This window comes from Bactrocera latifrons, unplaced genomic scaffold, assembly GCF_001853355.1.
Source record: "Bactrocera latifrons isolate USDA-ARS-PBARC rearing strain unplaced genomic scaffold, ASM185335v1 scaffold_220, whole genome shotgun sequence".
In the NCBI taxonomy this organism is placed as follows: Eukaryota; Metazoa; Arthropoda; class Insecta; order Diptera; family Tephritidae; genus Bactrocera; species Bactrocera latifrons.
In genome coordinates this window covers 99,978-242,294 of record NW_017535742.1, presented here as the reverse complement: position 1 = coordinate 242,294, position 142,317 = coordinate 99,978, and the positions used below count along the sequence as shown (strand labels likewise).

Below are 142,317 nucleotides of genomic sequence, written 5' to 3'. Positions count from 1 at the left end.
AAATTTTATATAAAACAAATATTCTAAAATAACAAATATTCCTAAAAAAATTTTAAAATAAAATATTAATATTTATGAACTCATAATCAAAAGATACGGCACTCAAAACAAAATTAGAAGAAACCAGACCATCAAGGCGTTGTGAGCAGCAGCACAGCTGGCAGCCAAATCCAACAGCAGACAAGTGTCTGTCGGTTGAGAGTCTAAAAACAATCGGCAAGTGGCAAGTGGCAACTTATGCGCCTGATGGCTGGCAGTTAATTCATTTAATGACCTCGATGATTTTATTGATGGCCCAACACATGGCAATAAACACAACAGCAACTGGAGTGGAGAGGCAAGCGGCAAGTAGAAAACAATTTCCACACGCGCCTGCAACGAAGAAACGGAAAAACTCGGCTATCAGCTCGTCAGCTGCAAATGTGCGCACAAACCGCACCACAATACATCACGCCCTAGTGGCACGGAGGCGTCGGCAAGTTTTCCTTTGTTGCCCATTTCGTGTGCTGCATGAAGTTTCTGCTACACTTTTAATGTGAAACAATTTCTTTAACGCTTACATTAACAAGTTGTGCCTGCCTGTGTATAAATATGTGTATATTTCTGTATATAAACACCATATATACATATATTAGGCGGCACAAATCGCTGCAATTGAGTTGCTAGTTAAGGCTGGTCGCGGGTGGTAGATTTTCTTAAGCGCTTATTGTTGTTGCTAGCGCTTGTTGTGCGCCGTGGCATTGAAGCAAAAATGCCAGACGTTAGTTGGTAACAGTTGTTGCTGATGGTTTCGCGCTGTTATTTAGTTGTTTGCGATGTGCTAACGGTGCTTAACAACACTGACAATGCGCTCATTGCCTCTGCACTATTGATTGTGGTGATAACTATGATGTTGTAAGTCTCTGTAGTCGTAGTGTTTTTATAGAAATAAAGCTGAGCTCACGTTCTGTTTCGAGAGATTACTCTTATCATTTGTGTCTTGATAGAGAGCAGCTTTTAAAGCGAGTATTTGTTGCATCGAATTTATGCCTCCACATTAGAAAACAATTTGCCATTTTTGTTGGACTCTCTACTGTGCTTTGGTGTATGACAAATATATATTGTGGAAAGTAAAACAGACATCGTATTCACAATTCCTGAGTCTATTTTTAGGATTTGTCGGTTGCTGAAATGAATTTAGAAGCCTCAGAAGCTTAAGAAAAAATTTCTGTTCTTCAGCAGTCATTATTAAAATCTAAGGAAAGAATTATAAACTTTTTTTGCGTATATCACACATGAAGGGCTTTCATACCGCTTTCATGATTTGAAGCTTCGAAATCGTACCAAAGCTTATTAAATAGCTAATCATTTCTGCCAAAAAAAATTTTTCTAGTGCTTTCGTGAATTTAAGCTTCAAATTGGTATAAAAGCTTATTAAATTTTTTTTGTAATTATGAGCTTTTGGGCTTTCATGATTTTAAGCTTCTACATCATATAACAGTTTATTTTATTTCTACATACAAATATTAATACATTTCTGACAGTATGCGCTTTCATTATTTTACGATTTCACTACTTTCATGACTTTAAGCCTTCAATGAAAGCTTATTAAAATTCTATGTATTGCTGATATTAAGAGCTGTCGTAACGCTTTCATTATTTCAATCACAAAACCGTGTGAAAGCCAATTTAATACTTGATATTTCTGAGATTGTGAGCTTTCACGTAGCTTTCATGATTTTAAACTTGGAATGCGCATAAAATCTTATTCAAATCCCTTATATTTTAAGGCTTGAACACTTTCATGACGTTTACATGATTTTAAGCTTTGAATAGGGGTGAAAGTTCATTTGACTTTTTTGTATAATCATGAATAATGCAGACAAACATTCTAAGTAATTTAGCCATAAGTAAAACTACATTTAAAGGATGGAAGTATGTAACCCGAGGTTGCAGCGAAAACTCGGCACCCGTGCTGGTATATTTTAAGGTTTTCAGAATTTTGTACTTGTACAACAACATCAATTTGGGTAGTAATTTACCTTTTAAAAAATAAGTTAAAAATCAATAATTTTTACACTTTTGCAAAAGCTGTTTTCGATCTGGGCATGTTTCAATACATCGATCTACATGTCTGTGTATGTAAATATTGCCAATTTTCCAATATTAAAAGTGTATTTACACTATAATTGAATTCACATTTAACAGCAGACTGAGTATACTTCGAAGTATATGCTCGAAGTGCCTCGAGCGAAAAGCGCACATCAGCAACAACTTTATAACCCACACACACCTGCATATAAACGCACCATTACATATGCAAAAAGTAAAAACCGGAAGAGTTGTAGCTGCAGTGAATACACAGTCGAGTAATGTACCACTAAGCAACTAAAGGCTGAGTGCAACAACAATAACAACCGTTAGCAGGAAGCATAAAGAAGTTGCTGGCGCAAAAAGAGTAGCAAAGAAGAAGAAATACCGGGAACGTCTGCATTTTTAATAGCTCAAATAAGTGCACGGCAAATGTTGTTATTTACACAAATCCTTTAGCCGAAAAGGAAGCATTTACGCTCAAATTTCCACAGAGAGTTGACGGTGGAATAGAAAAAAGTAAGCTGAAGAAGATGAACCCATTCTATTTTGCTTAAAAATTTTGCGAAAAGTTGGGCAAAGTTTTCCAAGCACTGGACGTAAGAGACAGAAGCGGTTTGAGAACTCAATATGGAAAGTAAATTGAGTAGTGCGTCGATAATGATTGCTAGTTGCTGCCTTCTTTAATTTTTGTTTTACTCTACGAATACTAAATATAACTATATAAGTACAGGGTTGCCAATTTGTCGGTTTTAAGACACGCTTTGAGTGAAGGCTTTCAATATTTGCTTTATGAGAGACAATTGATGCAAATTATTTCCGCTGCCTTAACGAAGACTTCCTTAGGCTTATATATACATTACCACGAAAGAGTATTTGAGGTATCGGTTTTTGGGACTTATATTCTCAAATACAAGCTACAAATATTGGAATAGGGTCATCTTGTATAACTACTTCCAAAGCAGCAACTAAGTAAGCTAAGCAAAAATTATTATTCCACTCATCTCAGCTCCCTTTTGAATAAACCTGCATAAACTAGCGGTATTGAAAACACTATTCTACTGAATAAAGTGTGGAAAAACAAAAGCTGTTGCAAACCACTGCAGGCCACTTCAACCATTTGCGCCCAGCATGCATTTTTATTGCTATGTAATATCGAAACCGGAAATTAAATAATGCTAACAGCTTTAATATCATGTTTTTTTTTTAAATAAACAACCATTTGCTGCAAGTAATAGACGAAGGATTGTAGTTGAAATGAAATTAAGAAAAGATAAATGTTGCTTCGGCACTAGGGCACAGCATGGCGTACGAGGCGTATACGTAACCTGCAAGCTGGGCACTATGTATTACGTAAATGTTTAATATATGTTATAAAACGAAAATATATAGCAAGTACATTAGTGGATAAATGCTGACTAAAAGCTTATATGTATAAAATGTCAAAATGGCCATGGCGTATACGTAACATATTTATTAAGCTAAATTTTATAAAAATGTGTAGAGTTTAATTGGAATTATGTTTAATTTCGCGTGAAATATGGTAGAAATAACACAATAATATATGTGATATTTTCGCAGTAAAAACTTTCAAAATAAAAAAAAGTTATTTTTCTGTTTTTTTTTAAGAAAAACTAAAAAATCTCTGAAAGTTCACTAAAAGTTGCTTTGAAATTTGTAAAAACCGTTTCTTTAAGACAAAAATTCTGAAAGCTCTAAAATAGCTCTGAAAGCTCCCCAAAAGATTTTTGACTCATGTATAAAATTACTTTTATTACTGGAACAGTGGGTATTAAGTTTGTAACAAACAGAAAAAAAGTCGAAGAACCTATCAAATATTTATATATACATACATGAAAAACTTAATGAAATTAAAGGGTTATATCCACTTTGTGATTTTCAAAACATCGATCTTTTTTATTTTTCATTTTTTGAATGTACATATATTCAAGAATATTCTCTGAAAATTTCAAATTGATCCGACCAATAGTCTCGGAGATACAACCTTGAAACGGTGGACGCTCGAAGTCATGAACATATAGGCTGAGGGCACTGTATTTAAAACTTTAAACGCGTTTATCTCGAAACCGTGTTTTCAGAGTCGGTGAGGAAAATTTCTCCTAAACTGCTAAACCGATCGGTTTGACATTTTCACACGACTTGCGCAAATATATTTTCCAGGTAATAATCGAAGGAATAAGGTTTTGGAAAATAATTTCTATTTTTTAAGCCACTTTGAAGTGAAAAATTTTCATGAAAAACTGAATTTTGTTTTTGAACAGCCGCCATTTTCCCAAAAATCAAAATTTTCACTAGACCTTCGATCATTACCTGTATTTATTTATTACAAAATTAAATATTATATCTTGCTCCCCGCCAAGCACTTTTTTTGGACGTCTCTCGGCAGATCATCTACATTAACTTCTGTTTAAGTGCAGTTTTTCCATTAATGTATAAAATAAAATGCCTTGGAAAAAATTCACAAAAAAACGCGTTTTTTCTGCCTCGCAAGTGGATATAACCCCTAAACGACTTTATACTGTCTAATTGATATTACTATACAAATTTTAAAAACCGTTTTTTAAGAAAAAAAATCTAAAAGCTCTAAAAAAGCTCGGAAAGCTCTTCAAACGCTTTTTGATTCATTCACTTGCTTTTTAAATTGCTATAAAAATTCTAAAAACTATTTCTCTAGGAATACAGCTGTAAAAGCACGTTCCTTAAATTATTACTTATTTTGCTTCATTTTCTACCCTCCTACATCACCTTTATTTTTGCCTTTGCATTATTAAATCTGCTTATCTTTTACTAATCAAATATTAATGATTACATATTTATGACTTTCAGACGGCAAATTCAATTAAGCGCAGCTAATTATATAAAAATAAACAGTGAGTTAGTTGCCTTTGCCTAGACTGGGGTGTAAGGTGTTGGAAGAATAATAAATTACATTTACGAAAAGCGCATTATTAAGCAAATAAACTCCAACACGCCTTACAAACCACTACTTACTCATACATAAGCATGTATGTATGTATGTGTGTAATTAGCCAAGAAGTTTTAAGCTTGTCAATATTTATTCATAGGCCGCCGCTTGGCATAAATAAAGCATGCATAAATTAGCAGCGCAAATATATTGCTTAACGAGTTTTATTTCAGCGTCTGCAACATAAGCGAGCAAAGAATTGAGAGCCAAGCGATTCAATTTTGCTCATTTTGTGTTACTTGGCACGGCGTAAATTGAGGAAGTCACTAATTTACGTTTTTTCGCTAAAACTTACTGCTCTATGCGTAAAATAACTAAAAGTTGTTGATATTGCTAGGAAAATGCTAAAAACTATTTCTGTAAGAAAAAAATCTAAAGGCTCTGAAAGCTCTCCAAAAGCTTTTGAGTCACTTAATTTTTAAATTGCTATGAAAACTTTAATAATTGCTTCTTTAAGATAAAAATCTAATAAACTCTCTGAAAGCTTTTTGATTCATTCACTTACTTTTTAAATTATTCTAAAAACTGTTTGTTTCTGATTCTAAAAACTGTTTATTTAAGAAAAAAAATCTAAAGCTCTGAAAGCTCTCTAAAAGCTTTTTGATTTATTCACTTACTTTTTAAATTGCAATGAATATTCTAAAAATGTTTCTTTTAAAAAAAATTAACAATTCTAAAAAAAAGCTCTGAAAACGCTCCAAAAGCATTTTGATTAATTCACTTACCTTAAAGATTGCTATGAAAATTGTAAAAACTATTTAATTAAGAAAGAAATCGAAAGTTCTGAAAACTCTCCAAAAGCCTTTTGATTCATTCACATACTTTACAAATTATAAAAGCCACAAGTCACAATAAAACTAACATTTACTTTTCAAAGTTTCCTTACGTTTTATTTCGTGTTGAACTTTTATTGAATAATGCATTGTATTGTACTCGCTCGTTGATTAATTATGCTTGCCATTCAGTATAGGAAGCTTCATTTAAACTTTCTGGGCAGCGTGGTACAGGTCGTCTATATAAAAGGCAAGAATTTTTCATTTATAATATATTTTTTTATTTTGGAGAGGTGGAGAAAATGGAAATAACTAATTAAGTATGAGGACAGAGAATAAGAAACCATAGCATACATTCTGGCGCTTTGATTAATAAAAAATCTTTGAAGGTTCGATGTATGCTAAATATTTGAAGTGATGTATACTCTATTCAGCTAACTTGCTTTTACTCTTGCTGAACCTAGAAAGTCCCAAATGCATTGCGATAATTGGTTTCACATTTCGTATTCACCTAACCAAGCCGCAAGGTCGAAATATCAAATACGATTTAAAATAAATAATATAGGCCTAAGCATACATGAAACATTACATACATATTTATGCCAATGGCTGTCAAGGGTTAAGGCTTTATGTTCGTCTACGTGCGTGTATGTAAATTTCGTGGTAACCAAAGCTTCGGTTGGTTTTCGATACCCTCATTTGGTAGTGTGTGTAAAAGGGTTCAGGTTGGCACCAGCAAGTGAAGACTAATTTATGAAGGTAACCATTAATAATATGAAAATTTATGAGTAGTTTGCAACTCGAGGTCGCAGCAAATTTAAGCCAAATTTATGGGGAGTAAACAAGTAAACACAAATTGCAAAAAAATTAACAGATTGATTGGTAGGCAGTGATAGTGGGTGGCTTGCAGGAAAAAATATTAAGCATGTTCTTATAAAAGGAAAAGTAACTTTAAAAATGAAAAAAGTGAATTTACGACATCCCGACCAAGAGCCGCTTGGTTTAAAACAAAACACATCATGCGCCTAATGAACCTTCGGCGAAGAGGCGAAAAGATGCCGCCTTTAAATAAACCTACCGAGGGAGAACCTACCCACGAGAGGGAGGCAACAAAGCGACAAGGTAACAATAGAGCGAGTAGCACCTAAAGTACACAGACGTCGACGGAAATGAAAGATACCGAATTTCGCCAAAAAAAATTAATTTCGCTGTGGTAGGCCGGAAACTTTTCAAATGACCTATTATTTTTATTTTATTCAAACTCGCCTAATTGTAGGCAACACTTATTTTACTTTGTGTTCTTCCTGCTTAAATTTAAAAATTTGGTGTAAGAAGAATTTTAAAGAAATATATTGCCTATAATTAGAATGAACATGTAACATTGACACTTGAGTTTTGAAAAACTTATAAATGTAGCATTTTCCTGTCCCTTCTCTTATCAGCTTTACCACCAAGAAAAATTACGATTAAAATATAACATTGGTATCGCTGGAATCGTGAAATTTTTAGTTCAACCGTGATTTCAGTGCTCGGCAAAAAACTCAAAAGCGAGTTCCTCATAAATTCCATACTCTCGAGGAATTCAAAAAGACTATGAGGCATTTGAGATACCGCTCCGCAGTCACGCACCTGAAAAATAATAAACAAAACGAGTTCTCTTATGAAAAGTAACAAAAATTTAATAAATTTGCGCTGCTAAAAATCGTACAGGCGTAGCTACTGCATATTTGGACGCCAAAAATGCCGAAAGTCAAGCATAAAAGAAAATAAAATGAAAGATGAAACTCGAAATAAATTTTACGTGCGCGCCATTGTGTCTCAGCTGCCAGCAACCGTTGCTATTTATTTACACTCGTGTGCGAGTGACTGCCGCTGACAATTCACCGCCTGGCGTCTACCCTGCCCAGCCGCCGGCGGGTGCCACAACTATCCCATGGCAATTAATCTTAATGGGGACGACACTTCATTACGCTTGGCAAATTTGCAATAAATTATATAATATGTGCGTAATACATTTGCTATTCTAACAAACCAAATGGTATTACAAGCGTCAACAAACACACCCACACACACACATACACATATATAACTAACCAGCAAAGCGTTGAAGTGTCGTGTCGATTATTTGTTGTAGCCACACAAGTGCTCAAGCTAATAGTTGCTTTCTATATAGATCTGTATAAATATGCGTTGGTGTGTATTTGCTTAATTTGGCACAGTTGCAGTGATACTCGATAGCGCTGACAACCGCTACTATTGCTTTAACCCTTATCAACAGCAATGAAGGTACGCAACCTACACCCTCAAACCTTCATACCTTCATACTTTGTGCGTACCCGTAATGCCAGCGAATCGTTCGAATATGAAACGTTGCGTTGCGCTGATGACAGTTTTAAATTACTGGCGCCGACACGTGACTATGCGACAGCGCTGCTGGTAGTAGCATTGACTTTTTACCGCTCTAATGATGGACTGGTTGTTGCTATTACTGGCGCATAGTAGCGGCAGCATTTGATGCTGGCAATCTTTCATGCCACAGTTGCACACACATACTTACACATTTGTATTTATGACTTACTTGAGCTACTGCCGCTTTCTTAACTTGCTTGCCTGTGCGGCGATTAGCTCATTACGTTATCGTCGAGCAGCGCTCATGTTTGCTTACTCCAATTTCGACAACTTGCCTTAGCTGGAATATGAGAATATAGGGCATATTATTAAATTTGAAGCCATAGACAATACTGCACTAACACACATGTGCGTGGCACGTGCAACATGCCACATACACAGCAAGTTTATCTACGCCATGCATGAAACTGAAGCCTGATTTATTGGGTGTGGCAGGTGGTGACTCTGATTTTAATGGCGCCGCGTTTGATTATCGGTATTTGTTGGCATTTAGCTGCCGTGATTATCAGCTGTGTTCGCAGTTGCCGAGTGATTTGTTCGACGGTGCTGTAGGTATGTGTGTTTTCGTTTGAAATTGGGGTCATATTTCGAGCCTTCTATTCGGATCATATTATGCGCATTTGCATGCTAATTAAATCGATTTACCACCGGGGTAGTTTTTTGTTGAAGCAACAGCTAGCTTGTACCGAATTCAATCAACCGAACAGATACAAACCAGCTATAATCGTGTAAGTGTTGTCTACGCTAATAAAGAAGTAGAAAAAGACGATAATGCCTTACAGTTAATAAACCAAGTTCCAAGAAGACAGGAAGACTTTCTGAAAAGCAGAAATTTCTCGCTAATGTTATAAGTTTTCTGATGACTGCAGCAGAATTTTCGCAGCTAGAAGAGACTCCCCTTAAACAACGAAAACGGTGCCGATATGCCACCAGTTACTCTAGGTGAATTGAAAAGTCCCCGGCCTATCATAATAAACACATTTTTCCCAAAAATTCGTTTTAATTCAACATACAGGGTTTGTCCGGAAATTAATAAGACTGGTTTTCTTCCGCCGCGACCGTACTTCGGAACGTGGGTTTCCTTTAAGGGCAAAACACTGATTGCAGCGACTCTCCAGCATCCGTTCCCACCACAGTCGAGTCTACACCAGTCTGTCCGGGCAAGTACTGTCAACTCGGCAGAATTCACAACAACAACAAAAAAAAATAAGAATCCTCTAACTTTTCGATACAATTGTTGTAGTGCGATTTGTTGCTTGCTTTAAAATATGCCCCAATTGTGGCGACTATCTCTTTATTTGACAAAAATTTGTTCCCAGCGAGCATTTTTTGAGACTTTAATATAGGAAATAGACGCTGATGGGCAAATCTGGAGAACACGGTGGATGCGGTAGCGATTCAAAATCCAAGTCATGAATTTTTGCCTTTCTTTTTCTTCAAATGTGCTCGTTTTTCGGCGATTTCGTTCTTCAAACCGTCCAATAATGCTATGTAATAGTCACTGTGGATGGTTCTGCCTTTTTCAAAGTAGTCAATAAAAATTAATCCAATGCGCAACCCAAACTACAGACGCCATAACCTTGCCACCGTTTATTGCGTTTTCCATGCTTTGTAGCGTGTTCACCGTCCGCAGTTCACTTGGATGACTGCCGATTGGATTTCGGAGTAAATTGCTGGAACCAGGTTTCATTCATTATCACATATGGACTCAAAACCGCGTGGCTTTTACGCTTGAATATCACCAAACATTTCTCCGTAATTCATTATCGACTTCATTTTTTATTCAGAGTGAGCTCATGCTCAGATCAACAATTGAGCGTCTAGGGGAAAAACGTGAACCCACAGACACAGTACAAAATGTTCCCGCGGCAATGAGATAAGGAAGTGCCCATAATGTCGAGAATATTGCTGCCGCTATCGCAACAATTGAGGAAGACCCTAATCAGTCTATCACAAGACGTTCTCAAGCGTTGGGCATCCCTGTGACGTCGTTGTGGCATATTTTGCGAAAAGATCTTGGCCTACATCTTTACAAGATCAAATTGGCGCATGAACTGAAGTCGCTTGTTCACCAGAATCGTCGTATATTCGTGAATTAAGCTGAAAAAAATTTAAAAATTATCCGAGTTTTCATCGAAAATATGAATGACTTCGTCAATAATCAAAATATGTGTTATTGGTCAGGCACCAATACACACGTACTCCATGAGTCTCCATAGCAACCCGAAAAATGTATTTCTCGAAATGGCCAATTGACTGGGCCACAAATCACAAAGTTCTAAAATTTTTTAAGAATTCTTGCGATACCATGGGAAACAGTTTCTTTAATATTCCCTTTATAAATCCTTGTCAAAGATTTTTCTACGCAAAACTTACAGTTCGCGAAACCTCGCTCTCTCACTACTTATAGTATTAACAGGAGCTTATGATAAGAACATTGGTGGATACACCGCCCTAACCCGTCAACAAACTAAGCCCTTATCAAATATGAAAATACGGGAAGATTTCAAAGCGCATGAAAACAATAAGTTGAAAATAGACACATTGTCCCAAACACACTTCCGCTATAAAAGGCACTGTCTCACGCACCACTCGCACGCTCACGCTTCCGCAACTCTCACGCTTCCCAACTAATGTCATATCAAATTTGATGCGTTTGCCAAAGGAAATTATTGAAATTTACATAACCATTTCACTTATATGCACAACCACACACAGAAAGACTATGTCATACACATGTAACGGTAATTTCACGCACGGATCATTTTTGCTGTCACTCTAACTGACATTCAACGCATAAAAGTGAGAGTGTTGCGTGAATTTTGAATAGAAATTGAAAAGCGTTGGCAGGGGTGTGTGTAAGCTAATATTTTGTACAGTTTCTGTTGTACAACTCATTTCACGCTATTTAACATTATTAACCCCTTTTTAATGAATCTCTTTAATGGTGTTAACAATTTCACTTATCTGATGCTTAAACGTGAATACGCCATTAAATTATTAAGTAATATGAAAATGTCGGGTTGAGTAAGGTGTGCACCCAACGAAAATTTAGAGTATATGGTATATATTTCCTTTTAATTTGGTAAATAAAAATCTAAAATTGAAAATGAGCAGAATAAGAATAGTATGAATAATAAACTCTATAAAATTCTCAACTCGAAAGTCTCAAGAGAAAGAAGCCAGGCAAAGAATGGCAACTGAACTTATTCCAGGCTTATAAATTTCTGTTCTTTTCTGTCCTGTTTCGTATAACGTAAAGCAGTTAATTGCCCCACTCTTATGGCCGTTATTTAATACTTTTCTACGGTGTACCTGCTGACGGCAGCCTTACCGCACGGCGCTCAAAAGCTCCCGGATAAAATCAATGCGTTGATCGGCGCCCTGAAAATACCAACATTTTCAGTATCAATTGGCAGTGTGGAATGGACACATTAACTACCTTGGTAGGGCTCGAGGACCATCTAAAACCTCAGTCGTACTTTGGGTCCGGCAATCGGTTGCAATGCAACTCCAAAACTGATGAAATGTCAGTTCTTCCCGCATTTGGATTTTAACCACAACCACCACAATACTCCTACCAGTCCGCATGAGCAGGCTGGAGCGAACTCCAGGGTCCCTTGTTCCCCGTGACTAGAATTAGACCTAACGACCAAACGACCAAACGACCCTAACTGTTCGGTATTCCGACTAATGGAAATCACACCGCTAACAATAAAACGTCCATCAGCCCAGCAAATCCCCGTATCACCCAAGTCCCTATGGTCTAAGGCATTCTGCAATTACATGCACCCAGTCCACTACCCCCGCCCACCGAGAGACCTATCAGATGTCTTTGATCCAAAAATACATTTTCCAAGGATTCCTGTAAGATTTTTTAGACGGACATGCTTCAACCAGACTGAACGCAATGCATTTGTGTTTCTAGAATGCGTTGGGATCCTCCAGAACCCACCAATCTCATGTCAGGGATGCAAAAACTTTTAAAGTCGGGGCGCTGTACCCGTGATGGAAGAATGAGTGAGAGTCCTCCAATTAGAATCAAGAAAGACAATCAAAGCCAGGGTCTTCCAAACTAAGATCAGGGATGCAATCACAATCGAGGCCAGAGTGAGAACGAAGAGCTCCTCCCAGACTACCGTGACAAAAAATGAGGGAGCTTCCCCTATTACACTTGAAGAAATCTTCATCTACAATTAAATTTAAATCTAACTCATCTCCATTAATGAACAAAAAATAATTTCAAATTCGAACTGAAAGTATTCTATATTAATCACGAACTGGTTGAGAATTACAACCGTTTTTGATCATATTTTCCCTATCCGTTGATACCATCCACTCGCATCTCAACACCACTTCCATTGCACTTACGTAAAGTTTAGACGTCTTGAAAAATATCCTTAATAATACATTTAGTTTTATTATCCCCATAATTCCACGAATCCTCATTATACCCGAGTATGTGCGTCATCGAGTTGCCCTAACGCTCCACTTCAAGTGTTGAATCGTGTGGCAGCGTAAATTATTTATATGCTTTCACTTGGGTTACCCAATTATGCTTGCCAGAGCCTTTCAGCGTGTTCAAAAGCCCACATAAATACACACACATACACTCACATTCACATACAAAAGATATTCGAGGCGAAATAGCAGAAAAGGTGAAATGCAAAAATGAATAAGTGTGCTCACACACCCACACAAGCGCATGACGCACTTGTATAGCGGGGTCATAGAGAGGCAAAGCCAGACGTTGAACAACGCAAAAGTGTCAAAAAGTGGCCCCAAGGCGACTGGCTGACTAAGGTGGCCTTAAATTAGACGGCAAAAATACAAGACCACAAACTACAACAACAATAAAAACCACGCAGCAGTGTATAACGCAAACACCGAAGAAATAACACGTGAACAACTGCAAAGCAGCCAAGAAAAAATGGAAAAAGTATTATTGAAGTTGTAGCCACAAGCAGCAACAACCACAACGACATCGCTGTCAACACCAATAACACGTATGTGGATAACTGGGGATATAAGGCAAACAGTCTAGGCAGCGAGACTTGAAAAAATACTACGAAAATAGAGGGAAAACAGCAAACAAGAAAAACGCAGCCAAACCAAATTTTGTTAAGAATTTTGCTAAAGTAAACCGCAGCGCCGCACAAGTGTGAGTGTGTGGGATTCCACTGCCTATGCCCTACTCACACACACATAACAAATCACAGCGGAAACTCCTGCGAAAGAAGTAATTACTGTGAGGTGTGAGTGTGCAGTAAAGGTCTTAATAGATTGAATTGCTTGAAAGAAATATTTTTTGTTGAGCATTTAGATAATTAGTTTCGCTATTGGATGTGGCTATGCTTTATAAATGGTTTTCAGCAAATAGATTTGTTTTAATTGCACGCTTTATCCTAGAGATATAACTAAAGTATTATATCTTTTTACTTTCATTTAATCATAAACGCAGTAATTTCATTATAAACAAGAAAAAACGTTAACTTCGACTGCTATACCTTTCACAAATACAATTGTTTCCTCACAAGAACTTAACTGCGACCGTTCAGTTTGTATGGCAGCTATATGTTATAGTGATCCGATCTAGAGAATTTTTTCAGAGATTGTACCATTGCCTTTGATAATAGCTAATTCAAAATTTCTTGAAGATATCTCATCAAATGAAAGAGTTTTCCATACAAACACTTGATTCCGATGTCAGCTATATGTTATAATAATCCGATCTGAACAATTTCTGCAGAAATTAAATTATTGTTTAAGACTATGATCCTTGCCAAATTTCTCAAAGATATCTCATCAAATGACGAAGCTTTCCATACAAGCACTTCATTCGGATCGTTCAGTTTGTATGGCAGCTATATGTTATAGTTATTCGGTGTATAGAATTTCTTCAGATACTGTATTATTTCTTTAGTCTATCAACCTCACCGAAGATCTCTCGTCAAATGAAAGAGTTTTCTATATAAGCACTTGATCCCGAGCGTTTAAAGATATGTAAGATATAGCTATAGCGATCCGATATGAGCAATTTCTTTGGAAATTGCATTACTTTTTGAGGTTATCATCCTCACCAGTTTTCGTAGAAATATCTGGTTAAACCAAAAGGTTTTTCATAGAAGCACTTCATTCGGATCGTTCAGTTTGTATAGCAGCTATATGCTATAGTAATCCGATCTGGATAATTTCTACAAAACTTGAATTATTTCTTGAGATCATGATTCCAGCCCAGTTTCGCTAAGATAGTCAGCTACATGCTATAGTCATCCGATATCGGCGGATCAAATCTCCTTAGTTTCAGTTTTTACAGGACAAAAGAAACCAATAATTCCCGTTCATGAAAACTGTTTCGGATAATTTAATAACTAAGTTATCTCTACGCCTTCCGTTAACAGTCATAGCCACACAAGTATGACAGTTTTAACTCGCTTAGCTATTAAATTGTCTTTTCAAGTCTTATTTTCAACTATCTATCAATTTATATTTGCTATACTACATTCTTGCCTCGGTTTATAAAATAAACAAGCCACTTTACTGTGCACATTTTTCCAGAAATACTTTCCCTTTATTAAAATCACGCAGCGTTCATCACATCAGGCACCTACTTGTGCCTTCTGCCCATTCTTACAGTCAATCAAGCGCTCACTCACTTGCCAGACAACTAATTTAATCACGGTTGACTTATTTTACATTGTTTGCCTTTTGACCTATGTCTTTGTTTTTCAAGATGCTTGTCCAGATTTTTACATTTTTAACATATTTGAAATACATTCACACGCACACACGCTCTCTCGCTCCCTCTCTCTCTTCCTTCTGCATCTAAGCAAAACATCTAAATATTGCATGAGCTCCCTTTACAACCAACAGACCCAACTCAACTTTATTCCAACATTTTTGGATCCTCTTGCTTGTTCGGCATATTTTCACTTCCCTTGTTTCGTTGTCCATCACTTCCGTCGCAATTGTTGTTATTGTCATTCCACTCAAGCTTTTTATAATCTTGCAACATGTTGCTACAAAGTATAATAGTTTTTTTTTATCGAAAATCATGGAGATATATATCAAGTTATGTATAAATAAATAATCAGGATGACGAGACAACTTGATAACCGGATGAGTCTGCCTTGATGAAACTTTGTACACCTGTACATTAGTACCTTAAGAATTTTAGTACCACTTACTTCCTATAGGCAATTGAAACCGAATGTAAAGAAAGATTGTAGACTTGACTTAATGTAAATAGCGGTTGTTTACTTGGCTAAAGGTAATAAAGGTTGTGGGCTTGGAAGGTCATTGACCTCGGACAAATGTAAACAAAGAGGTGACTGAACTCATAATATATGTATATAGAGAGATCATTGACCCCTTAAAATCTTAAAAGAGGTTCTTGGACCACAAATGTTTACAAAAGGATCATTGACCTCGGACAGATGTAAAAAATTATCATTGAACTCATCAAGTAAACAAAAAGATTATTGACCCCTTACAATGTAAAGAAAAGGTTAGTTGGCTTCAAATACAAACAAGGGTTGTTGACTCGGCTAAATGTAACAAAGTTTGTGGAGTTGGCTAAATGTATAAAATCGATTAATTGACCTCATGAAATGAATCTCCAAACTTTTTTTCTATAAGAAATATCTCTAAGGTCAGTAGTAAAGCTTCGGAGCAACTGAAGTCAACGGTTTTTTTAGTTTAAAATATATAAGAGTATAAAATATTCGGTTTCACCCGCACTTAGCACTTGCTTACATGTATTTATGTGCACAAGTTCTCACCGCCTCAGCGTTTAAGTGCCGCAGCGTTTTCTTGCTTTTCAACTTCAGCTTCCTTTATTGCATACTTCGGCTTGTTGTTTCTTCCTTAGCAGCTGTTTCGTTATACACGCTTGTTGTTGTCGTCTTATTTCACTTATTATTGTTGGTTATCAGTGTGCTCGTTGTCACTCAACAACTTACTGTTGTTGGCGCTGTTGTCCTGTTGTTGCCATTATGTTTGCTGTCTTTATTGACATATAAGAATTAGGTTAAATTATTAACTGACAGTTCAGTGAACTGGAAATGGGGTAACTTTATTAAATTTTCCTGCTTGCCAAATTGAGATTTAAACAACGCATGCGTGTCGAGTGACAGCGTCATTGGCAGCTGTGTCCTGGCGCTATATTGAAAATTACCAACAACAATGCAATGTGAAATGAGTGTTATTAATTTGTGTCATTTAATATGAGACTGAGCCGTACTTAGCAGCAACTGCTGTCAGCGTGTCAAGTTTGGTAGCATTTCTCAGAATTCTTATATGGAAGGGAATTGTTTATTTATTTGGTGTACTTTTAGACGCCAGGACTGACGATTTTTACGGTTGATTCCATATATATAATTATGTAGCATATCTTTAGGCGCAAAGTCTCTATTTCAGGGCGTTATTATCACAATCAGTTTCCATAATATTGACTTCGTAATTTTTTGTCAAATTATTATGAACTATAACTAGAGAGACTACCCTTGTAACATACATACATATGTATGTATAGTACAATGTCAGTTTGACAATATTACATCATCGTTTCGTATTGTCATTATATTTGACAGTTTATCACTATGTTTTACATTATTGCCAATATATTTGACATTATTTTCATTATATTTGACATTATTTCTATTAAGTTTGACTTCATAGGCAATATTTTTGACATTACTTCCATTGTGTTTGCCAATATTATCAATATTTTTGACGTTATCGCCATTAAATTTGACAGTACTGTCATTATGTATGACATTATTTGCATTATGTTTGCCATTTTTGCCATTATTTTTGACATTATTGCCATTATAATAGCCATTATTGTCATTATGTGTGACATTATATCCACTATGTTTGCCATTTTTTCCATTATATTTGACATTATCGCCATTAAATTTGACAGTACTGTCATTATGTTTGACAAATTAGCTGCCATTATTTGCTCGCTTGTTGCGGTATTTGTTAAAGTCACCCTCAAAGTCATTATAATAATTACTGTCATTGTCATATCGTAATCATAGTAATTGCCGTTATTGCTATCTTTAAAGTTTTTTTGACAAAATTTGACATAAAACTCAATTAATGATTATGATTAATTTAAATTTGTCCTTGACTGCTACTATTATTTTCAGCTAGACTATAAGTTTATTGTAATAAATTGTTGACGTTTTCATTTCATATGTGTATTGAACTGTAAGATTTTGACTTTCTGTCACTTTGACGTGAACATTATATGAAGTAGTCTTACAAGCATAGCAATAAACCGGTCTTTCAACCTCAATTCCTCACCTCATATACCGTCAAACTCTAAACAGGCAATTAAGCACCTGTCAGAAATTGTAAATCCGCTTTCTAACCCAACCACTAAACTGTCAAAATTTCAATTTAATTGCCCCCAATTGCCCACAGTTGCTTGCAACCCAGCTACCAGCGGCCAAGTGAGCCTACTGTTACCCTGCAATTAGCTTCATTCACAATTCACTTTCCATTTCTACCTATTGTTATGGCGCACACAGTCGCCATTGCTTCATTGGAAGCCCAAACAATCGGTCGGTAGCCGAATTTGCGGCAGCAAAATGTACATTCGCAGCACAACAATGCCTCGCCAATCAACATTTCACTCTCGTTGCATGCCAGGCCAGATTTTGCTCAAACTTTTTGTTGTGCAGTTGTATTGTTTGGTCTTTGAGTGAGTATATATAGTACTCGTATCTATATATACTTATATAACCGATGTACTCGCATTGTTCGAATACCACGGCGTTACTAGAAATTGAATTGTTTATTTGTGCATTGGCAACTGACCTTCTCGGAGACAAAGCATCCCCGCCAATTAATTTGAAAGCATTTTTGATGGCAACCCAAGCGTAGTATTTGGGTTGGTAGAGCAATGAAAGTACATAAAAAGAAAAATGCAAATTTTAAATTTACAACTAACTTTTTACAAATTGGAGCTCAGTTCAGCTGATGTTGCATTGTAGTCGCATAACCGCAGAATATTTAGAAGTGGTCTCTGGAGCCTTCTGCCGAAGTCTGCTTGAAAAGCACTAATAAGCTATGCACAAAACTAAAAAATAAAACAAATAAAGCTCAACGGATATGATTAGAAATGTGAAAGTTCTAGAACTCTGGAAAAGCTAAAGGTTATAAGCTTCACTGACTACATTAGAAAACAAATGATAAAAATTAGAGTTCGATAATATCTGACGACCTCCGTATGTTTGTAGAGCTTACGACGAAGTCTGCTTTAAAAGCTCTAAAAAGCTCTAAAAAAGCTAAACAACATATAAAGCTGAAGGGATATGATTAGAATATGAAAGATCTTAAAAGCTTCTAAACTAAATTGGGACACAAATAAAAGTTCGATAATATTGGAGGACCTCCGCATGCAAACCAAACTTATGTGGAATACGTGTATGCATAAAGCTTCCGAGGAAGTGTGCTTTAGAATCTCTAACAAGCTCTGAAAAAGCGAAATTTACAAAGCTTTCTAACCAGATTACACAAATAACGAGAAAAATGGATGCGATAATATAGGACGACCTCTGTATACTATACATTATAAACATATATAACATTTAAAAAAATCCGAGTATACAGAAAGCTTCCGAAGAAGTGTACTCAAGAAGCTCTAATAAGCTCCGAAAAAGCTAAAACCATTATAAACTCAACGCAAATAATTAAAAATATAAAAGCTCTACAAAGCTTTAAAGGTTATATAAAGCTTTACTGACTACATTGGAACACGAACAACAAAAAATATGGCTGCGATAATATCGGACAACATCTGTATACACTCCAAACTTATAAGTAATTCGAGTACGCATAAAGCCGATAAAAGCTTTAAGCTCTGCCCAGCATAAAAAATTCAACGAGAACTCCCTATAACTCTATATTCGCCTTGGAATGAACTTAGCTACCTCCTACCTCTCAAAATACATACCACTAACTAGCAAAAGCTTTACCTTGACTCCAATCTCTTTCTTTTAATGACACCACTTTCGCACTTTTACAATAAAAAATCTGCCTGCATCTCGCATGTGGTTGGCAATATTCAAGAAGTGGCTGCAACAACCGCCAAACTAGAAACCAACTAAAGATAAATAAAGCAATTTTGTGAATAAATCTATGTCTCTGGCGCAAAAGGCAAAAGGAAAATCGGAACAAAATAGTCAAAATGGCGTAACCGACGCAATTCAGTGACACAATTTACCGTTTTATCAAGCATGGTGCACTATGCACCCACGCCCTAATTTATTTGACTTTTCTTTTGCTCGAAAACTGCACAATTTTGCATATTTGCTTTATTCTTTCTTTTTCACTGTTGCCAATTCTAATTTCGCTCTTACTTTTTTCCATTTGCTTTTTTCGCCGATTTAGGACCTCACCCACCATTTGTTAGCACATTGTCAAAAAATGCAAAATAAATAATGGAAAACAACTCAGAATAGAACCTGATGAAAATTTACAGCAACTTGACTTTTGGGTCAAAAGTTGATTGGCAACACTCAGCGGTGCTGATGGGTGCACCCAACAACGGCATAACTACTTAAACGCCTGCAGACGTTGATTGTTACGAGTGTTGGGTGCAGAAGTGTTGAAAGTCATGAAAAGAGGTAAGAAAGAGAAGTAGAAGAAGATGTGGAAAATTAAATATTTTCGAACTAATGATTTTAGAAAAGAAAATTTTTGAAGGTGTGAAGGGAAACGGAAGGAAAACATGGACAAAATATTAAAAGCAATTTATAAATGGTTAATAAGGTCCTTTAAAGAAAGGTCGTAATCTCATCTTTTGTGGAGAGAAAAGCAATGTTTTTATAATTTTTCGTTCCCTAAAAGGACAAATGGCCGGGCTGTGACACTGTGCGGGCACCAGCGCTGTGACAAGTGTACAATGTACAATATAAATCGCCTTACGGACCCTTATTCCCTCAAGAAGAGCGATCTTGTTGCTCTCGCCAAGTCTTTTCACACCTACCTTCGCTCGATAGAAGCAATTTTAAAATCTGGCACCAAATCCACTGACTCCGCGACGCCCGACTCCGACCAGGCTCCGATGTTCATTGATCCCGATATCGATCTTGAGTTCTCGTAAACTCATAACCGTGAAAAATCCAAAGGCCACTGTACCACATCCTCAGAATCCTCATCAGAAACTTTCAATGATAACGATTTCCTCTTCTCATCGTCAGAGGAAAGCGAGGAACTCGCCAAGACAGAAATAAGTTCACCGTCTATCAGAAATTTCGCAAGGAAACATAGCCTTAATGACCATCCGCTCCACTCAAGTCACGTCAGATGCCGTTCTAGTCCATCGCGAAACCGCCAACGCTTTCCGCTCAATCACATCCGCGCTCGACAAGCATAATACTTCCTACACTACCCCCAATACAGCCCATTCCCCAATTCCAACCCCAACCACAATCCCAAAGACCCATTCGCACGTACGCCGAGGCTGCCGGAAATCGACCCCTTCAGTAAACCTAAACAAAACCTCCACAGATTCAGAAGATTTTTCGGAATTTCATTCTATCCGTGGTCTTCAGTGGGTTACCCGGGCCTGAGGATCCCCTTCAAACGTACCTTGCCCATCTCTCTTAAGAAGTTCATAATCATTTGGTTAGTAACCGGTCTCGAGAGGTTTTAGTCGGTTAGCGCATCTTGCAAATCCGACACTATCTGTCAGAGTGTTTTATTGAAGATTAAGCTCTATAGTCCTTCATATTGAGAGATCGTTTTCTTCGTACTTACTTGAAAGTTACTTGATGCGAATGAAAGATTTTTTCAGCTCACTATCAAATGCACATCCCAAAAAAACAAAAACAACAACGACCTACAAACCTAACAGTCTTCACAACATCACCTCTACCCTGCAGAATCACTGATAAAATCAGCAAATTACTTGCCATACAAACACGAAATTGGAGCACAACTTATGAAGACGACACCAAAAGGGTAACCTCTGCAGAAAACCAAACAAAATAGAAAAAGTGGCAAAGAGAGAAGGGTGAAAAAGTTCTTATGTCGCCTTTGAATTATTAAAATTTTTAGCCGACAAATTGCAATTTGATTACAAAATTTGTTTACAAGCCAGTTTGTTGGCCGTGGCCAAGGCAAGCGTGGGCGTAATATAAACACAAACAAGCCACGTGCCGAAGGGTTGCTATTCAACCGCTTACAGCCGCAACAAGCTTCAGTGGCTTGATTTTAAATCTATAAATTTTAAAAATTTGGGTCACAAATTTTGCTTATTTGCATTTGAATTTGAAATTTGCCTTTTGATACGCCATAAAGTAGGCAACACAAATAGCTGCTAACGCACACACACATCTCTTTCACACAAACCGCTGCCGAACTGTACAGGCGGGGGCTATAGAAAAGTAATTAAGCTGCTTTTCAATATTATTTCACTGTTTATATAAGCGCTGCATATATACATATATATGTATATAGGTATATATATCATTGATGTTTTTTTTTTTTTTTTGGTGCATGCTCCCTATTTTTATAGCAAAATGTCACCACATAATTTTTATTAACTGCTTAAAATCCCATTATGTCACTGTATCTAACAGTAACCGAATTCCCAACTCTCTTACGTTCTCTTTCTCCTCGCCGAGGCGAAAATGTTCTTTCATCTTCTTGCTGGTGAGCACACATGCGTTTTAAATAGCAGCCTTCCAAAATGTGAAATGTATTTACATACTATATATACAAGTATACTTGAATTTGAGCTAGCACCTTGTTGTTGTTGTTGTTTACTTTGTTACCGTGTAGACCAGCAGGTGCGTAGCGTCTCACACATTAGATTGCAAATAAACGTGTACAATTTAATTACTTTGAACATTTCACGCACGCATTACTTCGTTTGTTGCGCAGAGTTGCCAGATTTTTGTAGTAAATTTATCTGAAAGAGCAGGCATTAAATAGGTACACACTTAAAACTACTTTTAATAAAAAATGAACAAAAAAAAATTATGTAAAAAGTGTGGTACTAATTTTTAGTACACTTTAGTACCCTTCCAACAAAATATTTAGTACTGAAATTTACTACAAAAAGACAGCAACATTTGCTAATGTATCTCTAATCTTAACATGAAAAGTAGTGTTAATATTTTATATAAAATTTTTAGTATTAAACTAAAGTACTAAATTTGTAAATGACATGAAATTAGTACACATTAAAACGTTTCTTTATTAAATTGTTTTGCTAAAATTTACTAATAATTTAATTTATACTTTTTATAGCATATGATTCAAATTTTTTAGTACTAAAATGAGTCGTAAAATTTACAACGATTTCTAGTACACTTAACAACTTTTCTGTATTAAAATTGTTTATTAAAAATTACATCAAAAATTTATTTAAATGTTTTATAGTACTTGATTTAAAATGTGTGGTACTAAACTTAATACTAAATTTATAAACGAGTTTTAGTACAACTTACAATTTTTCTGTATTAAAATTCTTTACTAAAATGTACTGAAAAAATTATTTACATTTTCTTATAGCGTTTGATTTCAAATTTTTGGTACTAACTGATTACTAAATTTGTGAACGACTTTAGTTTAATTCTATTCTTACACAATTTTTTTTAAATTAAAACACTTGCAATATGTAATATAATTAAGATATTCTAAAAATGTATTAATACTTTTTTGTACACCTTAACTTTACTTTATTAAAATTTTTGACTACAATTTTTTTCAAAAATTACATTTCTATAGTCTATCTAGTATCTCTAATTTTCCATTTAATTTAGTTATTTGATTTAAAATTTCTAGTATTTAATTTAGTACTAAATTTATAAACGATTTTTAGTACACCTTGGAACCTTTCCGTTTCAAAATTGTTTACTAAAATTAATTTAAAATTTTTTTAAAATATTTTATAGCATTTGATTTTATACTTTTAGTACTAAAATGAGTACTAAATTTGTAAATGAGTTTAATTTAATTTATTTGCACATAATTTTTTTATAACCTAAAATATTTGCAATATAATAAGTTTGTAAAAAAAATATTTCAGAAATATAGCACTAATTTTTAGTACACTACAACTTTTCATTATTAAATATTTTTCAAAAATTTACTAAGAAATTAGTTTGTATTAATTATAGCATCTCAACTACATCTAGTATTCTCAAGTAACTTAGTTTTAGTATTTGATTAAAAAAATTTAGTACTAAACTGTGTACTAAGTTTGTAAACTTGTTTAATTTATCTATGTTTTTTTTTGTTATTACAAATAATTTTAAGTGTGTTCTTATTCATATCTAACTGAAAAAATATAAAAAGTTGTCAGTACTAATATAGTACTAATATAGTACCGTTTTTGCACTTTTTAATACTTGTATGACATATTTTCAAATCGCTTTTACTTTCTTCTAAAATGACATTTCCTATACTAATTACATTTTTTTCAAATTTTCAGCACTAATTTAGTAGTTATTCTAATACCTTTTAGCCCTTTTTTATTTTATATTTTAAGCCATATAAATTGGCAAAATTGGCATTTTCTACATAGTTAATATATTTTTTTAATTCTTAGTACTAATTTAGTACAATCAGTAGATTGAAAAAAATTCAGAAACTCTTCAACTTAAATTCCTGTTAAGATCTAAACCTGTTCCCTATCAAAAAAACAAACGCTTAACCACAACTCCATAAATTCCAACACCCTAGCAACCCTGCCAACTAATCGCATTCCGCATCTCATGCGCATTCAAGCAGTACTAAGTACGCATTTGTAGCAGTTTTCCACATTTTCGCGTTAAACAAATCCAATTATATAATGCCGCCTTCCCACCGACGCACATACGCGCATATACTTGTATATAGACATAGAGTATTAAATCTTCAAAAGTTCTAAACATTTTTGGCAGCTTCACGCTAAGCAGCAACAACAATAAAACACTCGTTAATATGATTGCAATTAAATTTGGAATATTTGATGAGAAATTAGGTATTTGCACTTAATTTACGCCCACTCTTTGGGTAATTTGCGAGAAAACGGAAGTGCGCAAGGTGAAAATGGTAACGGAGGAGAAGCTTAAAGCTTTGTATTGAATATTAAATTCCGTTTGCTTGTGCCGAAGTTCGGATTTTATAGCAGAAGCTAAGAAAATTAGAGTATTTATGAAGGCAAAATGATGAAAGCAGCCGAGGTTGGATACAAAATATTAAAGGTGTTAAAAATATATAAGAACTTATAAACAAAAAATATATTGGATAAATGTGTAGCGTACTACTATAAGCTGAAATCAAAGCAAATTGAGTATTAATGAGTTACTATACATTACTATTTCATACCAAAGGGCACCCTTAGTGCTTCCCCTTACATCGAAGTGGAAACGAGTATCTCCGTTGCCTATTTGCGTTGTAATTCGCCTATACGACTACAAGATCGTTCTTGTCTAAAGAAAAATACGCCGACCTACTCCATAACTTGCTGTTAGAAAATTTCATTTTAAAACAACTTCTAGGAGGAGATAGGCGAGTGTAACTTAAACAACATCAAATAATTCGTGATAGCTTCAAACCTTTGGCATGGCATACCAATTCTTGATTTTCGACTTTCCTGAGAAAATGTCCGAAAGCTCGTTATCAAGCCAAGTTTTTAATTCAACTGTATTTTTTTTCCTCAAAAAGCAATATTTTTTCAAAACACAGAATACCTTATTAAAAATTATTTTCATATTAACAAAAGTTGCTTCACTTAAAATTACATAATTCTCTAACTTATGATCCGACAGCTTTGAAATTTATCAAGGGCCTTTTGAAGGTTATGGCTAACTAAAAGTCATATGGATTTGATTCTAGTAGCGTCATCTAAACGTCAGTCTGGGAACTTTTCAATTGTTTTGTTATGTTTTTCAACTTTATTTAACAAAGATTACTTCAAGCTTCTTTGTGAAGCTTTGAGCTTTCATAAGCAACAGTGAAAGCTTCAATGTTATAGCTACTTCAAGCTTACAAAGCTCAGAACACTCCGTTGTTCAACTAATATTTTCTCTTCGGATAATAAATCACATTTGTACATAACTTCAAACATAAATTGAAACAAAAATTCCAGCTTTCAGTCCAACGGCATCCTTTCAAAATATGAAAAATAGCAATCCAATTTCAATGTAGTATACAATTATGAAAGTTTGTATTCATGCACTACACCGTTACAATGGAAATCATAATCTTAGCATAATGCAGTCATCTTGAGAAAGTATACACTGCCAGCGCCAATATCTTAACAGTTTCGAGTGGTGTCGGACAAAGTGAAGGAAATTATACTCCAACCAAAGAATATACAATATAAATATATACTATATATGAACATAAGTGAGCATAATCTAGGCGACTACACTGCTCTACATAAACTACTTACACACACATACATAAATTCATAAGAATAAAGAGAAGTGTAGACATAAGTGGTGGAGGAAATGTAAGTTGGGCAGGAACTTTAGTTCACTTCGAGTACAACTTAGCATCTTAGAAGGCGCACAAGTTGAGTTGAGTTGAGTTGTAAGTTGATGAGCGGACATAAAAAGTAATTCGCCTGGTAGTAGAGAACACACCAACACACACAGCATTGCATTCCACGGCATGGCATGGCTTGGCAAAGCGCACAAGTGGCTGTGGCACAGTGACTTCTGCGCCACTAAGTGATTTGCATATGACACAAGTGCCTCGAATCCTTATGGTAATACATACAGTAAGCTATGCTATACATTTATATGCGCACTACTTATAAGACACTCACATAAATGTACAATGGAGGAGGCGGAGTGGTTGTCACTTGTTGTCTGCTTGCTGGTGGCATATAATTTTGCACTCTACTAGAAAGCTATGTATAAGTTTTTTTTGCATGGGATGGTGGTGTCTCTATGCAAGAAATGCAACAATGCACGCGACAAATGGAGTAAGCCAACAAAGCAAGGATTTTGCCACTCATCCAAAGCAAAAGCAAGGCACTGTACAAGACAGTGTGGGAGTTTGGAAAAAAACACCAACAAATGAAACAATACTCCTTTCTCCAACAGCCGCTGCCATTTTAAACAATTCCAGTTTGGTTGTAGAAAATACACAAAATCTTCGCTTTTTGCAAATGTTCGTACAAAAGTCGTGTGCTGATCCTGAAGCCACTTACTTCGCGTCTATTTCTAGTGCCTTTGTCTCGCTGCAATCTGCGTTATTTTCGCTTCGTTTGTGTGCGTGCATGTGTTTGTGTAATAAAATTAATAGCGTTGCCAGATCACTCGCGCATTGCCATTTGATTAATGCTGCTGGCGCGCTAATGTGATTAATCAAGTCAAGTCAATTCAATTCATTTGCCTCCAAGCGCTAGCAATGTGTGGGTTTGGCGGAAACAATGCTAATGGAAAATGGCGCTAGAGCTAAAATGGAAGAAAGAAGGGAAGAGTAGCCTGTGCAGTGGGTAATCATGGTAAATCAATAGCGTATACAATGTTTTTATGAGAAATTCGAGAGCAAAGAAAATAATTAATTATTTAAAATTTTTTAGTTAGTCTATTAATTATTAAGAAATTGGTTCCAGATTTAGTGTTTTGCTAGCCAAAAACTATTTATTCGAAAGAAATGAAACTTTTCTTTTAAATAATTTTCTTACATTTATTTATTTGAGATTTCCGTTATTCAGTTATATCAAAATAACTATTGGAAAAGGTCATTGACCTCAGTAAGATGTAAACAAAGGTTGTTGACTTGGCTAAATGTAAATAAAGGTTGTAGACTGGGCTAAATGTAAACAAAAGGCAATCAACTTCGCGTGAGGTCACCTCATGACTTTTTAATCATATTATATCGAATGGCGATTGCTACCTAAGCACTGGCCATCACGATGCCTACTTTTCTTTTACAGAGCCAGCCGACAGCCACCTTCCCGTGAAGTCAGCTCGTGACTTTCAAACCACGTCCCATCGGAGCGCGCTGAGCACCTTCCAGACACGATGCCTGCATTTTTTTTAGAGCCAACTCATAGCCGAATTCCGGAGAATCCACATCATGACTTTTCTATCACATCACATCTGGGCGTGATAGTCAGCTTCTGGGCATTTGTTGGCCTGACTTAGATGTGATTCACATCGGCAATAACGTCGACCCAACTATAGAGTTCATCGTAAGTAAATATTTAGTTTCGATGCTACTCATTCCGGTAATCGGTATAATAGATTGAACTATATTTCTTTCGTCTCGACCTTTCGTACGGCTTCGACAGCCCAGAAACCTTTTGAGATTTTAATTGTTTAAAGGTAGCTCTCATAAACGCTGTGGTCTCTATGTAATACACTTAACAAACCATACTCTATAAACCCGTTCCATCCAAGATAATCGTTTAAAGGCGCCTTCGTCATAAAATAATCCAAATTGCGGGCTTACTCTGAGTTTTAGAAATTAATATACTAATAGCAAGTTTCTTTTAAGTGTTGCGAGAACTATACAGCCATCACCAGCAAATGGAAAATAGCAGCTATTTAATGCAATCGCAAATTCGTCAGATTCGGTGCTCTTCAATTTCTCTACTACATTTATCACACTTTAAGCTTTCACTCAAAGATTTTAGCTTATTGTCTCCACGCTTTGTTATAAATCTTTAACCTAACTTAATGTTCAATCTCCCCTAAGTGCTCTATTTACTATACCTGCTTTGCTACTAGTAATATTTACTACATATATAAATGTCTTTATATACATACAATATATGTCTATATATAATTTCCAGCGCTTTTCTTCTTGGCACAAATTTATATTCGCAGCTGCACCAGCGTCATAGTTTTAAAAATCTCTCTAATCCATATATTCAACATTTGACTTGTGTACCCTTGATACGCCCACTTAACTTTGTGGGACCTGTGCAGCTGCAGTCTGGTCTACATTCCAACCAAGCTACGCACTAAAACTAAAATAAACTTCATTTTTTTTTCAGCATATTAGAATTGCACTTTTCATTACTCCGCTGCGGGGTATGAAGGGAGATGGCTGGGGTAGATTGATATATATGAGGGTAGTTCGATATATCAGCGAAGGACTTGAGAGTCATTAAAGGTGTGAAATTCGTAAAATACAAACACATGCGAGACGAAAAGGTTTACTAAGCAGTACAAAGATTCCAGTTGACAAATTTCGCTATTGTGTGCGTTCAGATCTGTTTCGAAAAAGGAAGAAAGCAAATGGAAACCGGACGAAAGAGCCTGATCTTTCAGTTACATATGACCCAAACGATCTATGTCCTGCCTCTTATCGTTATTGTCTTTTAGTTATGTAATCCTTAGGCTTCTTATATTCAAATTAGACATTCAACTAGAACTAGATCTCTCCGAACCTTTGGATATTAAGGTAAAAAGGCTGTAGCTTCGGAGGTGATCTTGATTTTGATCGGTTAGTTTATCTGTTAGCTATATCCTATAGTTTTTTTTCAAGAAATGAGCTGCTTCTTGCGGAGAAAAGAGCTTGTACAGAATTCACATCGCTATCTCAAGCACTGAGGGACAAATTTATTTATATACAGACATCTTTCTGGGTGTCGCAAACTTGGTTAGGGTATAAAAATAGCCAAAAATCACTCAAAAAGTCATTGACTTAACCAACCACCCGCTGCGGTGCATGTAAGTGTTGCCAGCAATTGCGACTTCAACAATTTATTAACTGGGTCAAAAGCCACTAAAACTTCATTTATCACCGCTTGTTGGCTTTCACTCTTTGCCATGGCGTACAGCAGAAGAATTGCTCAGCTTTAGTGTGAGAATATGCTATTTATATGCTGAATATGCATGCTTGCGGAGAATACGCTGTTTGTATGTGTGTGTATGTGCGTTTGTTTGTATGGTCTAAACGAATTGAATGAAAACTGAAACTGCGTTTGTGCATGTGTACCGCTGAAAAGCGCATTCAAGCGCAAGCACGCCACTTCAACTGCAACACCATCCGTTTCCGGCATGCCGCAGCCATTTTTAAGCATTACCGCTAAATGTTGCAGCAGCAGCGAGCAAGTTGCTCCTATACATAAATACATACATACTCCTATACTAAAGGCGTGCATACATACATACATACAGGTGGTAGTAGCCAATGTGCGCTGCCAAACATTAAGTCCGCCGCTCATTCATTCACTCATTCAACGCTAAAAGCGCGCTGTTGTTGTTGTAATTGTTGTAGCGGAGTAACAACAGTCGGCAACTAACGGAAATAACGCATTCTAACTTGACGGCAATGGATATTCAGACGACGATATGCAAGTGGAGCACACATACATACATATATATACGGATATGTCTGTTTGTATGTGTATTTAGTTGGCATATAGACATGTGGCAAGTCATGAAATTTATTTGCAACAGCAGAAATGCATCACTGGCATGTTACAGCAACAGCTACAGACACCAATACTAGCAAGAGTAATACAATTAACAACAACAACAAGTCAGCTGTAACTGCGAAAATTCGCCCGAACACATGATACACAAATGAAAACAATAACAACAACTGCTTAGTTGTTGCCTCAAATTACTTGCAACATTTCATGCAACACTCGGTGTATTTCTACAGCAATTGCGGTAGTCAGCGGCACACTAACAATCCAATAGCTGAGGAAGAAAAGAAAGTGGTGACCATCAAGAGTGCTAAACTAAGCGATTCGTAACAATTTTTTAGTACATGGTCATAAATACATAATTCTCCACGGTATATATATAATATAAATGTGGTATTTTATTCATATGTGTGGCTTAAGCCAGTACTGTTGGTCCTTAATACATTTGGTATCTTCTTCTTCCTTACGTGGTTATAGCCGAGTTCACAACAACGCGCCAGCCGTCCTTCTGGCACCAATTGCAGATTCCAAATGTAGCCAGGTCTTTCTCCACCTGGTCTTTCTAACGGAGTTGAGACCATCCTCTTTCTCCACTTCTCACAGCGGGTACTGCGTCGAATACTCTCAGAGCTGTAGTGTTTTCATCCGTTGGACAACATGACCTAGCCAGCGTAGCCGCTGTCTTTTAATTCTCTGAACTATGTCAATGTCGTCGTATATCTCGTACAGCTCATCGTTCCATCGAATGCGATATTCGCCGTGGCCAACGCGCAAAGGACTATAAATCTTTCGCAGAACTTTCCTCTCGAAAACTTGCAACATCGACTCATCAGTTGTTGTCATCGTCCAAGCCTCTGCACCATAGAGCAGGACGGGTATTATGAGTGACTTATAGAGTTTGGTTTTTGTTTGTCAAAAGAGGACTTTGCTTCTCAATTGCCAACTCAGTCCGAAGTAGCACCTGTTGGCAAAAGTTGGATTTTCAGGCTGACATTGTTGGCGGTGTTTATGCTGGTTCCTAAATATACGAAAATATCTACATCTGCACAGTTATGACTGTCAAACATGACGTGGGAGCCGACTCCCGAGTGCATCGACTGCACCGACTGTTTTTTTTTTTTTTTGATGATAGGAGATATTTCGTCTTTCCCTCGTTCACCACTATACCTGTCTCTTATACACATCTAGATGTGTATAAGAGACAGCTGTCAAACATGACGTGGGAGCCGACTCCCGAGTGCATCGACTGCACCGACTGTTTTTTTTTTTTTTTGATGATAGGAGATATTTCGTCTTTCCCTCGTTCACCACTATACCATTCATCCATTCTGGAGAAAGCAAAACTAACGGCGCAGATGTTGATATCATCAATATCATCGGCGTACGCCATTTTTGTTTGATTTTCAAGGCCTAAAGCCACACTGTTAAAGTCTAATCAGTTGCTTGAAGGTGGGCTTCAATATTTCACATAGTACGCTCCATAGAACCTTATCGAAAGCTCATCCCAGTTAGTTGAGGCAAAGCACACTTAAATTCCAATCGCCGGGCATGCTTTCATCCATATTTTACAAAGAAGCTGATGCATATCAGTTCTTAGCCGACGTGTTTGAATAGCTCGGCCAGCAATCCATCGACCCCCGCATATGTGACCTTGTTCAAATGCAGCTAATGAAAGCAACAAGGGCAACACGACTAATTTGCCAACCTTTGCACACGCTAAAATGCATACCTGCAATTATGTTGCATACACTTCAATTCACATTGTCTACTTCTGATAAAAACTGCAATCATTACCGCTTTATTAACACACTGCCTCGCCTTTGACATTACAAAAATCACTCAGTCAATTACTCAATGTCAGCTGTGCTACACACTCATCATCATTATTGAACCGGCTCTCATGTTTCCCTCCGTTTAAATTGCTGTGCATTAGCCGCGTTTTGCAATTATTTTGCATTTCTTTCTTGCACATCTCCCTGCCTCTCTTGTTGACTTTCATTTTTCATCCACTTTCCGTAACTAAACTGATATCCTCCTCCGCCTTGCAAGTCGCTCACTTGCAAGTCCACTCATTAGCATATAAAGTGCACTTCTAATCAGCAGCGCTTTTCATGTGTGCACTCAATAGTGTAATGGTATGCAGCTACGATAACAACAACAACAGCATTTGATAGCCAATTTTCTAGTGGCAGCCAGCAATCTGTTCAGTGTCAGTAATCAGTTGGCTTGAGCTTTGACATGGCGCGCATATGTGAGGTTTGAGTGTGTACTTTTACACATAACGTACCGTTACTTTCGCTTTCACTGTTTTCCGGCGTCCTTGCGGAGATTTTCACTTTTATCTAATGAAATTTTTTTGTTCATTCTGAAGGTATCTTTCTGTTTTTTGTTTTTTTTTTTTACTTTATAATAATCCATATTTATCAATAAAGTGGCAACCCTCTCTCTGTAATACTTGCCAATTTATATTTACTTTTGCTTGTTACATTCAGAAAAATTCATAACGATTCTTTCGAAAATTTTCAAATTCTAAAGAAAGAAATACCCAAACGCATAAAATTGAAAAATTCAAATCAACACAATGGATTTCGATTTGGATATGGCATTTACCGTTTACTACGCCATCGTCTTATTTTCCATAGCGCTCAGCTTTTACGGCATACCTTCAGATGGCTCAACAGCTGTTCAAACAGTTCCACAATCTGCAGAGCAAACGCAGCAATAAATGCTCTCCGACTCAATGGAGGATACGAACGCGGTCGAGTTGAAAATTCTATATGCTTTATAATATTAAAACCGATCTCAAATGGGACAATAAAATTACGATTTTGAAAGATTTGAATCATATTATATTTYGGTATCAAAATTAATATATCCACAATAAGCCTGGTTAGTCGGAGAAGTTAAGAAGGTTTCATATCACTGTTGTCGAAACAATGAAGTTCCTGAAGAAAGTGAAAGAGTGAATCCATTATAACTAACAGATTTTGAACTTCCATCGTTAAAACTGTGAGCACAAAAAGGTGTAACTTTTTGGTTGGAGATTTCGGTTAGTAGAGCCTCAAACCATACATGGGGTATAGCACGTACAAAGACTTCACCTTCTTGAGAGGAAAGATAGCTTACTGCCGCGGTATGCTGGATTTATACGCAGAGAGTTTGTCTGGGGTTCAAAATTACGCCTAGGTAGTTAATCACGTTTTGTGTCCTAAGAATATCCACGGTAATTTGCATATTTATCTCGCGGGGTATGTATATATTTGTTGGCAGGAGTAGCTTTGTGAGTCGAACCATGCTTCCGTCCGTATCATGATCTGATTAAGCTTTCTTCACATTTCTTCTAAGTTCCGTGCAGTAGTTACTGCTGACATTTCGAGTTTTAGTATAACGTGGTAGTTGATGTTCCACAAATCTCAACCTAGAATGAATGCTTGGGCTGCACCTGATGTGACCACTATCTGTCATGATCCCTTTTAATTTGGTAAGCAGTTTTCTGATACTAAGCCAGCACTACACCACAGTTCTGAGGCAGTCGGGGATTTTAAAGTTAAAGTTCAGTTTTAAAGCATCAAGAGCATCGATCATATCCACCCATCATCGTTTCGGATATCTAAAGTTGCCAGCAACAATATTCTTTTGTAAACGTGTCATCTACACTTGGCGGCTTCTACACTTTCAATGACCCATTTTATAGCTCTTAGAGTTGATCTGCCGGGTCTGAAGCGCTGTTGTCTAAAGGAGAATCCTCCAGCTTCGTTTAAAGCCGCTTCGGGTATGGGTTTAAGTAGCCTTTCATAGAGCTTTCCCGCTGTGTCAAGCATGCAAAGTGGACGGTATGCTTATAGCGAGTTGCGATCTCTTTATCCCTTCCGGAATACACGAAAACCGATAAGAGCTGATTCGGCGCCGTTCGCAAGAACTCGCACTGCCGTATGGAACGACTTGGCTCATTTTACGTCAAGATCTCAAATTAAAAGCGATGTTAAATTGAAAACTTGTGCTAGAACTGCAGCCGGTCGATCCTAATAAGCGACATTGCTTCGATTTATGTGCTCTTGAAAAGTTCTAAGAAAAGTTCCGACGTTTTCGAGCCAAATTTTGTTTAACGATGAGGTCCATTTCTGGCGCAATGTGTATGTAAACAAGCAAAATTGCTACATTTGAGACGAAGAACAATTTAAAAAGATTCAAAAGCTGCCATTTGATCCACAAAAAACAACGGTTTGGTGTGATTTGTGGGAAAGTGGAATCATCAGTCCATATTTCTACAAAAACGATGCCGGTGAGTACGTAACCGTCAGTGGCAATCGTTATTGCGTCATGATAACCGATTATTTGATGCCTGAAATTGAAGCTCGTGATTCCGGCGACATTTGGTTTGAACAAGACAGCGCCACTTCCCTCATATGGCATCCATCAATGGATTTATTGAGAGAAGACTTCAGTTAACTGATAATTTCAAGTTTTGGGCCGGGCTATCACACCGTTAAACTTTTCTCTATGGGGAAAATACCAGTTGAAATGCTCGCACGAGCCATGGAAAATTTGACTCAATGGATGGACTATCTAAGACGTAACCGCAGCCAACATTTGAAAGAGATAATCTTCAAAAAATTAATGTCAAAGAATGTGCTTTCAAATGATAACAAACATGCCCCATTAAATTTGAAGTTTCTGTGTTTTTTCTTTAAAAAAGTAAGGAACCTCGAAATGGAACATCCTTAAAAAATTTAACTAAACAAATCGACACTAGTTTCAAAACAGTTAGGTAGGTTAAGTTAGGTTAATCTGATAGGTGAATAAGCCACGCATAGACCAGTTTGCCAGATGGAATTCACTTGCTAAGTCCTACGAGAATTTTAACAGACTATGCGGACAATCCTCCATCATTTTCCTGAAGTCCTGGTCTAGGCATTTACTGCAGTCTTCTCGATCTGTCAGTCCCATTTTGCGGGTGTGTTTCGCCACCAAACAATTAGGTCAGTCCGAGAATCAAAGGCTCGGTAACGCAGGTTTTATGCACCTCAAAGAAAGCCTATAATTACTTAAATCTTTAAGTATCCTCATTTGAAGCCAAGCCTATTATAAAGTTAATAAAAAATACCACCGGCAGCATAGATTTCCGAACGCCGCAAACAACATTTATTTGCTAACATCCCTTGCAAGAAAGCAAATCACAAATGAAGACAATGGAAAAGAGAATTTATTGAATATAAAAAGACCGAGAACAATGCAACGCGCACTGCAGCCTCTTCAACAAAACCAACTTTGTTGTGAGCACAACAACATTACACTATTTGCAATATGCATTTTTTGCACAATAAACACACACGCACATACATACATATGCCGTAAACACAGCAGTTGCAAAAATGCAGCGCCTGCAAAACCGCATTGCCATTGGCAACACTCGCCAGCAGTGATTTTTGCCAAGCGACGAGGTGGAGTTAAAAGTCGCTGCCGTTGGCGGCTGCTGGCGAAAAGGTGCATAAACAAGGAAGAGGGGAAAGGGAAGCGGAATCAAATCAGGAAGCAAGAAATAAAGCTGTGAAAGCAAAATAATAGCGTTTAGAAGCGCATTTACGAAACATTTAAATAAATTGATGTGGCATGCAGCAGCAGTGGTGGCAAGCAAAATCAGCAAACAAACAGCAACAGCAACAAGAACAAAAGCAAAGTGTTGAACACTCTACAGAAAAGGCAAGACATGCGATACAATGTGACACAGCATGTGGCAAGCAGCATTCTACGGACACACACAGACTTGTACACACGCAGCCAAGTGCTTGTGCAACACAAAAGCAACAGAAGTACACCAAATTGTCTTCAAGAATGTTGTTAGCAAGGAAACATGGAAATCAGTGACAGTAAAAGGAAAATATTTTTAGGAGTTATTGTTTCTGCGGCAAGTGGCAAGCAGCAGCAACAAGCGGCGGAAGCAAAGCGAGCTGAAAACAAGAAAGAAACGTTAACTTCAGTTGCACCGAAGCTAAATACCCTTCACAGGTGCATTTCTGTTAGTAATTATGTGTTCAGTTTGTATGGAAGCTATATGCTATAGTAATCCGATCTGAATAATTTCTTCCGATATTACATTATTTTTATGAAAAATAACTCTTACCAAATTTCGTGAAGATATATAGTCAAATGAGGAAGTTTTTCATGCAAGCATTTGATTCCGATCATTCAGTTTGTATGGCAGCTATATGTTATAGTTAACCGATCTGAACAATTTTTTCAGAGATTACATTATTGTCTTAGACAATAATCTATACCAAATTTCGCGAATTTATCTTATTAAATGCAAAAGTTTTCCATACCAGCACTAGATTCCGATCGTTCAGTGTGTATGGCAGCTATATGTTATAGTTAACCGATCTGAACAATTTCTTCGGAGATTATATTGCTGCTATAGAAAATAACTTGTGCCAACTTTAGTGAAGATACATTGTCAAATGTGAAAGTTTTCCATACAAGAACTTGATTCCGATCGTTCAGTTTATATCGCAGCTATATATTATAGTGGTCCGATATCGGCAGTTCCGACAAATGAGTAGCTTCTTGAAGAGAAAATGGTGTTTGCAAAATTTCAAAACGATATCTTAGAAACTGAGGGACTAGTTCGTATATATACAGACAGACGGACAGACGGACATGGCTAAAATCGAATCAGCTCAACATACTGATCATTTATATATATACATTATAGGGTCTCCGACGCTTTCTTCTGGGTGTTACAAAGTTCGTGACAAAATTAATATACCCTGTTCAGGGTATAAAAATCAAAAAAAAAAAAAAWGAGGAAACATCAAGCACCAGAAAGTGCTACACATAATAGCTGCATAACACAATCATCAGCTGGCGCAGCGCATATACACATACAAACGCAAAAATTCACATACATATAAACCCAAAAACACACACACTTATACCACGTCAGTGCATTGAAACCCGATTGCATGCCAAAAACTTAAATGTATTTGTCCCAAACGGCAGTGTGCCAACTCGGTGCTGGCTCCGCTTCTTTGGGTGGGTGTGCGTGTGCTTGAGCAATATCCTGCGCTGCTAGCCATCAGCTGTCGCTGTATTTCGCCTCCCATGAGTGCTGTAGCCTTCTCTCTCTCGCTGCACTCCCTGTGTATCCGCAATCCTTTTCCACTCATCGCCGCTAAATGCTGATACAGCTTTTGCTTGAGCGGCCAAATGCTATGGTCGCTTGCTTATGCAAATTGCGTTGCATGCAACAGGGAAGCGATGCAACTGCGGCGAATAAATATTTAAAAAGCAAAAAAAAAGTTGCAAGTATGTGGATAGTTATAAAAGATTATAACGTTATGATTATTTGATGCTCAAGTAAAGCAAGATGATGTGGATGATTTTGAAATGAAAAAACAGTAAGGAAGTCCCAATCTTGTGGTAAAAGACGAAAAACAACCTTTTGAGTTAACCGCTTGGAACACAAAAAGTATCACCGAGAGATCCATAACCCACTATATTTTCATAATAGAACTAATAACAACACAATCCACCTGCAGGTTCACCTATTCGTTAGTGATATTTGATAAAAAGTAATAGCTAAGACACAAACCATCCAAGCAAAGACAAGATAGCTCGTAAACTTACATAAAACAAAAACTTACCAAAAACGATAGCTAAGACACAACCCATCCAAGCAAAGCCAAGATAAAGCTACAAATATCAAATCTTTAAATGTTCTATAACTTATTTTGTACCGGAATACGTTAGGCTGAAGATCGACTTCGATCAATGGAATGAAATATGATAACCTGTAGTACTAGATTTCAGCATAGAACAATCCACCAATGTACCTGGCTGTCCCCGGATCGAAAATCCACCAACCAGATCGATCATGCAGTGAAAGACGGCAGACAAGTCTCCAGTGTTTTAGACGACCGTACGCTCCGAGGTCCCAACATCGACTCGGACCACTTTCCTTTTGCAGCCAAGATACGCACCGGCCTCGGTGCAGCAAAAAACGCACGTCAACAAACACAAAAACCGCGAGACGCTGCAATCACAACAGACAGCCGAAAGGTTATTTACTCGACTTACAATCCGGCGCTCTGAGAGCATTCATCAACAACCAGATATAAGGAAACTTTGAGACGGCATTTCAAGCCCCTTACGTACAGCTGCAAACGAAACCATTGATTTTTGGGTAATGCAAAAGAACAGCTGATACGATGAGGGGTGCCATGTCGCGGTAGAAGAGAATAGACTGCCTACCTCGCAGCGTTACAATCGACCACAACACGCGAGGGATGGGATAAAAACCGAGGGTTGAAAGGGAAGCGATACGCATTTACAGACAAAAAAGATAGATACCAAAATGCGTAAGTACGAAGAGCTTGATAAGCTGGACAATAGTCGTAATCCTCGGAAATACTACAAAAAGATGCGACAAGTAACAGAAGGTTTCAAAACTGAAGCATACTTCTGTGAAACCCCCATCAAGGATCTAGTGACATCCTTACAGAATACTAAAGTTGTGGAGGGGACACTTGTCTAGTCTGCTGAATGGCAGTGAAAGTATAACACCAGAAGACGGGGAACCGGATTACTCAATCCTGTTCCTCTGCTTATCTAGGCAGATACTGAATCGAATACGTTTAAAGCTGGCGTGTTCCCATCCATCCGAACAACATGATCTAGTCAGATTAGCCGCTGTCTCTTGATTCGCTGAACTATGTCAATATGTCATACTTATCGTTGCATCGACTGACGTATTCGCCATTGGGTAGCCCGCAGCTACCGGGTCTATATTTATTCGCCAGAAATTATGCAAAAATCTATGTTTCGTAATTTTCCAGACAACTACCACCACATTATCGACGGAGAATTTCTTACTAAAAAAAAATATTCAAATTCTTGCTGTTATTTCCCCAGTGCATCTAATATATGCTTGCAAGACAGAAATTCGCCGCAAAACTTTTCAATAGTCAGTAAAAATTATGTCTCTCCAAGGCATTGCGGTTCAGCTGGTATGCCTTTTCAGCAGCAATTTTCAAGCTCAGCAGACATGAGTTCATTAAACTGATGATGCTTATTCAGAACTCAGCAAAGTTTTCCGTATAATACAACAACAATATGTTTCAATGCGTGTAAGCACAGTGACAGAACTAAGTTCAGTAGCGCATTGTCAAAAGCAAAACTCTTTTATTTTACCCCGGCTCGCACTTATTTTCCACCACCAAGAAAATAAAACAAACGACTGGAAGTGTTGCAGCTGCCACACGCTGTCAGAGTTATTGTTTGGGCGCGTTGACGACAAAAAACCAACAATACAATGCATTCGCCGAGCACACTCAGCAAAAACAATAGTCACTACTATTGTAACTGTAAACAAATGCAACAATAGCGAAAACTACAAGAATGTGCTGAGCGGTCCGATGGAAGGGTGGACTCTTGCTGGTTTTTATGCAACAAAGTGGACCTGTCAAGCCCAGGTCGCGCTAAATATGTTTGAAAACTATTTGAATGACAGTGAAAAGCTAAGTGCGGAACGGGTGTGACTTGGTTCAAAAGCAAGAAAGTTGAATGACTGAGTATTTTCATAAATGCAAATAGTTTTTATAGGTTTTACAATAATCATTTTTCAAAAGGTTAAGTTGGAGCCATGAGCTTCTCATGCCATAAGAAGCAGAACGCTTAGGATAGTATATCTCTTCTCTAAGGACAATCTCTAATAAGTGGGGAAATTAGAGTTTTTTTTATCGTTTTTCTCTGCAACTTAAGACTTTACTGTCTTCAAACCTTTTGCCGTTGGTTTTATGAATCTTACGGGAGATCAGTAAGCGTTGTTCAGCAATATTGCTGCCCAGAGTGGAACATAAGACATCTATTGAACTACTTGACCTTACCAACGTTCATAGCGCCGTAATGATAGGTGTTCTTACTGGATGCTGTCCAAATAGCATACACACGCTATCACTTAAGAGTACGTAACTTCGTAAAACTTGCATTAAGAAAAATGATGAAACATCGAGACCCTTTTTCTTCTTTCTCAGCTTTCGCCAGACTTGAGACAAGACCGGAAACATCTCGGTTGTCATACCTTCTACGAATCAAACGAATTGGCTGGAATTGATATCAGACGCTTCAATAATTAAGGCATACTCAAAGCGCTTTCTCGATATACGTCGCTCTTATGGATCCGTATCTAAGAGTTCTGAGCATAACAACGGATAGGCGTCTCTATCTGGCCAAGTAGGATCGATCGTGGCCTCACGAATATCAGCCTATTTACTTAACCTAATCTAACCTAAAGCTAGATTTAACAGGAGATAAATTTTCCAGCTTTCAATTACTAATTTCTCTGCTACGATGCAATAAACACGAAGGAGACTCTGATTTTTCAATTTTGTAAAATGTTCTTACTTTGAACTTAATCTTTCAAAATATATATAGAACATGACCACCTAAATGGGGTTTCAGTGTCCCTATAGAACTTGTGTTTAAAAGCTCAAAGCGCAAGCGGCTGAATGGGAATCTTCTGATGGCGATAGAGTTGTCTAACATAAATTAAATACAGAAACCAAATCAATTTATGTACTGGAGAGATTCCTGTTAGATTCGGAATGTTAACCTAACCTAACCCACCGATTTTACTAACCCATATATTCCTTTCGATAAACCATATGGATCTTATTCGAATTTTCTAGAGTTGGCACTTGAATAACCGACCAAACCACGAAGTATTAAGAAAGTACCTTTGCAATACCAACTGGAGTTCAGTTCCTAGGTTTATTATTATTATTATTATTATTATTAGAGGAGTAGTCATCGTTTAGGATGTCTTCGCATGACGCAAATTTTAACAGACTCTGTGGTCTCTCTATCGATACTTTCTCCAGTGTATCATACCGTGGGGATATCAGATTCTTACAGCGTGGTCTGGCCAATATGGGACAAAAGCACAAGAGAAACTCCACAGTTTCCCTAGTGTCCACTACCACTACCAGACAGTAACCAGTTAGTATTCACATCATGTTCCTACAGTCTTTTATCGAGTGAAAATATAAGTTTTGCACACGACTTTGCACCAAGGAGCTCGTACCATCGGCTTTTGATTTGCATGATCGTCCCACCAGGGGGCTCAATATTAGGATCGACATTTTATCCTAATCTAACGTACACATTTCACTAACCCATATATGCCTCTCAACAAATAGTATGTATCTTAGTCGAATTGTCCATAGTTAATGCTTGAATAACTGACCAGACTGTCGTAGGAGATTTTTCGGTACCTTTCTAATACCTCGTGCCGATAACAGTTGTGGGCAAACATGGTTAAAACCGGAAAATCCTTAAGAAATAGCAAAAGTAATCACGGAGAAGTATAATATGAAAACAATGCAAATTTTCTGTATTTTCTCAATTATAACGGTAAATTATGAAATATTTCAGAACTTCGTTTGATAATAAACTCACCACCTTCGCTACGTATGCAAGTTTTATAACAAAAAAAGTTAAAGAAAAAAGTATTTCTCAAAGCAAATTAAATTCCTCCGACAACTACAGCCCGGATTTTCAATTAAATCAACCGCACATCACATGATCTTCATGAAATCGCTTACGTTATTATATGCGTAAGTTCTTAACATGCACACAACTGATGCTGTCAGTATAACAAGCGCAATGCAAATACAATTTTCGACTTATTTAAATGAAAAAGCGCAAAAAAGGGAAATTAAACCAATACCTTGACACTTATCGATGTTTAAAATTAATTAAAAACCAATGAAGTGAACATTAAAAGGACAGCGGCGTTGACATTCATTTGCCTTCACTTACGTTACGGCTGTCGGATGCGCAGCACTATGCACATAAATATAATAATACTCGTGTATAAATATTTATTTTTGTGTATATAAGTGCGCCAGTATTTGTGTGTGTGTGTGTAATTTTAAATGTCGTTCACACTTTTATGCCTCATTAAATCGCAGCCGCAGACAAGTGGTTGGATAACAGCACAATTGAGATTTGCCCGTAAACGGTTTTTCAGATTCTTCCCTATCACATGTTGCCGCATGGTGTAAGGCTACAATTGGCCCACATGTTGCGTCGGGCAAGATTTTATGACTCACACTGTGCCATTGCCTTGATTTTATCGTATTAAAGCACTTCAAATAAAGCAGCTAGTAATCAGCGTTGTATATCTGCGAATTGCAGTTTTAATTAATGCAATTCGGGCAAAGAGTTGGCCATTCAGCAGGCATTACGCTGACGAAGTAGTGGTGCGGTTATTGCTTGAGGTTTTGAGGATATAAAAATTTATAGGATTAAATGAATATTTATGTAATGGTGCAAGATGCAGTTCAGTTGTTTGGAGYTATCCATTTTGAAGACTGCAGAGGAAGTTATGCCACTGATTTTCATAAATTGAGTCACACCAGACCATCGCTTCAATACAACTGAATTATATAACTTACGAAAGATGGAACCATGTGCTGAAACGAAACTTTTACCCAAATCTCCAGCAGCTCACAACTTCCGCTCCTAGACCAAGTATCCTCTAGGGTAGACAAATAACAACCGTTTGAAGGCGAGCTAAAGGGAGAAGGCGATTCATCCTTCCCCAAGATTTTGCGCTGGATTTATTGCCCGTCACATAAAAAACACTCAATGAAATAGAAACAACAGCTTCGGATGAGGGACCCCCTTCTGAAAACGACCACTACAAAGGCATCAAGGATTAAGATTTACATATACCTGGAATGTTCGGTCACTAAATTGGGAAGGTGCCGCTCCCCAGCTGGTTGATGTTCTCGTTAGAAGGCTGACATCAACGCCATCCACCGCCATGAAATGTGTGCGTCCTTGTGGCATTTACTTCTCCTTCTTCTTAAAAACCATTTTGACCATATAAAAGAACGAAAATTCGGTGTAGGATTCGGGTGGGAGAGAGACTCTGTCGCCGAGTCCTGGCTCGATGGATGAACGTCTATCCGAAATCCGTCCTTCAACATATCGCTGATTTGATGTGACCAAAGATGTCTTCTCTGAGCGCTTGGAACACAGCGATGTCAATATCATGTTTGGCTACTTTAACGCCATGGTGGGCAAAGAAAGAGTCCCTCAAAGCCATAGCTGAGGGCACCCTTGAGGTGGACCCATGGACTGCATATGCAAGAGTATTAGCACATGCCGATATGGTTTATCGGTTCACTCGAACCTCATCAATCTTCAGTGGCTATTCGGAAGAGACGGATTGTAGTAAGACAACATCTACGCTACCTAGCGAGGGTGCCCTGAAAGATATATTTTGTGCAAAGCCTCGAGTCCGGCTCCCTTCCAGATCCGTCCAAACCTAGCTACCGATATCTACCAAAGTTTTGGCACACCTGATCAGATCTGAAGAAAGTGGTGTCAATGCGCACTCTCACATCTTCATGGTTCCCGAACCCACCATGTACATAGTTTCCTCTGATATCTGGCTTACCAACGCTAGCCAGTAGCCGCTCGTTCCAGGAAGTGACCCACCCGGGACACTGTCCAATTTATTGGTCGGTGCCACCCACATACATACGTTTCGTTTTTTTTTTTTTGGTTTTGATTTTGTTTTTTTTTATTCATTTCTATTACGTCCCCACTCAGAGCCGCTATCCAACTCCCGGAAAGCAGTGGCCTTTAGTGGTCCCAGGGTTTGGAAACCAGGGCCATGGCTGACATATGCGCTTATGAGCCAATACGTTTAGAGCCGACCAGCGGAAAAACGGAGTCCTCTTAACCTACACCTTTCGCATCAACTTGGTGATGACGGCAGAGGAATGTACCCCGAGACCTGCCAGGATTTTAACGACTCGGAGGCTGTCTCACCATTAACTATTGGCCAGCCATTTCTGTAGGTTGTTGTCACTACCACATACTCAGGTGACGAAATACTCCGACCACCAGCCCAGGATTCAACCGAATCAAAAAGCTTCAGTGCCGAAGTCGTAATCCGAGTCGATATTGAATGCAAACTACCTTACATCCACTTTCGTTAGCCATTCTTAATTTTTTTATTAACTTATATTATTAAATAATTTCAATTTATTTACCAAAAAATTCAAAAAAAAACTACAAACTCTGTTTTTATTCACTCAATAGATTTTTATTATTAAATTTCTTTTTGGTTTTGTTATCTTTATTTGCTTATCCTTGGTATAAGTATGTAGTATTTTTGTGTTAATGTTTACATTACAATAATATTATATATGTATATACGTATTTATTTTTGTATATATAGTATGTATGTATGTATGTGTATATATTTATTTATTACAATACTTGTTCGCCTTCAGTTCATTTTGAATGCTTTTTAACCATATTCAAAGGCTCCTGTTGACTTTTGTGGTAACATTTAACAATTTTAAATACATTCATTTTCTAGAAATGCTCATACATATTATTTATTATTTATTTATATAATTTTATGCAGATGTGAGTGAGTGTTACAAATTTTGCGCAATGTGTTTGTATGTATGTTTAACAAATTATGCTAAAATGCAGGCATCGGTAACTAACTGGTGTGTAGCTAAGTGAAAATATTTTGCAAAACATAATTGAGGTTTTATAAAAAATATTTAAAATCAAAAAGAATTTAGGTTAGGATTCGGTTAAAAATCCAAAAAGTTTAGGTTAGCTTTCGGTTAAAAATAAAAAAGTTTAGGTTACCCTTTGGTTAGTTTGTGTGCATGTCGTATTTGTTACCTATACTGTTGTATTATAGTACTGCAGTATTTTATTTTGTCATTATAATCATACTCATGTGTTTTTTGTCTCTAATATATGGTGTAGTTCAGTAATATCAATCGGTTCATAAGCTTAACTTTGCAATGCCTGCTTTTATTCATTTCAATACATTTACTTATGTTTTAAGCTTTTAGGTACATTATCTATATATTTTTTGTTTATTTCTATTTATTTTAGACTGAAAATTAAAAAACGAAACATTTTCCATATCAGCTGTTTACTTTTTTCACTTACTTACTCTCTTTTTTCTCTCTCTCTCTTAATCGATATATCTATATCTGCCTCTTTCTTAGAGCAAACAACTAAGAGCGGCACAAAACTCAAAGTGACCTCATAACTCTTAACTAAATTAGCAGAGAATTAAGCTTTCTCCTTGACTTTATTGCTTTCTCATGCCTTCTCCCATTTGTGTACTTCGCCATATTTCCAACTACAGCACAGTTATTTCTTTATTTTTTTATCGCTATAAATGTCTATGTGTATATATATATACTTGTTCTAAACAATTTCTGTTATTATCGCTAATTTTTCTCAGTGTGGTTTTGTATATAACTTGTGTATGTAGCGATTGATTGATCAATGAGGCGGATTTCAATAATATCATTCGTTAAAATGTGTTCCACATTTTTTGTTGTTATCTTAAAAGTTAGCAAAAAATAAATTTTGAAGATTTTATGCCGTCAGACAATTATTTTTTCCAAAAAAATGCCTTCCAAAACTATTAGTAATATGAAACAATACATTATTTCAATTCTTATAACCTTTTACTTTAATTTTAATTTCTATTTTATATTCATTAATTTGTTTAATTATTTTTATTTTCTTGTTTTTTTTTTTCTTTTTTTGTATTTTTACCAAGGTACAACATTTAGGTATATTACTGCTGCTTCTCATTGATTTTCTTGCATATAATTTATTCCAATTTAATATTTTAACGGTATACTTTATTTTATCTTACTCTTCTTTATACCCTACACATTTCTTTAGCTACGCACATATTTATTTTGTTTTCAACATTTAAACACTTTGTCTTCCAACATAGCTGTATATTTACTTTATAGCTAAAATGATATGATTGTGATGTGAAAAAAGCATTGCAACCAAAAAATTTCTATATATGAAGTATGTCAGTGCTTACAAGTACTCGTGCACGCTACAGTTTGTTCACTTCTTGCGCAAGCGCATATATATTTATATATTATTTATACACCATTCTCACTTCGCTTCATCTTGCAATTTGATAGCTTTGTTGAAGCTTTCATGACTTCACAGAAACTTAAAATTAAGTTTCATTGGCGTGTTGAACTCTAGTAGGTAACTACAATGCATTCTATTGCTAGCTACTAATTTTCTTAATCTTTCATGAAAGCTCCCGTGAATTTGAAAACTTTTCTAACATTTGCTGCTGAAGATTAAAGCTTTCACTTGATAAGTTTTATTTCTAACCGTCACTGTTTTATTTTCCTTCTTCTTTGAACGCCTTAGTTTGTTGAGCTTTCACCTGGAATTTGGCCTTTCTGCTTAAAATTCGCTTCTCAAATTTGCTATTTCCTTTTATTATTGAAAATTAAATATTTTTCCATACAAAATAGTGACATAGAGGTAAAAGCTTTTACTTGAAATTGTTCGTCAATGTTATATCCATGTTCATCTTTGTGAACTACAATACTTTCTATGAATACTTTCTTTCTAAAGCTTTCACGAAAGCTCCTATGAATTTTAAAAGTCTTCTAATATTATATTTGTGGTTTCTTTTTATTATGTTGTAAAAAAAATATTTTTTGCAGAACTTAGTGACATAAAGATTAAAACTTTCACTTTAAAATTGTTATTTTATTTTAACCGTCAATTTTATGTTCTTTGAAGACTTTCACCAATCTTTTACCTGGAATTTGGTGTTTAGCGTTTCTGCCTACAGTATATTTACTCTGCCTAACAACTATTTGTTAAGCTTTCACCAAGTGGAGCTTTCACTGTTAAATCAAAACCAAGCAACTTTCTTTTAACCTTTCATATAGCTGTTCTTATTTAGCACTTCTTATGTACATTCTTAATGCAATATGCTGCGCTATACCTAAATGAGAAACATAAATTAAAGCTTTCACTTTAAAAAAATTATTTTTAAACTTTCATTGAGCTTTCACTTATAATTTGGTATTTAGCATTTATGCATATAATAATTTTGTTCGGTTTAACAAGTATTTGTTAAGCTTTCACCTGAAACTAAACTTACAATTGGCGCTTTCGCTGTTAAATCAGAAGAGCAACATACTCATAACTTTTCCTAATGCTTTTCTTATTTAGCACTTCTTATATAAATTCTTCATATCATATGCTTCGCTTTACCTAGCAAGCGTTTAATAAAGCTTTCAGTTAAACTAAAAATTTCCAATGGAGCTTTCACTGTTAAAGCATCTAGCACGCAACTTTTTCTAAAGCCTTTTTTCGCCTGTTTTGTTAATTACTTTATAATTAATTACTATAATTTAATGTAATTGATTACATAGCAACAATGGTGTATTAAAATGATTAAGGTATTTAAATCGTGAAATAAATTATCAGTAATGCATTTTGCTATTAAATAATTGTTATAATCAAACATTATAAAATCAATCAAATGTACAATGTTTAAACTTTTTATCAATTCCTGAGTTTTATTGCAACAAAATATTTGCTTCAGCACACGATGTTGCCACAGTTTCAAGAATAAAAGATAAATTTTAAATACTTTATATTAATTACTTATATAATTCATGGATGTATTTGGGTATTATTTGGAAAATTAATCAAACACTTTATGTAATTACTTTTTGAGTGTCAGTGTCAACTCTACAATTTACCGTTATCCATACTTGTCATTACCCTATTTTTCTTCAGCAATTTTCAGCTGATTTTTACTGCGCTCTCACTAATGTACTTGCATTAGTTTTTATATAATCTTCAGATTTTTCATTATTCATTATATGTATGTATATGCCAGCATGTACTTATGTGCAAATATGTATATAGTATAATATTAACTGCGTCTACGCTACTGCTGTGTATTTAAAAATATATATTTTAACATTACTTTGTAGCTTTAGGTGTGTGCAAAAAAAACATTTTATTATAAAATCTCTCACAGAGTGGCATTGAAAATTAATAAAATTTCTTAAGCATACAATAAAACGCGGTAAATAATTTCAGTAATTATTTTTTGTGAGTTTTAATAAAATTTCTATGTCGCCAATTACTTAGCATTACAAAAAATTATATATAATTTTTATTTTGCTAATGCAGGCCGCACTCGAAGATATGTTTACTGTAATATTTTTTCGTATTCACTTTTCATTTCCCTTTACAACTGCATGCTTGTTTGTTTTTGTATATTTTTCGTGTTTCTTTTCTACTTTCTATTCGTTACAAATTCTACACTGAGCTGTTTTTTGTTGCTATTGTATTGCTGCACATTCAAGTTGATTGTTTTTCATTACCATGTTTGCGTTCTCTTTGTTTAATTATTCAATTTTATTTTTAATCTTTTTTAGTATTTCTTGTTTATGCTTTTCTTGTTTATTTATTTTATTTTATTTTTTTAATATCTTACTCTTAGGTTATGTAGTATTTTCGTTTAACTCATTTCATATCTAAAGTTTAGAGTTTTTCATATTAATATATTTCTGAACAGTTCAATAAAGTTGTAATTAGAATAAACACATCTAGAATAGTATTTTGCTAACTTTTTTTCAATGCAATGTAAAATTTACTAGTAAATATAATATAATACAGCTATTTTTGTGTTGCGTTTCCGCTCACTTAATTAACTAACGGTGTAACGAAGGGACAGTTAGTTTTTATATGTAACACTTAAGAAATAGCAGAGAGCGAAAATTTAAAAAATATTCAGAAATTGATAGTAATGTTTACCAGACTAGTAATGATTACAAGACTAGCAATGGTAATGAATACTTATGTAACAATTCCGGTTTCAATAAAAAAGGAAAACATTTTGGAAAATGTCTACAATACTAAACAGTAATGTAGAATTAATTGTAATTATGATTATAAATGTAATGATTATTTTTATAAGAATACTCGTTTTAATAAAAGTAAATATAAAAAAAAAGTATGAAATACGGAGAGGTATTTAAGAAGTAATTAGATGTAATGTAATTGTAATTATACATATATTGATAATGGTTTTGAACTAATAATAAAAAATTACCGGTTGTAGTGTAATAGTAAGCATTACCAGACTAATAAATACTGCTTTCGAGAGAATACTGGTTTTACTAAAATCAAATATTTTACACAATATAATTACATAAGGTAATTATATGTAATGTAATTGTAATTATACAAGTAATGGCAATAGTTTGGAACTAATAATTACAGTAAAAAAATAGTACAGCGCAGGGGTAATGGTTGTAATGAATATAGTAATCATTAATAGACTAACAATACTAACTTTAGCAAAAATGCAAGTTTTAAGAAAACGTCAGTAGTCAGAAAAATATGTTACTGAGCAGTAATGAAAAAGTAATTATATGTAACGAATTGGTAAATATGTAACTATATGTAATTGCTCTTAAAGTAATAAAAATTAAAAAAACTTGGGTAATCCAGAGGTACTGGTTGTAATGGCATCAGTAATCATTGTGAGAATACTGGTTTTAATAAAAATAAATGGTTAAAAAATACGTTCAATATTGAACAGTAATTAAAAAGAAATTATACGTAATGCAATTAAAATTATACATATAATATATGTTTAGCAGTTAATAGTCTTAAACTTTTAAAAAATATAATATATTGATGTAATCTAGTAGTAATGTAATAGTAATCATTATCAGGCTAACAATATTTTGCTTGAGTAAGAATAAATAGTTAACAAATTTATACATTACTGAATAGTAATGAATAAAATATGTAAAAATTTGTGTAATGCAGTATTTGTAAAATATATTGAATAATAATATCAAGAATAATCATTATTTAAATAACTGTAATGGCATTAATGCTCATATTTAAGACTGCAATCGTATGCCATTTCAAAAAGTGTAATAACAGAATGAAAAATGATGAAAATAGTATGGATAATGATTACATTACATTGGTATTAGTACTGGTAATTTATGTATACCAATAAAGTAATGATAATCGAAACATTAATAAGTTTAGTAACACTGTTATTACTTGATAATAGGAAATTTTTTAGTTAAAAAATAATGGTAGAAGTAATTATAATAATTGAATAATAATAATCGCCCTCCACTACAAATACGGTCTCTTAATAATTATACGATTAGATTTGTTAACAATGTTATACTACCAATATACTTACATATGTACGTATAAACTATACAAATAGATCTGATCAAAACTGTTCATGAAACTCATAACAAAAAAAATAACATATCTACGCAGACATATGTAAATGCAAAATCATCTAAAATATTCTTCTCTCATTCTTACACCATGTTCACACTTCAGCCAATTCGTCTTATTCAAAATTTTCTTTTTCCAATTTATTGCGCGAATGGGTTGTGTGGATTTGCGCCAGGTATGTCCAAATTGCCGCCCGAAGTCTGATAGGTGCCGTAGGTATTGCCTGTGCCACCATTTGGATTCATCTCATTCAAACGTGCATTAGAGAGCGCACGCGGTATTGGATTACTGGGCACACCATGTGGCGCCAGATGTGAGGTCTCTTCCGCCACCTGTAATATGAACGCGCATGTACTACAAACTGTGTTATATGCTAGCAACTGTGAACTTACCTGTCGCGGATCCTCCGTTGCTGGCAAATCCGAGATGAAGCCCTGATCTTTACGATAGAAATTCACGAAAATGAAAATACCCAAGACGACGAGGCAAGCCAGGCCATAACCGCGGAATGTTTTCGTAGTGCCGTAGTATGTGACAAACATGCCACCAATAATAGCGCCACAACCGCGTCCCAAACCATGATGTATACCCTGCAGTACGCCCTGTGCTGAAGCCCGCAGATGTTTGGGTGTGCTGTGCGCTATGTACGAACAGGAAGCGGCCCATACGGCAGCATGTGTAACGCCCTGCATCAGTTCGAACGGTAACACCATCCACGGATTGGTCGCATATGAGATGTATAAAAAGCGCAGCACATTGCCGATTAAACCCAAGCATAACACCTTTATATGACCGATTTGTGTGATGAAACGGAAGCTGTAGAAGTAGGCGAAAATCTCGGATACGTGATTAATCACAGAGGCAACACCGAAAAGCGTTGGAGTGCCGCCATAGTCTTGTAGATGCCAAAAGAGGAAAGTGAATATCAGTCCAATGCCGAAACCCATAAACCAGGCGACGAATAGAAACGAAATAGTTTTCATATCTCTAAAGTGCGTCAACACAGTCAACCATTCGGGCATTTCCTTAGTCGTCTGTGCAAACATTGTCGACTGTGCGCCCACAGCGGCCTGTGGTGCCTTGCCGACCGCCGCCGTGCCACTACCCATCGCCAACGTGGGTAAATTTAGCTGTGCAGCCAGCTCAGCCATGCTCTCATCTTCCGCTTGTTTATTAGCGCTGGCATCTGGGTTCTCAACGGGCTTTTCGATGTCGATGGGATCATATTTGAAAGTGATCTTCGAGGCCGAAACAATAGCGCAAGTCATCAATATCGAAAATATGGCAAAGCAGATGTTGTAGTTCTTCTCCATGTGTCCGGCACCGCAGGGATGATGCGAGAAACGTGTCGAGTGATCGAGCACAATACCGACAACGAACATAGAAATACCCCAGCCAAGTGAGCCGAACATGCGCTGATGACCATACTTATCAGCATCGTCGCCAAGCAATGTGATGACAGCTGAGTCAGCGAGCGTAATAGCGGGAGCGCTGAAGAATTCACCAATAAGTATGACGAGTAAGAGCAGGAAGAAAGCCTTTTGTATGTCTGGTGTGCGATAGACCATCGAGGAGAATATAGGGCTAACATAGTCACGATGCTGTTTGTCATCGTAGTTGCTGACAAAGTTTATGTGTATGGGTGAGATGCCGGCATCAATGCGCGGTATCAATGAACGTTTGCGTCTAAAGGGAAGCAAAGAGATTTATACTTGAGTTAACTGTGTTCTTCTGGAACCAGTAGACAATAGAAGCGATTAGTAGTGTTTCGATAAACCACTGAGTTTTCACTCCGCATGCACTCACCTTCTATGCGATTCCTCCATCGCCTCGCTGGCTGGCATTGTGAGTGTGTCATGTAAAGCCGCTTGCGAATGGTAACTCTCCACATCGTCCTTATTCATATCGCTCATGTCATAAGCGGAGAGATCACGCTTCGTGCGTGTCAAAGTCAAAACGAAATCGGTTTCATTCTTACGTTCGATGCAATTCACAGCCTCCGGTTTGATGAAGCTCAAAGGTATAGTAAATAGCACCCAACAGGCCAATGAGGCCAGCAACAACTTTTTGCCTTGTCGGCAGCTATAAATGCATTGTTAGCTCATACGAAAGAAATCATCACAGCCACACAACAAACTGTACTCACCGATCCGCATAGGAACCCCAGAAGGGTGCCGACAAGAACTCCACAAATGGACGCATACCAATCAATATACCGCACTGCCCCGGATTCATACCCATCTGTTTGAAGTAGACACCCATCAGTGGAAAGAGTGAACCAAAAGCGGCAAAGAAAAAGAAATAAAAGGCCTTCACCGGTATGAGTTCGTGTTCGGTGGGCCCAAAAAGCATTTCGATAATATCAGCGTGACCGCGTATTTTGTGCGTTGACTCTTTGGCTTCCGGATAGCTGTTGGCAAGATTTTAGTTTATTAAAAAGCATAACTCAAACTATTTTAGTAAACCTACAGTGTTGGATCCACTTCACCAGTAGCCTCTACATCGACACGAGGACGTGCCGCCATGCCATAAGGCTGTTGTGGTACGCCACCAGCATTCGGCATGCCACCACCATAAGCCGCACCGCCAGCCATGCCCTGATTACCATAGCCGCCACTTTGATCGTAACCCGCACCGCTTTGATCATAACCTCCACTTGTTTGATCATAACCTCCACCGGTTTGCTCGTAACCGCCCATCTGTTGTCCATAACCGCCGCCATAGTTAGGCTGTTGTTCATAGCCGCCACCACCGCCACCAGCACCGAAGGGGTTTGGTGCGCCACCACCGTACTGAGCCATGTTTATCTAAAGCTTATAGTTGTTAGTGTATTTTCGCTGTCTGTATTGGTCTACCTCTATTTGCGGTAAGCCGAGCTGCTGCAATTGTCATTTTTGGTGTTGTAAATTTTAGTGTGGTTTTGCAAAAATTTTACAATTAATCAAACCTTTTTGTCCACGCTATTGTTTTCTTATTGATATTTTGCTGAATTTCCTATATTTTAGTGTTGAACTATATTTTTTCCTTGTTTTCTTTTAACAATCATACACCAAGTCATTGGTCCCAATAAACTTATTTTATAATCTGGAAGCAAAAGAGTATAAAATATTATTTCAATTTTCTTCGCAAAAAGTGTGTGAGACAAAATTTGTCAGTGTTTCTTAAGTTCAATATATCATTCTGAAAGCCAGAAGCAGTTCTTCACACAAAAAACTGAGAGAAGGTCAGAAATTTCATTTATCGTTCAGTACTCTCAGAGTCTAATTTTTTCAGTGTTTTACAAAGTCAATATAACTTAATTAAATCAAAAAGTAGTTCCTCATAAAAAAAATAAAGGAAGTGTCCATGGAAATTTCTTTTATCGTTCTCGGTGATTTCATTTGTCGTTCTGTACTGCCACAGGCTAAGTTTGCTAGTGTTCCACAAGTTCATTATAACTTTGTGAAAGCCAGAAGTAGTTCTTCACCGAAAAAAACAGAAGAAAGGGTCCACGACAGTTTCATTTTTTGTTCTCTATTGACAGAAAACAAATTTGTTGGTGTTCCACAAGTTCATTATAACTTTCTGAAAGCAATAAGTAGTTCTTCATACAAAAAAAAATTCAGGAAGGGTACACAGTAGTTTCATTGGTCGTTCTCTACTGCCAGAGACCAAATTTGTTAGTGTTTCACAAGTTCAAAATAATCGAAATCGAAGAAAGCGTGCTCCGTAGTTTCACTTATCTTACTATAAGAGAATAAACTTGTCCACGTTCAATTAGTTCAAAAAATCTTCAGAAGCCAAAAATAACTGCTCACTTATACATATATGTATGTATTTTTTGCTGTCAATTCGCCATTGCCACAGACGACACTAAATTAATTGACGTTCCATAAATTCAATAAATTATCACGATAACCAAAAATAACTCTTTACATATCTGTATTTATTTGTTGTGATAGAAAGTTTTCTAATCGTGTCTTTGACAATTTTAAATCATAAATCATTATCGTTATAAATACAAGCCACCTTTGGTTCACAATTCCAACTGACCTTATCTTCAACTGACTTATATTTCAATAACTGCTTTCAAAAACCATTCGAACTTGGCAGCTGACTCTTATTAATGTCACTTTCTCGCTTTCTTTCTTCCACTCTTATTCTCTGCCACACGAGCGTACTGTATTTATGTGTCACTGTGTGACGTGTACAAAGAAGTATTCGTTTTCAAACAAGCATTTTTCGACATGGGCGCCTATTGGTATGCTTTAAATTATAGAAAGTCTTCCAAATGATAGAGTACTCGCTTAAGTACGTGACTATTAAATTTTTTTTGAGTTCGCTGTAAACATTGAAGTGTTGACGCACACTTTGGCATACATATAAAATTTTATTACCTCATATGAGACATTTATTTATTTTTCCTCTAACGCCTTCATAAGAATTTTATTATATTTTTTGTATATTTATATCTTCATTGTAGGCCACAAATAATGGGATTCACCATAGAACATGTTTTTTTCTCTTTTTTCTCTTTTTCATTTCATTTTTTTCTCAATTTTTCAGTACAAATTGAAAAGCTCTACAAATTGACAGAAATTTTATGTCGTCTTCACTTATTACGTCGCACAATTATTGACAAGGACGCAATATAAAAACAAAAAATATAAAAAAATACATCGCTGGCGGCAAGTGGCCTTCAAAGCATGTCGCAGATTGTAGTGTTATTATAGAATAAGGCTGTTCGCATATAATTTAGTGTTAAGCCAGAGGGGTGAGCGAAAACAGCGTTAAAAAATATATTTTTATTTAAACAAACAGCAGTCTTCGTACATTTCAATTTAAATTCCAAATAACCTACCTATTCCACATATCACTACATGCCACTCGCTTCACTTAAATTCCACCACACAAAGTTCAAAATCATTAACACCAGTCTTCTTGCTGCTAAATTGTTTGCTAATCGCCGCACTTGAACTACAATTAACTAACATTTATTTGATATTTTATCTTTTCATTTTTTCTCACATTCATTTGTGCTCATTTTTTATTTAGCTTTTCGTTTTTCATTTTTCGTTTGGCGTATTTTTATTTATTTTGTTTCAATTTATATATTTAACCTCTGCACTTTGCTTTGCTCAATATCATATTTCAGTTGAGTGTCAGTGTCGCCAGTTAACAGTTTTCTATGTCATTGCGCATTTTGCATTATCCACATACAAGCATATACACATACCAGCTGGCAATGGCTTTGAGCTACCTAATACATATACATATATGTATGTATATATAATTATATGCATTTGCATGTGTAAGGTCGCACGCAAATAACTACGTGTGAGCGCCTTGATGCTAAAAGCACTAATCACATATGTATATAACATACATATAATATATTAATTTGTCGCCTGTGCGCCATGGCGTATGTGCACTTTGCCATTTAATCTCCAACGTTCCGTACAATATATTACTCATACGCCATGTATTGTTAATGCTATGCTCTGTTTGCTGCCTTATTACACTGCGCATTGTTTTGTTAACGCGCTTTTATGCTGCAATTGTTCGTTTATTGAACATTTTATGCAATCACTTGGACTCATATCGCACGTAAGCCTATATATTAACAGCCTTTTATTTTAGTTATTTTTTGTTTTTTGTTCTAACTTGCTGTTGGAGTGTGTGGTGAGCCATCCGTGCGGAACATTTAGTAAAAGCATTTCATTGGGATTTTATTAAAACTTGTAAGCGTGATAAACGCCTATTTTATTGACCTCAATAACAGCGTGATACAAAACTAATGCCTTTGATAAAATTTGTGAGCCACTTTGTATGGCAGCTATAAGCTGTGGTGGTTCGATTCAAACAAAATCTTCGCAAAATATATCATTACCTTGGACAATGATCTGTACCGAATTTCGTGGAGATATATTGTCAAATAAAATAATTCCCCATACAAAGACTTAATTTTTATCGACCAGTTTGTATGGCAGCTATATGCTATAGTAGTCTGATCTGGAAAATTTCTTGGCAAGTTTTGGAAATGGTTACAGTGATAATCTATGTCAAATTTTTTGCAGATATTTCTTTAAATAAAAAAGTTTTCCATACAAGCACTAGATTCAAATCGTTCAGTTTGTATGACAGCTGTATGCTATAGTAGTCTGATCTGAAAAATTTCTTCAGATATTGTGGATATGACTACCATAATAATCTGTACTAAATTTCATGAAGATACTTCTTTAAATAAAGAAGCTTTCTATACAAGCACTTGATTTTGGTCGATCAGTTTATATGACAGCCACATCTTATACTGAACCAATAACGGATGTTGACTGAAAATCAGCAGCTACTTGTAGTAAAAAGACGTCTGCAAAATTTCAGCACGATTTTACTTTTTCTATCCAATACTTTCTTCGAATTTATTGATTTTAAACTCTTCTATACTTTTGACAACATGAAAAAGTATATGGAAACATATATGCTCCCACTAAATGCCAAAAAATTAGCATGTCATATTTATTTACATAAATAAAATATATTATAGTTTATAAATGCATATATACTCATATGATAAAAAGCATTAGAGCTCTACTTATGAGTTTTTTATTTGTCAAGCAGCCAAATTCACTTTCCACGTGCTTTTCGCACCAATATTTCCATAACTACCCACAAATGTATGCCATAAAATAAGCGCACGCAAATTTTTACTAAGCACTCGAGACACAGAAATAGCTTGGCAAACCCTTATATACGCACACAAATACATAAATTAATACGTAGTACTATATTTCCACTGTATGTGTTTGTTTGTATGAAGTCAGCCAGTGCCATTGCGCTCATGCACACACACACGCTTATTTTTATATTCCTTTCTACCTTCACTGCTTTTAGGCAGTCAAATACTAACTATGGCTTGCGAGGAATTGCGAGTTAGAAAAAATTATTTATTCTAAAAAAAATTTGAAAATTCTGTATATTTTTTTAACTGCATATCGTCACCTAAAGTGCCAGACAACGTATGATCAATATAATTTTAAAATGGTTGTCAGATATAATAACCAATATATAACCATTTTATAACCAAACCTCCAATTTTATTTCAATATGAGTGTGTGATAATCAATTTATAATCATTTTATAATCAAAACTAAAGTTTTGTTTCAATTATTTCTGCTTGAAATATATTGCATGGTAAATTTTACGCATTCCTATTTTTGTTGTTTTTTTTCATACACTTGTTGTTATTGTGTTTGCATCATCCTGCCTCATATTTGTCCACAGTCAGCTTTATCCAATCAAATCGCATACTTAAAATTATCACCATGCTTTCTTGTTGTTTTTTCTTACACTTAGTGATTTTTATTGTTCTCTCTTAACCACCTTCCTGCAACTGTCAACTCAATGCTCACATTCAAGGTAGCAGCAGACATGCTGTGCTATGTGTTGGTGTGCGTGTGTGCTGTTTGTATGTATACTTACTTGCCTGTGTGAGAATTGTCTGCTTGAGGATGTTGAAGAAAAGTCTGGCAGATGCTTTGCTTACTTAAAATTTTCTTCAAAAAAAATGTTTACTCGTCACTTTTAAGCAAATTTTCCGTTTTTCAAGTCTTTGATTTTTTTTTTCAAATTCTTTGCGCTTGCTATCAGTATTAGGCGTTTTCACTCGCCTTCAACGCGCCGAAGGCCAAACGAGCGCTGTGAAATTCGATTTTTTTCACTGCTTATCGTTGCCAAAGCATTTTCACCACTTTCACACACCTCTTATAATACACACACTTTTCTTGCCAGATTTTTACACACAATTTTAGCTTACTTCTCTATAAATTTTTTTCACAAACTTTTCTCCAATCAATAATTTTCACACGTGCAGTAAGTATATTGCATAATTTGGCAATTTGGTTGGACCAAGTATCACCAAACAGCACACAAAGCGCGACAGCAAAAATACATGCGCCTCTACTATATAATAGCGCCAGCACAAGTCATATATAATTTCTGCTGCTGCTTCTACCACGGTTGTCACTGGACTGCTCTGGCGCTCTACTGCTTTTCCGCTCAACTTCTTGTAGGCCACTCTCGCTCGATTTCACCAAACCGACTTGTCAAATCGGATTTCTTTGGCATTCACTCAGCGTAAGAAAACTCAACACAGCTCAAAGCGTGCAGCGTTTTCCAAGTAGCATTTCAATTTCCGCTTCATACTAGCAAATTCATTTGCCACTGACACCCCCTGTGCTGGTGCCTGCCCAGCGTCCTTCATGGCGTATGTGTGCGCGCTAAAGCGCATTAAATTCAATTCTCATTTTCCGTTAAGTGAATGAGCGCCATGCATATGTGCGCATTTGAGAGAGAGAGAGAGAGAGCATTGGAGCAATAGAGCGCAGAAGCTCAGTCAAGCTGTGTGTGCGTTTGTGCTTGATGAAGTCAATACCAATTCATTTATTTCATGCCGCTGAGTTTGTTTGAAATAAGCTGAGCTGCTTGACAGTTTCCGCCACCGAATAAACAAGGCACGAGAGACAGCGAATAAATAAATGTGCTTTAGTTCAAATTTAAAGGCATAAAAGAATATTTTTTCTTTTTTCCCCCTCAGTTGAGTTTAAGATTAAGTTTATGTATATTAAAGATAATTCAATCCCAGACTTTATTTATATATAATAATTAATTATAAGAAAGATTTCAACATGAGATTCATCAAGTGATAAGGCATGCGCATTAATTAAATTGAATTAGGAACGTTATGGCAGTGAAACGAATGCAATTTATTTCAAGAGTAGAAATCAAAACCGATATCTTATCTAGCGTGGTATACAGAGGACGGAAGCAAATCGTCAAAAATCTGTTTATCCTTTTATCTGCGTGGCTTTCTTGATCTTCTTACCGCTTACGCGATTATAACCAAGTTTTCAACAGTGCGGCACACGTTGCTCCATGTAGAAATCAGGTCCGTCTCTACCTGACCTAATAGAATGGAGATATTTCTTTTCCTCTGCTTACCCCACCGCGTACTGCGTCGAAAACTTTCAGTGCTAGAGTGTTTTCATTTATTTGGACGACATAACGATCTAGCCGTGGCTTTCTACTATTGACCAGACTTTCACCAAGCGCCTTCGAAAATATCGCTGAAAATAATATCGGCATCGACGATTTCAAAGCCGCCGTCAACAGCACGAAAAAAGCTGCCATCATGTCGCTATGTCTGAACTTGTCATCCCCTAAAAACTAATACAGCTGTCTAAACTGACGTTCGAGCAACATCAAAAACTTCATCAGGATCGGGAGAGACCGCTTTGCGCCGTTCGATACCAAGTTAGGTTTCAGACAAGCAGAATCTCTATCGTCTGAGTTCTTCAATCTAATGCTGAAGTAAATAATACGAGCTGCAGAACTAAATAGACAAGGTGCAATCTTCTATAAGAGTGTACAGCTGTTGGTTTACGCTACAACAACAACAACAACAACAACTACTTCGTTGACATAAGGCAATACGCCGACCAGATTTCGGACGCAACTAATTTCAGACATCCACTGACAGCTATTAATAGTGGAGTCATAAACACCTTCGCCGATTCCCTCTCAGCGAATGGCGTACTTGGAGTCAAATCCGCACCTGCAGACGAAGTGCCCGAGTTCCTGCCAGAATCGAAAGTGAGCCTTACGCAACTTCATTCTGGATGCTGTAGCGGGTTAAACAAACTGACCAAATATATCTCCCTCATGCAATGAGTCTCGGCATGACTCCAACCACCTCTTTGCATGCCAAGCTCAGATGTTTAGGATACCAGACATCCCTCTCTCTTTGGTTCGACCCCGTTTCCTGAACCTACCGTTAGATGACCTCTTTGACAACTTATCTGAATCTTACCACCCTTGTCTTCCAAGGTAACCATTAAAACAACAACCAAAACAACACATTATTGGTCTCAACAACCGCGCCATTGACATAGTTCGGCCAATCAAGAGACAGCAGCTACGCTGGCATGGATTTTCTCACAGCAAAGAGCTTCTTTCTACCTCTTAATTAAGAAACTATCTCAGAAGTATCCACATCATTTTCCGACTAGCACTTTTAGAATAAACAATTATTTTCTTTGGATGAAATTATAGCCTTCATAAAGTCACCTATCGAGATGAATAGGTTGCACTTACAGAAATCTTCCTCAAAGTTCGGCAAAATCAATTTCAGAAATAAGTAATCTATGTTATATGCGTTACAAAAATCCTTTAAGCGTTTTGATTTAAAAATTTTTACATACCTTTAAATAAAAAAGCTTCCAACACTCCAGCTTTCATTTAAATTATAATCACAGTCGAGAGATCTTTACTGGCGCGTAAAATCGAAGCCTCAAGTGGCATTGTCTTTCAATAGACTGGCGTCAAATTGTCTCTTGACTCTTAACAAAGTAATGATTGGCGTCTAGCGGCGGCAGTAACGGTCAGACAGGCGAAAAATTACCACACTTTGGTAATACAAAGATGATACAAAGAGTATGAAAACAATATAAGAAGGGAATAAACAAAAAAAGTCTATAATTAAAAACAAAGAATACGGAAACTGTAGTAATAAGAAAAAATAACACAAAATGAAGAAAGCAAAGTAAGCGAAATGCGAACAATAAAAGCTCAGCAGAAATAAAAGCAATGGAAAGTGCTGCAAATTGCTGACTATTCAACGCATTCACCGTCTGTCCTCACCAGCAACCGACAATGTGTGCTTTGAAGCGTGTGATTAAAGTGCAGAGAATGAGGGGCTGTGCTTATGTTGACTAAGAGGGAAAAGTGATTGTGGAAATTTTTGTGTATTTGTACTTGTATTAGCGTGTGTTCTTTTCGATTCCTCGTGGTGTAAGTGTGCGCATTAAAACTACGAGTATATTCAACAAGTGTTTTGGGATGCTGATATTTTTCATTCATATTATGTGATCAAATTTGACCGATACTGACAAAAAATCCATTTTGACATATTTTAATAAAAATATTTATTATCGCCTTCAAAATAGGCCAACTATTAATGCAATTTTCCCTACACTTATTTTAAGCCTCAACTGGGATGGCCTCAGAGGCTTTATTGAAATTTTTTCGAGTTCATATACTGATGTTCACCGGTATCAGATTCCTATTAGAAAATCAAAGTGTATTATAGCATTAGTCTTAATTTACTGGAATGTTGATTTCTTAAAATGATCGCTTAAGAAACTGAAAATGTGGTCAACAATTACGAAAGGCACCAAAATACAGAGTGATAGTTAGTCCGGCATCCACAAAATGAGTGATATCTTGGACTTCAAGGGTCTCCTTTACAACAGTTGAGAAACTACTGACCAATTTGGAGAGTTTGCACAAATTGGAATACTGCTTTGCAGATTAATATCGGTTCTGTGATCTTCCGATAGAGGCAACAGACCTTATACTGCTTGATAGTCCCGCAAGCAGAAGAAAAACGGAGCTTAGGTAAAAAAAAAAATTATCGTAACAACGAATCCGCTAAGAGAGCAAGTCATAGCTACTGGTCCAAGAGCTCCGATGTCTTTCCTTGAAGCAACTGAGCTTAATAAAGTGATTTGATAAGAGCAGAGGGCGCACAGATTGCCGGTCTTGGAAAGTTGAATAGACGATTATGGACAATTTAGTGCCCACAGTTGCTCCATCAAACTTATTCGCATTATCAAGATAAGCATACAACGATACTGTACATTCCTATCTTTAACTCTTGTTACTTGGTTGAGATTTTACGAATCATATTATCAATTTTATCATGTTTATTTCACCGAAAAATAAATATATTTTTTAATTTACATATTTCTTACATAACAATTTCACATACTACTATTAAATGCACCAGGAAATTTTCACTATCTTCTCCCACCCTTTTATCTTTATCGCTCTATCTCTCTCTCTTAACCGAACATGTGTGTGAGACCCACACCACCGAAGTAGTCGCGCTGTCCACTCAGTGGGCCACTAGTCCATTTCGAACCACTGCCAGTTAAATCGATGCGTGTATTACGATCCGGTGAAGACCACAGATTCGCTTTACCGGCCAACTCCAATTGACTGCCGAAGTTAGGAATAGTACTCTTAGTAAGGCTGGCGCCATGACCATTAATGTGGGAGTATTCCAAACCAGCGCCGTTGCGATCGAACTTGAAACCATTGGCRAGCGTGTTCTGTGACTTGAACGCATTGGCATCCAAACTGTGCACGCCGTTGTTGTAGAGATTCGCATTGACGCTTTGGGTGAATGTATCACGTACACCGGGAGTGTGCGTTTTCGAAAGAGCGGCGCCCAAACCGTTGCTGTAATGAAAGAATTCCATATAAAAATTATATTTGTGTACGCAAAACTCGAAACTTTATACTCACTTATTGTAAGCCAACGRACCGCCAGTGGTAACTGGACCGCGATCGGTATTTCCAGCAGCAAAAGCGCCAGCGACTAAATTGTGGTTAGGATCACCAATAGCTTTGGCAATGTCTAAGCGTGCATCGGCGCCCCCATTTGGATTACTTGCCAACGAGCCGCCAACACCAACATCACGAGCCACACGCACCAAGATGGGACGGGGTGGGCGCGTCGGTGGCGGATAGTAGACCAAAGTTTGTGGTCGAGCGCGTTGTGGATGTGTGTCTACGTAGGCGTTGAGTGCAATCGCAGCGACTAAGGCGAGCAAGAAGAGCTTCATTGTTATACTTTTCTTTGAAAATTGAGAATTTGCGTAGATTAGACTGATTGAGAGCTGATCACCGTTGTGATTGATTGCTGTGTGCTAACTGTTGGTTTGCTGAGCGCTGCAGCGCGCATTTATGCGATTTCGGAGTGGAACTGATCTCATTTTGCTTATCTTTTAGATCTCGTGAATTTTTGCCGTATTTTTGTGGTAGAGAACATCCCCGAAATACGGAAACTGTGAGTATAAGTACATCTATATGTAGGTTTGTACACGCAGCTGTTTTGCTATTGTGCTATGGTGTGTTCGATGAGATGAGCTGGCTTTCTTATCAGTTGCAATTTCACGGGGCTTCCTAGGCAAAATTTCTATACGTGCGAGAATGTCTTGCAATATGCATTTATATTTAAATATATGCAAATAGCTATGCAAGTAAATTAGGGGATTACTTTTTATATATCGCAGCGCTCTGAAAAGCTGAGTTTGAAACTCGTTCACCCAAAGGCGTTCTAAAGTCCCCTTTTTAATAAAATATTTTGTTATAATAAAGGTGAACAGTGATAACTTGGATGGAGTAATTTTTTATACATTTTATTATTAACTTCTTTCAATGATGTTAAAAAATTAAATATATGTATTTAAAAAAATATTAACCTTACATTTTTCTCTTAAAACTATTAGCAAAGAAAATATTATTGGTAAGAAGAAATATCTCAGTCCCTATTTCTTTTAGTACCGTAATATCTGTTGCATCTCAATTTCCGATAGATTACATTATGACTGTTAAATCACATCACCTGCTTTTCCTTTACAGAGCCGGCTAACAGCCAGTTTCCCGTGAGTTTACATTATCACTGTTAAATCACATCACCTGCTTTTCTTTTACAGAGCCAGCTAACGCCAGTTTAACGTGAGTTTACATTATGACTGTTAAATCACATCACATGCTTTTCTTTTACAGAGCCAGCTAACAGCCAGCTTGCCGTGAGATTACATTACGACTGTTAAATCACATCTCATCGCGGTGTAAGTGTCACCCAAGCATTGATCAGGCTCCGTGACTGCATTTCTTTTATAGAGCCAGCTACAGTGACAGGAGATAATTATTTTTGAAGCCACTTGTAAAGTTGGAGTTATTCTGAGGGTTCCATTCGGTTAATCTCACGCATAGACCGGTTTGCTAATTTGCGATCCCAGTTCGTTTGCTAAATCCAGGAGCGTAGTCATCGTTTAGGATGTTGCGCTTGTCGCGAATTTTAACAGACTCTGCGGCCTCACTATCGATACCTCTTTCAGTTTATCATACCGTGGGGAGCCTAGATGCCTTGCTCTGGACAATTCCTGCAGTCTTCTCGATCTGTGTGCTCCATCCTGTGGGCGTATGTCAACCACCAGACTGAGGAAGGGTTCTATCGTACATGGTCGGAGTGCTAGGATTTTATGGCAACAGACGGGGTTCTGAATGAGTGCAAACCAGCGGCCTTCATTTGGAGGGATAAAAGATATCACTCTTGAATTCAATGGAGAAAAGTAAGAAAGAATGGAGGTTATTGGTAACCATCAGTTTATTATTACTATTTTTTCTTTGGTTGGAAGTGGAAAATAGATTGTTTAAACTAAAAATCTTAACGTATGTATCTTGAACTATCTACAGAACTTATAATTCCTAATTTTAAATTAAAATTAAAATTTTGCAAATTTTGTAATTTACACCGTGGGTCAATCAACGAAAAGTCTTCCAGGGGATTTTTTGCTGGCAGCGCTGCTACCCAACATGCATATGTATAAAACACATACTTATATGTATGCAATTAGCTGCGAAAAATATGCATGCTTTGGAGTAAATCCCAAAAGCACTCAACTGATAAGGAAGACAATTGTTTCGTGAAAGACCTGAAACATACACACACACATACAGGCGCACATGTGTATACACAAAGCAAGTCTCAATAAGTGAGAGTCCAAGAATCCCCGCTTTTGCCGCACAATATGCTCTTTGTGCCAGAGCGAGCGTAGTTCTTCACCAAAGCTAGCGCCTAAGTATAAAAACAAGTTAGAGCGCCACAAAAGCCAACAGTCAGCTTGACACAACTCCAGCGCGCAACATACAGCCAGTAACAGCTCAAATTGAGTTTCATTAGCAATTCTATATTGGACCAAAAATGAAGCTATTTATCTTTGCTATTGTCGCCGCGATTGCACTCAGCGCCTACGCAGACGCACATCTACAACGACCACGTCCGCAAACTTTGATCTACTATCCGCCACCGACACGCCCACCACGCCCCATTTTGGTACGTGTAGCACGTGATGTTGGTGTTGGCGGCTCGTTGGCAAGTAATCCAAATGGGGGCGCCGATGCACGCTTGGACATTGCCAAAGCTATTGGTGATCCTAACCACAATTTAGTCGCTGGCGCTTTTGCTGCTGGAAATACCGATCGCGGTCCAGTTACCACTGGCGGTYCGTTGGCTTACAATAAGTGAGTATAAAGTTTCGAGTTTTGCGTACACAAATATAATTTTTATATGGAATTCTTTCATTACAGCAACGGTTTGGGCGCCGCTCTTTCGAAAACGCACACTCCCGGTGTACGTGATACATTCACCCAAAGCGTCAATGCGAATCTCTACAACAACGGCGTGCACAGTTTGGATGCCAATGCGTTCAAGTCACAGAACACGCTYGCCAATGGTTTCAAGTTCGATCGCAACGGCGCTGGTTTGGAATACTCCCACATTAATGGTCATGGCGCCAGCCTTACTAAGAGTACTATTCCTAACTTCGGCAGTCAATTGGAGTTGGCCGGTAAAGCGAATCTGTGGTCTTCACCGGATCGTAATACACGCATCGATTTAACTGGCAGTGGTTCGAAATGGACTAGTGGCCCACTGAGTGGACAGCGCGACTACTTCGGTGGTGTGGGTCTCACACACATGTTCGGTTAAGCGTTTAATCATAGGATGCCTTGGTGTAAAGCTTATTGCTGTTAATTTGAAAAAATATTTATTGAATAAAAAGTTGGAACAACAAACTTTCTAGAATGTTTTTGTATACTCTCTAAAGGCATACGATTTTTTCTTCCAGTTATTGTTCTTCCTTTAAAAAGCTAAAATCACAAATCCCCTCAGCCAGGTTAAAACTTCTATATAATATATTATAATAGATTATAGGACTCTTGATTGACAAAGCAATTTGAGTCTATCACAAATGTCTCTTTCGCTGAAGGAAAGATCGCCAAGATGTTTCAAACTCAATCTTGCAAAGGCTTGAGAATGGAGGAGAAGGGAGCTGGATGCTTATCAGACGGATTCAACCTTGTCTTATTCAGAAACTGACGAAGGTTGTTTTATCCTCTCGCTCTGCATCGAAAATTTTTATTTTTATTGGTTAGAACTGGATAAATTTGGTCGACTGAATTCATGCACATATGTATGTGTCTCTCCAAAAATATTTCTTTCATACAAATATAGAGGGAATCCTGTTATAATCTTGAGAAATCTGTTAAATGACTTAAGCTATTGCCTGGACTTCGAGAGTGCTACTTAGTTACTTAGTTCAAAATGCAATCTTCAAATATTATACATATACTCATCATGAGGGTGACTATAGATAAAAAAAATTTTACTGTTTTCAGATCTCTTCTCTAGCCAATGGTCGCTTGGTTGAAAAGAGTGACACATAAGCTCCGGACCGTAGGTGGTAGCAATTAGGCCATCATTATTTCCTTTGTATTCTCAGATATCCAACTAAAGCCTTCTTCAATAACTTCTTGAATTTGTTGCAAAACCCTATGCTTTTGCACGCCAGCTGCCCGATTTCCCTTAAGTTGGAGTATAGGGAGCCGTTCAATATTTCTCTTCTCACCAGGCTGAAGGCTGTACATTTACATTGATAATATTTTAACGTCTCAACATTCTCCGCTTAAACTCTGCACTCTGCCGAATAAACTTTTSCCATTTTCTGAAAGTGGGATCTTAAGGATCCCTGTCCTGCGATGACCCTTACAATGTTACCAAGATCACTAGCTTAGAAGTAGTAGCTTTATTGTCTGTGCACCATCAACAGTACCCCAAAATAAAAATACATGTCCATTAACRTTGTTTTTAAGATGTTCTCCGGATCACTTAGTAGGTACTGATTCGGCTTCTCTATAAAAACCTGCTACAAAAATTAAAAGCAAATCTGGTAGAGATCCCTATCTGAGCTGACTAGGAACATCGAATCGAACAATGTTCTAAACGCTACTACTTCCCGACCAGAAAGCAAAGTAYGGCTACAAACTGAAGAATCTTCAATTTTCGACCTAATTTAATATGGAAGATTCATATGTATAAGAAATTTGTTCCTGTCAGAAATACACCCGAAGTTTACTTTTTAAATACAATTTTATTTGATAATAAATTATTTTTTTCAAAGACACAATACATTCTTTTACTTAACAATAATTCTTTGAATAAATCATGAAGCCTATGTGTTTCCCCTTCTCTCTTGCGACCCACAAACTTTTTCAATTYCGTTTAGCCAAACATATGAGTCAATCCCAAGCCGGCGTTGAAGTCCTTCTGTCCGCTCAGCGGTCCACTCAACCACTTTGAGCCGCTGCCAGTCAAGTCCAGGCGTGTATTACGATCCGGAGAAGACCACAAATTCGCCTTGGCACCCAACTCCAATTGTCTGCCGAAGTTCGGTATATTGCTGTGGGTCAAGCTGGCGCCATGGCCATTRATGTGCGAGTACTCCAAACCGGCGCCGTTGCGTTCGAACTTGAAACCATTCGCCARTTTATTCTGCGAAGCAAAGGCGTTGGCATCCACGCTATGCACGCCATTATTGAAGAGATTCGCATTGACGCTCTGACTGAAGGTGTYGCGTACGCCGGGAATGTGCGTCTTCGAGATGGCAGCGCCCAAGCCATGACTGCGGAGCAAATTCACAGTTATGGCAAAATGTTATTAAAAAATATTTACTATCATCTCTACTTACTTGTTGTAAGCCAAGGCGCCACCAGTGGCTACGGGTCCGCCGTTCGTATTGCCCGCAGCAAAAAYTTTGCCAATCACATTGTGGTCCGGCGTGCCAATGCCCTTGGCCAATTCCAGTCTTGCATCTGCACCGCCGTTCGGATTGCTGCTCAACGAGCCACCCAACGATTGCGGGTATGCGGCGGCCAGTGCGCCGAAAAGCGCCAAAGCGAGTATGCTGGTTGCGAAGAATTGCATGTTGCTGTTGTAGTAGTTGAAGCTGCGCTTGCTGTGTGTTTGCTTTTTGAGCTTTCGTTAGAATGTGCTCTATCTGCGGATGATCGATTGCTTTTATATGCACAGCGCGTATCAGAACTCATCTGCGCTTATCGTCGTATGTGCCGTTACGTTGCTGGCGCTCAGGGAACCCCAACGCTCACAGCTAACTCTAGCAACAGCTGTATTTGCGTGCTCTCTGTTTGAAATTCGAGAATGCTGAACCTTTTTTGTTTTTGATTTTTTGTGTTGGGTATTTACACGTTCGTTTGGCTTGTTTTCTTTTTATTACTCATTGAAAAGAATTTGTTATCAATTCTTCTGAGTCTTAATTAATATTTTTCGAACAATTATTTTTTTGTATTTTTATGCGGAAATTTCGCAAAACCCCCGAAATTTTTTTTAAATCAATCGCTATTGTTTTTATTCTGTAATATGATAAGCCCCGTGTCTTCTTCTTCTTTATTGATGTAGCCTCCTCTTAAGCGATTATAGCCGAGTTTACAACAGCGTGCCATTCATTCTAGCTTTTCACTATTTGGCACCAATTAGGGATTCCAAGTACAGCCAGATTCTTCTCCACCTGATCGTTGCAAAGGTGTGGAGGTCTCCTCTTCCTCCGCTAACCCTGGTGGAGCTTGAGTGTTTTCATCCATTCGGCCAACATGACCTAGTCAACATAGCCGCCCTCTCTTAATTCGCTAAACTAGGTCAAAGTCCTCGTCAGTCTCATCAGATGTTCCATCGACTGCGGTATACGCCGTTAGCAATGCCTAAAGGACCATAAGTCTTCCACAGAACCTTTTTCTCGAAAACTCGTGCCGGTGACTCATCAGATGTTGTCATCGTCTATGTCTCTGCACCATATAGCAGAACGGGGATGCTGAGTGACTTGTAGAATTTGGTCCTTGTTCTTTGAGAGAGGACTTTACTTTTCAATTTCCTACTCAATCCGTAGCAGCGTGATTCTGCATTGGATTTCGACGCTGACGTTGTTCTCAAAACAGTTTCCAAGATAGACGAAATTATCCACGGCTTCGAAGTTATGTACCAAATGATAAACAGATCGCAGAACTGAAACCGAATTATTTAACGGTATATTCATCCTATATAGTATGGTATATACAAGGAGAAAGATGGAATTGGCTTTGCAAACGGCCAAAGTCTGCAATATTCCCCAAAATAACTTGAGGAATCTTCTCTTCCGCTACAACAACAACAGAGGCAATATTACCTACTTAGTGTAACGACAGAAAACATACCTGAAATAAAAATCTGGGTCCATTCCGGTTACGCAGACCCGACTGTGGGGGGAGCGGAGTGTTCCCCAGTGTTCTTAATAACTAGGATTATTGCAAGACTCTTCCAGATGAATGTCGCTCAAAACCCGTCATTCCTCCCAGCTTCCTTGCTGCTTTCCGAATTTTTTCTTTGCTAAAAGCCTTAAGTAAGTTTGATGTTGTCTTCTTTTGGTTTATACTAAATCTGCGCTGTTCGCAAAATGTATTTACGGAATTTCTACGATCCCCGCTATCATTTTTCCGACCGGATGTCCAAATGATCTGGTAATCTTTGAAGAATCGTACAAGCTCTTAAATAACTTTCAATCTCATATCTATTGACCACATCTGATGGCTAAAAAAGGCTGCTACTGAACACCTAGCTGGATTTTTAGGATTTTAAGTGCGCATTTTGTCGATCGAAATGGAGTCTGTTGTTGTTGTGTTGCCGAGTTGACAGTCATTGGCCGACTAAAAGTTCGGGGTCAGTTCCGGTTGCGTGGACCCGACTGTCGCAGAAACGGAGAAATTGAGTATCGCTGCTTTCTGGTAAAATCTGTTCAATACTATCAAAGTTGAGTCTAGATAGAACCGATTTAACGAAGATATGAACTATTTTATTTCATATTTGTAGGTATAATTGGTTTTGTGGTGGGTGTCCGAACTCTGTTTAGTGGTAAAGAAATATCATCCAATTTTATCGGATCATCAAGATTTTTCATAAGAAGAAGGATGTTACTTTACAGTGATATTGTTGTTGTGTTAAGAGATCGTCTAACCGAGGCTCAGGATAAAAGTTTCGACCGTTCCCACGATAGTCGGGTTTAAGTAACTGGAATGGGCACAGATGTTTATGCGGTCAAGGACTGTCAACCCGTCACGATCGATACTGTTGTTGTGTTACGAGATCGTCTAACGGAGGCCCAGAATAAAAGTTTCGACGATCGTCGGGTCGGTTATAAGTAGCCGGCCAAGGAATGTAACCATACCTCGAAATTACTTCAGGAAAATTTTCTGAAGATACAACAACTACAAGTTTCGACGGGGTCGGCCAAACGAAAAGTCGGTGTTAGATCGGCTAATACTAAAAAAATATTGATCAAACCGCTTCTATAGTTGCATAGCATTTATTTTTCCTCCGTTAAAATAAATAAATATACATATATGTACATATTTTTATTGAATAGAAATTATTTGCAAGTATTTTGTTTAAAGAAAGTAATTTTTATTGTTTAGTTGTATAATTTCAGTGTTGCATCAGTAATAAACAAAAATAAACCAAGAGTATTAACAAAAATATATTAAACTAAATATGAGAGACAAAATAATAATTCGCTTTATTTTTCTTTATTAAAGGAATATAAGTTATCGCTCGAAATTTTACTTATTTTCGTTTTACTAATAAACAGCAATGATTTGCATTTTATTTTTCTATTGTTGTTATAGTTGTGTTAGTGGCTAAGTCAGTACACCTACAAATACAATAAATGTGTGCCAATTTTGCCCCAGCAGACATTTTAAGTTATTCTCTTTTTTTATTAAGTAAATATATATTTTGTTGATCCGCCTATCTTGCATACAAAAAAACTAGCAAAAATTTTATATAAATCGTTTACGGTATTTTTGGAGATTTGCACTATTACTTTTACTCTACAAACTTGCTGCTTTTACGACGATCAACGATTCTATCAACGATTCGTATACAAGCAACGGTCGTTAAAGGGATTGGTTGAGTGTGCGGCATACAATTACAATGAGCCTGATTGCAATTACTATTGTTAGGGCGAATATTTTAATACAAATTTAACAGAAAAAATGTTTTTTTTTTTTATATAAAAAGAGAAAGTATTTGTTAAAATGTTCTTTATAATTATATATTGTTTGGAAACGGTTTGTTTATCTATGACAACTTCTTGGCCTTCTGGTATAGTGTGTCCACTACTTTGCCCATGCTGTGTATGGTCTCCAAAACACGTTCGTAGGTTTTGTCCACGGGTGTCTCTTCAAATACGATAAGTACGCCTTCGCCCTGATCCAAAATGCCGCTGAATTTTTTGTCCAGAATCATTTGCGATAATTTCTTCTCCACTTGTGGCATTGGCAATTTAATGCATTCGGCGACATGAGAAACCTTACAAATTAAAAGGTTGAGTTGGTAACTATTCTTACGAGTACTTTTGCTTAAATGCTTACCTGGACTCTCGAATAGGGTTCAATGATGCGGCACAAATTCTGCTCCAACATAGTGTCATACAGCGTGCCCAAATGCGCTTTTACAATTACATCCTCGGACAATTCTTTCTTGTAGTCTTTCAAAGCTTCCTGGAAATCGGCGAGTGAACGTTTATGTGAAGCTTCAGCGACTGCCTTCATGGCGTCAATGTCGCGTCCCGAATAAGTGATGGCCTACAAAATGCACAGTAATGTAATAGAAATAAGTAAAGCGGACAAAAATTGTGAGTGAGTCTTTAGGCTTACCAATTTACCGCTCACTATCTGATTCACATCTTCGGATTGACCCAGCATAATTTTGCACAGCAACATGTATTTTAAGCCTGTTAGAGCTTTTGCATTATCCACACTGTCGAAGCTCTCGAATGCTTCGTAGAAGTAGGAGAAAGCTGTTTTAAAATCACGCTCATCGGCTGCATGTAAAATACCGGATTGCAAATCGAGCGCACCCTGCACCTTTGGCGGACAGTATATCGCATTGGCGGTTGTGCGTGCAGATGTGAGTGCTGCTCTGGCTTTCGGTAAATTGCTAAGTGCATGATAAGTTTTACTCTCCAACAATTGCACCTCAACCAAAAGGTTCTTGTCATCCAATTTCTTCAATTCACGTAGCAATTGCGAACCAAGTGCCAGTGCATCTGTATACAAACCGGTATCGAAAAATAGCGCAATCAGACGCGCCTCCAAAGACTGACGTAAGAATGTGCGCTTTTCTTGTTTTGCCCATTCAATGCAGTCTTTACATAATTGCACCTAAAGATAAACAAATTTTCGCAAATAAGTTTAGCATAGAAATTTCTATATATAAACGTTTCTATACAAACCTCTATACCAGTGCCAGCATCCATGTCCAAGAACATATCAACTAGCGTACGCACCATTTTGGCAGCCTTTGCTTTACTTATCAAGCTGAGAAACGGTCGCGTCACCTTGATCAAATCAGCCAATTCTTTGGCCTTGCCTTCTTGCTTGTATAGCTCACCAAGTTGCAGGATGCCCTGCTCCTTCAAACGAATTAACTCCTCATCGTTTTCAGCTACCTCTTGTTCACGTACAATTTTATTTAATAAAGTAATACCCTCTTCCCTATTCACGCTTGTAAGGGCTTGAGCGCGTTCAAACAACGTTGCTCCGGCCATTTTTCTGCTGCTGCAAATATGTTATTACAATATACCCAAATTTTAGTTGTAGTTTTTTGCGTACTCGATGTATTTGATCTATATCAAACGCTTTAGACAATTTATAATTGGAAATTTCGAGATAAAATGTCTAAAAATCTTTGTTGAGAATCAGTTGAAAATCACTTTTTCGCTTTTCGCTTTGGTCTGAGTGGCAAACCAATGACATTTCATGAACCGCCAGTCATGCAGAAATGCAGCCAACTGCAGAGAAAAGTGCTGCCCATCGAAACAAAATTGAGGAATCACGCAGACGGACGGCGAGATCAAAATCAATTTAAAATTTTGTAATTTTTGAAATAATCACAAAAAAGCACTGAATTATAAAAATATCATTATTAATACTGTAAAACTCTTTTTGTATCAACAATAACAATAAATTAACATACGAAGTTTTACGAAATTCTATGAATTTTTATACTTAGGATTTCCTCAATATTGCAACACTACGCTTGTTGTTTTGTTTTTGGAATCCTCCGGACATCTAGCTGTCAAAATTATACTAATATACCATTTTTTAGTTTTGGCACGAATCCTTTTTAAAAATAAAATTACTACAGCAAAATGCTGTATAATTATCGATAACGACAATACAAAAGTAAAAAAAACACATTTTTTTATCAACAAATAACTGCAAGGCCCTCCGTACAGTAAAGCAATTTAGTGCTATGGTTGAGGAAACAACACAAAGCAGCCGGCCGCGCATGAAGACCGCACGACCCAAGTCGGTGTGTCTATGGTCGGTAACCGATGTAAGGAAATGGTATATGCGGCACTGTGGGGAGTATCCACAATATCTGGAGCTCTTTTCAAAGGTAGTTTTTGTAATTTAAAGATTACTACGAAGGATTAAAGAGTAGTACTCACTTGAAGTCGACGCTCGGTTGGCAAACGCTCGCTACTCTGGCTGTCATTACACTGTTTATTCCGCTGATAATACTTCCAATCCTTGAACGTTTTCGTTTTAATTTCTTCAACTATTTTGAAGCTTTAAAAAGTGTTTTGTCTCTATAAAAGTAGCTAATGGCTTCACGCTTGAATTTTTATTAAACAAATTAAAATTATATGTGTCAAACAATTTTAAATTGTAAAAGTCAAAATAGGCGAGTTATTTTTTCTTTTTTACTACAAAAGTGTTTTGTACACAATTTATTTGTTTTTGAGTGATATTTAATAAATAAATAAATTGTATTAATTTTCAGCATGAAATTACCGGCCGGGCTCTGCTACGCATCAATGATTATTCACTGCAAAGGATGGGCATCAGTGACAGCGCCGATCGTGAGGCAATTTTCCGTGAGATATTAAAACAACGACTCAAAACTGATATTATGGAAATACGTGATATGGAACGTGAGATCAATACTTACTATAATACAAGATAAACAAACAGATCAAGCAGTATATTAGGGAAATCTTAGGTAAATTAAGTGAAAAACGCAGAGCTATGCACAATTTTAAGACAAAACCATTTTGATACATCATACGTACGAACGTCAAATGAAGTTGACTTTACAGCAAATCAAAACGCACACCAACGGCTAAGACAATTGTAATCCAGTACGTAAAAATTTGTCTCATTAGCGTCTAACATATTTTAGTAGTCAAATGTTAGTGAAAAATTATAATTATAGACTATATAGAATAATTATATTGCTTATAAAGTTTATTGTTACTTTAACGATGATCTAAATTGTTAAAATAGTAGTACTGCTTTGTTTAGTTTTTGAACGCTTGTCTATGCGCAAGTTTTATTTTGTATTGCTATAATAAAACAATTTCTCATTTCACAAATTTGCAAAAAACAAAAATGACAAAAAAAATTTAAATTAAGACAATTAACTGAAACACCACATAGCAATAATATGAACGGTATTAAATGTAGTTTACGAATATAGATATTGTGAAATTATATGCTTAAAATTGTATAATTAATTCGTTGATTAATCGACCAATTGCACAATATTTCCAATTATTAGGCAACAAAAGACGAGTAAAAATTCATTATATTTATATATATATATGTATATACAGATATATGTATTTTTAAAATTAAATATTTTATTGTAAAAATACTGCAATCTAGTTTTAAATATGACCTTACGTTTTTATAGTTTGCGTTCTGCTTAAAAAATCTATTTAAGAAATAAAAATTTACGCACTTACGATTTTATGCACATTAAAATACATATATAAAGTTATACGAAAATTTATCTAAGAAATTATTACTAATTTATCAAATATTTTACAAATTTTATAAATTACTAAAAACCATTTTTTGAACGTAATTATATTGTTATTTTATTATAAAAATATGTAAATTAATATTTTTTGAACTAAAAAGCAATTAAATGAGAATTGAAATTGCAATTGTTGAACAAATTTTTAGTGTGCAAATATACATATAATTTTTGCAAATATTTGCTATGCATTTTTATTAATTCATGCATTTATTAAATATATACATACATATGTACATATATATTTATATCAATTAAATTTTTGCAAACAATATTAAAACTAATTCTGTCTGTGGGTTCAAATTTCATTTGAAGCATTTTTAAGCTATAAATATCAATACGCGTATATTTTAGATATACGTAACGGTAAATGTTTAATTAGGATTTCACAAACTGTCGAATTTGTGCACTTTCAAAGTCCTTGACCACAAAATTTCACTAACGGTTGTTGCACTTTATTTAGAGAGAGTGAGTATTAAAAGCAGCTCAGTCTTCCCGTTCCGTTTTCGGTGTTACTAGCTGTACATCAACGCTTTGCACATTCGCAGTTGAGTCGGCAGCTGGCACCGTTACGGTCAACGGAGTTTGTGCGATGACAGCAGTTGGTGCCGGCGCCAGCTTTGGCAAAGCGTTGGCCGCCAGCTTTGTTGGTGTTAGTATGGTCGCACCGCCAGTCACGCCTGCTATGCTTGCACCGCCCGGCACTGCGGTCGTGAAGACCAGTTTCGGTGGATTGAGACGCATCTGTTGTGTGTGCGCCTGCATTGCGGCAGCAACTTGCTGTTGCTGCTGTTGTAACACTTGCGTCTGCTGTTGTTGTTGCTGCTGCTGTTGTGTGAATAGTTTCGGTAGCTCGGCAAAGAAGCGGTCCACAGCAGAACGCTCGAAGTCGAAGCGCTCACGTTCCAGCGCCAGTCGTTGCTGCTGTATCTCATTGTTCTCCGTTTGTGCATTGTATATGTGACGCAACAGTATACGCATGCTAGCTGCCTCCTTGCGTGAGAGCAATTCCTCGCGTCGCTGCTTGTCATGCAGCTGCTTTTGCTGGCGCTTATTCGCAGCCTTGACTTTGGCTTCCTCGACTTTCTTGAGTAATTGTTGCTGCTTCTGCTGTTGTTCCTTCTGTAGCTGCTGTGCTTGTTGCTCCTGTTGCTGCTGCTGCTGTTGCAATTGCTGTTGCTGTTGCGCCTGCTGTTGTTGCTGTTGCTTTTGTTGTTGCTGCTGCTGCTGCTGCAGTAGCGCAGCATTTATTTGCGGCAACAAGCTCTTACCCAAAGTCGTGTTTGTTGCAGCCATTTGTGCACCAGCCTGATCAGCATTGACCAGCAGTAGTTTCATGCCACCCGGACCCGTGGCCACAAAACCTGCACTGGTGGGCGTGCCCTGTGCGCCGGCCACACTCGCGGTGCCGCTGAGTAGAATGCGTCCGGGCTGCAATGTGCCGCTGGTATTTAATGCATTCGGCAGCAATTGAATTTGTGACTGGTGAAGTGGCATCAGTGGCGCTGGCGCCGGTGCTGTAGGTGTCGTGGCGGTTGGTGTTGTTGGTTTGGGCTGCATCAGGAAATTTGTGGGCACCAAAGAGATTTTACCCTGCGGCGTCGATTGTGTGCTGGACGTAGTTGTGGTTGTTGCTTTGGACGCGTTGGCTGCGGTTGAAGCAATCGTCATGGGACTTGAGACAGGCAGTACAATGCTCGATGAGTTATCGCCCAAACGTTCGATAAGTGTGGGCATTGTGTTTTTTTGCGTTGCAATGACCCCATTTTCTTCCTCAGCATCCACATCGATGGGTTCCTCTTTTATCAGTGTGCTACCCGCTGTGGTGGTCGCCTCGGCGCTCTGCTTTTTTTGCTGATTTAGTTTGGACTTTTCACCATCCGTCGATTTGCGCTTTACAGCCTTGCACAAGGGGAACTCCTCGCTATCCATGCTGTCATTTTCCTCCTTAATTTGCACCTCTCCCATATCATTGCTATCTGTGCTACGCGTGTCGGCGATATGCTCCTCGCCATATTCATTGCACAGCTCCAAACTGCCGTCGCTGGCTTTCGATATCTTGCGTCGTTTGGTTGCCGTTAGCGGTTTAGCGGTTTTCTCCGCCGCACTAGCAATGGCCGCAAAAGCTTCATCGTTAATATCCACCTCAACATCGGGTATTATGCCATCGTCAATGTCGTTTTTCGAGGCATTGCCATTACTCAACGCCACCAACTCATCTAGTCCGTCATCACTTTCGGACACAGTGCCACCTGTAAAATTAAAGTACATTTAAAAAGGTCTGTGTATAAAATTTTTACTACGTCCGCTTTACCTTCTTCCAAAATTTTCTGTCTACGCTCTTCGCGCTCTTCACGCGCTTTCTCCAACTGATATTTGAGCGATGGTGGTGGCACCTCATTCGGTCGCACACTGAAGATCGGTCGCTTCATAATCGCATCCATTTCGGCGTAATGCTTCCATGTGGGCTCAGCTGCCGATGCCAAACCCGATTCGATTTCTTTCTTCAAACGATTGTAGAAACATTTCAGATTCTTGACACGCGTGCTGATCTCTTCCGGCGAGCGATAGTAACCATATTGCTGCATCTTAGCGGCGAGATCACAGAGCACTGCATGCTTTTTGTGCGCTATTATTAGTGTGCGCTGCACTTTCGGATCACCCCACAGCTGTATGAGCAGTTTGGTTTCGTCTGTATCGAAGTTAGGATTACGCCCGATACTGCACGCCTTCTTTGAGCCCGATATGCTGTTTAGTACGCGATTGGTGGACACCCATTGCTCGCCGGAACGACGCTTCAACTTCAATCGAGCACTGCTTTTCTGACTCATCTTTGTTGGCGCCTAAAAACCCCGATAGTAGCTGAAATTGGCATAAACAATAATAAATTGAAATTGTATGCATCTAAATGTATGCTTTATTAATTATTGTCTAACTGATGCATCAGCTCGAAAAGTTAGATTAATGGTAGACTAAAGTAGCTATAAGATTAACAATATATTTTTCTAATCCCTTAAATTCTGAATTTCAAAATTGTGTAGAATAATTCCTTGGCGAAAAGCAAAGCACCATGTACTGAACAGTTTTAATTAGCTGAAAACTTTTTAATAAATGAAAAATAATGTTAACATCTTTGAAAAATTCGGTTATAGGATGCAACTACAAGCAAGTCAAGATATTATTTTTCTTTAAAGGACTTACGATAAAAATTTATAGCATATCTTTAGGCGCTTCGTAATGCCAATACTTCTATAATAATTTTACCGTTTTTTTAATTGAGCACAACTTTCGAAAATACATGCTCTGACATTCAAAATTCAATGCTTCAATCATTTGAACGTATTTGAGAAAAGCTAACATACCTCTAGCATACCCTTAGGCGGTAATTACATTATTTGAAGCATAACTTCGTTAATTTTTGCGGTATTTGAGTGGAAAATATGTGATTAAAACTGGTTCTGCTTATTATGGAAAGTATTTAAGGAAGTTGTATGTAACGGGAAAAAATCTTATCATTAAACACTGATCTTCACTTAAATCAGGAAGGAAAATATTACCGAAAAAATATTTTCCGCCAAGTGACATTTTAGCTACCCTTAACCCAATTTTCACAAAGCGCACATCCACACATACAAATTTGTGTTTTCATGCGCGCAACCTCCTGCCCAAACACCGGCACATAACAGCTACTTAAGCGGCAGCATACATACATACAAATATATTTATATGTGTATTATAATCATAAAACTCACAGCAGAAAATCAGCCTGAATGTATGCTTCAAAAACTGACAAAATGTATACTTAAACAGCCTAAATGTATGATTGTGCCAGAAATCAGCCTAAATGTATGCTTCAAAAATCGCCTAAATGTATGCTTTTGGAAGAACACACACAAATTGATACATAAAATAACGGAACTTCACCAAAATTATACGCAACTAATTTACAGATCAATATTATGCCAACTCTCGCTCGTGTGTGTGTGTGTATGAGTGCAACTCCAACTTTGTAATAAATCAATTATACTAGACCACACTCGCGTTTGTTAAGCCAATTGTTTTGTGCATGTGTCACACACCTGTATATCACCGGTTTGACGCGCGTCCTGACGCTCAACTCGTCTGTGCCCAACTAAACGCGGGCGAGTCGATAAAAGTGACGCACCAAGATTGTTGTAGCGTGGACCGTTGAGCGCTACGGCGGCTCAGACACAACAGCGCAACTCCGTGGCGTACAATGTGCGATAAACGAGTGCAAGCACACACACACGCATACAAACCAAGTGTAAAAAAAAAACGTTCAAAACGAAAATTGTGAAGGACGTGAAAATATCAAGCAACCCCTAGATGGCAACAATAAGCCGCCAGACCAGCAAAAATGCACTTGGCCAGCCTAGCCGCCATCCAGCAACACAACTGTGGCACGAACACATACACACACACACATACAAATATATAAATAATATTCCGCTGAGCTCGTTGCTCAGCAGTCGTCCACTTATGCAGCTTGCGCTCACTCACTCGATTCGCTTCGGCTGTTCGCCTCCGTATGTATGTGTTTGTTTTGATAATCGGCTCACACAGCAGCAGCAGCAGCACAACTTAAGCACACTTTCAGGCGTGTATCCTTGCTGTTACACTTTTCACCCGACCACTATTACATCGATATGTGCGCGCACGTTTATTTTATTTAATTATTATGCTTTTGTTTCGTTGTTTTTATTTGTATTCCTCGTTATTTGCTACAACACTTTAGTTCCGTACGCGCCGACGACTCTCTTGCAACTGAACGGGACTTCGTTTCGTGCGTTTTCGTTGAGTTGGTGCAGCGCGTGCATTGCCAAAGGGGGGTGGTGGTGGTGGTGGTAGGTTGTTGTGCTCGTTGGTTGCTTGGTGGGTTTGCTCGCCGCTTCGTGGCTAGCTGTGTAGCTGGTTTGTTTTTGTGTTTAAGTCTGCTGTGCTGTATATTTTGTGTTGTGCGCAGCCTGACATGCGCACTGGCAACGCGAAACATTGTACTTATTGAATTTGTTGTTGCGCCTACTGCTCCTTACGACAGTTTTATTGATTAATCGCAAAAGGAATTTTATGGAAATTTCATATATTGAATATTTTCGGAAATATTTAGAAATTTTTTAAGACACTTATAAAAAATGTTTTACTGAATTTAAATTAGTAACGGAATTGGAAACAAAAAATTGCAAAAATCAGCTTTTCCGCGCTACACATCGTTCTTGAGCCTTGTTATCGAGACAAAACTTGTTTTAAATTGTAAGTACTCATAGAGTATCAGCACATTGACTTAAGTAAACTTAACAAATTTATAATTTTGACAAGATATCTTCATGAAATCTGGCATAGATTATTAGCCAGAGCAACGGCACAATCCCCGTATATATATTTTTAGATAGATCCATTATAGCATATAGCTGCCATAGAAACTGGACCGATCAAAATCTAGTTCTTGTATCGAAAACTTTTTATTTGACGAGATTTCTTCACGAAATTCGGGCTATATAATTTTCTAATATAACGGTACAATCTCCGTTCTAATTATTCAAACCGGTCGACTATAACATATAGCTGCCATACAAACTGACCGATCGAAAACCAGTTCTTATATGGAAAACTTTTTTATTTGTGAAGAATGTTGAAGTTTTTTCTTAATCTTATTTATACTATAAATTGTAGCGCAGCGATTCTGACATAATGATGTTTGTACAACAACCATGTAGGTTGTTAAAAAAAAAAAAAACTTTTCATTAACTTTGCAGTAAATAAGAGTGGATATGGACGCCTCAACGGAAAAGGTTGTGTGAATTTACCTCAAAGGTCCGATCATGACAACAGGTACCAACTAGGCCAATCTATGCTAATGTTTGACATCCTGCGATGTTATTTGACGTCCTCTTTCTTACGATTGTTGTTTTTTATCAAAATGAGGGTGCACTTTTGGATACTCAGTGGTCTTAGGGACCATTTTATCAGTTTTTTCTTGAGGTATAGCTGTTGGTTATGTCCACCTTTCGTTCAAATACTTATATGGTTTGGATTAAGCAACATAACAAAAACTCAAAAACAATAACTGGATAATTCTCTTTCTATATAACACCAGCATTGGAGTCCTTAATCCATTATATACCCAAAACTATGATTCCAATCACTTTCGGGATTATTTAATCATGTCATACAATGTTGAGGAAGCGCCCTAACAAGGCTAAACGCTGACTATTTACAATTTTGGGGATCCTTTAGGGGTAGGACATGTCTTATATGCAAATGCATTCAAATATATTATCAACAGAACTAACCTGTATGTATGTGTATATAATTATATATGATATATGTAAATATATGTTTCCTGCGATATTGACTTCACTTTAATGCTTCCAACTCATCACACTTAAAAATGTATTACCATACAAAGTTTGCCATTGCATCGAACACCTTTCTGCAAAAACAAATGCAAAAATATCAAAGATGTGAATATAAATTAAGTCAAGGGTAGTTTACTTTATGTGACAACATTAACTCAGCAACGCGTTCACCACCACCGCGGTGCCTACCAAATTGTCGCAGTAGCACTAGCGAAATCAACAGTAACAACAACAATAACGGCTGTCTCATATGAGGAGCCGAAGCAGCAGCAGCCATAAATCTATAAATTTGCGACTTTATACATCCATRCATACATACATAAATATCTACTGACATATAAACAAGTAGCCAGTCCGTCAGTAATCACAAATCTGCGCATAACATTTTGCTGCACATGCGCAGTGGTCGGTTTCTCATCGTTTGGGCATTGACTTGTACTTTTCCTATTTGTAGCGTACATACATATTATTCCTTTCCGAGCAACATGCGCTCGTGCCTTGTGATAGTCACTGTTCAGCCACTACCTCTTCCGAAAAACCAAAAAAAATGCTGTCGATTTGCGCGTGATAGTGGAAAAAAAGTCAGCATATACATATGTACACATGTATTTGCATAGGGGTGGCGGCTGCTGCATGCGGGTATACGTTTGTACTTTTATTATTGTTGTAGCAGGCTTTGATGTCCTTGCTTCTCCGGCCACTGTACATGTGCATTTATTTAGCATTTGCTCATTGAAGTGATTGCAAGGCATGCAAGTGAAATAAAATGCACAGATTTAGAGGTTGAAATGGTAATTTGTGTGGGTAAAGGTACGAAGTATTTTTGGAGCTTAATTCTCTTGTTTGAATATTAAATTAATTATAAGTAAAAATGTGTATATTTTGAGTTTTTTGAGTATTTTTACGTATTTTATATTTACACCAATCATATGCGATATACTTGTATATTTTATAAACTTTCAAAGATTTACATAAAGATATGCCGGGTGATATATTTTTTTTTTTGCAAATGATACTTTTTGTTCCACAAAAATAAATTTCTTTGTGTTTTAATATGACTATAGTATATGTATACATGGTAGCAACCTAAACCGGACAATTGAAAATTAAAAAAAATTTAATAAATTCATCAAACGTCGTTTTAAAATTTTAAATAAATTTAAAGGAACTAAAAATTGCAAACAATTCATAAGCTCCCACAATCAGATGATGAAACAACACATTCAAATACTAACGGTATTCCATCCGTTCAAAAATCTATTACATATCTGTGCTTAAAAGTATTGTCAACAGAACCAGCCAGCTGAAAATTTGACATTTCACTTTGACAATTGCTTGACAGTTTGTAATATAATAATTTGCTCGTTGAAATTGCTGCGGTTCGAAGTGTGTATAAAAACGAAAACAATCAGCAATAATGCCTGAATTATCAGCAGCTGAGAAGGATTTCTTGCGTCGCAAACATGAGCAGACATCAAAGTTGCGTGCCGAATATTTGAAACAAATATCAAACCCGTACAGGCATGCGACAGGCGAAGGTGGCACTTTGGTAAATATATTGTCTGACGCGCTGTTATGTCATCAATACTCTACCGATTTATTAAAACAATGATATTGCATTTGATTACAGTTTGATGCCGGTTTGGCGCGTTTCCAAGCGATGCGTGTCTCCAACTACGATCACTTTCGACCTACCGGCGTAGCTTTCCGTGCGGGTATGTTCGCCGTTGTGTTGCCAATTGTTCTCTATGCTTGGGCGCTGAAATCCGAACGAGATGGTCGCGAACACAAATACCGCACTGGACAGGTGGCCTATAAGGATCGTCAATTCAAATTCATCTAAATTTCGTTTCGCTGAAAAGTTCATAAAAAAATAGCTTCTGGCAAAGTTATAGCTATATTGAAAATATGTGCATACGCTTTTATTAATGAATAAACGTAGACTAATTAATATGAAAATTGAACATAAAATTGCGATTAATATAAATAAAGTGCAGCAAAATCTATTTATCTTCCAGTTGTTTATCGCGTGCAATAACATTGTCATCGAATTTGACCATGTATGTTGTGCCTTTATGCCAATGAGCAGTCACTTTGCAAGGCTGGGAACAAAAAAATATACATAAATTAAATAGGTGAGACGAAAGTTAACACTATTTTTATGCTTACAAATCCTGAATGCTTTAGCACTGCCTCCACAATACCCGCTGTAAAATTGGCACAATTAAGTGTACTCTTATCCTTAGGTACACTTATGAACGTATTGACCATTGGCTCCTTTTCGATAATATAATAAGTGCATTCATCGTCATTTGCATGTTCGAGCTTTTCGGCCTCTTTGCCAAATAAATTCTTCCATACTGTTGTTTTTACAAATAACAGCATTTGTGTTAACTTTGTTTCACGTTTGCCATTGCGTTCGCGCATAAAATACAAATCAATAACCCGTGTGCCCACATCTTGGCCAAGGGCATGCAATCTTTATAAAAAACTAAATGTTAAAATACAAAAAATATGTTATTTGTAGATGTACGCACCTGTTTTGTAGCTCCTGCACTGTGCTCACTTGACTTTGGCAGTATTGCACGATCTCACTGAAAAGTAGCGCTACTATGCTTTGCGATACCTCGCCCTTACCTTTAGATAGTGGTCGGTCAAGTATGTTTGTGCGTGGACGCATTGACGATATTTTCAGCGCCTCCAATTTTTCCATTATGAAATATGAAAATTAATATTGTATTTTGTTACCTTAGCTTGTAGTAAAAATAGAAATGCAATTGTTTTGTTGATCTGTTAAACAGCTGATTGAACGGAGCTGCCAAGCTGTGACAGTAGTCAAAACTGTCACTTTTGAATGGAAATAGCCGGAAGGAACAACATATGTATTGAAAGTCATTATTTAACTGTTGATTTAAATTCATAGTACTTTGTTACTCAGCAACAGAAATTCTTCGGTACTAATAACAAAATTTTTAAATAAGAATAACTCAGAATACATATATTTATTACAACTAAAATGCTTAACGGTTCACATGACAGTAGGGTGATCGGAACGTTGTTGTTTAACGGAAAAAATTCCTGAAGCAATTTGAATGCATGGAGCCGAGTTAGCCGCATAAAATTCTGGGTCGATTCGAGTTACTCAGACCCGACTGTCGTGCGAAAAGTGCTTCCGATGGAATTACATATACACCCTCATCCCAGCCGCATTTGATAAAATTTGTATATACCAGCCATTTCAAAAGCTCGAGAATGCTACTTTTCTCCATGTGTAAACAATTTTAGTAAAACATAAGTTCAAATTTTGTTTTTTTTTATTCATTAGATTTTATTAAATATTTTATTAAATTTTTATTATTTGCATTTTGCTTCAATGCATGTATTATAGTTTAGTGGCATTTCCACCGTTTGAATTATTTATTTTTGTGTGTTTGCATATTTTTAGTAAGGAGTTGTTTGCCATTATTGTAATTAATACAGTTTACACACTTATTAAAAACATTTATTTCCGCGTGTTCCCTCAAATAGCTGGAATGTCGTCTCTTCTTGCCGAAGATATACATATGTACCAACATGTATTGTACATTAATATATCTCTAACACTTGTAGTGGTTCTTCACTTGAATTCATCAGCAGCTTTATTTCACCTTCCTGATATTTTACTAACTGTTCAGGTTTTTCTTTTAAATTTCACTTATTAAAAATTTCACATAAATAATTGTATAAAGATTTCAATAAGAAGTATGTAACAGTTGTTAATAGTAATAATTATACTAATTAATAGTGAAAAGTAGTGCGTAAAAAATGTGCTCACGCAAATATTTTTAGATCAACAACAAAAAATGTATAACAAATATTAGAATCTCTATTATAGAGCAACACTAAAATATATCATTGTAAATATTATTAACATTTGATAATAAGACAAACAAAAATTAATTTATTTTTAACAATTTGTGTGTGTTTCTATACCGTATTTGTTTATTGTACCTGAATTTGGATGATGAACTTGTCTGTGCTACGATTTTGTGTTTACTTATTAACCATTTCCAAGGTGATACATTAAAAATGTAACATCTATAATATTTTGCAGAATATAGAATGCAACTGATTTTTCATTACCAGCAGTCACTTAAATCACGCCCAATATGTGTTTCAGTGTCTATTCTGCTGTGCCTTTGCCTTACGGAGACCGGTTTTTATAAAGCAGTGTTGTGGTTTCTTCGGAGCATGTAGTACCAATCTATCTTGTATAAGCCTGCTTGTTTATTAGTAACACATTACAATATATTTTTATTTAAATTTCTTGTTTAAATATGCTGCGTTTGTTGCTATATTGCACAACCTCATTTTTATATAAGTTTTTATTTGCTTAATTGCATTTATTATTATATGTCATTTATTCGCACTGCATTTCTTGGCCGTTATAGAGCCCTCATTCAAAATGTTGCCACATCTATGTTGAATTCATCCACATTTTTATTACATATTTAAATACTTCTTTATTATTTTAGACACGTTTTATGCATATATTTTTTTATATTTACTTAAATACAACAATAATAATAATAATAAACACAGTAATTTTAAGTAATAATCAGAATTATTATTTAGTAGCATAATAAATTGTTTTGATGTTTTTTTTTTTTTGTTAATTTACCTCAAAACAAAAGTTAGAAAAGTTCATATGAAATAAAAGTTTTACAATGCTTGCACATACAATACATTTTTATGAGTTTTAATTTAATTTATTTCTTTAGTTTTGTTTGAATACAATTTCTGTTTTTGTTTTAAATAATTACTCTGACTGGTTCTTTGCAATATTTGAATACATACATTTAGTTAAATACCCATGTACTTTTCCAGAATTGTTTTTTGTAATTTTATAATAAGTAGGTATACAATAGTAATGTTTATTAATATAGTAGCTGCATATTTTACCACTTACATACATGTTTCTCAACATTTACTTATTAATAAAAGTTTTTTATATTTCTTTTGAAAAAACACTTAAGAAAAGCCTAAAAGTCAAATGGCAATTGTCACAATTTCACATTTGACTGTTGGCTTTAGCGGTACATTTTATGTTTTTATTTTGTTACTTTGTTACGCGTCTATGCAATTTTCACGCCGCTATTTACTAACCTCAAAGCAAATGTAACGCAAATTTTACCATTTTTCATTTCTTTAAAGTACAATTATGTAATTGTAAAATAGCAATTTACTGTAAATTTATGTGTCTATTATGAAAAATATTTAATGCATATAATTGGAAAAGTATATGTATGCATATGACATTTTGCTAAATAAAAATGCCGTTACTATTAAAAAAATGTGTGTGCGTGTTTTTTAAATTAACAAAAGAAATAATTTTGAGTCTTCATGAGCCCTAAGAAGAGTCAAAATTATTCTTTTACACAAAAATTAATTAATTATATATTTTATTATTTCATTTCGTTTTAAGTTTTCTTAATGCAACCAAGGGCTGGCAAAAAGAGCGTTACGTTTCTTAGTAGTTGTTCGAAAAAAGCTTTGCGTACATTGCAAATATGCGCGAAATACTAAATAATTATAATTTTTTCTTTTTTTTTTTTTTTTTGTACACAATAAATTTTATAATGGAATTTCTTGTAGTTTGCTACTTTTTGCTTCCAATTTTTTAATGTATTTCTTGTAGGCCGCATAGCCTTTTCTTTAAAGGTTCAGTGCGTCCAGCTTTTGCCTCATTTTCGTGAATATTTGTTTCATTTCACATTATTCAATAATTTTTTTTTTTTTTTTTTTTTTGTACGCAGAATTTCTCATTATTTATTTTGTAAAATAGTAGCGCTGACTTCACTATTTTGGTTTTAATGTATTTTTTTTCATAAGCAGTCGGTTGAAAGTCTACAATTTTTACCGACTCCAGTGGGTTGCCATATAGTTAATTTTTTATAATTTATTATAGCTTAGAGCACATTACTAATTTGTAGCCTTCTGATTATAGTGGAACTTCAAAAATTTACGATTTAAAGTTTACAGTTGAATTGTTTGCATTTGCTAGCAAATAAGTAATGTGCTCATATCTAAAATAATATCTTTTTTTTGGGAAGTGTACCGTTTTTTTGTTTAAAAAGAGATTAATGTAATAATATTAACGCAAATTGCCAAAGTACCAAAAATAACATATTATTGTACAGCTGATCAGTAAACAAAAAACATATTTATTGAAGCTTAATTAGAAAAATTATAAATATTCAATATTAAGTTGGAAAAAATATTTTTTTAATATTAATATTCAATTAAGTTGCAAAAAATATTTGTATAAATTCATTATTAAATTAGTGAAAGTATATATGTATATGCAACATTAAGTTGGAAAATATATAAATATCCGTTTTTAAGAAGGAAAGAATATTTATATTCTTATTAAATTTTTTTCCATTAAAATAAAGACGAACTAACAAAACAAAGCATACTAATTTTTGTACCTTTTATGTCAGATTAATTTCTCTCTGAAGTTTTTTCAATTTTAACGCTTCTTTCAGGCGATTTTTTCTTACCAAAAATTTTGTTCACGCAATTTTTAGTTGTTTTGGCATTTTTCAATTATCATTTTACAAAACGCGTTCTGCAGATTTGACGGCAGCTTTCTTGCTCGCTTTAACGCCATTTATTTACTTTTATTTTTACTTGTACTATTACATTTGAAAATTTGCTTTAGTAATACTGTGCGCGCTGCTCACAAATAAACTTCGTTTAACTTAAACATAGTATATATTAGAGCAAACAATTATAAGTGGCACATTTGTATTTAAAATTAATTAACGAAGCATCTATAGCCGAGGAGAGATACAGAAATGTGTAACGTTAAAATTTTAAAATTAAAAAAAAAAAAAGAGCGTCATCATCGCAAATGAACTTCGCAATGTTTGCCGTTAGTTAACTATTTACAACTTAACATTAGATTTCAAGTCACACGCTTAAAAATAAAATTGCTTAACTAATTTTGAAACTGTACATAAAACCCAGTTTTTACACTATATAAATATATCACTTAATAAAAAGTTTAAACAACGCATATAAAAAAAGATTTATGCGAAAAGGCTGTTCTGAAGTAGAGAATATAAGTTTTGAACTTATCAGCTTTTGTGTGAATTATTAGCAATTAAGCATGTGGTTAAAAATACTAGAATGTATTATATATGGCCTCTTAAATTAATTATATATACACAAAAAAATATGGATGATAAACATGATTTGTGATAAAACAAAAATAAATTTGTGCAATTTATATAAAGTATTAGTGAAAATGATACGAAATGCAAATTTAAACAACGTACCATAAAACATATACAATATTATTTCACTTTGTGCCAAAATCAAAAGTACTACAAATGTATGAAGCGTATTAGTTTAGAAAAGCAAACGCCCATAGTCATTTTGTTGTGCTGTGGGTCGTGACTGTTGCAGCGCATAATGCATTGGCGTTTGGAGTTGCTGTTGTTGCTTGAGTTTCTTCTTCTTTTCCTTCTTTTGTTGTTTCAAACGCTGCTTGTTGATCTTCTCCTGTTCCTTAGCTATTATGGCGTCATCGCTAAGGTGCCATTGTTCGAATTGTTGTGTTAATGTGCCACTAGTGCTCGTTGAATGTTGCCTTTGTGGTTGTTTTTGTTGCACTTTCTGTTGTTTTTGTTTATATTGGTTGTAGTTATTGTAATTATAGCTATAATTATTGTAATTAATTTTTTTGTAGTTGCAATAGTTGTAGTTGTAATTGTAGCTATCGTAGTGATCATCCAAATCGCCAATACCGTTGCCATCGTAATCATAACTGTCGGAATTCATAACATCCTCATAACCGTAAACATAGCCATTGTCGAATTGTTTTTGCAATCGTCCCTCCAAATGTCAGACTTGTGGTTTATGTCGACCGCCGCACACGCCGCATGAAACTCCCAGCCAATGGCAGGCGCGCAGCGGCGGATAACACCAAAGGCAGGGTACGAGCAATGATAGCAATGTCAAGCCGAGCCAACTGTATGAAAGATGAATGTTGTATTAAATATTATTGAAATAAGAAAAAATGTGATCTTCGGATGCACGGAAGCTATGTTATAGCCCTACTCAAATAAATAAGTTTCTGGCTGGCCACCTCTTTGCATGCCCCACCAACCGCATTCATCTGACTCCCCTCTCCCTTTGGTCCGACCCCGACGAAACAGTCAAATTAAAATATTTCCACACAAGGACTTGGTTTTGAACGCTTAATTTGTATGGCAGCTATAGTGGTCTGACTAAGAGTAGCTTACTGGGGATAAAGGATGTGTGCAAAACTTGTGACCAGGCACTAATTCGTATTGCAAAACCGACTCAGCTCGTCCCATTGAACATTTATATATGTACATACATATATATTTTTAAGGGGTTACAAACTTCATGGCAAACTTAAAATACCTTGTTCAGGGTATAATTACTCTGACTCAAACAACGAAAGAACGATTTGCGTGTACACGATTTCGTTACTTACCGTTTAGTGCAGCCAGCTTCATTGACGCACTGACATGGATGTTGTGGGGTTTCACCCTCGGCATCGCTCATACAATGATACAACATGCAACGCGCACAACCCATGCCCGAAATATACTCGAATGCCGAACGAAAGCGATCGGGTGCAAATTCACAGGCACCCTTCCGATTCCATTCGTCATTGTAGAGCTCGTGACAATAGCGGCAACGAGCGCGTTGACTCTTCTTAATGATATCCACATTGCTTGTGGGATCTTTGAGTATCACACCAGCGGCAATCGGAGAAGATTGAGCAGCCGCAAGCGCTTGTGCAGCTTCCAAAGCATTTCGTTTCTTCAATGCGCTGATCGATTCGCGGCGTGCGTTCAACACTTGCGCGCCAGCCGGCTGATCGACAACCGGATAATTGTAATCATGCACCTGTGGGACAGAAATCAAAAAAAGCAACAGGAAATAAAAATCAAACGAAAGAAATAAATAAGAACAAGGGGTAATGCGAAAGATAAAATAAAATTGGAAATGGAAAAAAAGATTAGCATTAATGAGACTGCATACACACAATAAAAATTCATTACCGCTGTTAGTTGAACATAGGAGTAATTCTCGCTAGTCGCAATGGCTGTTGGCAGCGATGACGGTGGCGCTTCAAGTTGACTCGACGAGACTGTGGTGATTGGGGGCGATACGATGGCTACGCTTACGTTTGTGGTAACGTTGGTGTTGTTATGAGCACCAGTTGACACATTGATAGCGGACAGCGAGGGTGGTGGTGGTGGCGCTTGTAGACTGCATGATTTCTCGTTCGATATGTAGTGAATGGTGGCCTTAGGATGTTGAGTGACAGTACCATCCGAAGATCGGTCCAAATCGCTTTTGTTGCTGATGCGTTCACCGCGCTCGACACTAATACTTTCTGCTCGGAAAAAGTGCAATAAAATATTTGAAGATTAGCACAATTAAAAAAAAAATATAAAAAAAAAAAATTAAAAAATAATAAAATTTATAGGAAAAGCGTGAACGTACTGTGACTTTTTTCGCTGCCTTCAGGACTTGAATGTGACTTTTGTATGCACTCGGCTTCTATAGGTAGATCTAGGGTCTGTGAAGGAAATAAAAAAAAAATAATGTAAAAAATAAATAAATAATATCACAACAATTTAATACATACCATAAAAACGTCGTCTTCACCCACAGAGTCATATTTTGTAAGGGGCGGACATATTATTGATGGATTAGATTTGGCCAGGCCTAAAAAGGTAGAAAGTGGGATATACCGTTAATATATGCTTTGTAAATATAGCTTTGTAAATAAGAAATGTTATGGATCACCGTTAAACCAAAATGTATACAAATTTCAAAATGTAATAATAAAAAATGCTGAGGCATTATTGATTTACTGCATAGTTAAACACTAAAAAGTAAAAAATAAATAAAAAATGTAAATAAACATTAACAATACGAAATACGGCGAAAAATAAAAGAAAAGCTAAGCTGTTGTTTGATATGGTACTCTTGGCGTCTTTCATTAACGTTTCGAAAAAAATTGTCTCCTAAGCGCCTCATGAAAACACAAATTTATGGGACACAACACTATATAGGTATTACGGGAAGCCAAAAACTACAAATTCAATACCTTATGCTTTTTACACTAAGTTTAACTTACCAAGCATGAAGTTAAAGGATGATTTTGTTTTAATTTCGTAATACATATTTGTTGTGAAGTTTTTGAATTTCGAACAATACGTTTTTATAATGGCGAATTAGACAACATTGTGTTGATTTTGGATTTGAATTATTTTTGCATTAATTTATGATATTTTCCAATTTTTTTTTTGTTTTTTTTTTTGAAGCAGATCAAGAAAGAAAGAGAAAGAGAGAGAAAAAAGCAGTAAAAAAGAAAATCATACCAAATGTATTAAGAAAAAGTGAGCTTAAAAATTAAGAATTTTATAAAAATAAAGTAAAATAAAGCTTGAATTTTGTGCATTTTAAAAACTCTATAAATTAGAAGAGGAAAACGTGCGCACACTTAACACATACACTATTTATACTTAATTTGTTATATAATTTAAATATGATAGAAATAGAAAATATAAAAAAAAATTTATTTGATAAACCGGCATTTTAAGTTTTAAATTTAATATTTAAATGAATGTAAAATATTAATTATAATATTTTCAGAATACAAGCAATATAGGGAATATTTAGTGAGCCAATCGGTCAATTTGAAGCATGCAGTGATCGAAAAACGAGCAGAATGGGCCAGACAAGGCAAAGTATTTTTTTTTTTTTTTTTAACTTGAAAATGCATAGAAATACACCTGTGAAGCGTATTATAACCTATTTTCGTCCGTCTGATTTATAATAACGCTTTTTTAAAAATGCATTTAAAAGTATTAAACATCAATTACATTTCATATATGTATATAAATACATACAGACATTATATTTAAGTATCTAATTTTATTCTTAATTTATTTGTAATAAATAATTATATATATTATACACTAAAATACATTTAGTAGTGCTAAAAATATAAAAGTCAACACTATTACTTAAATGAAGCGCACCTAAATGTATTTTTAGACTTGATAATATGCAGAAAACACAAAATATTGAGATCAAAACATGAAATTACTACCACAAAATGCACTTATAAACATATATGTATGTATGTATGTAAATATGCGTAAAGAAAATTTTTAATAATGGTAAAATGCGGAAATCAAGAATTAATAAAACAAATGTAGAAGAGTGAAATAAGCAACAAAAAAATTGAAAATATAAACGAAAATGCGCACAAATACACAATAAAACAAAGAAATTGCAAGCATTGCCAACAACAAGGAACACATAGTATAAATGTATATGATTTTTTATAGTTGTTGTAATTGGTGATGATTTTGTTGCTGTTTATCTGTAACAATTACAATTGCATTGCGCCAGCGAGTGATAATTACCATCAATTAATTCATTGTAGGCGCGCAGTACGCCTTTGTCGAAGGCGCGCGCATCGGCAGCCGTTTGAAAAGTGAGACCATTGCGTTGTTTACCAGCACGCCAGTGATGAAATGTGGGCATCACTTTGTAATACTTCAGATCACGATTTATGACACAGCTTAAAATTACCTAAAATTCGAGTAAATGCATATAATTTGAATAAAGTTATAAACAATTGACAATAATAAAAATAAATAATAACTGACACTTCCGCATATTTATCGATAAATCGATGTTTGAAAATTTGACAGATTATTTTAACAAAGCAATGTTTTCGTTTTGTAAACTTGATTTTGAATCATTTGATTTGAAAATTTTTGGAATTAATTTTATTATTTAAAATTAAAAATGTAGTAGAAATTTTAAAATTAATTTTATTATTTGAAAATGTGCACAATTAAATTTATTTGAGAATTATTTAATATTTTTTCTCAAGAAAAATTTTTATTAATAAGTTCATTTTTTGTATTTCATATTATTACTCACACTTTGATCAGAGATTCTTTGGCCGTAAATGATATATTCATGTCCAGCAGCGCCAGGGGATAGTCTAGCACGTTTGCGTATTGAAACATTTGCTAAACCACCCCCGGCGAGTGGTAACCAACCCTCGGTGCTTTCGTCTCTGGTCATAACCTGTGCGCGTACTGTAACTAAGAAGTCGCTGCAATTATATAAAAAATTACAATAAATTTTAAAATTAATATTTATTTATGTATGTATATACAACAATACAAGTATAAATTTCAATAAGAAATCGAATAATCGCTAATGAACGCAATAACTGTATGCTTCTTAGGGGTTACATTCTTTTGTGCATTTAAGGGGTTACATGGGTTTCCTCTGGTGAAAAAAAAATCCCACAAGAAACATGAAATATTTTATTCGAACTTTTTATTGTTACAGACATATAAACCTATTGATGAATAAATTCCGAAATTTTTGAAAAAAAATATTTTAAACTTGGACATTTCCGGTAACCTTTCGGGAAAAAATTCGCCCGCGTTGGAAGGTAACCTTTGAGAATCATCTAAAGATTATAAATTGGAACTTGGAAGAAGGAAAAAAACTGAAAATTGAATTTTTGGCAGACATTTTTACAAAAAAAAAAAAATTTAATTTCTATCTTTATCTCAAAGACCTGAGTAAAATTTCATGAAGATCGGTTGAGTAATTCTCGAGAAATCTTGCCAACCGACTTCAAAAGTCGTGGCTTTACAGTTCAGAGAAAACCATGTTTAAACACAGCTCACTTAGCCTAGCTAGCCTCGAGCGCACAAGTTCTCAGGGCTGTAGCTTCGAAACTATTAATCGGACCTACTTGAAAATTCAAGACAATATTGTAAAGGTGTTGTAGAATTTAATAAGACAATAAAAAATCGATTTTTCTGTAAACCCATGTAACCCCTTAAGTCTATCGCTAAAAATAAATCCGTTGCCTGCATATATAGAAAACCTGTTATATAACTGTCCACCTTTTGTAAGATGATACAATTAATTAAATACACATTCAACCATGTGCAAAGAATTTGCATTACGTACAAAGATAAAAAATTATGAGACGAAGGCCTTTTAGAGTATTAAAGTCGCAGCTGCTGTTAAAAATAACATCGTTGCATAGCAAAAAAAAAATAAATTATAGACAACCTTCAACAAATGCAAACAGCAACAATTTTTTATTGTAGCTGTGTCCTTACTTTGGCTACACGAAATGCTTCGCAAACATGTTCGGCGCACAGAGTAAAATGTGTGCAGCAAAGCAGTGGAACAGGTGGTAGCGCCAAAACGCTGGAGTCAAACAAGTTCTTTTCAAATTTATTCCGTACTCTTCTTGTTGATTTTTTGGAGTTACGGAGTTTGCGCTGAAGTGTGTACTTTTGGATGTATTGGTGTCTGCACGACTTCCTGTCACTTTCGTGCGTCCTGCACAAACTCGAATTACGGTGTATGCGCAACTTCAAAACTCCCAAACTGCGAAAACCTTCATACTCACACGTTTACTCTACTTGTGCTTGTGTAGAGAGAATGGAAGTATGCGTTATTGCGCAGCAACAAAAAAATAATAATAAATTAAATTGCTGCAACTTTATGAATGGAGTTTTCACATATACATATGTATACTGTATACAGCAACGTTCCATTGGGTTAGCTCGTTAACTCGCAAGTTTTCTCTATCACTATTTTAATACAAATAATTTCCCTATTATCGCTTCAAGGTTTTCCATGACGTTCTTTCAATGTTACTTCAATGTTGACAATGCGGCCATATTCTCTGAATGAAATGTGGAGTTTCTGCTGGCGCTGGTTATGAATGGAGTTTCAATTTGTGTGGAGAAACCCTGCATACAAAAAAGGGGTTTTCAGCCAAATATATATGTATATGGAAAAACGCGCGTTGGCAAATGTAGATAAATATGAGTATGCTCGCTCACACCAATGTATGCCCATATTAATACACCGAACACGTTATATTAAGTTGACCACGAAGTTGTTAATATCCAGAGGGAAACGTCGGAGACTCCATGGAATTTGTATATATGGGTAGTCGAAAAAAGCATTTTCGTGTTTTGTCAATAGATGTCGTTGCAGTCCAGTGCTACCAATCACATTGTGTCATACCATATACATATGTACTGTCGAAAACGTAAAGTTTTAAGCTTCATTTAATAGAAAAAAAGTTTGGGAAGTTGAAAAAAGTTACAGCTGTTCAAAAATGAGTGAAAATAATGAAGAAATTCGCTATATTTTAAAATTTTTGTAAAAAAAATTGGCAAAAACTGGGAGAGCCTTACACCATCGGACTACCATTTGTTTCGGTCAATGCACTCCCTTAGTGGAGTAAAGTAAGCTTCAAGAGAAGCTTGTGAAAAAATGGAACTCTCCACAGTTACCACCCATAGAAAAATTTTTAAATAATGAACCACATTTTCTTCAATTATTCTGTAAAGGCTTTTCCAACATTCTACTTAATTGGAATTTTCCTTGAACTACATACATATGTATGTGTTTTATTTTACTTTCGGAAAAAAGTAAATATACACTGAAAATGAGTGCTCTATTCGCCACTGGAATAGTGGAGAAAAAGCTTGAGGCCAGTGGATATTACTTTCTAATGAATAAGAAAGATCAGGCGAATTTTATAAGTGATCATAAGCGATTTCAGGCAAAAATTTAACTCATTAGCTTTAAGAATAACACTTTGAAAATATATTGTTGCAATTTTTTAACAAGAACACGCTAGTTTACAACACTCCTCCCCTTTGCAACTTTTAAGCATAAAAGTAAAACAAAATAAAAATATACGAAGCTTAGTTGTGCGAAAAAAATAAAATTAATAATAACTTATTTTTACACGTGCTTAAAACTCTCTCAATTATAAATAAACTTAAAATATTTACATACTTTGCTGATTGCTATGTATTGATACATGTTTCCCCTACCAGTCCCCTACCGGTCAGCCCTAACTGTGAAAATGTTTATTTTACGTTGTACATACAAATTTAGCTAAATATGCACGCAATATATTGCATATAACTACATATGTATGTAGATGGGCACATATAGAAAGTAGAAGGCGTGTACCTAGGCAATGTCCCTGATAATGCTGTCAATGCCAAGCGAAAAGGCACTAAAGGTATTGCTCAATGATTAACTATGGATGTACATATGTATACACATATACAAACATACTACACATATAGAAGCATTTTCAGAATGGGCTAGTCGCTTGGCGTTGCTGAGCTCATCATAACTTCATGGTCACAAGCGCTCAGCCGATATATGCTCCTATATACTTAAATACATACATTCATACACATGGATATAAACTTTGGAAAATGGGAAACTATCAATGGAAATTATATGAATGAAATTATTGTTTAATGTATTTACATATATGTATATAATATAAAATGCGTACAACACTAATTTTTAATTATAAAAATTTTCATAAACAACTAAAATAAAGCAACGAAAATAACACTTAGCACATTAAAATTGTTTACCGCCTTTGTCTTTCTGCTTTTCAAAACATAATTTATTTAACTTTTATTCTTAATTATAAGGAAAGTACAGTACATAAGTAGTTAAATATTCAAAATTTTATGCAAAAATTAAATTGTAGAAAAAAATTTCTGACAGCGGTGGGATTCGAACCCACGCCCTTTCGGACTGGTGCCTAAAACCAGCGCCTTAGACCGCTCGGCCACGCTGCCTATGGACTATAAATTGTCCAATGTCGCTCTTAAGTTTACACACTATCTCATCTTGAGAACTTTCCACTCACACACATACAAATTGACTGCTATATGTGAGAAGGAAGGTCACAGCGCACGAACACTATTGTGAATGATTGTCTGCTATAAAATTAATGCCGCAGAAATTCATTCACGATATGCTACAGAACGAATGAATGAATGATACACATATTGGAGGGCGGTAGGTGGTGGGGGCGCTTTTGCTGCATCTATCATGGGTTAAATGTATGACATACGATTTTATATTATTTGTGTATTTTTTATGTTGCTAAATTATATAAATAATTTAAGATTAGGATATGAGAAAGTAGATTTAGAACAAGAGGGCATTTATGGCTATATTTGTAGACAGTTCTCATTACTTAATCTGTGCAAAATTTCATGAAGATTTCTTCATAAATGTATAAGTTTTCCACAAAAGAACTTGATTTAGATTGAACAATTTGTATGACAGATAAATAGTAAAAGATTCGATATCGACGGTTCTGGCAAATAAACAAGCAGCTTCTTCAGGAGAAAATGACGACAGTCTTTTCGTATTTCTAATCAAACTTCCAACTTATTTTTTTATATTTATAATAAACTTTGATGAACCAAATATGTTTGGTCCGCCACTTTTTGCCATTTTCCGCTAAAGACATTATTCCATCAGTGTAAAACTTTTCTGGTTTCCCGGCGAAAAACTGCGACAAGTAATTTTTTACAGGCTTTTTTTAAGGGCGTTCTGCTATGACCGAAACAAATGGTAGTCTGATGGTGCAAGGTCAGGGCTATAAGGTGGATGCATCAAAACTTCCCAGCCAAGCTCTCCAAGTTTTGGCCGAGTCATCAAAAATGCATGTGGTCTAGATTTGTTCTGATGAAAAACGAAGCCCTTTATATTGATCGGTTATGACCGTTTTTTCGATTGATTGCTTCAATCTCATCAGTTGTTGACAGTCAAATGTAGAGACAATCGTTCGACCAGGTTGGAGCAGTCCATATCCCTCCAAATACTCAGCATAACCTTTCGAGGCGTCAATCCGGCCTTTGCGACCATTCATCTGGTACCCAAACATTGAGCTTCTTTTTGTAGCCACCCTTTTTTAATGGTTCAAAACCATTTGATGATGTATGCTAAGTTCATTAGGGATGTCATGGCTGCATACATATGTTACGGTCCTGGTCAATCTTTTCCATAATTTCATCGACTTTTTCAACGCTAGGTCGACCAGAGCAAGGTGCATCTTTCACATCGAAATTTTCAGAACGGAAGCGGGCGAACCATCTTTGTGCTATACGAACTGATACAGCATCGTCTCCGTAAACTACATAAGTTGGTGGCTTGCGTGGCATTCTTCCCTTTTTTATACAAAAAATTTAAAATACTACGAATTTCTTCATATTTTCACTCATTTTTGAACAGTTGTAACTTTTCTTAAAATTTTAAATTCAATTAAATTTTTTAATTTCTTAATTTTTTTTTTTTTGGTTAAATGAAGCTTAAAATCTCACCTTTCGAACTTTACATGGTATGACACAATGTGACTGGTAGCATTGGAGGTAGACAACTGCAATAACATCTATTGAAAAAATACGAAAAGACTTCTTCGACTAGCCAATATTTAGTGCGAATTTAATATGTCATTTATTTTTAGCCTACACTTTATTTTTTAATCAGTGGCAACATTATTTTCAATTACTCAAAATTAAATAGTGCAATTTTTGCAAATAATTAAAATTTCTTACCGCTCAATTCGACAGCCTCTCTTTAATAAAGTCAATAATAATTTTTGAGGGCAAAATAGTGTGTTGACAGAATGCTTCCAACAAAGTTAGAGCCATTATTTAGAGTTAACACCTTTTTAAATATGTCGGTATGTACACAATTATGAAATGACTGAATGAATTTCCAATCACTCCGCATACACCTACATACATACATACATATATGCCATGCATATACAAACATCCACGTCCGGCTGCTTGATTGCAAATGTAACAGCGTTAGTGGGCAGCGGAAAAGGCTGGTAATCCAGTCAGCCAGCCAGCCAACAACTGTAGTGCCGATCCAACCAACCCGCGAAGTTAAATAAGTATGTAATGTGAAGTGCCACTATCAGCGGCCCAGCCTTTTCTACATACATACGACACACCTACACAAAAAAAATTTATATTTACACTTACATACATACATATGTGTGCACGTATGTAAATTGAAACACATGCGTTATAGGCGTTGTATGCGGTTGGACGGACAAAGCGATGGGCGAAGGAAAAATGACAAGTAGATTAGTTGTTGATAAAATATATAGCGAGACAGGACAAATAAATGAATCTAGGTTACCTGCCTTTATTATGAATGGAACCATTTATTGAATGATAATGACGAATACAAAGAACGGCATGGTATGCAGTATGTACATATGTAAGTTAAGTGTGTCATAATGCAAATTTATAAGTAAAATGTGAACTATGTGTGTGGTTACAGCAAAAATATTTATAGAGTACCCATATTGGAACGAACGCAAAACTATTTATTTCTCTAACTCAATGAGCAATTTATTACTTATGTATATATATCTTCAATACAGTGTAAATACTTCCTTATACTTAGTTCTATTTTGGATATTTTTTGTTTAAGAAAATACTGGGTTCCTGAAAAAATTTTCTGTTAATCTGATTCTGATGATTCTATTATAAATTTTCGTGTCTATCTAAAAAATCGTGTATTCTACTTCAATGGAGACTTATTTGTGAGCTAGTACAAGCACTATACATTTCTACGCTATCTCTTCAGTAAGGTTAAGCGTTTCAACGAAAGATATACGAATCGAAATTATTAAAGTTTACTACCGAAATTCGAAGTCAGTGGCCTCAACTTTAAGAGTAAAACGTGCAATTCATTGTCGTCATAATCATGCTGTCAAATCAACAATTGAGCGTCTAGTGGAAAAATTTGAATCCACAGGCAGATTACAGAATGTTCCCGTGCAAGTGATAGAAAGAATTACCCGTCGAAATATTGCTGGCGCTAGCGCTTCAATTGAGGAAAACCCATATCAGTCACTTACACGAAATCCACTTGGATAAATTTTCAATAAGAGCGCTACAAAATTAATCAAAAACTGTTAGATTTATTTTTGTAGCGCTCTTATTGAAAACCCCGTTATAAGTCACTCATTATTCCCCTCCTGCTGTGTGGTGCCGAAACATGAACGGTGACAACATTTGATGAGTCGACGTTACGAGTTTTCGACAGAAAGTTTCTGCGGAAGATTTATGGTTCTTTGCGTACTGGTAATATAGCAATCGATGGAACGATGAGCTGTATGAGATATACGACGGCATTGACATAGTTCGTGGCGGCTACACTGGCTAGATCACGTCGTCCGAGTGGATGGAAACACTCCAGCTCTGAAGATAATTGACGCAGTACCTGCCGGGGGAAGCGGAGAAAGAGGAGGACCTCCACTCCGTTGGAAGACGAAAAATTCAAGAATCAATGCAGTATGCGACGGTGTATTACAGTGCCGTAATTCAGGGCTCTTTTTACGAATAACTTCACGCAAACGACGCATAACACTTATTTAGTATTAATTGTTGGCAGTTTGGCCGATCGGAATTCGGTATGCCCCATACCTCGATAATCGAAGAAAACTGTCAACAGAACCTTGACTTTTATCCTACCTGGTTTTTTCGGATTCGGCCGATTAATTTTATTTTCACCGGGGCGTAAGCATAGATCCAAGGCTCATCACTAGTAATAATACATTTCATGACATTCTCGTAATCGGAAAACATTGCTTCACAGACGTTAACGCAACACTGTTTTCCGAAAAAATTTAGTTATTTTTGAACCATTCGTGTTTCACTTTTCTTAGGCCCAAATGATCTTTCAAAATGATGATAATGCTTTCACTGATCCTTCCGATATTCCGATAATACCAGTAAAATCTCTCACTGTAATTCGTCGATTCTCAAACACCAGTTACTTTATTTTATTGACGTGTTGTTCATCAGTTGATGTTGATGGCCGTCTAGAACATGGTTCGTCGTCCACATTATGAACTTCCGAAAAACAAGCGTACAAGCATAGATTTCAATAAAAAAAGTGATAATATTTTTTGCCTACAATTATCAAATATCTTTAATAATCATTTTCCAATTATTACAACTTTTTTCTCAGAAGATAATTCAACAGTTTAAGACTCACTATTATAAAATTTGAGGAGTGTAGCCTTCAATAATATGAAATTCCTTTAAAGTTCGCTTGCAACAAACGCCGTTGTTGTGCTTCGGCATGCAGTTGAAGTGGATTCTTAGTGGAGTAACCTTGTTGTCCACATATAAAAATTAACGAATATTTTCGTTCAAGTTCGGTAAATTTTATGCCTACTCTCACTCAGCATGCTTTTTTACAGCTACACAAAAAGTGTAGCGAACAAAATATAAGCAAGAGAATAAATAATTTAAAAAAGGCAAACATTTTTGAAGCTATTAAAGAAATATAATATTATTTACCATATTTAAAGAATGCGTCCTTTGAAAAGCAAATGAACGTAGTTAAATTTTCTAGCATAATTTTTCGAAAAATACAGAACAGAATTTGGTTTGTCACAACCAAACCTACCTTAACCAAAATCAAAGGGAAATTACCGATGCGTGGTAAAGTTGTGCAGCATGCGCTCTCTCAGTGGCCAACAAATGCGCTCTTTACAACTTTCGCTTTGAACACATTTTCGTTTACTTATTCCAAACTTGGAAACAAACACTCTCGCAGGCCATTCCATATACACAGTGGAAGGAAGTGCTCCATTCACTCCACTTTCATGGCAAAAACTGTGCGCTTGAAAGGTGGTGGCTGGTGTTTAGTGGGTGTTGAACAATTGATGGTGATATAATGTTGCCTAGGCCAATAGACAATACAGTGAGAGCACTGAAGTTAGCGAAAAGCATTATCGCACAACACATCGTGCCGACGAACGTAAGCACAAAGTTGTGGGGTCTCTACATGAATGCATACATATACATATGTATATATACTTTCATGAGTACATACATATATATGTGAGTATGTAAATAGTTTTAGTTTTGTTAGGCGGAGGTTTTGTGCTGAAAACTCTTACTTTTTATAGCTTAATGCATTACATACCCATATACCCTTGTATATACTCTATACATTGACATATAAATACATATGTATATATTTTTGCACGCACTCACCCGCATAGCCAAACCCTCAAAACATTTCCCAGACGATTTACCGATTGCTACACGAATTTACCGATCCACTCAACGAGCACGGCGAGTACACAACATGTATGCATTTTCGTGTGAACTTTTACAATAATCATGAATGAACACCTACTACCTACTTACACCTTATAGAGTGGTGAGTGTGTACGTGAAAGTGTTTACCATCATATACGCATTTGTTATGTACGCGTGGGGTTGAGTGCTTGTAAAAATATACCAGTACATACAAAACGGCAAAATAAATGCCGACTTAGAGAACGATATTGAATGATAGCGAAAATGTATGCAATGTTTATAGAAGAGTGTAGTAAAAGCGATGGCAAAGAGAAAATGCTGAATCCATTGGTTGCTATTAAACTGTTAGCTAAACGATCTGATGGATTTATTTTGCAATCTTTCTTAAAGGGTTACATGGGTTTCCGGTGACCCCTCGGAAAAAAGATGCGCTCCCATTGGCAGGAGAACTTCTTACAGTATCATCTAAGATGAAAAAATACGTGTTTTAGTTACAACTTTAACTTAGTAGTTTGACCCAAGAAAAAAAACTGAATTTTTGACAGACATTTTTACAAAAAATTTAAAAATTAAAAAAAGTCCTTTGTCAAGTCTTTAAGGATTGCATCTCAGAGAGCTGTGTAAAATTTCATAAAGATCAGTTGAGAGGTTCTCGAAAATCTTGCCAACCGACTTCAAAATCACGGTTTCGTGAAAAACGGGTTTAAAGACGGCACTTAGCCTAGCTAGCATCCAATGCACAGGATCTCAAGTCTGTATCTCCGAAACTAATACTGACAACAACTTGAAAATTTAGAACAATATTCTAGAGGTGTTGTAGACATTCAAATTATTGATTTTTTGAAACCCGTAAAGCCATGTAACCCTTTAAAGAAGGCTGTTGAGAGCATATAAAAGTGTGTATGATTTAGTGATACAGCTCTACCTTAGCTGAGGGACAGCACGATAGCAAATATAGCTTACTAATACTTATAATATTATATTCTGTGGCTACTCTATTGTGGACAAAGATTCACTTTCGCACTGACATAATAATCGCGCCGGTGGGTCAGACTAGAAAATATTAGGTTGTCAAAAAAGTCTTGCGGTATTTTTGTGGTATTTTTATTGAATTTTCAATTGTTCATAAAAATTTTTTTTGCTGACTCATGCCCAGCTCTGCTGCTACTATGCCAGTCTCTTTCGACCAATTCAGCGATTTTATCGCAATTTTTGACGACAGGCCTTCCGGAGCGTGGCGCATTTTCGACCACCTCTACACCAGAACGAAAACGTTGAAACCATGGTTGTGCGGTGGAAATGGAAACTGTATCGGGTCCATAAACTGCTTAAAATTGGTTTTCTGGCCACACTTTCGATGATTAAAAATTCTTTGAACCGGAAGTTTCAGGATCTGCTAACGCTTCAGCATAAAGAGTGCTTATAAATCATTATTAGACCTTTTAGTGCGATAAGCAATGCTTTCACAAAACCGCTTTCATGTTTTCATACATATAATTTATCAATTAATTGCTGGTATTGCTGGTATGGGGGTTCCAGTAATGCTACTCCATAGTCGTTGAATTAGTCAATAAATTGCGACTCACACACACTTCATAAACGCGTATGTATGTAAAACCGCCTACGGAAAAAATTATGAATGAAACTTTTGGTTATAGCAAAAGTTGAAGAAGTACTTGTTATACAAACTATAAAATGAATAGCAATATACGAAATGATCATGGTACGTATGTATGTGTGCGTCTGTAAATGAGCATATAAAAATATTTATTATGCTCAAAAAGTCTTTAAAGAATATAAGGGGTATAGCTTATATACGAATTCTATGTTCTGTTATTCTTAATGAATGGAAAAGCAAGCAAATTGACGGCATCGAAATGATGTCACTGAAAGATAGCAAAAAGAGGAAAGAAATTAATGACTTGGCAAGTTGATTGACTGTCTGATTGTTTACCGAGTTGGTTGGCTTCGTGAATGATTGAGAAAAAAACTATCGAACTGTAGTGGGTGTATGCTATAATACATGCAAGCCTCTTGTATTTCTACAAATACCATATCAAATAAACATAAAAAGTTTCGTTTGTTAAAATATACATATTTGTTGTACATATACATATACGTTCAAGAATGTGCTCCAGCGTGGCGAATGCTTCGATATGCTAAAATGGTTTACTATATTTATTCTTTACCTGGTTATATTGGGAAGTCGAAAAAGTCGTTTCGTACTTATAATAAAATTTCAACTTATTACTCGGCGAAAAACTGCGACAAGTAATTTTCACAGGCTTCCCTCAAAGCCAACTTTACTCCATTAAGGGAGTTCTGCATCGCTCGAAATAAATGGTAGTCCAATGGTGCAAGGTCAGGACTATAATGTGGCTGCATCAAAACTTCCCAGCTAAGCTCTCGCAGTTTTTGTCGAGTCATCAAAAATGTATGCGGTCTAGCGTTGTCTGATTGAAGACGAAGCCCTTTCGGTTGATCAGTTCTGGCCGTTTTTTTCGATTGCTTGCTTCATTCTCATCAGTTGTTGACAGTATAATGTATAATCAATTGTGCGACCAGGCTGGAGCAGTTCATAGTAGATGATTTCTTTCCAATCCCACCAAACACTCAGCATATCCTTTTATCAATTCTGGCTTTGCGACTATTTGTTGAGCTTCACCACTCTTGGACCATTATCTTTTTCGAACATTGTTGTCGTATTTGACCCACTTTTCGTCTCCTATTACCATTCGTTCCAGAAATGGTTCGGTTTCATTTCATTTCAGCAAAGAATCGCAGATGTAAATTCGATTCATTAACTTTTTTACAGACAATTCAGCTGGTACCCAAACATCGAGATTCCTTTTGCAGCTAGCCTTTTTTAAATGGTTCAAAACCGTTTGGTGATGAATGTTAAGTTCCTTAGCGATGTCATAGCTGCTTATAGGACGGTCCTGGTCAATCTTTTCCACAATTTCATTGACTTTTTCAACGATAGGTCGACCAGAGCGAGGTGTGTCTTTTACATTGAAATTTCCAGAATGGAAGCGGGCGAACCATCTTTGTGCTACACAAACTGATACAGCATCATCTCCGTGAACTTCACATATTTCATTGGTGGCTTGCGTGGCATTCTTCCCTTTTTTATACAAAAATTTCATAATATAGCGAATTTCTCCATTATTTTCACTCATTTTTGTACAGCTGTAACTTTTTTTCAACTCCTCCCTAAACTCACTTTTCCAACACTATATGGTAGTACTGGAGATATACGACCGACTGTAACGGCATCTATATATACGAAAAGACTTTCCCGACTAACATAATATGGAGACAAGAAAAAGTTCATAGATGCTACATCCTAAGGTGGTCCGATATCGGCGATTTCGACAAATTAGTATGAAGCTTTTTGGAGAGAAAATTGTCTGTGTAAAATTTCAAATCGATATCTCCGAACCTTAGGGACTAGTTCACATACTAACAGACAGAAACTCAGAAGTTTTTTTGTTATTTTCAATATTAGAGTCGATATGAAGAAAACTTCTACGCTTAGATATCAATATTAACAGCGCGTGATCATTCATTCATTCTTTTGAGCATTAGCTGCAAATTTCAGTAACAGCATCACCCATAATTTTATTGAAGCAGTGGTCGTTCGCGCAGCATTAGTGGCGGGTATAGGGGAACGGTGCTTTCGTTTTGTTGTGTTTACAGCTTCGTAAACTTGTGCGCAATTTCATTAACGATCAAAACAACTATTAATGAACGTAAGCAAATTTCCGAATGTGCTATTCAAGTGCTTGCTGAATTTTAATTTATTATTTTTTGAAGAATCAAGAACATATTAAGAAAAGAATTACGCAATAGCGGCATATACAGAACGGAAGTGGTTTCAATTTCGTTCTGCTGAATTTTAATGGCACACTTCATCACTTCTTCAAGCAAGCGCTTTAGATAGTGTATGGAGAGTATGACTCATTTGAATGGGCTGCACATCATACAGCGCCACTGTATCTATCAAAATAAGTTGCTTTCCATAGGAAAATAAGGGTATACAGGATATACTTGATCATATGTAAATAAAATCAATAATTTTTCTGACGCATAAATATTGTTTAGAAATATAATCAGAGGCATACTTCCGTTTTTTTGTAGTAGATAAGTAAATTTGTAGTAGATAAGTAAAAGGGGCATACAAATTTTGAAGAATACAACGTGATCAAATTTGACACGGACTGCCCCATTTAGGCATGCAAGTCGTTCATCCACCTTTGTTAATAACAATAACATCGAAAAAGTGTTTGAAAGCCCTCGAGTTCGCTGAAGGCACTGAAGGACAACACAGCCGAGACTTTTAATAAAAGCAAGGAAGCTTCGATTAAGGACTATTTTGAAGACGATAAAGGCTTGTATTAAAATAGGTGCAAATATATGTTTTGTCAGTCCGGGTCAAATTTGATCACATGTGTATAATATATGCAGCTTTTTTCGCTTTTATTACAGGGGAAAGATATGTACATATGTCAAGGTTAAATACTTATTATAACTTAATAAAGTAGCATTTTCAAATATTTACGTACCTTTCATGTCCTTCTGTCATGATTTGTAATCAGAAAGGTTCTAATGTGGTAGCGTATTGTGTCGGTGGTCAATTTCACCATGATTAAAGCATAAAGACATTCAAAGCTGAACAAACTTCCGACCGACTGGACCCAACCGACTGGACCGACCGAACGCCTTCACTGCACACACAAATACATGTAACTGTGTAAGTTTGTTACGACGAAGTTGTTGTTGTATCAGAAGACGAATGAATAAGCGAACGAACCAGTGAGTGACCAACGATCGCCCGATCGATGGATCCAGTGACCGACCGACACACACGGATTAACGAAGCGCTTTGAGCTGGTTGTTTAGTAATTACTTTTTATGATTGGGTCTTGCAAATGTTGTGAACGGTTAATTTGCGTTAAGTTGTGATTTCTGGCTTAATATTTTTGTTTAATATATGAAAATTGTTCACTAATATGTACACTGATTTAATTTTTTTCTTTTCCTTTGGCACTCACAGGTTGAAGACTTTGCACGTCGTACGCTTGGTTTGCTGTTTTGGCCACCGTCAAATATACAAAATTTTTTATTGTAACTTTCTCACTTAACCGCTTCAAGTATATGTAACATATGTAATTATTATTATTTTTTAATTTTAAATGTACTGAGGCAAATTTTTTGTATGTATGTACATTGTAACCTAAAAAAAGTTATGAGTAAAAAGATTGGAGTTATAATTTTTTAAGCTACTCCTAACATATATTCATATATTCTGCATAGCAAAAATATATGTAATTCTTCTTTGGCGGCGCCTTGAAATTTGTGGGCGATGCCAAATCAGTTATGACCAACAAAAACGGAAAACAAATGTGTTCTACCGCAAAAACAAGGTGAATGTGAGTTTGTAGGCATATCGTTCTGCGCTGGCGACTCCAACACATTATTCAAGCCAATTAGGCAGTAGCATCGGCAGATACTACCTAACGATAGATACAACGATAAAATGTTGGTCCAGCAACAAGAAAACTAACGCAAACTGCAGCAACAGCAATGACAACAATAACAAAAACAACCACAACAACAGTAGCACCAATAAGTTGGATATGGTTTAAAGCGCATAAAGTAAGTTGAACAGGAGCGAAAAAACAGCAAATACAAAAGTAACAATATATATTTTTGGGCGATTTCTCTTATTTCCATCTTTACTGCTGCTTCGTAGATGTAGGTTACATTGCTCCTGCTGATGTTATTCTTCTCTCCAGTTGCACATTCTACTTTTTCTTGGCGGCTGTTGCTGGAGTTGGTTTATACAGATATGTATATTCACAAACTTGCGTAAAGTATATCTTTTAATAATGTTGTCGCGTCCTTTGTTTGCTTTCTGACGGAACCAGCTCCAATTTTTCGAGTTCTATGCTACATACTTCGCATTTGTTTTTTCCACAATGAAATTTATGTACACAGAGGAATGTTTTTTTTTTTTTTTGCTGTCTCTCATTTTACGCATGTTTTCACAAAGCACGAGAGAGCAAGTGTTGCTTGTGCTGCTGCCACAGCCTTCGTTGACCAAAAAACTTCCGTACGACTTTGCACACATACGAATTTTGTTTCATCCTTTACAATTTACGTCTGACGTCTGGTTTAAAAAAAAAACCTGAATTATCAATATCTAAAATACTTAATAGTTTAGTTCTTAGGGTATTTTAAAGGAAGGTCATTATTCCGACCAAAACTGATAAAACAAATCTTTCAAATTTGTAATTAAAACTAAACTCATATTTTCCTATACATACAAACATACGTAATATTTAGAAAATATCTTTTTTATCTTACGGTACTTTTCTGATAAGCTGCATACGTATATTTATACTGTGAAAGATTGTATAATAAAAAAAGCTATTCCAAGAAGTATCTTGTGGCCGCAGAATATGCAGTTAAAAGCAAAAAATCCTGTTTCAATTAAAAGTTAATATATTAAACGAATTTTATTTAAAAAAAATTTACTAAACTTTTACTGTCCATGATTTTTTAATGTTATGATAGGTTAAACAAAACGAACGCAATTGCTGCTGGGCGCGACGCCTGCAACAATCCCCAGCGTGTATCGGAATTTTTTCTCTATATATTGGATAATGCGAACTGTCGTTTTTGGAGAAGCTCTGAAAATTTTCACGCAGTCACAGGCACACGCACCCGAACACTTGATCTACATATCTACAAATTGGCATTCGCAAAGTAGACACCACCATGAATTTTTCCAACTTTTCCACTTTTGCCACAGCTTCTTCTTCTTCAAAATTTTCTTCAGCTTTTGCAGATTTTTCAATCATTCAACTACATTTCCAACTTCAATTTCATAACTAACACTCACTTCATCAATATTGTGGATTAAAGCGACGATTTCTAATTTATTTTTACATTATTTATTTAAATTTTCCTTAATAAAAAATTGCGTGAACATTTTCGCCTCCACCACTATGCCTGATACGCGTATCCGTTCCGTCTGTCCGCATTGACTGCGCTGTAACAGCTCTGCTTGCTCTGCTCCTAAACGCAGTCGCTCCTATTTTCTTCGCCAGTTGTTGTTTTATCACTTCCCCTTTGTATTTGCTGGATTGTTGTGGCTGCACTAAACATGCAGGGTTGCAAATAGTGTTCATCACAATACAAGTGTGTATACACAAATGTTGTACCGTTATAAAAAATAACTTTTTTTTAAACGTTGAAACCAATAAATCCGTATTTTATATGTCAGATTAAAGATTTTTTCCTATATCATTAAAAAAAACCTTATTTTCGGAATTAGCATATTACTTCCGATGTGTATTGTACGGGATTTCATAAGTTGCAACTAGAATAAGTACGGCTACTCCAATCTAAGACATTTTCTGAATGAATTTCTTTTTGAACTTAATTCGCACATTGAACTTGAGATATTGTTTCAATGCGCATGTGCCGTTATGTGTATTTCTCAATGAAAATTGTTTTTGCCATGGACGCGAAAATATATCCGTATACATTCTAAAATACCAATTGCTTGGGAAACGAAGTAATGATTTCGAAAATAGTTTGTTAAGAAAATTTAAATATATTTACAAAATAAATATAACATCTTTCAAAACCATCGTGAATTTGAAAATCATTGTGAATTATTGCGTTAACATTTTGTTTTCTTCCATTGTCGTATTTTTCGCCTTTACGTGTTTGACAATTCGGGTGTCAATTTCGCCTTTCAATGCAGCCAACTTAACAGCAACAATTTCTTTTCGTTCGGTGTGCGTACGTTTGATGACTTAAGGCGGTCGAAACTTTCAGAAAAAGTGCAAATTTTGTGTTTAAAATATGGCTAAAAAGAAAAGTGATGAGTACGGAGCCGATGGTAATGATGGAGAGTATGAAGAGGAGCCAAACTTCGAAGATCCAGAGGGCTATGTTGACGACATTCCCGACGACGGTAAGTGCCAGCGCAGCACCACTGCGGCTCTGCTATGAGTGATTTTGCACGCCAAACACCGTACATGCATCATAACCTCAAAAGAGGGCAGAAATGCAAAGAAAATTGAATAATTATGACGTTTGTTCAAAAGTTTACTCAATAATGTTGTTTGTATTGTTTTTTTCTTTAACTTGCAGAGCTGTTAGCCAACATGTTGGCACAGCGTCCTTTGGAGACAGATGGTGTTGAAAGCGTTGTTGTTGTGGACAACATACCAAAAGTAGAACCATCCCGTTTGGAGAAATTGAAATCTGTTATTCACAAATTGTTTTCACACTGCGGTGAAATCGTAAATGTCGTCTTACCGGTTGACGAGGAGGGTACAACAAAGGGTTATGCATTTATGGAATACAAAAACGGCAGTATGGCTGAAGAAGCTGTCAAATCACTTAACAATCATCGCCTTGATAAGAATCATACCTTCGCCGTAAATTTGTTTACCGATTTTCAGAAGTAAGTATTTCTTGTGTTATTAATATAAGTATTAATAATATTACAACATTATTTGTATAGATATGAAAACATCCCAGAAAAGTGGGAACCACCAACACAACAACCTTTCAAAGTCCAGAACGATTTATACAATTTCATCAACGATCCGGATGCTTATGACCAATATAGCGTAGCCGCTGAAACCGCACCCAACTCCGTACAAGTATCGTTTTGGCAGAACACTCTACCTGAGCCCAATGAATTGGAGTCGCGTGAACGTTTTACCGATACTTTTGTGAAATGGTCGCCACTCGGTACATATGTGGTAACATTCCACAAACCCGGTGTAGCCATTTGGGGTGGTAGCAACTTCCAAAAGATTCAGAAATTCCCGCATTCAAACACACAGTTCGTGGAGTTTTCACCTTGTGAAAACTATTTAGTTACCTATGGTCCAACACCTACCGGACAGAAGGTTATTATTTGGGATATACGTACTGGCGTTGAAAAGCGCTCTTTCGTCGCTGATGGCATGTCAGTTTTATCGATGTTCCGCTGGTCGCATGACGACAAATACGTCGCACGTATGGGCGATAACTCAATCCACATTTACGAAACACCCTCGTTTTACCTGCTCGACCTTAAGTCAATTAAGATACCTGGCATACGTGGCTTCTCGTGGTCGCCAACCGACAATGTAATTGCCTACTGGGTAGAAGAACAAAATCAAATTCCTGCGCGTGTGACACTTATGGAGATTCCCAAGAAACGCGAAATCCGTAACAAAAATCTTTTCCACGTGGCCGACTGCAAATTGCACTGGCAGAAATCAGGTGACTACCTATGCGTCAAAGTGGATCGCTACTCGAAATTGAAGAAGGACAAAAAGGAGCTGGATGTCAAATTTCTCGGTATGTTTTACAATTTCGAAATATTCCACATGCGCGAAAAGGAAGTCCCCGTAGATTCAGTGGAAATTCGTGAATTGATTCTTGCTTTCGCATGGGAGCCTGTCGGCAATAAGTTTTCGATTATACATGGTGAACAAAGCAATGCGAATGTCAGCTTCTACGAGATGAACAAAGGTGTGAAACCTACACTTGTGAAGAAGTTGGAGAAGAAGTCATGCACGCATTTGTTCTGGTCACCACGCGGTCAATTCATTGTAATGGCAAATCTTTCTATGGGCACATTTGAATTTGTTGACACAAACAATGACTTTATTATCACTTCATCGCCCGATCATTTCCGCGCATCCGAAGTCGAATGGGATCCAACCGGTCGTTATGTTGTGACTGGTGTCTCAGCGTGGAAGGTTAAAGAAGATACGGGCTTCAACATGTACACCTTCCAAGGACGTATAATAAGACGTACCATCTTGAAAAACTTCGTACAATTTTTATGGCGTCCACGTCCGCCCACATTGTTGTCGGAAGCACAACAGAAGGAAATCAAGAAGAATCTGAAGAAATATTACCCAATATTCGAGCAGAAGGATCGCCTACGTTTGACACGTGCATCCAAAGAATTGCTCGAGAAGCGCTCACAATTGCGTGAACAATTCATGGAGTACCGCAACAAACGCATTGCCGAATGGAAGGAGCAAAAGAGCCGACGCCTACAGCTTAGAAATCGTAAGTGTCAAATGCAAAAATTTAATTTTTTTTTTTATCCGCATATTGAAATAAATTTTTCTTCTGCAGATTTTGATACTGATAATTTGGATACAGAGGATGTTGATGAGGAAATCGTTGAATTTTTAGTCAAGGAAGAAGTAACTGTGCTCGAGTAGTCGAACAATAGTTGTGCCGTTTTCGATTGAAGCCTACGCCTTTGCTGACAGTGCGCGCACAAAGGCTTAGTTATAAACTTACAACTACAACAAGAACAACATACATAAATATAAACATTGTATTTAAGCTAAAAATTATAAAATACAATATTTATTCAAGAAAATTGGTTGATCAAACAGAACAGAAGCAAAACAAGCTAACAAGGAGTTCCAAGCAGAGCAGTCAACACTCTATGCTCTTGTTTTTTTTTAAGTATTTTTTACTTAGATTTTTTTCAAACGCATTTGGCATACCAACTCTAAACGCTTCACGCGTAATTGACGCATTTGCAACTGCGTCCGATTTACTTTTAAATAAAATATTCTATACTAGACTTATTCAAAATTTAAATTGTATTTTCCTCAAATTAAAATTAACTAACCGTAAAGCAAACAAATAACTGCACAACCGCTTATAAGCCTACTTACTCTCTCTAACCATTGTTTTGCAAAGTATTTTTTTACAATATATAGTTTTTGGAATTCATTCTAACAAAATATACACATTTTGTTATTTTATTCTAGTTTTGTAATTAATTTTATTTGAGTACGTAGAAAGCTTACGTACCCATACATACATACATACATACATACGTATACATATAGAAAGTCGTTTGCTTACAAAAATGTTAACAAATGTGGTGAATGTCTCTACTGGTAGTGATGCTGTGCTCATTATGCTGATTTTTAACAAAATTAAATATAAACTTGCATTATATTTGTATGCCATAAGCAAAAGAAAAACGAAAACAAACAACAAACAACAAAATTGCGAATGTTTCATTTAGTATGCAAATGGCGTGAAGAAACTCAAGTCAAGGAGAGTAAGTTTTTGTTATTTTATGGTTTATGGGAGGAAAGTGTGCGGGATTTGCACTATTAGTGCAGAAAACAAATTTCTCAACACACGCAGGTGTCGTTTATTTACTTACTATATACAGGGTTATATAGACTAAGTGAAATAGGTTGATCAAAGCATGGAGAAAAGTGCTCAGTAGATGTGTTGTATTTTTAATATAATTAATATGCAACATTCTCAGCATAAGAAAGTTCACTCCTGCACGGCAGCCGGAAAAGAGAAAAAAAAAAACATTGTTGGCAACTTACAAGGCAATCAGCCGGCCGTTCATTAACTACGGCACGTCTATATTGTCGCCTGGATGTAGTGAAACGCAGACGAGGAAGCTTCACACCTGTCAGAATACCTCATTCCGAACTACGACAGAATGCCTCTTGATGTCTCCTATTGAACACCTGCATAGTGAGTCCCGTGTGCTCCCAGTTAAGGAGCATAATGAACTCCCCTCCAGGCAGTTCCTCTTGGGATGACAGATACCGTCGAAACGGCACGCTTCTTGGGTATCCTTAAGCAATTTACGCAGCAATACCATACGTAGAAATCACTCTTATAGTCACCTACCTCCTAGGAGTAGTTCCCACGCCGAGTAACCGGAAAGGGACCGGATTTTTTATCCGAGCAAAGATTGGCAATTTGACAGAATTCTGCTGCTAAAACAACAACAACAGCATAAAAAGATCATCCTTGATCTACGTCGACCAATACACAGACCAGACTGTAGATGCAACCCACTTCAGACACGCACTGAACAACATTAACACCTTCATCGACTGTCTCTAAGTGAATGAAGTACTTGGAATTAAGTAACTACCCATTGCAGATGAAGAACTTGAGTTGTCTTGCGAATCTAGAGTGACCCTTTCGTAACATAATTTTGGCTATTGCAGCAGGTTGAACTGCTACCTAACCGTAATCGAGCTCCCGACATTTCAAATATATTCTACATACATAAGTCCTACGTGCAATGAGTCCCCGCATGTCTTTAGTCACCTATTTGCAAGCTTAATGAATCCCACTCACCTAACACTGCTCTACGCATGGTCCGATCTCGTCTTAACAGCACTTTTCATGGTCTTCCGTTTTATGATCAGCATGCATGGACGTTGAGTTCCATTAAATTCGCGAAAGTCCAGTTTACTATAAGATAATATAGACCTGCTAACCAAGATTTCACCTTCAAATACAAATCCTAAAAATACGCAAATTTTTTTTTTATAATTCTTTAGATCCTCAGTCCTGTCTCGTTCAATAACCCTATTTTTCAAATCCAACTCTTTTACACCAAATTCTGAGTTAATTGCAAAGCCTTTTTGGAGGCTACTGCATCCGTAGAAGCTACATGGACAACATCTGCCTCTTTTATAACTCTATTTACTACGATAAGTGCACACGAACCGTTCGTACTTTCCACCCTGTCACTACCTGTGTTTAGTTGTGCCATTAGGTTACCTAGGAAACCTATTAAGCCGAATAGACTCATTACCAAAACCAGACAAACACAAATCGAAGCATTCTGATAACTTTCACGTGTATTAAATCAAATTTTAGTACAAAAAATATCAAATTGATAATAATGAGTGGTCAGCTCACACAAAGCGTAAGGAAGAAATCGAAAGAAAATCGTCGAAAGAGCTCTAAACAAGTGAACCGTACCAAATCCAAACGTTGCAAGTCACGACCAACTCGCGAATACCAGGAAAATGAGCGCGAGGTACTAGCTTTATTGGAGAACACAAGCCTCTCTATCGATAACAGTCCACAGAGCCATCGGAAAGATGAGTTAACGTTGAGTCTGGATTTTTTTTGCCGCACCAGCGAGGAAGAACTCCCAACAGCCGGCAGCTCTGCGCAACATAAAAAGCTACTGAAGACCGATAGTATTGAAGCAGCTAGCTTAGACAATGGCAGTGAGAGAACTGAAGAGGATGAAAAGCAGCAGGAAGAGTTTACAACTGCTGACGAGGATGACGAGAATGCGTCTGAGGGCAGCGAGCGAACTGTTTCACCTAATTCTACACAGCAGCGCGAGCAAACCGCTTCCACCTACATACAAGTCGACCAAGATGATGTGGTCGTGCAACGGATTGAGTGTGAAAGGTTCATACCAGACGCAAATTTGCTTTTCAAGCCACAAGCGAAACTCACGTCGGAAATCGCCTTGGCTGCAAGTAGTCTTGGCAATCTGGATAGTCGAGGAAAACCGCAAGTATTACATGCCAATATATGTCGCATGCTGAATCGGCATCAAGCAGAGCAGCGTGCGAGAGATGAGCCCATCTCTAAGGCGGTTGTAGAACAACTAAAGCTTACCAATTCAACATGGTCATCATATATAAAGGATCGTACACTTTACCGCAGCTTTTGTGCACATAAATTTCATCCGGTATTTTGCGAACCGACACGTCAACCGGACGAGATACCCACAAGGAAACTCGTGCGCATCTACTTGAAGGAGCTACTCTTCACGGCACATCCGCATTTGTTGGAGGAACATCGACTCTCTAACGCCTTGGAGGAGCTCTATGAGAATTATGTGCAGCGGCAACAACAACGTGTTTGTAAAAAGCTGCGCGCACAACTGCAGACCGAGCGTCGTGTGGTCAATGAGCTGTTGCTGCGTGAGTCAAGGAACAGCGCCGAACAGGAGTCGGCACGCACAATTGAGCGACGTGCGCGTCAACTGGAGAATCAATTACTGAGCGTGCGTGCGCTACGCAATAGGCTTTATGAGGAGGAGTCGAAATCTAAGCAGCTGCTCAAAGAAATACTGGACACTTGGAAGTGTCTCAAGCAACTACGTAAGACACAAGATTACCAATGTACACGCTTCAAACTACGCATACACGTAGAGGATGCGGCAAATACGGCCGCGGAGGCACAACGCTGGGCCGAACGCTTCGAGATGGACTTGAATGAAATTTACCGCGAGGAGTTGGAGATTTATTACCGCGCCAAACGTTTGTGGAAGGAGCGCGTTCGCAAGGCCGATATAGCGGAGCTACCAATTAAGCCACGTAAACCGGATATCACACAGTTGTCGACGGAGTTGCGCGCCAAGTTAGCCCAGTGTTTGGGTGCGCAAGGCGAACCGAAGATCAATGTACAACTACATCGTGTATGTGAGGGCGAGTTTTACAATCTGCCCGGTTTGAAGCGACTAAAAAGTTTCTTCATGAAAATTTACTTCGATGGTGAGTTTGTGAGCGCAACGCGCAGTTATCGCATCGAACCCGATTTACGCATACCGATGAACGAGGTGTTTGGCATCTTTTTGGAGCGGCGCATGCCAAAGGATATAAGAGTAACGGTAAATGTAGCTATGTATACAACTGCTTTCATCATTTTTTAACGCATTGCTCTCAACAGCTCTACGAAAAATTCCGTCTGCACTCAGCGCGCAAAGTTGTCGATATAGCAGTGCCTATACCGCACGCGCTGCACACGGCCGACACCGAGCACCAACGCATATGCTTTACAGCACCTCAATCTTTGAACGTTAGTGGACGTCTCACCATACGTTTTCAATGTGAGGAGCAAGTGGACTTGAGCGCCCGCTGGTATGTGCCAACTGCCGCCAACACCAGTCCCACCGGCTCGTTGCAAAGCTCACCCGCATGTCCAGCAATGGCGCGTGAGCTCCATGCCGAAAAGCTATTAGTGCAATTCGACGACAATGCACAGCACACTGACGAGGACGAAGTAGCAAGTGCGTCGGCCGAACCGGATAAAGCGCCAGCGAAGTCACTTAACACCTGCACCTTCGAAGAGGACTTATTGCATTTTTGTCCTATCGAAGATTTGAAGCATAACCGACGCTTTAAGCTGCTGCGTTCACGTTACTTGAAAAATGATCCGCGCACGCGCGAACTGCGCTTTATTGCGGCGCTGGACAATGAGCTTGAGTTCGATTGGTCCGATAAGGAGGAGGCGATTATTGAAGCGGGCGATTGGCTGGATCCGATCGATTTGCATAAACATGAAGGCAAAAAGTATCTAAAGCAACTCTACGAAGCGATACGTAGTCAGTGTGCGCGTTTGAGCATTGCTGCGGCAAGCGCTGAAGAGTTGCTGATCGGCGATGTGCCAGCCAGTTGGAGGTGTGTAGCGAGTGTGACGCTCAAAATATTTAAGTTAGAAATAATTATACTTTCTTAACGCTGGCCACAGCACATTCTTTCAGGCTTTGAGTTTGATCTTCAACCCCAGACGCACATTGAGCGCGCCACCCACTCTGTCAGCTACGTCACATGCGCATGTACTGGATATGGATGCTAGTCAAAACTACAAGATCGTTTTGAATATCGTACGTGCTACCGGTATACCAGTGCGCATACCAAACACGACGGATAACGAGAGTAAGGAACGCAGCAATGAGAGCCCGAACATGTTCGTGACGCAGCGTAAGTTTTGTGTATACAAAATATTCAGAGTTTTACCACAAATGCTGCAATTTTACAGTTTATAAATACTCCAACGTGCGTCCTTTCATAGTACTAAGTTACAGAGATAAATTTTGTCGCTCGCTAACCGTAGAGGGTTCAAATCCGACATGGAATGAGCAACTCATTTTGCAGTTCAGGTATTTTAGCACACGGAACTTTATTAATATACATAAAATACTAACATTTTTTTATGCGTTTAGTGGCAGCTTGACGGATATGCGCGATGATCTCAAAATCTCGCTCTTCGACGAAGTGATCGAGAATCATCTTAACGATGAGCTCAGTGTGCGCAATATGGACATCTATCAGCGCGTACAAACTAATTGGCTGGGTGAATACCGCTTTCCCATGCACACACTACTCTCACAACAAAAGGTGCGTGCATAGTCCGACTTGACTGTCCCAGCAACTATGCTCTTCCAACTAGTCACTTTATTTTATCTTTCAGCTTGATGGCGTAATCGAGTTGAAGACACCCAAAGTACTGCTTGGCTACAAACAACCAACTCTGGAGCACATAACCTCACAAGCTGACGTGAATATATCCATTGAACAATTTCCGGAAATAAAAGAAACGTTGCGCCTTTGGCTCTACATGAGCATTGAGCCGCACGTGACATTGCCACACATTAATACCGCTAGCTTGGAATGTGCCGAATTGAAGGACGTGCGACAGCAGTTGCTACAGTGGTCGCTGCAAGCGCAAGAGCTGCATCCCGCACGTTATATTGAACCGTTAGTTTGTACAGCAGAGGGTAAACGCGTGTGTTTAACGCGTCTTTTGGAACCGGTGTCACTGCCGTTGGAGTTGAACGAACAGAAGTTCGAATTGGCTTGCCGTTTCGTCGCACTCTTGAATGTATTGAAGACCTACGATCCGTGCATGCGCTTCGATGGCATTTGGCTAAATAACCAATGTGTGTTGGATACCAATTGGTGTACGTTGAAGGATCTTGGCGTGTTGTTATGTAATTTTCTGCTCGGTATTGGTGTTAACTGTTGGCTCGTGCTCGGTCATGCCACAACATACGGCGAGTGTGCCTTTGTTTTGTATCGAAATGATGAAGGTGAACTCTTGCTCATCGATCCTCAGACGGGCAAACGTTTCGGTACAAAAGATGTCTTCTGTCCGCTCTATAAGATATGCATGGTGGTGGCGCAGGATAATGTGAGTGTTATGTAATCGAAAGAGTCGTGAAAAAATTTCTATAAATATCGTTACAGTTATATGCCAACATTCAATCTGAAGCACGTATCACAATGACGAATTTCAATTTGAAGGACACATCCTGTTGGCTGCCCGCTTTCTCGAAACGCAATCCCGCCCCTTTGGGCGGTGTACAAAAACTAGATTACACTTACCAGCTCGCCTTCAATACATTCGAGCTGAGGCGCAACATTGAGCGAAAGATAATGAAGAAAATCAATTCGTGGCGCGCTATGCGTAAGACCATTTGGAATCGGTAAGTGCAATGCAAATTATGGTGAAAATTTGAAATGTTCGACGTTAAAATAATTTTTTAACAGCGCCTTTCAGCCACGCCTTCAAAGCATTCTTCAAGACTTAGAACAACTATGTATATCCGACAATGGATCGTACACTGAAGCGAAGTACACCGATCAAGTAGCGGCTGAATTTCCAAACTATAAGGTAACTCAAACCCAGGACAAGCTTATGAAAGAAGAGTTCCAATTTAGATTAGGTCATCTTAGTGGTCCAAAAAAGATTTATAGGTTAGGTTAGGTTAGTTTGGCAGGCTAATAAGCTATGCATAATTCAGTTTTGATCTTTAGCGATACCAGTTGACGTAATACAGAAGGAGTAGTTATCATCTAGGCGAAGTTCAACAGGTTATGTAGCCGCACTAATGATATCTCTTCCAGTGTCCGTGGAACACCAAGTGTTTGAAGCGCTGCCGTGCTGATGCAATACGTGTGCAGAAGAGATACTCCATTCCTGTTGCCTTGCCTTGACATTTCTTGTAGCTTTCTCTAACTGTCAGCCCCATTTTGTAGACGTGCGCCGCCTATCATGGTCCTTTAGTCCCTTCTACCGAGTGCCAGTAGCAACTTTGAGTATTTTTGATCTACCCCTTTGCCCATGACTTTTGCAGTTTTGCGCTTCAGCGTCATTTGGATCGTCATTGCCATTCTCCTGTCCAAATTGTCGTATAGACAATGCATGCTTTTATCAATGTGAGTGACGTTTTCGAATAACATTCGTACGCAACTCTTGGCGATCTAGTCCAATATTGCATAGCCTTTGTAAATGGTTTTCAGTGCTTGTCGGAAGTTGCGTCCGAACTCTGGTCGCCGTAATGTCTAACGTCGTGGACGTAATTGAGAAATGACTTTTTGATGTTCCTAGGAAGCGATTTCGCTCTAAGCAGGTGACTGCAGGAGTGATTTCTGATATCCTTATGATTGCTTCCTACATGAACCAGGAGATGGAAAATTTTTGAAAAATCTTTCTCAAATTACCCGTCGTCCAAAGGACGAAGACTTCTAGGGAATTGAATTTTTGTACAATGTTTATGCTATTTCGACAAAGTTTTATGGCATCTCTAGTTGCCCCAGGTTATTCTACTTTACATTTTAGTTCATTTAATTTTGGTATAACTGATTCTTTAATACTTTTTTCATATTTTCAGATCTATGGCTATGCCCTCAACTTTCCTTATACAAATCTCACTTCGATTTCTGAACGCATCAAGTCCACTGGCATACATTTGAATTCGGATAAGCGTGTTGAGTTTTGCTTGGCGACACATATACATATCTATCCAAATGATGTGCTCTCTGTGTGGATATTTCTGATATCATTGATACCTATCGGGTTTAATTAAGGGTTAAGTTAAGGGCGCTTCATTGAAACATATGATGTGTGAAAATATTATCTATGCAAAGCATTTGTTTTTAATATTAAGAAACTCTATTAATTTTAAGCACACAATTGTTACTAAATTTCATCAGAAATGAGTTCGCAAAATCGCTTGTATAGACTAGTATCTAGAAAAAAAATGATTTCTCATTGCAGCCAATTAGGCATTCGCCATAATAATTATTCAGGGAACACCTTTAGCTGACATAATCATATACATATACCTAAAGATATACGTATGTAGGATAAACGTGTGCACATATTCTTATATAAAAATGGGTACGAATGTATATACATACATATAATATATATATTTATGATTTATGGTATAAACTATATGAGCCACTTTGATCTATCGATAACGCCGTTGGCCTTGTTTTGTCTTTATTTCCTTTTATTAAATAAACGATGCGCACTAGAATCCGGTAATCAAGGTACACGTGCACATATTGAAAGAATTTTGATAAGTTCAGGAGTTGTTTTCCGCAATGTAGTTAATAAACAATTCACAGTTGGTTTCTGAAAGCGCGTTAACAACACACTAAATTAACGCTTTGTTACAAAATTCTAGACACTTGGCGGAACTTGCTATAAGGCACTAAAGCAATACGAAATAGAGTGAAAATAGCAGACAATACAAATTCCATAAATTTTAACTATAAACTAATTAAGCGCCAAATACATGTATCGAAAATCATAAATTTCCTGCGTTTAAGTGCCGTGACTTCAAAGAGCTTCGCAATTAAAACAAAATAAATAAAATAAAAAACCTGGTAATGTTTTTAAAAACACAAAATATTTTTCAAAAAACGTTGAATTATATCAAATGGCTTTTTATGCTCTACGAACTGAATACGCAAATTTCGATTTTTGAGCCCTGGGAGCGTGTGTTTTCGCGTAAGTTGTATACAGCTCAGAAAAAAGGCTAATATTTTTATAAAGTATCAAACTAAATTATAAAATAAAAAATTTCAAAAAATATACTTAAGTTTTAGCATTAAACGGAGAGTTTAGTTTCAGTAATTAATTTGCATGTTGATTGAACGATAACTCCTTTTTGTAGCACTAATAAGTTGGTTGCACCTGCAAGGAAGTGGGTATTATTATATTGATTACATTCCATAAGCTTGTAGTAACGTTTATATACATACATATGTATATATTTATAATGTTGACACCTTCCGCTGATTAATCAATTTTTTTTTACACAAAATTGTTTTTAATTGTTTTAATAGTACTTTGCAAATATCGGAGATTATCCACAGACAACTAATAACCATTAGAAGACCATAAAATAAATATTGATAAGCGTAATTTTTACATATGTAAACAGTAGAGTAAGCTTTTTAATGATTAAATATCGTTCGAAGTGTTTTCAATTGCATTCAAATATTTATTTTATTCTTTTTTTAACGATTGTCTGAAATTGGCTGTTGAAAGCATTACTGATACAAATTTTTTACTAGTATTCTAAATATTTAAGCAATATTGAACTTTACTAAATAGAAAATATATTATTTTATATTTTTAGATATTATACTACTTTTCGGCGCCGTAATTCTCATATATACCATTAGTTTTATACCGAACTTATCAAAAGCACTACTAATGTTTGCGCTAAATGGCGACTGGCAGCAAGATTCAACAACAAACAGCTTACAAACGGAAAGATTTACCCAGCAAATAATTATGTATATGAATTAGAATTTTAGGTAAAATATTAGCATTTATAATTTATAATTTTTTATTTATTTATACTCAAAAGAAATGCTGCGTTAGATTATAAATGTTGCTAATAAAATAAATTTAAACCTGTCTCTTATACACATCTAGATGTGTATAAGAGACAGGCATTTATAATTTATAATTTTTTATTTATTTATACTCAAAAGAAATGCTGCGTTAGATTATAAATGTTGCTAATAAAATAAATTTAAACAAAATTACACGTTAGTAACACATAAATTGTTGGTCAATAGGCTAAAAATGTTGGAACGCTAATTGTCACTTTTATTATTAGTTACTTTGTTCATACATACACATGTATGTAAGCAAATATTAACGTTCTGCAAATATCAACGATTTAAGCACCTACAACCGGAAGTTTGTTATTTTTCATTTTCTTGGCCTGCAAATTAAAATTTCGTTCACATATGCATGAAGACTTAACCGCATTCACGTTTCCTTTATTTTAGCATTATTTTAGTTATTAATTAAAGCTGTAGCGAAATTAAATTAAGTGAAAACCAAGCAATTCGTTGCAAAAATAATTTATAATTTTTCAAAATGTCTGCTTTAGAGCTGCCATACCAGATTTTTGAACAATGTACTTCTGTAAAATCAGGTGTACGGCTAAGTTGTCATTAAGTTATAAGCGGTTGCAAAATATTCCACCAGAGTTAGTATTAATTCTTTTAATTAGTATTTGTTTTTGTAATTTGCGGTACAAAAAAATTATATAACAAATATAGTTAATAACAGGCGACAATACTAATTCGTAAAGTTTGGCAATATAACATAATCGTTTCGAGACTCGGTGAAGTATGACAATTTACTGACAGTTAAACATCACACAGTTTTTGTTTACGTTTGTGCTTGTTTTATTGGTGATATTCTCAATGAGTTTTAAGTGAAATGATTAATAAATTCGAACATGTCCAACGATAAACGAACTATTTACGTCGGAGCATTAGCAGATGAAGTTACGGAGAAACTACTTAATAATGCTTTTATACCCTTTGGCGATATTGCCGATATACAAATGCCGGTCGACTACGAATCGCAAAAGCATCGTGGATTCGCCTTTATAGAATATGAAATGTCGGAGGATGCCGCCGCAGCGATAGATAATATGGTATAGTGCTAGTCAAGTTCTACATAACATAAATTACATTGATTTTAATTAATAGAATGACTCGGAGCTTTGTGGTCGCACGATACGTGTAAATCTCGCCAAGCCAGTGCGCATTAAAGAAGGCAGTTTTAAGCCTGTCTGGGCTGACGACGATTGGTTGCAGAAACATGCCGGCGCGACACTAAAAGATGATGAAGCTGAAAACACAGTCGGCACTAATGACGAGAGCGCCGATACAACTGCTAGCAAGCCTAGTGGACCCGTGGTTATTGAGAAAGCAGAGAAACGTAATCCTCAAGTTTTCTTCGACATACGAATAGGTGGTCATGATGTGGGTCGCATTATAATGTTACTGCGCGCCGACGTAGTGCCAAAGACAGCGGAAAATTTCCGTGCGCTCTGCACGCATGAGCAAGGCTTTGGCTATAAAGGTAGTATTTTTCATCGCGTCATACCAGAATTCGTAAGTAAACCTATTGAGGCAAAATATATAAAGATTTTCACAGCCAAACGCAATTGTAGATGTGCCAAGGTGGTGATTTTACTAATAACAATGGCACAGGCGGAAAGTCTATATATGGCAAGAAGTTTGCAGATGAAAATTTCACTCTCAAACACAATGGCTTTGGAACACTATCAATGGCTAACTCAGGACCCAATACAAATGGCTCACAATTCTTTATCTGCACCACCAAGTGAGTTTCTCCTGCAATATAGAACCATATAAGAGTAGCGATACAATCGCATGTTTATTTTCTAGAACGGATTGGCTAGACAACAAACACGTGGTTTTCGGACATGTAATTAGCGGAGCAGATGTAGTACGAAAAATGGAACGATGTGGAAGTAAAGCGGGTACCACAACACAAAAAATTGTAATATATTCATGTGGAGAATTGAAATAAACACGAAAATTTAATTTAAACATATTTTGTTTTTATTTAGTTTATTTTGTACATAAATGTTAAAATAAGGCTGCAAATCCAATACAAACACGCCTGCAATGAAAAAAAAATATATATATATTAGAAATGTTGAAAATTCAAATGGACAAAACGATTTTGAAATAATGAGTCAGTTTAACAGTAAACAGCATGGTTTTTAAATTGGGTTCGACTCAGAAGAGGGATCCTGAGTGAGGATAAATCATCATTAAAATATTCAAAATTCAGTTATAATACATATAGAAATCAAGCTCACCTTTACTCCCGATACAACTGCAATCCTTTCCATAATTATCATGATTATTGATATGTTTTAACTGAAATGAACAAAATATTTGTTAATAAAGAATTTTTTTTCATTTCATTTATAATATGGAAACATTATATCAGTTTAACAGTAAACAGCATGGTTTTTAAATTGGGTTCGACTCAGAAGAGGGATCCTGAGTGAGGATAAATCATCAAATTAATGGAAGTACACAAATAGAAGAGATTTATTTATACACACCTTTTCATGTTTCCTCAATATATCAATGAGTAGTAATATGTTACCCATATGCTTCAGCAAATCTGTAAGAGATAAAAAGAGCTAACATTAGTTCTTGAAAGATATGTTAATGTACGAAATTGAAGATTATTTAATATTTTCAGTTGGAAAAATTTGTTACATGTATATTTCAAATGAACTATACTATTTATGAGTCATCATATAAATATAACAAATTTCTAATTAATATATACTGACCTTTTGAATATACAGCTTCCAATATTTTTACATTTTCACATTGAACTGGAACTGCAGTCTGAAATTAAAGGACATAAATATATTACCTACAGCTCTATGTTTATTACAAAATTAATATTAGTTTCGAGTATTTTCAGAATCCTTTTGGTTTATTTTTAAGTTGTAAATCAGCAATTGCTTACTTATGATTAAACTTATCATCATTTGCATTTGAATGTACGATATCATATATTAAATGCATTTATTTAAATTTTTTAATATTTACCTTTTAATGATATTTGGGTCATCTTATGCACTGTAACCAAGCTTTCTCCTTCAACTGGCTTTAATTAAAATAGCAGCTGCAATATTATTTAGTTTCAGCTGCACATTTTACAAGCCGCTGCAAGTTTTCCAGCTATAAAAAATAATAAAAAGTATTTATTAATAAAGGAAGAATACTTAAATCTTATATTAAGTCATATATTAAGATCAGAATCCTTTTGGTTTAATTTTAAGTTGTTAATCAGCAATTATTTACTTATGAATAAACTTATCATCACTCATATACTTTATATGTAATTGATCTCTATTTTATATTTACCTTTACTAAAACATGTTAGGCCATTTTGTTCAGCATAACCCTTTTATACGTCATTCATTCGGCTGCAAAATTAAAAGACAAAAAAATGACACAAATGCATTACGTCACTAAAACTAATCATTAAATAGAATAACTCAGCTGGCCGTTCTTATCTATCCGCAAAAATGCAAGTGCTTACAAATAAATTGTGAAATTTAAACGTAAAACACTTTTTCAGGACGAGAACAATCATCAAATTATACGAGTCTTGAACAAAAATGTAAGAAACAACTTACGTGTGTTAATTGTATCAGTAATTTCCAACGCCATCCTTTCAAATAACATTCAGCTTTCATAAATTATGGATACTACATATTTATGCCTACAAGATTTTAGCAATATTTTGCTGAAAACTGTCATTTCAATTAGATATTTTTCCAGCTATTTCCAAATGTTTAGTAATGCGAAGTAGACTGCTTCAAGATCAAAAGTAAAATGAACGAATTGGCCCGAATTCCAAAAGAACAGAACGAATATGACAATGGCGTAGTTGCCACTTGGCTAAAAAGGAAACAGTTGTTGAGAAGTCTCCAATTGTTGCTGAGCCGGGAAATTAAATATCGCATATATGTATATTTATTAAAAATTATTTTTATTTACTAAATATAGTTGACAATATTTAGAATTTTTAGAAATAAAATCAAACAATTACTGTGTGTTTTAAATTTTTTTTATTTGCCTATGTATTGAACAATGTGGCTGGCTTAAAAACAATTTGTCATTTCAATTTCTTTTCAAATTGTAAAAAATTAAATTAAAATACATAACAGCAATAATATCAAATATTAGTCAAAATATGTTTTTTTCTATAAATTTTATGAAAACGCCTTTTAATCTCGAAATTTAAGTGTTTTATTGTGCAAATACCTTAAAGCGGGAGCAAGAGTAACCAAAGCGCGAGAAAGATGGCAAAGAAAAAACCGAAAAGAAAATCTGCCGGAAAAGGAAATAAAGCAGCAAAAATTGAAAAAGAATACACCATTTTAACGATGGAGGAGCAACAAGCGCGCGATGCGAAGTATGCAATGCGATTGGCAGATTTGCGAACGTGTCTTTCCTTTATTGACGGTAAGTGGGCAGTAAACGCTTAATGGAGTCTTTAGATAAAGTAAGAAGTAATGGGAAATGAGAAATAAATAAAGTTAAGCTTGCTTTGTGCTTTAATGACTGGAGTGACGATTTTGCAAACTCCAAGCAAACAGTTTTTTGTAGCAGCGGAAGAATCTAAAATTCTCTTTCCATTTTTCTTCATTGAACAGAGGCGTTTCTTAAAGTGGAGGAATTAAAACGCGGAGAGGACGTCATAGAGAAAGTTTGTAGCAAATTAATTATATTTGCATATAAATATGCTCATCAATCGCTTGCTTTTAGTGGAAAAAATATTTGCTTTGTGATGGTCTACCCAAGCCCTATATGCCGCCAGCAGTGCGTTTGTTCTTTGAGAAATTGCAGCATTTCGATCGTTTGAATACTGAGAAAACCATTGATTGGCTCTTGTCGGTTGATGAGCGCAGCGTTTTGTCACAGGATATATATAGCAAAGATATGACGCGCAGGGCATTGGTCAAAGAATTGCGTCCCAATTTCGGAGATGAGTACAAAACTAACATCGATTTACTATTAAAAGTAATTTATATATAAATAAGTTGAAAACTTGCAAACAAAATTAATTATTCTTGACGACAGGTTGTAAAGAGCATTGAGTATTATGGAGACGATGATGCGAAAACCGCTAAAGCACCGCTACGCCTTTTGCGCGATATATTGGAGGCATGTTGTGATTATTAAACACAAAAAATATAGCTTAATAAAAATAATATTGATTTGCAGCAAAAAAGAGCGGCCTATGAAGAAATCGAGCACTATTTCGATCATTATGCATATCGCATATTATCATCCGAAGATTCCTATATGGAGTAAGATTGCCGCTTTTAAATAAAATTTAAAATTAATTTTAGCTAATGTTCCAATCTCATCACACAGTTCTGTAAATGCCACTACAGCTGAATATTTTTATGAATGCGAGAACTTTGGTATACACATTTGGACGTTAAAAAATGTGCCTATACTCTTTCAATTCCTAGAGTAAGTATAAACAATTTATTATCAACTGAACGAGGTATAATAAGTTTGCATGAAGCTTGTTATATCATCATTACTTCTCGGAGTCACCCAAGCATTGATCAGGCACGGTGCCTGCGTTTCTTTTATAGAGCTAGCTAACAGCCAGCTTACCGCGAGATTACATTATGACTGTTAAATCACATCACATTGCGGTATGAGTGTCACCCAAGCACTGACCAGGCACGCTGCCTGCTTTCCTTTTCTAGAGTCAGCTAACAGCCAGATTCCCGCGAGATTGTATTATGACTGTTAAATCACATCACTTTGCGGCGAGAGCGTCGGCCAGGCACGGTACCTGTTTTCCTTATATAGAGCCTGATCAAAAAATCAAAATCAAGATTCAGATTTTTATATAACTTTTTTGCTATAATGTGCACATGAGAATGGTATTACAGCTTACATCACAGTATATACTGAGGCTTACATGCAGCTGAATTTAACGTTTTTTTCTTTTTTAATTCAAACTTTCGGGCTGTTTAATTTTAATATTTTTAATTTTCTTCTTCTTCTTATACGAACAGCTTACCATGTGTTGAGGCAAATTTACATAAACTTCAAGTTAAGATTATTTTACCGTATTCTATACTAAAAGAAAACCTTACCATAAGAGCCATACACTTCTTATTCGATCCGTTTAGTGAGAACGCTAAGAGCTTTAAGCAAGACATTAAAGACGTTGTGGAAGACTTGACAGCTGGCATACCGGGTACGTTAACTATATAAAAAATAAAGCAAATTGATGTAAAATAATTAAAGCTGGAATATTAATTTTTAACGTACTTTTAAAGATTTACACGAATGCTTGGTGCATGAACATTTTCTACAAGTGGACTTGCAGAATCAAGTGCGGACGAAATTGATGGAGAGACGCGCCGACTATGAGAGCAAAGTGCAGTAAGTACATTTGTATGCAAAAGTGTTTATTATATTTTTATATTTTTACTTGTTCCGTAAAATTGTATATTTTTTAACACTAGCGCGCTGAATGAACAACTGGAAAGTTTAAAGAAAGCCAAGTCCGCAGATGATGACAAAAAGAAGGAGCCAAAACTGATTAAACTGCCAAAGGAACCGCCTGTAATCAGCGAAAATACATTTCCGGATGTCTGGGATGACTTTTTGCAATTGGAAAATGAGCGTTACAACAGTTTCATTAACAATATTTATAATCCAGAATCCTTGCAGTTGGAAACCGATGAGGTCATATACAATATATAAATTATAATAATAAATAATAAATAAATTTTATTTTCTCCTTTGTAGATTAATTTGAAGAAATATACCATACTCGGCGGCATATATCAATTACATTTTGTTAAGAAGCCTGTACATTATAATTTCAACGATTTCAATATGACATGGCATGAGAATAACGGTGAATTACTAATTATTAAAGACGTTATTGCTGAGGAAGTGCTACCGCCAGTTACTTCACGTATCTCACTACATTCTAGTACATCAATATTACGCACGTCAGCATTATCTCGGCGTAGCATAGCACGTCTAACGGCGGCCGAGTTGAGTCAACTCTTTATTACACCGCCACAAAATTGTGATAGTCCGAATTTCGTGGTAACAATTGAATTGCCTGAATATTTATGCTTATGGGGTGAGCCTTTGGCATGCCATTACGAAGATAATTTAGTAGGTTACGAAACGGAGAAATTGTCCAGTGAAAATATACAGAGTATAACGCCATCTATACCAATTGATGAGCAGAATAAGGTGTTGTCTAAGGATCGTGGTAGCACCACGTTTACTTACCCTTCTGTGGACCTTTCATATACGCCGCGACAATCGACATCGAATCTTTCTGTGCGCACGAAACGCTCATTTTCGAACATATTCCGTCCATCAATAGCGTCGCTGGTCACTTTTATATCGCAGCAAACGCCGATGCATCAAGCAATGACTTTTCCCACAGTTGAAGACTTTGTTTTGGATTTGCCTTTAAGTCTTGTACAAATACGGAATATACAACGTTATTGCCTGCCACGTATTATATCGTCCTTCAAGTTCCCCGTCGAATTGCAGGACGAAGCCAACGAGGAGCAACGTGGCAAACCGAAGAAAGGCGGTATTTTGATGCGTAAGCGTCCCTCCGAAGACAGTGAACAATTGGAAGCAGTTAAGGAATTTCAGTATGATGGTCAAAATAATCCTGAGCGCATATTCCCCAATTTACCACGCCTCGAAAAGATACACATGGATTATGTAATTCATGACAAGGACAGTGATACTTTGACCGCTACAGGTACAAAGCATCCAGTAAGTTTCTCCGATTTGGTGCAAACACTGGACAAAATCCGGGCGTCTTATCAGAGCAGCTATAAAAAAACACTTCAAGTGGCCGATCGGAAAATGAACGCGATTTTATTTAAGGATCATAAGAGGAAAATGAAAAATATCAAGTCAGAAGAGTCATTTGCTAAAACACCAGTGACATCACAGTCCATGGCAAGCTTACAAATGGCAAAGCATAAATTGCTTAAGCGTAAAACACGCACAAGCGATTTGGATATACTAAAGGGTAAAGAACCAAAGGAGCGTGTACGGACGGAAACTATCGTGAAGCCGGAAATTGAGAGGGAGTCGGAAAAAGATTTGGAGAAAGAAGACGAGAAGGAAGAAAGGGAAGAGGAAGAGCTATCGAAAGAAGCAGAGGAAATGCCAGAACCTGAAAAGGAAATTAAACAAAAAGCATTTCACTTTTCACACTGGACAACTAAATACATCAATAAGACACAGTATGAAAAAGAGAAACATAAAATCACCATTTGGACTGATAGATTGGGTGAGTATGTGAAAGAAATTAAAAAAACTAGGAAGTAATACTGAAACATTGCTACTTTTCTTAATTTCAAGGTACAATTGGTTTGGCGTACAAGTTATACGAGCACTTTCCCTTTAAAGATTGGAGAGTTGAACCAGACATGGAGAAGTAATATATAATTATTTTGATTATTATTGTTATTATTGTTTTTGTACATATTCAATAGTGAGGGCGAAGTAATTTTTACACTGGAGACCCAATATGTTAGATGTGTGATTAATATTTCAGCTGCTGGCTATCGCGGGTATGTAACAGAGCCCACGAAAGGTTATGTTCGTCATCGTAAAATCTATATGGACATAAAAGAACCGATAACAGATTTTAAGGAATTGAAGAAGGTAATTGCTTAAATAATCTCACAAAAGTGTTGTTATAAATTAATCAAAAGAAAAATGTGTTTTATACAATAAAACTATACAAATTTAAGATATTAAATACACATGTATATGATTTATATACAAAAAAATAAAAACGCATATTCATTTTCTTCGCCTTTCTTTATAGCATTTTCATGACCGTTTCTTGAATATTTTTTCCAATCACGATGCTCGTTTTTATATAGAAAATGGTAATATAGTAAACATTCTCATACCTATATTGTTATTTTTGTTGTTTTTTATTGCTTTATGCAGGTTACTTTTCAGAAAAGCATTTAGCTTGTGAATTACACACCTACTCTTGCATAGCGTTACACTGTTTGATGTTGAAATTTGCACGATCTGATTGGAATCGTTTGGCAAACCGTCGTGATATTGTATTAAACTTCGGACATTGTCGTGATCCACAAGAAAATATGATGCAAGTGCATATAACTCCGGAGAATGCCACCTTTGTGGATATAAAGGAGTTGTGTTCGGATAATTTGGATGTATTTTTATTGGACTACACACTGACCTGGCGCAATATAGATGTGAGTATTAAGCCCACGAAAAAACATATAAAATATGTAGTTGAACAAAACTATCAAAATATGTTACAACAAGAACATCAAAATCAAGTTCTTGTTTGGACAAATTTTTTATTTTTAATTTCTTTGTGCAATGTTTTCTACTCCAACAACAGCACAAGTTGCTTTTTCCGCATATTTCATTAATTGATTTCAAATTCTTTTAGAGTTATTGTGACTTCCATCACCTCATTATGTCTGCATTTCTTTCCGCACTCGACAATCGCTGCAAAGATCCGAAACTCTTGGTAAATGTTAAAAATTTACTCTACGAAATACGTCCGCTAAGCTATTCATAAATTAATTCCCAGAAATAAAGCGTTTATATAAATTTTAATATATTTTAGTTTTTTATTATCTTAATATATTTTCAATTTGTCTCGAAGTATACAGTAAATCAGAATATATGTATCTTTGATTTTACATAATGCACATAATTTAGTTGAAAGCGCACTGCAAATTTAAGTTGATCGAGAACAAAACCACAATCCCTTTCATTTACAACAAATGTTATGTTTTTTGCACTATTAAATGCTTAGCTTTACGAATTGCAAATGGAAGTAAATCGAAAAAATTTATTCTCCAATATAATTGTGGAATGAGTTTTTGTTTTGTCTGCATACTTCTACAAGATGCAGCAAAAAATAATAAATGACAATCAGCAATTTTATGGAAATTGAAATTAAACGTAGAAAATTAACTTATTTACTAAACTTAGGAGCAAAAGTGTACATTGGAAATTAGTTGCAAACATTCAAAGGTGTGTACAAAGCAGCAACCGGGCACTAGGGAAGCACTCGTTCTATGGCCGCCATTAAACTCTTGTTGGTACACTGATGACGTAGACATTTCCATAAGATCTATAAATGTTGCTACAGGTGTACGCTCGCCGTTTGTTCTTGTTGCCTTTACACACACCCTATTTTGCTACATAGCTTCTTCTGATTCCTTAAGAACGGTTGTATTTACCCCAAATATGCAACATGAATACGGAGGCAATAAAAAGCAGAGACATCACCAACACGGGCACGGGTCCACTGCAATAAAATTAATCAATTTTTTAGGAATGCATTTTGTTTTTGTAATTTACTAAAATATAACAAAAGTAATTATATATTGCACTGCGATTCTTTTGTATTGAAATAAAACTTTATGATTTTGATATTAGAGGAAATGGCAAAAACACTGCATCATTAATAATATAAAACTTTAAAAGCTAAGTATTATTTATCACTTTTTAAACTTGAAACTAGTTCATTGATACTTAAAAAAAAGAGAAAGTACAAATGCAAAAAGTGGGCAATTGTGACCCCAATTATGCAAAGCATAAAATGCCATGTTGGCACATAAACACTTACACTTTAATGCCGGGCGAGTCATCGGTGTAGAAGCGCCACATGCCACCAGTGCCAGCACCAGTGGTGCGACTTCTGGCCGCTGTGGTGCTACTTGTGGTCTTTCGCTGTTTCAAGTTGCTACCACCAGCACCACCACTGCGTGGCGCTGTCATCTTAGTTGGCGAACGTGAACCACTGCCCACGGATGTTGAACTAGCTGGTGCAGGCTGCAATTATACGAAATAATATTGTTAATTCTATACACTTGAACATTCTATTTAATAATTTACCATTTTGTTATTTAACTATTGGCAGTTTTATATAGAAACACGTATTTACAACTGGCCAATCGAAATCACAACGAACCAATTGAATGCTTCCTAAAAAATAAAGACTTCGCCGTAAATGTATGACAGTTGGTTGTCGTCGTTTTGACGATTTCGTTGTTTTTTCCAATTCGGCTATTCAATCGTTTCCACGTAGACGACGAAAGTTGGCTGCAATGACAGTTAGCTGTCAAAAGGAAAACGTCAGCATTTTTTTTGATGGATGAAACGTAAGATGTCGCTCGAATACCATTCCGTTTTTTTATATATTCGGGCATACGCGTCTGTTGGAAGCGGAAATTTTGATAAATTATTGAAATATTTTATATTTAATGAATGGTTGGTAAAAATTCTGTAAGTGTATATATTAAAGTATTTGTGTATTGTGTTTCAAAGTAGTTTTAATACAATGTAAGTAAAAGTCTTCTATTAAGTGAGTTTAACATTTTGCTTTTATTGTGGGCAAACTTAGTGGTTCTCCCCGGGCGGAAATACAATACAATGGAGGAAATGAAGAATCTTATGTGTGTGATAGGTAAGTTTAGCTAATTTTAAACAAATATTATTGATTTAGAAATATTTGTATATAATAGGGAGTGACGCAGAGATGGATGTTATGTAGAAATATTCAGCCGACCCTCGGAAAAATTGTTGCATTTCCCATAACAGCCGGTTTTACGCACCGGAAATGACCGGTAAGTTTTAGTTTAAGTTGTATAAATCGCAACAACTCGCATCTACGGCATTTACTCTTCATTGTGATTTTTGTACCCTGAAGAGGTTGTAAACGAGCGCTCGAAATAAAGTACTTGCGTGGAAAACTTTTTTATTTGCCAGGATATCTTCGAAGACGGCAAAGATTACCGGTTGAGATAACGTTCAAATTGCCGCATAAATTCTTTAGATCGGTCTATTATAGTTGCCACCGATTCAAACCAAGGTGAAAATACTTGTATACCTTTTTATGCTATTTTATTTTTATGTTAAGTTTAAGGCTTCTTTACAACAGCAACAAAGCTTCGCTTCTGTTAAATTTACCATATATTGTTTAATTTTTATTAAAACATCTTGTTTACAGTCATATTGCAAATCCCATCGTACCCATCATTCAATATTAATTAAAGAACATTTTATTTTTGTCAAAGTAAAGTTTATTTCGTGCATAGAATATATACATATATATATATATAAGCTACGTTACATAAGTGTTTTAAATATATGGTCTTGTATATTTTTTAAACAATAATTTTCCACATTATTCCGCCTCTTCTCTTCTTATATTTGCCTTTAATTGAAAACACTAAATTAAAGAATGATCATTACAATAATAATATTATATTATAGCGGGTGTATGCATAGGTAGAGCCTAGTGGTGAGTCACAAAAATTCATTTACTATTTAGGAATATCATGTCCTTGTGTTTAAGTGCATGTTATGCGGCTACAAGCTTGCGTTTAAAAGTCTCCCGTATCATTTGCTCTATACATCTAAGTATGCACTTGTGATACTGTTGCAATTAGTGTTTGCTTATTTGAAAAAATTGCACATTTTCTTTATATTAATAACTGGCTAAACTGTGCGCAACACACATTATACATTTGCTACAATTTCTTTATATATTTAAGTGTGGTTAAAACTAGCGTAGCAAGACATGATATCCACCGTTATAGTGAAGCAGTAGTCAAATGAAAATTAACTAAACAATTAAATGGGCAAAAGTATATTTTAGCTGTGTGAATACAAATTGTAACATTCTAATGGTTGTGTATATAGTGTTAAATAATCTCTAAAGATTGACATTTGCTTTTCCCCAGTACTTTGCATATAGTATGTATATAGCACATAATATTTTTATTACAGTTAACTTGTTTATATGTGTGGAATAATTTTTGTTTTAAGTTAAGAATAAATGTCGTCAAACTACCAGTAAACTAGTAACCCCGTATATTTGTATATACTTAATTTTTCATGCTTTAATTTTGTTGTTTCATCTAAGTGCATTATGAAGAATTCTTGCTTATATATGTTTTTTTTTTTTTTGTTATTTTTGTTCTACTTTAACTTTTTATATGTGTGAAATGAGGAATAATTAAGTTGCAGACAAAATATCTAAGTTTATGACGAGCTGGCACTCGTATGTCCGCCCACTGATGACGTTGTTATTGCAGTCGTGCCATTTGCATTATGTGATTTGTGTTCGTCCACACCTTTTAGGTTAGCATCGACCTTTTTATCCTTTAATTGTCAATTTTCAGCTGACATAACGCCGATATCCTCATTAATGGACAATAATTGTTGTATGAAATCTTGATCGTTGATGACATCGGCTAAGGATTTACAGAGTTCGGTGAGCTCCTTCTCTTTCATATTTAACTGCGGTGCCAGTTTGCACAAATGTTGCTGCACATTATCGGGAATCTATAAATAAAGAAAAAAAATACATACATACATGTGTGTATTGATGCAACGAGTAACTCTTTAGCACAACGGTTATACCTTTCCAGGGTGCTTGAAAACATTGAACATGAATTTCACTTTTATGCGTTGATCATTTGGTCCATCATAGAAGAGAGTGAAATGTGACTCGTTGCAGTTTGGCACAACCGGTAGGTAAATGCCCGCAAACACACGTCCTTTGGCGTCACGCGACAACAACGAGCGGAAGTTATACACCAGATTGCGACGCACTGTCACATCGATCGCCGTCACATAGGGCTGTTCGACGTAGATGAGCGACGATTTGAATGATTGCTCATCGCCGCGTGTTTCACGTTCCATCCATTCAACGAACTTCTTGTTTTGCAGACAATAATTGTAGCAGTAGTCACGTTGCAGACGCGCTTCTTTCGATTGTGTGAACCAACCTGTGCGAAATTGTGAAGAGATTTGTTAAAAATATATATGTTCATTTAGATACACTGCTTTTACATACCTGTATGTGGGTACATTTGATCGGACATCACGGTAACAGCGCGTCCAATGTGATAACCCGGATCCAATATCATAACACCTTCACGTCCGGCAATCGAAATCTTCATAGCAACCATAGCGTGTTCCTTTTCGACGTTGGCATGTGGCGAGTTCAAACCGCCCACTTCATCGGTGCTTTCAATGTAGTCACTTTGCGACATGACCTGTTCTTCGCACGAAACTAAATACAAATAATGTTGTAGCACTGGAAAGATCTCAATAATGCGTGTCACTATCTCCATAGCCAATGAGACACACATGTGATGACGCCTGTTTATGGGCAAATCGTAGAATTGGAAGAACGACTTGAGATCCGAGCGACGTGTACGCTTGAAGGCGCGATAAAAGTCCACAAATAAGTTGACGGTATCGTAATGTGTCTCCTCGAGCATACGATGTAATTTCGTCTCAATAATCGCATTTAGATCTTCATATTCCCAAACCGAATCGAAATGCAGTACGCCTTTGGCGTATTCATCATCACAGCCGGCTGCCCAATCGGGCAACGGCAGCGGATGTCCCAGCGGCCAGATTCCATTGATTTGATTGAATGCAGTTAAATTGTAGCTATCCTCATCGGCCCACCACTCTTGTTGGCCGTGCATTTGGTTGCGCCACCATTTGCGATGCTGCTCCTCAAGTAGTTTACGTATGTTCGAGCAGCGTTCCATTGATGCACTCGATGTCACATTATCCACTTTGTCAATGTTTCTAATCGTATCGGAGTCAAATGCAATGGCACCGGCCACAACAGCTTCCACCATTTTGTTCTCAACATTTTTAATTTTGCTGTCAATTGTTGTTGTTGTGGCTGCTGCTGCTGCGGCTGCACCAACTGCATCGTAACCATTTGTAACGCCGTGTCGTCGTCCACCAGTGTCGTTGTCATCATCCACATGGCTTTCATCAACATCATGGTGGTTGTCCGTCGACCACGTCTCGTTGTCGTTGTCCACGTTGCATTGCTGCTGTTGGGCGACAACAATTCGTTGGCCGTTGTTGGTTTGTGGTCTATCTTGAACAGGAACGGTGTTCGTAGTCAATCCAACTCGTACCGTACCCGCCGATGGACCGGCATCGGCGCCGGAGCCAACAACAACAGCTGCTTCAACAGCTGTTGTGCTTGCGGCGGCGGCGCCACATCGCACCAGGCTGGCTTCGGCGAGTCAACTTGGCCATTCGGCGCCCCAACGGCCAACCGTTGGCACGTAGCCACTTTCGCAATCATTTAATGAGGTTTCTAGATTAATTTTGGCTGTTGCGTTATTTGTTAATGGAATAGCGGTAGCTGTAGCGGCAGCGGTTGCTGGAGCGGCGGCGGAGGCGGCTGCAGCACCGTTACACGTTGAAAATAGACTATTCCGGCCCTGCGCGCTTTTGAACAGGAGGTCCGGCTCGTCTCCAAAATACGATGGTTGTTTAGAAAGCTCTGTGTGTAGGCGAAAAAATAATAAAATACCGATGTTATTAATAAGTAGGAAATATAAATATATATTTTAATGTGTAGTATAGTGTATATATATTGCGACTAGTAACCGGAATGTGGTTTGAGTTCTGCAACTATTTTGTATCTTTATGTATAAATAGATAGATAGTTAATAATGTGGTATTGCGACTGCGACCTAGGGTCTATTGTGCCCGCTCCTAAATTACATTTGATCACCTAGGTCCAGCATCCTGAATAATTCGAGGAGCCTGCTGAGCGCTACTGAGCTTATGTGATCATGCCTGCTTTTGCAAATTGCTTGACAATCCAGAATCAGGTGTACTGGGGTTTCCTGTTCCATGTCCATATTGGACAAGTGCTTTCTGAGCTTGCCGGGCCCTGTGTAGAGCACGACAACGAGGCGGAATTTGTCACGAGGGAGGTTGATTATGTCCTTAAACCTTGAGAGGTTCTACCCTCCTAGAAACAGCTTAGCATTGTACATTCCTGCTGCCTACTGACGGTGCTGTTCTCTCTCCACTCTCTCTTCCGTGCGTAGCAGCTTCTTAAAGGTGTGGGACCCCACTGTGATGCATGGTGCTGGCACAGGAATCCAGTTTATGAATTTTTGGTTTACTTAAAGCTTACTGGAAAGTTATGAGGAACTTTTTAAAATGTTCTGACAATTTCTAGCAAATTATTGCAATTTTTGGCTTCTAAAGACACGTATAGCACAGTCGTATGTTTGCTAAGTATATTTTTTCGAGTTGACTGTTGTTTGCAGCCTAAAACAGTTCATCATGTGATCATGCTTTGTTATTAATCTCTTATCGGTGTTTGCTTATAGAACTCAATGAAAAAAATTACTTAACATACATAAATATATTTATTGTAGTATATCAACAAGATTTTAGGTGCAAAATAATAAATTCGAATGGCGGCTGGCACATGACAACCTACTCCTTACCTAATCCCTAAACAGTGCAGCTATCTTCCTTTATTTGCAGACAAAATTCTGTAGCTGTCATTTTTCAATTTCATTTAGCTAACAATAGTACTTTAATAGCTTTATTACTTCCGTAATGTGACGCGTGAGAGTAGCGAAGAGAAGCAATTTCGTACCCAACCCTAAACAATATCCACATATATATGTATATAAGTATGTATGTTGCCGAGGCCATACAGTCGAACATCTGGGAAATTTCAATGACCTCAAATAGCTTCGACGTGCACTGAGATTTCTTAATGAAGATGCATGTTGAGCTGGCTGGCTGCAGTTCTAGAAATGCGTACAATGCTAAAGACATGCTATAGAATGGAGCTGTCGTTGGCTTGGGAAAATGTTTACACTACTTTTGGTTTATTAACCTTAAATATTTTCTGTAAATTTGCCACGAAGTCCAGGATCCAGGAGGAAACATTAGACACTTTATAAAGAGTATATATGCATGATCGGCAAAGAGGAACTGAGTCGTTTTAGATACTCCTGCCTGCATATAAGCGTACTAGTTGCTTAGTTTTTGAGATATCGAGCTAAGATTTCGGGCACGCCCTTTTCTCCTCACGAAGCTGCTCATTTCTTCGAATCGTCGATATCGCACCACTATAAGATATAGCTGTCATAGAATCTAGTCGTTCAAAATTCAGTCCTTATATGAAACAATTTTTTATTTGACAAGATAGCTTCACGAAATTCATCAGGAATTACTATCTAAAGCAACCTTATAATCTTCGAACAAATTGTTGAAATCGGACCACTATATCATATAGCTGCCATACAAAGTGCATGATCAGAATCAAGTTCTTACATGGGAAACTTTTTTATTTGACAAGATATCTTCCCAAAATTTGACACAGGTTATTATCCAAAGCAGCTCTATAATCTACAAGAAAATTGTTGAAATCGAATCACTATATCCTCTAGCTGCCATACAAAGTGCACGATCAGAATCAAGTTCGTACATGGGAAACTTTTTTATTTGACAAGATATCTTCCCAAAATTTTACACAGGTTATTATCCAAGGCAGCTCTATAATCTACAAGAAAATTGTTGAAATCGAATCACTATAGCATATAGCTGCCATACAAAGTGAACGATCAGAATCAAGTTCTTACATGGGAAATTTTTTTATTTGACAAGATATCTTCCCAAAATTTGACACATGTTATTATCCAAAGCAGCTCTATAATCTACAAGAAAATTGTTCATATATGTAGCTGCCATACAAAGTGAACGATCAGAATTAAGCAAACTTTCTTATTTCATAATAAATCTTCAAGTTTTATCCAAGCGTACAAAGGTCCAATAATCAGAATTCCAATAATCAATTGTTTCTTTTTATCGCACTAAAAAGCCATAGAAATAAATATTTAGAAGGTTTTCAATTTACGTCAGCTCTAAAAGCATTACAATGCTGGCCAACACATGCATACATATGTGTACATATTTATGTATATTTTAGCGCCACTAACAAACGTCATTAATACGCACATGCATACATATGTATGTATTTACTACTTGTTTTTCCTGAATTTCTCGCGAATCTGTGCTAAAAGCTTTGTGAATCACACGCTAAATATGAATTTTGTAAAAAAAAAACTACTGTAATTAAATTAGAGAAAATACACGCTGATTCACTAGCGCTGGAGAAGCATAGAGAAAACACATACACATACATATGTACGTGTTTGTACGTTTATAAATAAAATAGTCAGTAATTAATGTTTGCTTAAAAAATATACGCAAGCACATAAACACATACTTATGTATGTATGTATATAGTATATGTTTGTTTGTATTGAAGCAAGTAAACTTTGTACCCAAATATTTCTTTATAAAAAACCCTGCATATCAGACCGCAGACCTTTAAAGCGCTCAGCCACACACACATGATTTCATTATCAAGCATATATTTGTGCATGTGAACGCCGGATGGAGGTCACGTGAAATCGAAATTCATAGTTTGTTCTACTAAACATTCGCGTTTAAGTCTAGGCAAATAATTTCTAACACATAATACAATCTGTCGCTACTCAAATGTCTTTATTTCGGTTTCTCTTGCTCGCATCTGTGTTTCGCTGTCGCCAACGCGAGTGATTGAACAAATTGATTGACTAATGAAAGCAATATGAGCACGCACACAGACAAGCATACATACGTATGTACATATTTACATACAAAAAACAAGCGTATAATAAGCGTAGGTGCCAATAAATGAAAGCTTTTTCATTTGATACTCGTTCAACGCGCCTGGTAACGCATTTTTCACAGCGCTAATATTTATAGTAATTGCAATGGTTCTGCTGTTTACATAGATACAACTACATATTCGTACATATTGAGTATCCAAGCAAAATTACTATTTAAGCGCTAGTAGAAATATTAGAGAGCAGCAAGTAAAACGAAAATTTTAGTGCAAATACATACATACAAACAGAGATATGTACGTGTGAGCTTGCGGTAACCATAAAAATAAAACTGCCTCGTAAATAGCTTTATATACCCCCATGCAAATAAATACATAGATACATATGTACATCGTTGCCACGTATTATGGTTTTTGAAGCAAATATTAAATATTTCTATTTTAAATGCTGTTTTCACTATTTTTATGTTTCACTAAATGCGCGTGAAAACTATAGAAAAATTAAATTTACGGAAAAACATTACTTTGCCATAAATGTAGTTGTTTATGTGCCTTCTTGCTAACAATTTTTACCAGTTAATATTTGCAAGTAAAAGTTTTTGTATGGAAATCTTTTTTATTTGAGAAGATATAATCACATAATTTTACATAGACTATTCTGCAAAGAAATTCTATAATCTTTAAATAAATCGCGTATATCGAACTACTATAGCATATAGCTGTCATACAAACTGACCGATTAAAATCAAGTCCCTAAATGGAAAACTTTTTTATTTGACTAGCTATCTACACTAAATTCGACGTAGACTATTATCCAAAACACCGCTACAATCTCCAAGAAAATGGTTCAGATCGAAGCACTATAGCATATAGCTGCCATACTCGACTGAATGATAAAAATCAAAGCTAAGTTCTTTTTAGTGCCATAAAAATGCATCTGTGAAGGGTGTTATAGCCGATGTTAATATTTTTCTTTATTTCATTTGCATTTACGTCGGTGGAAAAATATTTACTTGCTTTCAGCAATTAAAAACAGCTGGTTTGCCTGTTTGATGGTCATTTAATTAAAATCAATTATTTATTTGTCAGAAATGTAATGGCTGCAAAGGCATTTAATTGATCAAATATTTCGTTTGGAAATTTGCCGATAGTGAAATAATGAAGCAGTGGGACTTTATAACGGTTTCGTATAAGTAAACATATTTAATGAAATAATTACCAATATGAGGTCTTACTTCGAAGTGATGAAAAAATACGAAATGTCAGAAATCGAAACGGAAGGCAATCATGCAGCCGCGTACACTTTTAAAATGGAAGGCTAATTTCTACAGAAAACTTTACTCGTGTACATGTACATAACGTAATATTAGCATGAGCTGGAATAGCTAAGCATGGTTTTAGGAGTTAATGACATTGTGTGACATTATAGTATATATTTTAGCGTTTACTTAGATCAGCGAATGTTTAAGAGTAATATTTATATTTTAAATCCGAGAATGTTTAAGAAAAATATATATATTTTCTGAGAAAATTTAACACAGTAATCTATTTATGATTTTTACAGCAAAAAACCACATACATACGTACATACATATGTTATTGAAGCTATAACTTTGGAAAGAAATTTAAAAATGTGTATGTGCA

General features: G+C 36.4%; 16 protein-coding genes, 2 long non-coding RNA genes and 1 other non-coding gene across 21 annotated transcripts in view; 8 read left to right on the top strand and 11 right to left on the bottom strand.

The window, feature by feature from the left end:
* Positions 1 to 49,584: 49,584 nt before the first annotated feature.
* On the bottom strand, positions 49,585 to 57,692 carry LOC108968577 (major facilitator superfamily domain-containing protein 6). Its single transcript, XM_018932699.1, has 7 exons — positions 57,170 to 57,692; positions 52,659 to 52,795; positions 52,181 to 52,590; positions 51,858 to 52,121; positions 51,518 to 51,793; positions 50,104 to 51,397; positions 49,585 to 50,043 (listed from the first exon to the last, which is right to left on the bottom strand). The coding sequence occupies exons 3-7, from the start codon at positions 52,510 to 52,512 to the stop codon at positions 49,852 to 49,854; spliced, it is 2,358 nt and encodes a 785-aa protein (XP_018788244.1). The 5' UTR covers positions 52,513 to 52,590; positions 52,659 to 52,795; positions 57,170 to 57,692; the 3' UTR covers positions 49,585 to 49,851.
* Positions 57,693 to 61,448: 3,756 nt separating this feature from the next.
* Positions 61,449 to 62,451, bottom strand: LOC108968579 (attacin-B-like). The gene is made up of 2 exons (XM_018932701.1): positions 62,054 to 62,451; positions 61,449 to 61,987 (listed from the first exon to the last, which is right to left on the bottom strand). Exons 1-2 carry the CDS (start codon positions 62,371 to 62,373, stop codon positions 61,588 to 61,590), a joined length of 720 nt encoding a protein of 239 aa, XP_018788246.1. The 5' UTR covers positions 62,374 to 62,451; the 3' UTR covers positions 61,449 to 61,587.
* A 1,970-nt stretch (positions 62,452 to 64,421) lies between these two features.
* LOC108968576 (attacin-B-like) lies at positions 64,422 to 65,392 on the top strand. The gene is made up of 2 exons (XM_018932698.1): positions 64,422 to 64,840; positions 64,907 to 65,392. The coding sequence occupies exons 1-2, from the start codon at positions 64,521 to 64,523 to the stop codon at positions 65,304 to 65,306; spliced, it is 720 nt and encodes a 239-aa protein (XP_018788243.1). The 5' UTR covers positions 64,422 to 64,520; the 3' UTR covers positions 65,307 to 65,392.
* A 1,335-nt stretch (positions 65,393 to 66,727) lies between these two features.
* LOC108968590 (attacin-B-like) lies at positions 66,728 to 67,632 on the bottom strand. The gene is made up of 2 exons (XM_018932715.1): positions 67,345 to 67,632; positions 66,728 to 67,278 (listed from the first exon to the last, which is right to left on the bottom strand). The coding sequence occupies exons 1-2, from the start codon at positions 67,578 to 67,580 to the stop codon at positions 66,879 to 66,881; spliced, it is 636 nt and encodes a 211-aa protein (XP_018788260.1). The 5' UTR covers positions 67,581 to 67,632; the 3' UTR covers positions 66,728 to 66,878.
* Positions 67,633 to 70,189: 2,557 nt separating this feature from the next.
* LOC108968589 (26S proteasome non-ATPase regulatory subunit 11) lies at positions 70,190 to 73,305 on the bottom strand. 2 transcript variants are annotated; one of them, XM_018932713.1, is made up of 5 exons: positions 73,156 to 73,305; positions 71,935 to 72,259; positions 71,357 to 71,863; positions 71,072 to 71,284; positions 70,190 to 71,009 (listed from the first exon to the last, which is right to left on the bottom strand). In XM_018932713.1, the coding sequence occupies exons 1-5, from the start codon at positions 73,200 to 73,202 to the stop codon at positions 70,779 to 70,781; spliced, it is 1,323 nt and encodes a 440-aa protein (XP_018788258.1). In that variant the 5' UTR covers positions 73,203 to 73,305; the 3' UTR covers positions 70,190 to 70,778. The 2 variants fall into 2 exon arrangements, with proteins under 2 accessions (XP_018788258.1, XP_018788259.1); XM_018932714.1 differs by lacking the exon at positions 73,156 to 73,305 and adding an exon at positions 72,314 to 72,464 and having other exon boundaries at positions 70,779 to 71,009.
* On the top strand, positions 72,771 to 74,381 carry LOC108968591 (protein aveugle). The gene is made up of 2 exons (XM_018932716.1): positions 72,771 to 73,103; positions 73,491 to 74,381. Exons 1-2 carry the CDS (start codon positions 72,957 to 72,959, stop codon positions 73,671 to 73,673), a joined length of 330 nt encoding a protein of 109 aa, XP_018788261.1. The 5' UTR covers positions 72,771 to 72,956; the 3' UTR covers positions 73,674 to 74,381.
* A 436-nt stretch (positions 74,382 to 74,817) lies between these two features.
* Positions 74,818 to 79,283, bottom strand: LOC108968580 (transcription factor SPT20 homolog). 2 transcript variants are annotated; one of them, XM_018932702.1, is made up of 3 exons: positions 79,050 to 79,283; positions 76,843 to 77,390; positions 74,818 to 76,780 (listed from the first exon to the last, which is right to left on the bottom strand). In XM_018932702.1, the coding sequence occupies exons 2-3, from the start codon at positions 77,357 to 77,359 to the stop codon at positions 75,015 to 75,017; spliced, it is 2,283 nt and encodes a 760-aa protein (XP_018788247.1). In that variant the 5' UTR covers positions 77,360 to 77,390; positions 79,050 to 79,283; the 3' UTR covers positions 74,818 to 75,014. The 2 variants fall into 2 exon arrangements, with proteins under 2 accessions (XP_018788247.1, XP_018788248.1); XM_018932703.1 differs by lacking the exon at positions 79,050 to 79,283 and adding an exon at positions 78,608 to 78,651.
* A 2,948-nt stretch (positions 79,284 to 82,231) lies between these two features.
* Positions 82,232 to 82,911, top strand: LOC108968588. Its single transcript, XM_018932712.1, has 2 exons — positions 82,232 to 82,454; positions 82,536 to 82,911. The coding sequence occupies exons 1-2, from the start codon at positions 82,323 to 82,325 to the stop codon at positions 82,746 to 82,748; spliced, it is 345 nt and encodes a 114-aa protein (XP_018788257.1). The 5' UTR covers positions 82,232 to 82,322; the 3' UTR covers positions 82,749 to 82,911.
* Positions 82,802 to 83,703, bottom strand: LOC108968587 (trafficking protein particle complex subunit 5). The gene is made up of 3 exons (XM_018932711.1): positions 83,443 to 83,703; positions 83,075 to 83,384; positions 82,802 to 83,007 (listed from the first exon to the last, which is right to left on the bottom strand). The coding sequence occupies exons 1-3, from the start codon at positions 83,616 to 83,618 to the stop codon at positions 82,909 to 82,911; spliced, it is 585 nt and encodes a 194-aa protein (XP_018788256.1). The 5' UTR covers positions 83,619 to 83,703; the 3' UTR covers positions 82,802 to 82,908.
* A 4,526-nt stretch (positions 83,704 to 88,229) lies between these two features.
* Positions 88,230 to 109,024, bottom strand: LOC108968586 (sprouty-related, EVH1 domain-containing protein 2). The gene is given in 9 exon segments (XM_018932710.1): positions 88,230 to 88,922; positions 89,415 to 89,833; positions 89,989 to 90,326; positions 90,437 to 90,512; positions 90,582 to 90,661; positions 92,374 to 92,542; positions 92,900 to 93,077; positions 106,488 to 107,158; positions 108,830 to 109,024. Coding segments are annotated over 8 exon segments (1,902 nt in total). The 5' UTR covers positions 106,508 to 107,158; positions 108,830 to 109,024; the 3' UTR covers positions 88,230 to 88,300.
* Trnal-uag lies at positions 96,548 to 96,627 on the bottom strand. The gene has a single exon. It is a non-coding gene; the product is annotated as a tRNA-Leu (tRNA).
* A 665-nt stretch (positions 109,025 to 109,689) lies between the features above and the next one.
* Positions 109,690 to 112,719, top strand: LOC108968592 (eukaryotic translation initiation factor 3 subunit B). Its single transcript, XM_018932717.1, has 4 exons — positions 109,690 to 109,912; positions 110,092 to 110,407; positions 110,468 to 112,020; positions 112,090 to 112,719. The coding sequence occupies exons 1-4, from the start codon at positions 109,801 to 109,803 to the stop codon at positions 112,176 to 112,178; spliced, it is 2,070 nt and encodes a 689-aa protein (XP_018788262.1). The 5' UTR covers positions 109,690 to 109,800; the 3' UTR covers positions 112,179 to 112,719.
* A 1,938-nt stretch (positions 112,720 to 114,657) lies between these two features.
* Positions 114,658 to 120,376, top strand: LOC108968578 (coiled-coil and C2 domain-containing protein 2A). Its single transcript, XM_018932700.1, has 9 exons — positions 114,658 to 116,383; positions 116,443 to 117,173; positions 117,244 to 117,476; positions 117,535 to 117,655; positions 117,719 to 117,893; positions 117,967 to 118,686; positions 118,743 to 118,981; positions 119,046 to 119,169; positions 120,170 to 120,376. Exons 1-9 carry the CDS (start codon positions 115,307 to 115,309, stop codon positions 120,362 to 120,364), a joined length of 3,615 nt encoding a protein of 1,204 aa, XP_018788245.1. The 5' UTR covers positions 114,658 to 115,306; the 3' UTR covers positions 120,365 to 120,376.
* A 2,592-nt stretch (positions 120,377 to 122,968) lies between these two features.
* LOC108968572 (peptidyl-prolyl cis-trans isomerase E) lies at positions 122,969 to 124,178 on the top strand. The gene is made up of 4 exons (XM_018932692.1): positions 122,969 to 123,253; positions 123,309 to 123,716; positions 123,776 to 123,948; positions 124,014 to 124,178. Exons 1-4 carry the CDS (start codon positions 123,053 to 123,055, stop codon positions 124,156 to 124,158), a joined length of 927 nt encoding a protein of 308 aa, XP_018788237.1. The 5' UTR covers positions 122,969 to 123,052; the 3' UTR covers positions 124,159 to 124,178.
* Positions 124,168 to 126,017, bottom strand: LOC108968573. Its single transcript, XR_001993340.1, has 7 exons — positions 125,801 to 126,017; positions 125,526 to 125,587; positions 125,208 to 125,339; positions 124,943 to 125,000; positions 124,706 to 124,767; positions 124,454 to 124,514; positions 124,168 to 124,251 (listed from the first exon to the last, which is right to left on the bottom strand). It is a non-coding gene; the product is annotated as an uncharacterized LOC108968573 (long non-coding RNA).
* A 332-nt stretch (positions 126,018 to 126,349) lies between these two features.
* On the top strand, positions 126,350 to 131,804 carry LOC108968593. The gene is made up of 15 exons (XM_018932718.1): positions 126,350 to 126,632; positions 126,824 to 126,876; positions 126,936 to 127,190; positions 127,251 to 127,334; positions 127,395 to 127,480; positions 127,548 to 127,649; positions 128,210 to 128,394; positions 128,477 to 128,582; positions 128,666 to 128,888; positions 128,952 to 130,482; positions 130,554 to 130,629; positions 130,688 to 130,859; positions 131,026 to 131,089; positions 131,154 to 131,431; positions 131,635 to 131,804. The coding sequence occupies exons 1-15, from the start codon at positions 126,470 to 126,472 to the stop codon at positions 131,764 to 131,766; spliced, it is 3,510 nt and encodes a 1,169-aa protein (XP_018788263.1). The 5' UTR covers positions 126,350 to 126,469; the 3' UTR covers positions 131,767 to 131,804.
* A 176-nt stretch (positions 131,805 to 131,980) lies between these two features.
* Positions 131,981 to 133,251, bottom strand: LOC108968594 (protein transport protein Sec61 subunit beta). The gene is made up of 3 exons (XM_018932719.1): positions 133,095 to 133,251; positions 132,826 to 133,031; positions 131,981 to 132,504 (listed from the first exon to the last, which is right to left on the bottom strand). Exons 1-3 carry the CDS (start codon positions 133,095 to 133,097, stop codon positions 132,417 to 132,419), a joined length of 297 nt encoding a protein of 98 aa, XP_018788264.1. The 5' UTR covers positions 133,098 to 133,251; the 3' UTR covers positions 131,981 to 132,416.
* A 351-nt stretch (positions 133,252 to 133,602) lies between these two features.
* The window catches only part of LOC108968584, a 25,369-nt gene continuing 16,654 nt past the window's right edge, over positions 133,603 to 142,317 (top strand). Inside the window, exons 1-2 of the long non-coding RNA XR_001993341.1 lie at positions 133,603 to 133,665; positions 133,724 to 133,825. This is a non-coding gene — a long non-coding RNA (uncharacterized LOC108968584). The remainder of the gene's footprint in view (positions 133,666 to 133,723; positions 133,826 to 142,317) is intronic.
* The window catches only part of LOC108968583, a 9,846-nt gene continuing 2,351 nt past the window's right edge, over positions 134,823 to 142,317 (bottom strand). The window contains exons 2-4 of the mRNA XM_018932705.1: positions 136,063 to 137,529; positions 135,627 to 135,994; positions 134,823 to 135,548 (exon numbers count right to left, since the gene is read on the bottom strand). Coding sequence (XP_018788250.1) covers positions 135,375 to 135,548; positions 135,627 to 135,994; positions 136,063 to 136,864 — 1,344 coding nt within the window. The 5' untranslated portion in view covers positions 136,865 to 137,529 and the 3' untranslated portion in view covers positions 134,823 to 135,374. The remainder of the gene's footprint in view (positions 135,549 to 135,626; positions 135,995 to 136,062; positions 137,530 to 142,317) is intronic.

What these genes read in the sequence shown, in the direction of transcription:
- LOC108968577 (XM_018932699.1), bottom strand. Translation starts at nt 52,512, where the DNA reads ATGGCTCAGTACGGTGGTGGCGCACCAAACCCCTTCGGTGCTGGTGGC. An exon ending in GGTGAAGTGGATCCAACACT is followed by an intron (nt 52,122 to 52,180) that starts GTAGGTTTACTA and finishes TCTTGCCAACAG; the next exon opens with CTATCCGGAAGCCAAAGAGT. An exon ending in TGGGGTTCCTATGCGGATCG is followed by an intron (nt 51,794 to 51,857) that starts GTGAGTACAGTT and finishes ATGCATTTATAG; the next exon opens with CTGCCGACAAGGCAAAAAGT.
- LOC108968588 (XM_018932712.1), top strand. Translation starts at nt 82,323, where the DNA reads ATGCCTGAATTATCAGCAGCTGAGAAGGATTTCTTGCGTCGCAAACAT. An exon ending in CAGGCGAAGGTGGCACTTTG is followed by an intron (nt 82,455 to 82,535) that starts GTAAATATATTG and finishes ATTTGATTACAG; the next exon opens with TTTGATGCCGGTTTGGCGCG.
- LOC108968589 (XM_018932713.1), bottom strand. Translation starts at nt 73,202, where the DNA reads ATGACAGCCAGAGTAGCGAGCGTTTGCCAACCGAGCGTCGACTTCAA. An exon ending in ATGCTGGCACTGGTATAGAG is followed by an intron (nt 71,864 to 71,934) that starts GTTTGTATAGAA and finishes GTTTATCTTTAG; the next exon opens with GTGCAATTATGTAAAGACTG. An exon ending in AGATAGTGAGCGGTAAATTG is followed by an intron (nt 71,285 to 71,356) that starts GTAAGCCTAAAG and finishes TGCATTTTGTAG; the next exon opens with GCCATCACTTATTCGGGACG.
- LOC108968572 (XM_018932692.1), top strand. Translation starts at nt 123,053, where the DNA reads ATGTCCAACGATAAACGAACTATTTACGTCGGAGCATTAGCAGATGAA. An exon ending in ATCGCGTCATACCAGAATTC is followed by an intron (nt 123,717 to 123,775) that starts GTAAGTAAACCT and finishes ACGCAATTGTAG; the next exon opens with ATGTGCCAAGGTGGTGATTT. An exon ending in TTCTTTATCTGCACCACCAA is followed by an intron (nt 123,949 to 124,013) that starts GTGAGTTTCTCC and finishes TTTATTTTCTAG; the next exon opens with AACGGATTGGCTAGACAACA.
- LOC108968593 (XM_018932718.1), top strand. Translation starts at nt 126,470, where the DNA reads ATGGCAAAGAAAAAACCGAAAAGAAAATCTGCCGGAAAAGGAAATAAA. An exon ending in ACATCGATTTACTATTAAAA is followed by an intron (nt 127,191 to 127,250) that starts GTAATTTATATA and finishes TCTTGACGACAG; the next exon opens with GTTGTAAAGAGCATTGAGTA. An exon ending in ATTTTAAGGAATTGAAGAAG is followed by an intron (nt 130,860 to 131,025) that starts GTAATTGCTTAA and finishes CTTTCTTTATAG; the next exon opens with CATTTTCATGACCGTTTCTT.
- LOC108968578 (XM_018932700.1), top strand. Translation starts at nt 115,307, where the DNA reads ATGCTGAATCGGCATCAAGCAGAGCAGCGTGCGAGAGATGAGCCCATC. An exon ending in GAACATGTTCGTGACGCAGC is followed by an intron (nt 117,477 to 117,534) that starts GTAAGTTTTGTG and finishes GCAATTTTACAG; the next exon opens with TTTATAAATACTCCAACGTG. An exon ending in CACTACTCTCACAACAAAAG is followed by an intron (nt 117,894 to 117,966) that starts GTGCGTGCATAG and finishes TTTATCTTTCAG; the next exon opens with CTTGATGGCGTAATCGAGTT.
- LOC108968587 (XM_018932711.1), bottom strand. Translation starts at nt 83,618, where the DNA reads ATGGAAAAATTGGAGGCGCTGAAAATATCGTCAATGCGTCCACGCACA. An exon ending in GTGCAGGAGCTACAAAACAG is followed by an intron (nt 83,385 to 83,442) that starts GTGCGTACATCT and finishes TTTTTTATAAAG; the next exon opens with ATTGCATGCCCTTGGCCAAG. An exon ending in TGCTAAAGCATTCAGGATTT is followed by an intron (nt 83,008 to 83,074) that starts GTAAGCATAAAA and finishes TTTTGTTCCCAG; the next exon opens with CCTTGCAAAGTGACTGCTCA.
- LOC108968594 (XM_018932719.1), bottom strand. An exon ending in GACTCGCCCGGCATTAAAGT is followed by an intron (nt 132,505 to 132,825) that starts GTAAGTGTTTAT and finishes ATTTTATTGCAG; the next exon opens with TGGACCCGTGCCCGTGTTGG.
- LOC108968580 (XM_018932702.1), bottom strand. Translation starts at nt 77,359, where the DNA reads ATGAGTCAGAAAAGCAGTGCTCGATTGAAGTTGAAGCGTCGTTCCGGC. An exon ending in ACAGAAAATTTTGGAAGAAG is followed by an intron (nt 76,781 to 76,842) that starts GTAAAGCGGACG and finishes TTAATTTTACAG; the next exon opens with GTGGCACTGTGTCCGAAAGT.
- LOC108968591 (XM_018932716.1), top strand. Translation starts at nt 72,957, where the DNA reads ATGGTTGAGGAAACAACACAAAGCAGCCGGCCGCGCATGAAGACCGCA. An exon ending in ATCTGGAGCTCTTTTCAAAG is followed by an intron (nt 73,104 to 73,490) that starts GTAGTTTTTGTA and finishes ATTAATTTTCAG; the next exon opens with CATGAAATTACCGGCCGGGC.
- LOC108968592 (XM_018932717.1), top strand. Translation starts at nt 109,801, where the DNA reads ATGGCTAAAAAGAAAAGTGATGAGTACGGAGCCGATGGTAATGATGGA. An exon ending in TGACGACATTCCCGACGACG is followed by an intron (nt 109,913 to 110,091) that starts GTAAGTGCCAGC and finishes TTTAACTTGCAG; the next exon opens with AGCTGTTAGCCAACATGTTG. An exon ending in ACGCCTACAGCTTAGAAATC is followed by an intron (nt 112,021 to 112,089) that starts GTAAGTGTCAAA and finishes TTTCTTCTGCAG; the next exon opens with ATTTTGATACTGATAATTTG.